Below are 144,179 nucleotides of genomic sequence, written 5' to 3'. Positions count from 1 at the left end.
CCTATCATACACATGTATTTTAATCATGGAATGTCCCAAACTCTTATTACTATGTTCAGTAACCTCGCCATCATCTCAAAGTCAAACCTATCATCCACATGATATCTTGTACCCAATTATACTAACCACATCCAAAGGACCAACCTCATTTTTAATCGCACTTTCTGACTAACATCCCCAACTTCCTTCGCAAAAGTATATTTGTTGAAACTTTCCTTACCCATAACTTATTATTTGAATCTCAATCTACTCCTATTGGCTTATCCTGGAGTAATCGGTCCCCAATATAATCATGTCAACCATGGTGTCGTACCTTGCCAAAAAGATAAGATAGGATCGATGCACTCGATCCACCACTTATAACTTTTCTTATAATCAATGCTTAACTCAAGCATTCATAGTAACAACCACTTGACTCCTCAACCAATAGTGCAATATCATATCACATAATCTAAGTAGGTGAAACAATTAACAACTTCTTGGATGTCTCCGTTTTCATATATCACTAGTACCACAGTGTGAACATCCGCTGGATCCACCACTCTATCGCATCATATCCATTAAGAAGTTTGTACTCAACTAGTTCACATATTTATACCTATTAAGTAGCTGTAAAAATAATACCAAGCATTTCCATCTTCAGCCAAAAGTTATATGCACCCTTCGTAATATACCACACACTCATTCTTTTTCGATGAACTTCCCAAACTATAGTCTCCACGATCACAGTGCTCATAACATATTCATTCCCTTAATCATATCATTCTTAATTATTGAACCACTTCAGATATCGTATAAGCCACACAAGCGTTATCCCCGCTATTGAATAATTGACTAGAAGGGTATGACATTCATGAGGTCTCTCAACCCTTACTCATCCTTAAAAACCATATCATCAAAACATATCACTGAACTATAATCTTACTTTCCCCTTTCAAATCGCAAAGCATTCCAAGTATGACCACATATACTTTCCGTAAATATATCACTTCCACTTCAATATCAGATCCAACACTAAAACCAAGCGACATCTCAACTGTACGTACGCAGGACCAAGAACGAGCCATTATTATAGGTGAGAGGATAGAGTGAAGCGATAAAATTAGATCGGACCAAGAACGCACAATAGAGAATCAAGAAGTGAAGGTCTTTCCTAACAGTCTTCATAGCCTCCCGAAGATAAGTACAAACATCTCCGTACCGATCCTCGAGACTCTATTTAGACTTGAATTGTACACTTGAGACCTGTGAACCTGGGCCTCTGATACCAATTTGTCACAATCCAAATTTGGGTGTAATGGCACATGTCCTCCTTTTCCGTCGGACAAGTCAGTCTAAAACCCAATATTTATGAAAAATAAAGTGAAAACAGTCTAAATAAGTAAGTAATAAGCAAAAGCAGAAGTCTTTCAACTTAAATATCCCCCAAAGATTGGTTGTCACATGTAAAAGCCACTAAACAGGACTGAAATGAAAGTACACGTCTCAAGTATGTCTTCGACTCTCAAATAGAGTTAAGCATAAAAATATAGGGAATCTGAGAGTCCGCTGAATGTCAGTAGCTACCTCTCTCAAACTCCTAGAGGCCTTGGATGATCAAAAAGGGATGATAATCAAAGTCTAGGCTCAGAACCTACACAAATGTAGAAGAAAGGGTGAGTACCAAACAATATGGTACCCAGTAAGCTAACTAGAAAAATTAAGTAAATCTAATAGAATACACGAACTCCTTTCCAACCCAATCGAGCCTCTGTAACCACAACCTGCACAAAAATTAGCCCAACCTAACAGTTCATGCTAAACAGCTTAATAAGGTTTAGATCTCAGCTCAATATCACAAGATATATCGTACAAATAATCACAAGTCATAAATAGGCATCAAAACTATCACACGCAGATATGCAGAACATGTATATGCACACTCAATGATCATGCATATGTACAATTATCGGCAAACACCTCTGCATAATAAACTCTGACTGAAAATGACCTCGGTCCCACAAACTCACCGCAAATAACCTCGATAATATAATCCCACCGGAAATGACCTCGATAATATAATTTTGCTGAAAATGATCAATTCAAAAAACCACAATCACAATAGACTATCAAGTATTTCATCAAATACACATATCTAGATTACGACATGTAACATTTAATTTTCAATAATAACACACATCGTATTTTATTAGCCCCGTGGATTCATTTAGATAGTTCATATCACAATTAAACCTGTAACCTCATCCCCATTACGCCCAACACATATACAACGGGATATTCAAGATTCTAAGAGATTCACGGAGTTTTAAGAGTTCACTTGCCTTAACGAAGACGCAATCCATCAATCCACGCGAGCCTTGCTCTTCCAATTATACTCTGAATCACCACAATCTATTCAACTATTGTTTCACAATCAGAAACCAAATCCAACGATACTAAAAATGCGAAATTCAAAAAAAAGGGGGTCAAAGGCTCAAAATCCTACTTCGAAAATAGGGGTTTAAATTTGAAAATTTTTGGATGAAATCGTTCCTCTTAGTCTTAGGAACTCAGTAGTGAAACCCATTTCAGAAACCCAGCCCAAATCAAGTCACAATCAACATTTTAAGAAATTCTCAAAGTTCTTGAAAAAGGGTCATTTTCACCCATTGAAATCCCCAAATTCATGTGAAAATCAGCAATTAATCATTGGAAAATGACGAAGTAGAGTCAAAATAACTTACCCAATGAAATTCCACGAGAAATCCCTCTCCAAATAGCCCCTATCGAGCTCCAAAGTTCAAAAATAGAGAAAATAGCATAAACCTCGGCAAGAACCCCTCTCAGGTGTCACTTAAGTGGCTAGGGGTTCGCTTAAGCGTACCTCGCTTTCATGACCAGTTGGTCGCTTTTGCGACCCCCGTGCCTTCGCTAAAGCAGCTGCTTGGTCGCTTTCGCAACTCCTTCACCCCACTATGACCTTCTCTTTCGCAAAGGGGGATCGCTTAAGCGAACGTCGCAATCCCGACTGCCCCCTCGCGATCGCGAGGTCTGCACCAGAACACAACTGAAGTCTAAAATTCACCAAGTCTCAAAGCCTCTAACATGACCCTCAGGATTCGTTCGGAACCCTGTATAGACAAACCATATATGCAATCCTACTAAACTCGACGTTTCGGACTCAAAGGGACCATTGAAATTCGATTTTGATGTCTCCTTGACCTGAAAATTAAAAAGTCGCATCTAAATTAACTTTATGCCTCAAAAGACCAAAACGCCCTCGGAGCTTTCAGAAAATACACAGGAACTCTCCCTAGGCCTAAAATCACCCTCCGAATCTATCGGAATCGTCAAAATTCAATTCTGAGCATCCGATCCCCAAATATTGACCAAAGTCAAACCTATGGCCGAAAATTCAAATATTTCCATCTCAACACCTCAAATCCATGTTATGACCCCAAATATGATTCTGTCAACTCTCCTAAATCAATTTCAACGTTCTGGAACTGATGGAATCGATGGAATTTCGTTCCGAGACTCGAAACTCCGAATGACCTCAAATACCACTTTTGAGTTATTCTAGAGTTCTAAAACTCAAAGTATACCAAAATCTTAACTTTTCAAGAAAACCACGGAACCAACCTCGGATATCAATCAAATGTGACTTGGAAAAACTATCGGAAGGAGTAAAATAGTCTTTTTACAAAAAAATTCCAAAAATGACTTTCAGGGTCATTACATTAAGCTTTGCACAAGAGATTTATTTTAGTCCCACTAAAAATAATAATTATATGATTATTTTTATAGAAGATTTTTTTAATTCAAATTTTAAGTAAATATTGAAATTATGTCGTAACTTTGCTCTTTGACGTAGGGAATTAAGCTACCACTAATTGGAGAAAACATGATTCTAAATCAAAGTTTTCAAGTTCTGAGTCTTTTTTATTGTAACGTAGTCGTAACTAGTAAGTGAGAGATTAGCACATGATAATTACAAAAATAAAATAAAAATTGCATTTTATTCATTTTAATTTATTTGTCTTGTTTTAATTTGACACAAAATTTAAAAAGTAATGTTTTTCAAAAAAAAATTATGATCTTAAACAAAAGATATGTAGAATATATTAAAATATCTTTTAATTTTATAATTTTAAATATATCAGGTAAAAAATTAAAAATGAAAGGTATATATATTTAGTTAGTTATTGGACATTCATATTCGGTGATCTAATGTGTTTAGAGAGAGATAAATTATTTAATGATAGGACTGAAATTGATTGTCAATGATTTGATGGACATCCACATGGGGCTATGTGCACCAAATGTACCTTCAATACACCAAAGGGGTTTTAAGGTTTGTTAATTTTATATATTCCAAAAAAGAAAGAATTGAATGATTGATGAAAAACCAAAATCACAGTGGCTCCACATGCTTCACAATTAGACTTTTGCTTACTAACATGATTCCCTACAAAACCAGGATTAGGAAAGCCGGTTTCCAAATTTAATACTACCACCTCATCTTATTTCTAAGAAAAGATTAAGAAAGGGATTAACAAATCGTCATAATTAAAGAACAATGCTTGACTTCTTTTAAAGATGTAGCAAGTTTGCCAACCCATTCTTTTAGTAATGAAAACAAATTAATGTTTGTCCAAGTTTAGAGGAAAAAATTATTTATCCTCAGTTCCTATTTACTCCTCAAATATTTCTTAATTTGATTTTTCTTTTTGCTTGTTAATTTTAACAAATCAAGAAAGAACAATTTTTTTTCTTCATATTATACCCTCAATTTATCAACATTGAGTTAATGCTTTTGAAAAATATAGTGAGTAAATATGTTTAAAACTCTATCAATTAATAGGAGTAAAATGATAAACTCACTATACCAATCATTGTTTTCTTAATAGATGTGCCAAGACAAAATTTGACCAAAAAAAGGAACGGAGGAAGTAATAAAAGATAACGTCATCTATGGGGCATGAGGTGCATTCAAATTAGCCAAAGTAAAAAAGTAGTTTGTTTGCGTAGAAAATTCGATGAATTTAGTAATGGAATTAATTGTGATAAGGATAATAACATAACTCATTAAGGAGTTTTTTCAATGCTTTGTTTCCTTGGTGACTTTTCTTTCTTTTTTAAATCTATTTGCAATCTTTCGGTTTGCCGTCTTTGTAAAGTTATGGCTTTATTGCCGAGTAAGTAGACAGCATATGTTTATGTGTAGACGACAATCAATTGAGACTGTATTCAAAAAAACCTCGACTCAAGTGCAGTAAATCCAAATACATAAGAAGTAGTGAAAAAAATATAACAGGAAACAAGAAAACAATGCAAAATCTACTAAAAGAAAGCAAAAACAACATTGTAAATAACATGCCTATGTATTTTCAGTACAGTAACAGAATTGGGATACAAATTTGTAGTTAAAAAATTATTGTTTAAGACTTTAATTTGGCTTTATATAAATGTGATTCAGATTCAGAATTTCAATGATCCCAGAAATTCAAACTAGCTAAGAAAACACTTTGGGAAACAACGCATCCATGAGATAAACATTTAACAAATGAGAAAGTAATACATTCCCATCATTAGTTCATTACTCCAGGAAAAAAAAATTATAGCAAAAAAACAACAGTTCAAACCAATTTGTTCAGTTTACAAGTAAATAGAGTTGATAAAACAATTGACATTTCCATGTTGCCTGACTAAAATATATGTGAAGCAGCAGTATCCTGAAAATGAGATTCCTAATAAAATCATCTCACATTCAGGATTTACATAAACAAATTCACTGTAAGCACTCCCTCAATGAGTCTCATTCTTCTCTCTCTCTTAAAAGCTTGAGAAAAGTAATCAGCCTGCTAGAAACAAGAGGCCGATGCACTGGACTAGAGGTGAGTAGCACAAAGAAAACAAACTGTAATTGCCTTGGGCCCTAAAAGTCACCCACAACAGTACAACTTGACACAGGCTACAAGTCCTCAACGAAAAAATGACCAAGAACTGATACATGCGAATCTACTTCAATTAGCCACATGTTAGATGATATAACCTATCTAAATGCTTGTTATTCTCAGATCAATTTACCAACCCACAGATCCCTGTGACACATGCTTTCAGCAGGAGCCAAAAGGCTGGGGGGTCTAGGAAGTCTATAATCCCAAAACGAATGCATGTATCTCAGCCCAACTGGAGACGGTGTAAAGAATACCCGTCATTCCCCTCCAACCAGAACAGCCACCTTCAGTTAGTTCTCTCTGTTTTGTTACCAAACCAGAGAACAATGGAACAAACGAAATACCAAACTGCTCGCCTAGTCTCTTCAGGCCAGCACTCAGACCAATCACAATGCCCACATCTGCATTGAGCAGACAAAGAAAGTCACCAACTGAACCTCCAATGTAAACTGTAGTATGTTTGCCATTATTCCCACGGGACTCCAGGATGTCGTTAAAGGCTTGAAGCTTGTCCATAGGAGATTCCATCTTCTTAATCATGTCACCAGTGGTAAAAGATCCTTCATAAGATAACTCATTCGAGTGCACATGTAACACTGGTAAGGTCCCTGTTAATGGAAGAGAATATCAACCAACAGTTTAAAGTTAAAGAAATCAACACATATCTAACAGAAAAAGGATTCCAGATATCATGATTTTTGCTTTGACCATAGGAGTATGATGGAATCTCAACTCCGAAGCACTCTCCCAAAGCTAAATATTTACCCAACCTTTTTCGCTGGATCAAGTTAAACTGACCAATTTTTGGATTTTGTTTGCTCCCTAGTCACAGATACATTGTAAAGGGGTTATCAAACTCTTTCTTGTGCACTTTAGTACTTTTGCATCATAATTTGCAATTATGCCTCTTCTTGATGCTTTTCAATGAAATACCATTACTTCATCAGAAAAAAGAAGAAGAGAATATCCACATCTATCGGTACACAACCTAGTTCCATTCGCAAGTTCTTTTATATCTCAATAGTCCTCACATCTACACTATTTGATTAAACTATAGAATACCGGGCATGAATTATCAACTATCCCTGTATGCATTTTTGTACAATTTTTGGGTTGGTACAAAAAATGAATTTAAATTTCCTGCTTTGATCACATTGAGCCAGTTAGTTTATTACATATTGGAGACGTTTTCTTGCTTTGTGTTCTGCAGTAATTTATTTAATGGAGTGCAAAGGTACTCGCTAGTTATTCTTGGTGATCAACCTTAGAAAATTCCTAATAGTCTCTACTTGTAACTTTCTCCTCCAATGAGATGCATAATCATCTTCTCCTGTGAACTCTCTATACCTCATTGGGATCTCTTGCGTGGACATCTTAAATTATTATCTTTATAACTTGAGATATCCACTATTCAGCACTCAAAAACTTTCATATTGGTGACTTTTATGATATATGCCTAATCTGAAAATATAGAACTCAATGAAGTGCATGACCAGGCAATTAGCTGAAACAAGCATACCTGATGAAAAAGCTGATCTGATGAGATCTCCAGACCAGCAATATGACAGTATATGAACATCTGCATGCAGGTTTTCACTTCCCAAAATTTCTTGCAAAACGTTTTTGCAACCTTTTTGGAAGATGAGGTGTTCCCCAACCCGTTTTATGTCTTCCTGACTCAACCCTCTTAATGCACCAGAATGAACCACCATATCATTAGCTCTACTTTCAAAATCAGATAGCTGCACTAGTGCTTTACACAGACCCTCATAATCAAATCTCCCAACTGCAATAAATTGGAGATGTCTTAGGCCTTCTCATTGTGGTAATATTATGGCAAAAAGAGGCATCTATCAAAAGAACAGCCGAAGACTACATACCTGTTTCACTAGGCATGATGCTTTCTATGCATTGTTCATATTCCTCAATATACTTGCTGGAAAGATTGCTCCAAGTGGTTCGAAGATCAGCTGCAGAAATATGAGCATATGTGGATTCACAATCATCCAGGTCACTCTTTGCTGCTGCAATAATAGCAACATCTGCCAAAAGGGCAGAGGAATCAACAGCACTGCATGTCATGTCAAAATCACAAAACAGAGTAAGATTGCATCCTGCTGGCTCTTGGACTTGAGAAATGGGGGTTATAGTGGACTGAGTAATTGGCTGAGAAGAGATGAAATCCAATTCAAGTTTCATGGCTTGGTGAAACAGCTTTTCCACTACATCAAGTTCTTCGCCAGTCAAGGTAATACTTAGTTTATCCAGCAAGTCCTCAATCCTTGAAGCATTTGCCTAAGTACAGAATCATTACAAGAGAGCACTTAGACAAATTTCAACTAGAGTTACACTTGCCATTTGGTTAAGAGATCCTACACAAATGAAAAATAATACATCTCTTAAGAATAAAACGCACCTCAAAACTTTCTGAACATAGACAATCGATCCATCTCTCATAGATGTTATTGCTCTCTTCAGGGACTAGAACAGCCTTAATCTCCTTGCTGAGAAAGCTGTAAAGCCTCATACAGGGTGCAATTGCACTAAGTGCATAGGCAGCAAGCCTTGTCTTCTCAAAAGGAGTCACAATTTTACCACGACCTTTTTCCCCTTCAACTTTTCCGGCTGCTGTGGCCAGCAAAAAGTCGGTGTATCTAACTGTGGCACTGTCACAAGTGCTAACTTCTGGAAGTTCAAAGCCCCATTCCTGCATTATGATATATCCTTTAAATCTGAAGATGGACATTACCAATAAATACTGATAGTATGGACTACGCTACGGATGGCTCTACAAGCTGATAATGCAAGAAAAGTCGCTCTTTAGACTGTATTCATTCTTCGAAAGAAAAAATCTAAATATTTTGAAGAGGTTCCAATAAGTGTGCAACAGCCCATCAAACCACTGGACTCTCATTTTTCTTCTTTCTGTCATATTTCATTTCAAAACTTATGGTCACATTAACGAGTGAGCTTCTAATCCTAAAACAAATTCTAGTAGTAACCCAAATTAGCACCAAGAGATACACTACTAGATCGACAGTTTATCCATCAAAATCCATGTTCAATTAAACTACCATTTGCAATTAGCACAAGAAGAGATAAGATTGGGGGATGGAGGAATTTCAAACTTGCCCTTTTCCCCAATGGGAAAATGGGAAAGAAGGAAACTGAATTTGAACCTAATCACTAAGGCTTGACTCGGAAACAAAAAATGTGCATGCCTCTCTTGAATTCAATAAAGGGATCTAACATTTATTTATGATTCCAGATTACCAATCAATATCACATACCCACGTAGAAAAATACAAGAAAAGACCTTGTCATTGTTGCTTTGAAATGGTTAGCCTGAACTACAATATGAAAAATCAATCAATTATGGGTGTGTTTGGAAAATGTTTTCCGATTTCCCCATGTTTGGCTATTCAAAAATTTTGGAAAACATTTTATTGTCTCCTTTCCACATGCCTCCATCCCCATAGCTCCCATCCCACCACCACCACCACACCTTCACCCCCCTCCCCCAACACCTCCATAGTGTTTGAATAAATTATATACAAATGTTTTTTTTTGGGACAATATGTTATGCTTACTTAGCAAACAGTGGAAAATAAGTAAGAAAACCGCTTATTTTCCAAGATAACATTTACCTTAATACAAAAGACACCCTATGCCTCAACTCCAGATTCATACTTATTAATCTACAATACAAATCTCTAACAAGACCATATATAACAATAACCACTTGAGCCTTAGCCCTAATAAGATCATCGTTTGCTAAGTGTTGATCCCAACTAGTTGCTACCATTATTTTGTTTCATCCTATTTTGTTCTATCAATTTCAATATGAGCAAGAGAAATTAACCAGGTATCTTTTTTGGGGTGGGAGCTGGGCAAATTCTTATGCATAGATGTAGCTTACCCGTACAAGATCATCTTGATCTTTAAGCTTCCTTAACACACGTTTTCTCATTCCACGAATAGCTTCCTTATCTTCATCATCATCAGCATAATCCTCCGCTAATTCATATCTGTAAGAAAAGAAAAAAACAGATAATTAATCAACAGAATTCTTCATGTCAACCATTATAACCATAAGCAACAGCAACTGCAATTTCCCTTCAATCCCAAGTTAATAATTAGCGATGTAAAGTGAGGGGGAAAGGGGTGTTACGCTTGAGCAAAAGCTTGAAGAAAATAGACATCTTGAGAGATACAGTGAAGAAATGATTTGGAATCCAAAGTCCCAGATGCCAAACAGACGACAAAAGGAGTATAAAGAGCACATAAAGATTCGTTCTTGAACTTGACCCAAAGCCTCTTAGCTATCCCACCATCATCAGGGGTTGCTTGGAATCCTTCCATTATCGTCTCCAACTAATCTGAGTTTGTAACAACAAGTAGCAGCAATTCAAGCTGTTTACTTCAAGATTGGAAAAAAGGAGGAAAAGGGTATGTAAGAGACGTGAGGAAAAGTCGAAGTTTTTATTTTTTATTTTATAGATTTGGTGTAAAACGAGAAATGGGGAATGCGCGTTTGTTTGTGAGAAAGAAAGAGTAAAGGAGACTAAGTCTGAGTTGGTCACAGATTGAATGGTCGTCTTTGACCAAAGAAAGAAAGAAGGAAGTATAGAGATGATGAAAGAAGGAAGAAGAAGAGGATCTGTGACGTGTTGGGTGAAAGGAAGGAATCAAAAGTGGAGAGATTGGAGGTTGGTGTAATGGAAAAGGGGGGGTGGTGGCAACGAAGCAAGCAAGTTGCAGGTACACCATACGGAATGGTCTTACCGACTAGATGGCTACTACTTACTTTCATTCAAACTACCCACCGCTCCACCCACTTCCTTGTCAATCCAATTTATCATTTTATTTCTAATTTGTGATTTAAAATTAATTATAAATATTTGTTTGATTATAAATTATTTTATTAAGAATAAAATAATTATTTTATAGTTAAATTGTTATTTAATATAAAAATGTGTCATTCTTTTTTAGTCCGAATAAAAAAAATGAGTCATATAAATCAGAATAGAGAGAGTACTACTTTATTTGATCTACTTTTCTTTTTAATCTATTTCAGTAACTTTTAATTTCAATTTTATACATGTATATTTAAGATCATAAAATTATAAGCATTTCGATACATTTAATATATTTTTAATTTAATTTAAATTTCGTGTCAAGTTAAAATACGTCAAACAAATTTAAAAACGAAGGGAGTATTATTATTCTTTTTTCGCACAATTAATTATTACCTTTTCTGGTATATATTAAGTGAATTATTGAAGTTTGACATATTTTTTAAGAACAATATTTAAGGACATAAATTAAAAATTAATTTTCACTGTTACCTTTTTAATTATTTCGTAAACTATTCTACTAGAAAATATAAAGTAGTTTTGAACCTCATTAAATGAATGGATAATGTATAAGTATCCTGAATTATGATCGAAATTCCAGCGAACTCATGTTTTCCGCATTTTCGTGCACCTTTTGTGCTGACTTGACACCTTCAACCAAGTAAGTTGGTTGTGTTTGTACACACGCGTTTCCACGTCAGTAAATAAACTTTTTAAAAATTTTAAATTTTTTTTTTGATTTTTTTTTGATTTTTTATATCTTTTTATTTTTTTATCTTGTATTTAAATTAAGTTTATACAAGTAATATTTTTTTTAAAAATCTTCTATTTAATTTTTTTTATTTATTTTACCTTCATTCATTGTCTTTTACCTTCTTTTTTTTTTATTTATTTTTTAAAAAAAATTCTTTGTCTTTCCTTTTGATTTGATTTCAAATTTAATTTTAAATGTCTTGTATTTAAAATAAGTTAATTCCAAATGAATATCAAAATAAGTGAAAAAAAAATATAAAAAAATAAAACGTTAAAATTAAAGGACACTTTTTAATTATTTTTTTAAAAAAATCCACATGAGTTTTTATAAATAATTAAAATTAAAAAGATAAGAAATTAATGAAAGAAAAAAATAAAAAGTTTAAAGTGAGGAAGAAATTAAAATAAATATTTTTACATTTTAAAGAAATGAAAATAATTAAATATATATATATATATATATATATATATATATAAGTTTTAATATTAATAATTATGTGTATGTGTACTGACTAATTATGAAGTTACCAATTAAAAAAAGATATGTGTCCAATTTTTTCACTTATCACTTGCATTTAAGAGAGTGTATTTATTCTATTTTAAAATAATTTAGGAGTGGAGAAGGGGTAATAGGACCCTAGTGTATTTTTTTCGTTTTAAAATAGTTTAGAAGAAGGGGATAATACACTTATCACGAATAAAATATTTTTAAAAACAATATGTTTGACACGCCTCAAGCTTTAATGAATTTCTTATTGTGTTCGTGTTAAAATATTTTTAGTAAGTTTTCAAACAAATTCAACCCCTAAAAATTCACTACGGAATGGTCTACCTACTATATTGTACTTTCATTCAAACTACCCACGGCTCCATCCTCGTCCTTGTGAATCCAATTTATTACTGATTTATTTGATCTAAATTTTTTTTTAGTCTGTTTCAGTATTTTTTTAATTTTAATTTTATATATATGTATATTTAAGATCATAAAATTATACATATTTCGATACATTTAATCTATTTTTAATTTAAAATTATATCATTTAATTTTTTTTCTTAAATTTTGTATTAAGTCAAAATAGGTCAAACAAATTAAAACGAAAAAAGTATTATTATTCTTTTTTCGCACAATTAATAATTACTCTCTCTAGTACATATTAAAGTGAATTATTGAGGTATGATATATATTAAAGAAAAATATTTAAGGACATAAATTAAAGCTATTTTTCACTATTACCTTTTTTATTATTCTCAAGCTATTCTACTAGAAAATATCAAGTAGTTATGAACCTCATTAAATAAATAATAACTTGAAGAAAAAATTTCAACAATTCTATTAAACTTTAAACAATTCACTTAATTTGAATTATAAAAAAAATATCAATAATTCACTTAATATGAACTAAAGGGAGTATAGATTTTGTTAATCTCAAAAGTCAAAACAATAAATAATATGCTCAAGTTGATCAACTTACTATGATTCTTTTCTCACACAATTAAACTACTTATAAAGTGTTTATGTTTATTAACAACTCTATCCATCGTATTATTTACTTGATCTCTATATAAATCAAAAAAAAATTATTATATTTTTTTCATATTATTTTTAATATAAAAAATAACTATATAAAGTATAATACTCAAAGTTAGAATACTAAAAGTTTATTAATAAGATTAGTTTAGTAAAATATACCTCAAATAATAATCTTTTTAAGGATTTGATCAAATCAAGATAAGTAAAGTAAAAGGAAATAGAAAAAGTATATTGTCAATCTCATAAAATTAAGACAAGAAATAATACTATTAGAGTTGACCGAATAACTGTGATTCTTTTTGTAAACAATAAAATTACTTATTAGTCGTACATTATGTCATTACTAACCAAATGCTATTAGATATAGGACAAAAATACCCTCTTGTGTTTATTATTTCTATAGTTGATGATTCGTTGATGAAACGATGTAAAAAGGAAAAAAAAAATCTTCTGAGATTTCTTAAAAAATAAGTATATATGTATGACCTTATTACAAATAATCACTTTCTACTAGTGTTGAGGAAAACCTTAGAGGTGAAGGACACATTAAATATTCACAAATTAGTATGTATGTTTGAGCCAATTTATAAGAAACCCATATATTTCATAAGTGTAGGATATCTAGTTAAGTTTATATTACATGATTCTATCAAAAGAAATATTGGGTCTAATTTTTTATTTTTTATTTTGTAGTGTATTTGTTGAATGTGCAACAATAACGATGTATATTGATTTATTTAAATTAATAGTGTTATGGTTGAGCACAACATTATAAATGAAAAGAAAAATTGTTGAGTTTTGGGGAATATTTTTTCTTTAAGAAGTGAAAATATTTCATGTAATCTTGTTGTCCAAAGTTATATTGAGAATAAAGTCTAGAGAAGGAAAAAAGGAGAGAAAATTGATGATGGGTTCTTACATTTTAGTGTTAATAATATTGATATGGACTTTTCGTTGTACATGAAGAATACAGTAATGCTAATTGGATCTGAGATTCAGATGATAAAAAGTTCATGAATCATTATTGTTTATCATGTATGATGTCATATCATGAAATCTGACTTTGCAAATTGGGAGTTGATTGATAATGTCAAGAGACCATTCAATTGGAATATAACTGACATATTAATTTTGTGCTTATACATTGTGATTGTTATGAATGTAGCAAAAAAATAAAATTTTAAGGGCAAAAATAGACGCATTTATTTGGAATATAATATGATAAAACAGTTTTTATAATATGAAATTATTTACGTAATTTATGTAGTTAGAAGTGAATCTGATTAATTCACATACTAAAAGAAACATTAAGGAGAGTAAGACTTTTGTCAATTGAGGAGATCAACAATAATGGTAACTCAACTTATGTGATTAGAGATCCCATGAATTAGGGTTATATGGACAATAACAAGTCATTAGTTGATCAAATATGCACTATGAAATCAAATAGTGCAATTCTGCAGGTAAAGTAAGGTTGAGTTAAGCTTTTAATCCAATTCATATCTTTTATAGGTGATGTATTGCTATGAAGAATACACTTGATGATTGAACATATATGAGTATGGAGTGGTGTCGTTCTTATCAAATTGTGATGAATTTCTAAACAACTCATGAATACTAGGACACACGCATAGCCTCCTAACGCAAAATCGCGATAACGATAAAAATTATGCGAGTATAAGCGATAGAATACACAACAGGTTTACAAAGAATTATTGATTCATAGAAGTTCTAAACTTGATCAATTGTTCTGTAAGTTTAATCATATTTTTTTTAGATATGGTTCATAGTCTACGCAATATTAAATTTACAACATTGTACTCATACGTGAAAGTCTAGGAAAATTTCTTATTTTGTTATATTTAGATATGCAGGAGATTGTTAAAAATATTATTTGGTAGCTCAAAAAATAATTATCAATTTTTAATAGCTACAATTATTATTATAACAAACATTGGTTCTTAATTCTTTGAATTGTCATTATGACAATTATTACGGTGAAAACTTCATTTGTCACACATTACTTTTGGCTAATGAGCATAACAAATTATTTCTCTTCATTGTCATTTATCCCTGTTAATGATTGTTAACTCTTAGCAGTTAATAATTCTTAAATCATTGCAACAAGTCCATTACTCGTGAAATTTTTTGGTGATCATTTGAGTAATTGAGACCTATATATTTGTTAGTCCATTCTTTTTTGGGTAGAGAAAAAATGATGAAAGATTCCTCCCTCCTATATTTTATTGTGGTGGATTTTCTTCTCTATTTAATCTTTGTTAGATTGTGATTCCTATAATCACAATAATCAGTATCTAGACCTCATATAACCTACTAAAACCTTGAAAAATCATAAAATCATTCTCATGATAGAATTAATTTTCAGTCTTTCACATTATATCTGCTAAATTGCAATTTCAAACAAGAATGGGTGAGTTTCCTTTTAACTTTGCCAAGAGCTTAGATTTTATATATAAATTTGTTCAATTGAAAGAAACTTAGATCCTGTGATTTTAATATTTTTGTTTGAAAAATCCACTGTTGTTACCCTTTTAGTTGTGCAGGGTATTACACCGCTCTGGTGCATTCTTGGTATCAACTTAACATTCATTTTAATGGTCTCCATATTTTTTATTTTTATTTTTTATTATAATAACTCTTAAATAATTAATATACTTTTTATGGCGTTATTTTGATAGTTCATGTTATAGTCCGAGATTTTGTAATACTTTGTTGACAAAAAAAACACGTTAGTTAAGAATAGTGAGCATCAAAATATTATAAATTCATATATTTTATTTTGTGAGATACTATTCATCTTTAGTTTGATTGTTATATGAATTTCTGCAACGTAATCAAATGTATATCTAAGTGTTTATGTAGGAAAAATTAGAAACGGCTATGTGTATGTATTTTCTTTCTCTTTTTTTTTCTTTCTATTGTATAATAAGGAGAAATATTTAAAGAACCCTATATATATATATAAAAGAAATCAAGTAGACTATTGATTGATAAATACATATCAACTTCATTAATATAGTCAATTTATAGAAGTCTAGCCATCAGGATACTTTCATTGGTAACTTTTAATATGTAATATTCAAATTGTTTGAAGTATGAAAACAGTCATCAAATTATTGACAGTGTTTTATATTTCTGATGTAGTCAATTTTTTCTATATATGTACATAAATAATAGTTTGTAAAATATTTTTTCTATTTATATTATTTTTAACCAATTATTGATATTTTTAATAATCGCGCAAAGCGCGGATAAATTAACTAGTTCTACTCTAAAAGAGCTTGTTGAATCATCAGAATACACTTATCACAGATGAAATATTTTTAAAGATAATGCCTTTGACATGTTTCAAGCTTTCCTGAATGCTATTTAGGAGGAGGTTCCATGGTGTATGCTATTTGCGGATAACATAGTTTTGATTGATGAGACTCGAAAGAGAGTTAATGATAGGTTGGAGGTTTGGAGACATACTCTGGAGTCCAAAGGATTCAGATTGAGCAAGACCAAAACTGAATACTTGGAGTGCAAATTCAGTGGTGCGATGGATGAAGAGGTCATCGAAGTGAGGCTTGTCCCTCAGCCTATCCCCAAGATTGAAAGCTTTAAATACCTTGGATCTATCAACCAAAGCAGTGGGGACATCGATGAGGATGTCACGCATTGCATTGGGGCAATGTGGTTGAAATGAGGCTTGCCTCTGGAGTCCTGTGTGACAAGAAAGTACCACATAAACTTAAAGGTAAATTCTACAGAATTGTGGTTAGACCGGCGTTGTTATACGGAGTGGAGTACTGGCCGGTAAAGAAATCTCATGTCCAGAAGATGCATGTTGCGGAGATGAGGATGCTGAGATGGATGTGTAGATACACTAGGAGTGATAAGATTAGGAATGAGGTCATTCGGGAGAAGGTGGGAGTGGCCTTTGTGGCAGACAAGATGAGAGAAGCGAGACTGAGATGGTTTGGACGTGTGCAGAGGAGGGGTATCGATGCCCCAGTTAGGAGGTGCGAGTGATTGGATTTGGGGGCTATGCGGAGGTAAGGGTAGACCAAAAAAGTATTAGGGAGAGGTGATTAGACAAAATATGGCACTATTCCATATCACCGATGACATGACCTTAGATAGAAAAGAGTGGAGGTCGCGAATTAGGGTAGAAGGCTAGTAGAGGTAGAATGGTATCTTGCCATTTGTCGATTTAGGGTGGTCGTAGGTCTAGGCGTGCCATTAGAGTTGCGGTGTTTCGTTTTGTTTTGATTACCATATTACATTTTTATCGTTATTGTCCTTGTCTTGTAAAACTTGCATCATTTTTTTTATCAATATGCTCTCTCTATCTCTCCCTATATATATATATATATGTATTTATTTATTTTACTTATGTATTTATTTACTTATTTATTTTTACTTATACCTAAGAATGTGTCTTTTGAGCCGAGTGTCTTTCGGTAGTGGTAAGGTCTGCATACACCCTACCCTCCCCAGACCCCGCTTGTGGGATCCCACTGGTATGTTGTTGTTGTTTGTGTTAAAATATTTTAAGGAACCTATAAATGAACATAAATGCAATATTTCGCGAGAAAAAGTAGGCCATCAAATTTCTATTCTTCCTAAGTATGGTTGGCAGTGGGGCGGGGTTAAGTGAGTTCAAATTTTAACTCGCACTACTTTGCTCTTACCCTCCCTCCGCCCCTTCCTCTATATTGACAAAGTAACTTTTTTCACTTTTTAATCCCATGCAATCTTTTTAAAATGTGTTATGAAAAATTGTAGCAACTTAATATGTAATAGAAATACATATTAATAAGGCAGTGCTTAAATCGTCTTAGTTAGTTCGACTTTCAAATATGTCTTATCGTGATATTCGACAAACCTGCCCCCTCCGATGCCAACTCTATTTTTCTAAAAAAATAGTTTAATACCCTTCTCGCCCCCATTGTCATCCCTCTTTCTAAGGAATATTTCAATGTACATATATCATGTATGGTGAAATATGATTTTCATATTAACCTTTTAAATACGATTATAAGATTTTTCCACTTTTAAATAACAGGTGTAAAATTTGCCAATCCAATAAGACTTATTAATAATTTGATAAGATAAAAAAGTGAATATTATACCAAAGTTATCCCACTAATATAATTTCTAAAACTGTAATTTTTCATTCTTCCACCCGATATAATTTGTGAAAAGGATTATGACCAGCAAATTAAGTTTTGCATAAATTCTTTAAACGGGTGATGTGCCATGGATTTACGACATCATTGATGTCCAAAAAAAGGGATTATCGTAAGTTCTTGAGTGTGTTTAAGTTGATATGATGTATTTTTGTGTAAATGTGTAGAAAAAGTAAGATGAAGGCACCGCAAGAATAAAAGCTGAAAACTGAAGTGGGTGACTGTCCACGAGATCTCATACGAATCATGAAAGTCTATACTGTCCGTGGACTTGCCCATGAAAAATATTTCTAAAAGATAAAAAATTCAAAGCGTGCTCTACGACGCCATATACGGACGTGGTCTTGTCTATGGAAAGAAAGTGGAGAAAACACTAAATGCATTTGTACGAGACCCTTCACGGACTGTGTAGATTTGTATGAAACGTGAAGATGCCCGTGGAAAGAGAGTACCAAAGACAGCTATAAAACATTAAAGTTCATGGACCGCTCCACGGACTGTGAATAGTTTTATGTCTATAAATAGTCCATGTTAGGGTCTATTTTATGGTAACGCATTGTTAACACAAACTTGGAGCATTGCGAAGTATATTTTGGGGATTTTGACGTGATTAATACTATTATTCACTTCTTGATTCATCGTTTCCATTACTTCAAGATTGGTTGTTTCTTTATTGTAAGTATTTGTTGCATGAATTCTACACAAATTTTTGCTATTGTTCTTGCGATTATGAGAGGCTAAACACCACAACTAGAATTTTGGGAACCTTGACTGAGTAACAACGTAGGTTAAGTATGAGTGATTCTTGATCAATGTACATGCATGCATTGTTATTATGTTTGTTTTGATTACTTTCCAACGAGTGCACGTGTAAGGACTCGACCGTATTTAATACTTGCTCGAGAAAGGGGTAGTGCTTAAGAAAAGATAACAGCAACAGAGATTTGAAGCTATAAACCTTCGTCTAAAGGCTTGAGCTTGGGAGGGGATAGTCTTCTGAGGTAAAAAATAAGGGTTAGTTAGTATACGCTTTGAGACTGGAAAGTGATGAGTGCAATTCATCTAATAGGGTTGGAAGGAGTTTAGATGTCATTAACTTGTTAGATTTTGCATGTTACGCATTGAGAAAAGATTACTAGTACAATACGCCTATTGAGTTACAAAGTCATGGAGAACACAATTCTAGCTTCTTCCTTATATTACTCAAAACTTTAAGTCTGTTTTAATTTGCTATTGCAAACATTGTTACTAATTATTGAATTGAACGAAAACCCCAATTTACTTTACGCATTTGTTTTTGGGAAATATTGACTACAACTGAATGTAAGTGCTAGTAGACATAGACGTATTTCCTTCATATTTCCTGCGGGATCGACCTCGACTCTGGTTGATTCTATATTTGACAGTGACCGCTTTATACTTCTTAATTGAGGTGTATGTTTGGGCGTATCAAATTTTGACGCCGTTGTCGGAAAATATGGCTTTGAAATATTCTATTAGTAGTTATTTCAGTTTGTAGTTCTATTTTCTAATTTTACTTTGCTTTCTTGTTTTTTTTCTGAATGGTACATGTTAGTGCATGTCAAACACCCAAAGTAAAGGTGAACCGCTGATCTTTATGACCCAGATCTTGAAAAGTCATTTCTTAAAATAAATGCACTAGAGCGTAAAGCGCAGAGGTTGAGACAAATTTCTCAACCAGGGAAAATGTCAATAATGGTATCAACAACAACCTGGGGGATGAACAAGATAGTGAAGAAGATAGGTTAGTTCCTCAACATCGTCATCCAGCGTCCGAGAGATAGAGGGAAACTACTCGTTGATTTTTCTCTAAATGATGATGATCCAGACAAAGATGGAGTTGGAGCCACTGGAGCTATAGTTCTCCCATTGTTACCACCCGGCGTGAAGTTCACAATTACTAGTTGAACTAGAACGGGTTGCTTAGAGGAGTAGCTGGAGATGATCCAAAAGCAACATCTAATGAATTTCGGTTCCATGTGCAAATCTTCTAAGATCCTGGGGTCAGCTAGATAACGATTCGACTAAGATTTTTTCCATTGTCTCTATTTGGGTAGGAAATAAAATGGTTGAGTGAGCTACCACATGATTCCATCAACACTTGGAGGGAATTGAGAGAAGTATTTTTGGAAAGATTCTTCCCACCTTCAAAGAAGTTGCAGTTAAAGGATAAGACTAATGGCCACAAATAACTACCTACTGAAGCACTGCATGATTCCTGATTGAGATTTAGCAAAAAGCTAAACAGTGACTGAACCATAAGCTGACAGAGGATCATCTGATGGAGATTTTTTATAGATCGTGTAATTTTGTGATCAAGCTTGTTGTTGATTCAGTCTATGGAGGAACATTTATGTCTAAAACTTTTCCATAAGCTACTGCTATATTAGACAAGGTCTCAAATAACAACAGGGTTTGACACACAAGAGAATATGAAGTTAGAGGTCTTGGTTACACATTTGAAATACCAGTAGAGCGACGGTAGAGAGAAGAAGAGCATGACCAGGACATGACCCATATTAAAATACAAATGGATCTACTGATCAAACGCTTATTAGCTGAAGGCGCTAAGAAAGTAAATCCAGTAGGTACTGCAAGTCGATATGATGATCCAAATTTTAACTATGTTAAGAAGATGAAGTATTTGAACAACCTGGGGAATTTTTGAACTTATAATTATGGAAATCAATGTCAAAATTATCAAAAGGATGGATATTATGACAGGACAAGAAATCGCGATCAAGGTAATTGGCAAAATAAGGAAAACTTCAAGAATGATCGCAGTAGTGTGTATGTAACTCCTGATAATAGAGATAGAGAAGGTAATGTATTATGTAGCTCCATGATGAAAAATATGCTAGCTAAGGTATTGCAAAGGGTGGAATGTAAAGACTCCGGAGTGAAGGAGTTGAAAAGTATCTTTCTAGCATGAGTCAATTGGTGGATTCACATTCTATGTCCATTAAGCAGTTAGAGCATCAGATGGGGAACCTCTCAACCTCACTAAATCAGAGAAAGAATGGCACACTACCTAGTGATACTGTTCAAAACCCGAGAAAGGCTGGTGCATGTATGACAATGATCACTGGGAGTGGTAAGTCACTTTTGGAACCGGTACCTACAAGTATTAAGCAGGAAATAGATGTTGAATCTAAAACTGATGAACATGCTGGGAATAAAGTTAACGATGAGGTTTTTGTTGATGCTAGCAAGACAAAGGAGGCAGTAGTTAGTCGTAAGAATATTGAAATGGCTTAAGAGCATAGAGTAGCCGGAAGCAGAGGCTGTACAACCTTTGCCACCAGTGCTTAAACCACCTCCTCCATTTCCACAATGGTTGAAAAAGCAAGCTAAATATGGTAAGTTCTTGAAGTTCATATCTATGCTTAAGGAACTTTCAGTGAATATTCCTTTGATGGATGCATTAGAGTAGATTCCAGGATATGCCAAATTTATGAAGGACCTAGTCACAAAGATGAGAACGATCAGTTTTGAGCCAACAAATAATATATATCATTATAGTGCTATTTCTACAAGGTACTTGGTGCAGAAGAAGGAAGATCCAGGTACATTCACCATTCCATGCACAATTGGTGCATTTAACTTTGTCAGGACATTGTATGATCTGGGAGCTAGTATAAATCTTATACCACTAGCTATCTACAAGCAGTTGGGCTTAGGATCCCCCAAACCAAGTACAATGATATTGTTGATGGCAGATCGATTAGTCAAGAGGCCCATGGAAATTCTTTGTGATGTGTTGGTAAGAGTTGATAGTTTCATCTTCCCGGACGACTTCGTCATTCTTGATTGTGAGGTTGATTTTGAGGTTTTCATAATTTTAGAAAGGCCATTTTTGTCCACAGGCAAAGCACTGGTATATATGGAAAGTGGTGAACTCACTTTCAGATTGAATAATGAAGAGTTAAATTTTCATATGTGTAAATCAATGAAGCATCCCTGAGACATGAGTGTGGTTTCCGTGATCGATATAGTTTATGAAGGGATGATTGAGTTGTCTATTGAAGATAGGCTTGATGTTGAGACCTTGGGAGTCGTGATCATGAATTTTGATGGTGATTGCATAGAAGAATATGAGAAAACTGTAAATGTTTTGCAAGGCATGGGATCACACCTTTACGCCCCTAAAAAGATAGCCTTAACTTGAAAATAGGCCATCCTCCAGCCAAACCATCCATTGAAGAACCGTCTGTGTTACAATTGAAAGAGTTGCCTTTCTATCTAAGGTATGTGTTTTTGGGTGAAGGTAAAACTTTACTAGTTATTATTGCTCCAAATTTGAGCGTGGAGTAGGTTAAAGAACTTGTGGAAGTATTACATAGATTCAAGAAAGTAATCGACTGAACCATTGCTGACATCAGAGGCATACCCCTCTGGAATTTATATGCACAAAACTCAGCTGGAGAAAAATTGTATTCCCAGTATAGAACATTAAAAGAGGCTGAACCCACCTATATAAGAGGAGGTGAAAAAGAAAATCATCAAGTGGATGGACGCAGGTATAGTATATCAAATATCAGATAATAGTTAGGTCAGTCCAGTGTAGTGTTTCCCTAAGAATGGAGGAATGACAGTGATGGCAGATGCTAAGAATGAATTGATACCTCTCTGGCTAGTCACATGTTGGCGAGTGTGCATGGACTATTGGAAGCAGAACAAGTGGACCTTGAAAGATCATTTCCCAATACCTTTCATGAACTAGATGCTATACATGTTATTATGTAGAGGTTGGTATTGTTTCTTGGATTGGTACTCTAGCTACAATCAGTTTCTTATTTCTCCAAAGGATTAGGAGAAAATGATTTTTACACGTCCTTATGGTGTTCAAGCACATGACATTTGGATTGTGTAACGCTCCTGCCAAACTCTAGAGGTGTATGATATCCATTTTTTCAAACATGGTTGAGGATACACTAAAGGTATTTAGTAATGACTTCTCTGTAGTAGGTGATACTTTTGATGCCTGTTTATTTAATCTTAGCAGGGCATATAGAGATGTGAAGAGGCTAACCTGGTTTTTAATTTGGAAACGTCTCACTTCATGGTCAAAGAGGGCAAGTACTAGGCCACAAGATTTCTAAGAAGGGTTTGAAGGTGGACAAGGCAAAGATTGAAATTATTGAGAAGCTTGCCCCTCCTATTTTCGTGAAAGGTATTCGTATCTTTTTGGGGCATGCAGGATTTTACCAATGATTTATTAAGGATGTTTCAAGATTGCACACTCTTTGTGCAAATTATTGGAGAAGGAGATAAAATTCAACTTTGATGAGATGTGTATGAAAGTGTTCTGGTGTCTGAAGGAGAAGATAATTTCAGCTCCAGTTATTATTGCCTTAGACTGCTCTGAACCATTTGAGGTGATGTGCGATGCCAATTGTTTTGCTTTGGGGGTTGTGCTAGGGTAAAAGAGCAATAATTTTTTTACCCTATATACTTTGCAAGTAAAGCGTTGAACGGGGCTCAAAAGAACTATACTGTCACAAAAAAGAACTACTAGCTATTGTGTATGCCTTTGAGAAGTGTAGAGTATACCTTCTGGGTACAAAAGTGTAACACCCCATACTATTCTAACTTAAATTAACCCCGGAGAGACTAGAAAAATGTCGATAAAACACTACCAGTGGACCACAAGGGTCACCTACAATCTGTAGAAGTTTTTTCGAGTCGTAGGGATGACTCATAGGGTCCCTCAACACTTAGAAAATTTTTCAGTGTCAAGACCATTCATACGAGCCATTTCTATGAACCGTCAAACTCCCTACGACTCGTAAGTCGATCTCGTAGACCCGATGACATATTTCAGTAGCTACTGGAATGTGCATCAAGTTTCACAACTGAGTCCTATGACCCATAACAATTCTAATGTACTATACGATCCCAAGCCCAAGTCTACCCAGTTGAGTTCCACGAGCCGTCATAGGGTCTATGATCCATAGAAAGCGTTCATAGTCCCAATGCTTCAGTGACTAGTGAAATCCAAATTTTGGACCTTGATCCTACGATTGGTATACTACAGTCCGTAGAAGACTCTACGATACATAAAAAGACCTGTAGTGGCCCAGGGTCAGTTTTAAGTGAGGGGTAAAATTGTCTTTTCTCATATTTTTCAAACTAATCCTTGGCGTTTTGGGACTAAAATAAATTCCTTATCAGTACCCAATGATGTTTTCCCTCATTAACACTTGAAATATTTGGAGAGCAAGGATAGTGTAACACCCTTCAAAATTTTTCCCTAAGATTCAGACCTTTCTTGTACACGTGTAGGGTCAACCGTATTTATTTCGAAGTATGTACTTGAGTTAAGACGAGTCCCTAAGAAATTAAAGAGTGTTGGAGGTGATGTGGGGGTCATAGAGGACCCCTAGGACCAAGCTAAGTCCAAAAGGTTCATCGTGGTTAAGTTTTAGGATGAGTTCATGTATAGGGTCGACTTTTAATGACCCTATCTTTTGAAAGATGATAATCTGGGTGGCCCATGACCCATTAAATTAAAGTTCGTCGAGTCTTCTTTCCAACGCCACCAAGAACGTAATTTTTGGAGTTCAGAGTCAAAAGATATGTCAATCCTAAGGTGAACTAGCACAGCAGAGATTTTCAGGCCTGGGTTGCATTTGCTGGAAAATTGAGCTTGGCGCCTCAGTGGCGCGACGCGCCACTATCGCGCCAGAAACATGCCTCAATAGTTTGGGCTCTAGCGCGGTGCGCCACTAAAAGGTGTACAGGATTTTTCAAGCCAATTCCAAGAACCCCAAAACTTTGGCCTTGGCGCTATAAGGGCGCGACGCGCCACTATCGCGCCAAGAATATGCCTCAGTAGTTTGGTCCTTGGCGTGACGCGCCACTAACCGATGTGCATGTTTTTAGGCGTAGTTGGCCTGGCGCTGCAATGGCGCGACGCGCCACTATCGCGCTAGGTGCATTTTTGCCTATTTTCAGAACTTTTGAGGAGGGGTAATTTGGGAACTTACCCAAGTTATATATGTATTACCCTTGGTCTTTTGGGAACACATTTTTCAGCCCCCACTCTCTTTCTAGAAAAGCCCTAGGAGTTCCTCTCTCTCTTTTCTTCTTCTTCTCCATTTCCAACAAGAAGAGTTCCAAGAACTTCAAGATTTGAGTCCTCCATTGAAGACCCAACAACAAGGTTTCTTCAAGAGTCTATTCTAAGGTATGTAAGGCTATCCAAAACATGAATTGAGTCCACCCATGTGCCCTACTCTTGCTTTGAGGTTAGACGCTCATGAAAAATGGAGTTTTCTTGGTATGGTTATGTTTGTATGAGCTTTGTCCCTTATTTATTTGACTCTATATGTGTTGATGTTGTTGAGCTAAAAAGTCCTTAAAATGGGCTGTTATGTGAGCATGAGTTGATGAAGATGAGTTAGTAAATATATTTTATTGATTTTCTTAATTATGTAGATTATGATAAAAGATGCTACCTTCTTAAAAATGTCACCTATTATAAAGTGCCGATTTAAAATCTTGAAGTTGTGATGATTCTCAAAGATTTCTCAATGGATGGAGGAAATGATTGGTTATGTCCATGTGATGCTATAAATGTGCATTTAAATTTCTTTTGAAAGATATGATTGAGATTGATTGGATAGTATGATTTAGAGAGATTTGATCATGATAGAGTTGATGAGTTGACAAGGTTGTAATGAGACTTGTCGATATGATTTGATTGAGTTGATTGGACGGAGTTTTATAAGCATTAAGTCTTAGGAGGAGTATCGAGCACCGAATTAGGCAAGAGTATAGTCCATACTCGAACCCAATAACTACGTCGCCAAACGTAGGGGGGATTGAAACGTTAAAGTTGGATGTTTCCCCGAGATGTTTGTCCTGACATTATAGGACTTGGTTGGATTGGATCCATGATTGGTTGATTCGTTCATACCCTGGCAAGGTATGAACGGACACAGAAACAACGTCGGTTTATTATACTTTCACTGGCTCATAAATGATGGTTGTCGGGTAAGAGAAACTCTCAAATAGGTCTTGATAGTACTCTGAGTCAGATTGAGTTGAATTTTATGTAATTGGTCCCGTCTAAATCATATTCTTGTTTAGACATTAGGATATTTGATTGAGTTGTTATTCCTCTCGAGTTGAGATTTCGAGTTGATTGATTCTTCCTTGATGTTCATTGTATTTGGCCATTTTACATACTCGTACATTCCATGTACTGACGCCATTTGGCCTGCATCGTTTCATGGTGCAGAGACAGGTATTAGGGATCATCAACCAGCGCTCCGTTGAAGATCCACATACATTCTAAGCTAGTTGGTGAGTCCTCCTAGTTTCCGGAGGATGTTGAGCTTTCTTGTATAGTTCTTGTTGTCATTTCGTTTATTTTTATTATGGGTAGCCATGGACTTGTCATTGACACCTCTTAGACCTTAATAGAGGCTTTATAAACTAGAGTGTGAGAAGTTTGGACTGTTACTTTTGTGGAGTCTTATTATATTGTTTTGATGGCTTGAAATGTTTGGCCTTCGGCCTCCATATTGTGAATAGTATTTCATTAATTGAGTTTACGCTAAGAGAATGTGATTAAATGAATATGTGACTGGACCAGGTAGTTCGCTCGGAGGTCAAAAATGGCCTTCGGGTGCCGGCCACGCCTAGGGTACCCTCCCAGGGCGTGACAAACATGGTATCAAAGCACAGAGTTCTAGTGTACTAGAGAGTCTATGAAGCCGTGTCTAGTGGAGTCTTGCTTATAGGTGTGTTGTGCACCACACTTATAATTAGGAGGCTATTAGACATTAGGAATTATTTCACTTTTTTCATACTCTGGAATTCGTGCGATAGAGTTAAACTCTATAAAACTCCTTTCTAATTCGTGCGTTCATACGTTACAGATAATGCCTCCTAAACATACCGCTAGCCAGAGAAATGTTGATAATGCCGAGATGCCCCAATCAGAGGTACGTCCAGCAAGGGCTAGAGGCCGACCTGTGAGGTATGCGGAGGCACCTCAAATGCCTGCTACTCCACTTGCACCCACATCAGAGGCAAAATTCTGAGGGGCAATTGCAATGCTCACGCAGTTAATGGCTGCCCAAAATGGTAATCAGAGCTTGTCCACTCTTAGCTCTAGTTCCCAAGAGCCATCTGCTGCCACTAGAATTAGAGACTTTCTGAGGATGAATCCGCCGGCATTCACGGGTTCTAAGGTCGATGAAGATCCCCAAAATTTTATTGATGAGATGTGGAAAATTCTGAAAGCTATGCATACTATGGAAATTGAGGGGGTTGAATTGGTGTCTTATCAACTCAAAGATATGTCAAACGTTTGGTATAACCAATGGGAATAAATTAGAGGTGAGGATGCTGAACCTATTAGGTGGGATGAATTTGAGAGAGCCTTTCTTGACCACTTCTTTCCCCGAGAATTGAGGCAAGCGAAGGTGGAAGAGTTTGTAAATTTGAAACAGGAAGGCATGACAGTTCAGGAGTATGGCCTGAAGTTCATCCAGTTGTCTAGGTATGCTCCAGAAATGATCCCAGATGTGAGGTCAAAGATGAGGAAGTTCGTCTCTAGATTAGGGAGGTATGTGAAGAAGGAGTGCAAAGCAGCATTGTTGATCTCAGATATGGATATTTCCAGAATAATGGTGTATGCTCAACAGGTGGAGGAGGAGAAAAGAAAGGACAGAGAAGAGCACTTGAGCAAGAAGGTAAAATCAGCGGGCCATGAGAATGAACAGAGGCAAAACAAGGGCAACAGGTCCTTCTTCCAAAAGAGGCTTTCCAACTATGCCTCATCTACCGCCAGTGCACCTATGCCGCAGAACAGGTATGATCGGCAGGGGAAGAGTTGCTAGAATTTCAGACCCTAGGATTCTCAATCCCAAACTAGCGTGGGTCAAGGTTCGCAAGGGAAGCCACCATGCGTCAAGTGTGGTAAGCTTCACTTGGGAGAGTGTAGAGCGGGAAGGATTGGTTGTTATAAATGCGGCCAAATAGACCATTTTCAGAAGGAGTGTCCAGCATGGGGGAACAGAGCCCAGTTCTCCACCACCGCACCACCATCTAGGGGTAATCAGAGAGGAACTACTTCAGGTACGAGTGGGGGTACAAACCGCCTATATGCCATGGGTAGTCGCCAAGATCAGGAGAACTCTCTAAATGTTGTGACGGATATGATTTGAGTCTCTTTTCTTGATTGCTATGTTTTGATGGATCTGGGTGCCACCCTATCTTTTGTGACTCCTTATGTGGCTAGTAAATTCAATAAAATTCCCGAATGTCTTCTTGAGCCTTTTAGTGTAGCTACTCCTATTGGTGATTCTGTCTTAGCTGAGAGAGTCTATAGAGATTGCACTATGTCAATTCATCACAGAGATACCTTGGCCGACTTAGTTGAGTTGGACATGGTTGATTTTGATGTGATCCTTGGCATGGACTGGCTTTATGTCTGCTATGCCTCTATTGATTGTAGAACTCAGGTTGTCAAGTTCAAATTCCCGAATGATGTTGTCATAGAGTGGAGGGGTAGTCCCGTTATGCCTAAGGGTAAGTTTATTTCTTACCTTAGGTCCAGGAAACTAATCTCAAAAGGGTGCATTTATCACCTTGTCTGAGTGAAAGATGACGATATTGATTCTCCATCCCTAGAGTTGGTTCCGATCGTCAATGAGTTTCTGAATGTCTTTCCTGAAGATCTGCCTGGAGTCCCTCCCGATAGGGAGATCGACTTCGAGATTGATATCCTTCCTGATATTCAACCTATCTCAATCCCTCTCTATAAAATGGCTCCGATTGAGTTGAAGGAGTTGAAGGAACAGTTGAAAGACTTGTTAGATAAGGGATTCATTAGGCCGAGTGTCTCGCCATGGGGAGCTCCAGTCCTATTTGTGCGAAAGAAAGATGGGTCCCTTAGAATGTGTATTGACTACAGGCAGCTGAACAAGGTCACCATAAAGAACAAATACCCTCTCCCAGAATAGATGACTTATTCGATCAACTTCAGGGTGCCACTTGTTTCTCAAAGATAGACTTGAGATCCGGCTACCATCAGTTGAAGGTGAGGGAGTGTGATATTCCGAAGACCACTTTTCAGACTCGTTATGGCCACTTTGAATTTTTGGTCATGTCCTTCGGGTTGACTAATGCCCCCGCAGCTTTTATGGATCTCATGAACAGAGTGTTTAAACCATATCTTGATATATTTGTGATTGTATTCATAGATGATATTCTGGTCTACTCCAAGAATGAAGAGGAGCACACCCATCATCTTAGAATCGTCTTACAAACTTTGAGAGAGCAGGTATTATATGCAAAGTTCTCTAAATGTGAATTTTGGCTTGCATCGGTGGCCTTTCTAGGTCATATTGTATCTGAAGATGGTATTCAAGTTGATGCTCAGAAGATTGAAGTTGTGAAGAATTGGCCCAGACCCATATCCCTGACAGAGATAAGGAGCTTCCTGGGTTTGGCTGGCTATTATCGAAGGTTTGTAGAGGGATTCTCATCCATATCATCACCATTGACTAAGCTAACCCAAAAGAAGGCTAAGTTACAATGGTCCGATGCCTATGAGGAGAGCTTCCAGAAATTGAAGACCAAGCTAACCACTGCTCCTGTCCTGACCTTGCCTGATGGAACAGAGAGCTTCGTGGTCTATTGTGATGTATCCAGAATTGGTTTGGGCTGTGTGTTGATGCAAAGGGGGAAGGTGATAGCCTATGCTTCAAGACAGCTTAAGGTTCATGAGAGGAATTACCCAACTCATGATCTTGAGCTGGCAGCGGTGGTGTTTGCGCTTAAAATTTGGCGCCACTACTTGTATGGAGTGCATATTAATGTATTCACCGATCACAAGAGCTTATAATACGTATTTAGCCAGAAGGAACTCAACCTGAGGCAAAGGAGATGGCTTGAGCTACTCAAGGACTATGATATGAGCATCCTCTATCATCCAGGTAACGCTAATGTTGTTGCTGATGCTCTTAGCAGACTGTCTATAGGTAGCACTACCCACGTGGAGGAAGGAAAGAGAGAATTGGTGAAGGAGGTACACAGATTAGCCCGATTGGGAGTTCATCTAGAAGAGAACAATGAAGGCGGAGTTACTGTTCAGGATGGGTCTACATCATCACTTATGGCAGAGGTAAAGGAGAAGCAAGACCAAGATCCCGTCCTCCTCCAATTGAAGCGAGTTGTTCACAAACAAGAGGTAATGGTTTTTACCAAAGGGGGAGATGGTATGTTGAGGTACCAAAATAGATTGTTTGTGCCGGATGTCGATGATGTTCGAGAGAGGATTATGGCCGTAGCGCATAGTTCTAGATACTCTATTCACCCGGGCTCCATAAAAATATACCATGACTTGAGGGAAATCTATTGGTGGAGTGGAATGAAGAGAGATATTGCGGAATTCGTATCCAAGTGCCCGAATTGTCAACAGGTGAAGGTTGAGCATCAAAGGCCATGTGGTTTAGCTCAAAATATAGAAATTCCGGAATGGAAGTGGGAAATGATCAACATGGACTTTATTACAGGTCTGCCGAGGTCTCAAAAGCAACACGATTCGATTTGGGTAATTATGGATAGGATGAAGAAATTAGCTCACTTCCTGGCGGTTAAGACTACTGACACCGCAGAGGATTATGCAAAGTTGTACATTCGGGAGATCGTCAGACTGCATGGGGTCCCCTTGTCTATCATCTCAAACAGAGGAGCTTAATTTACTTCCCAATTTTGGAAATCCTTTCAGAGGGGATTAGGTTCGAAGGTGAATTTGAGTACAGCCTTCCATCCCCAGACAGATGGCCAAGCAGAGCGCACCATTCAGACATTGGAAGATATGTTGAGGGCATGTGTGCTTGACTTCCAAGGAAATTGGGATGATCACTTACCTCTCATAGAATTTGCATATAACAATAGCTATCATACAAGCATTCAAATGGCTCCTTATGAAGCCTTGTATGGGAGGAGGTGTAGATCGCCCATTGGGTGATTCGAAGTTGGTGAAGCCGAGTTGATTGGACCCGATTTTGTTCATCAAGCCATGGAGAAGGTGCAGATCATTGGAGAGAGGCTAAAGACAGCCCAGAGCCGCTAAAAATCTTACAACGATGTGATGAGGAGAGACTTAGAGTTTGAGGTGGGTGATTGGGTATACTTGAAAGTGTCACCCATGAAGGGCGTCATGAGGTTTGGAAAGAAGGGGAAACTTAGTCCTCGATATATTGGTCCTTACTAAATTTTGAGGCGGATTTGGAGTGTTGCTTATGAGTTGGAGTTATCCTCGGAGTTAGCTTCTATTCATTCGGTATTCCACATTTCGATGTTGAAGAAGTGCTTAGGCGATCCTTTGTTGGTAGTCCCCATTGATAGTATTGGAGTTAAGGATAGCTTATCCTATGAAGAGGTTCTGGTCCAAATTCTTGATCGCCAAATTCGCAAATTGAGGAACAAAGAAGTCGCCTCAGTCAAGGTCCTGTGGAAGAATCAATTCGTCGAGGAAGCCACATGGGAAGCGGAGAAAGCCATGAAATCTAAATATCCACATCTATTCATGCCTACCGAGGAGAATGTTGAAGGTAATGTCCATTTCCTTGACATTGAATTCATTTGTGCATTTTGAGTCTTGATTGATAATTGATTGAGGATTTGATTGATTGAATGACTGAGTTTTGATGGTGATTTGCACCCCGAGTCTATTCTTGACTTCTCGTCATTCGAGGACGAATGATCCCAAAGGGGAGATAACGTAACACCCCTCAAAATTTTTCCCTAAGATTCGGACCTTTCTTGTATACGTGTAGGGTCAACCGTATTTATTTTGAAGTATGTGCTTGAGTTAAGACGAGTCCCTGAGAAATTGAAGAGTGTTGGAGGTGATGTGGGGGTCACAGAGGACCCCTAGGACCAAGCTAAGTCCAAAAAGTTCATCGTGGTTAAGTTTTAGGATGAGTTCGTGTATAAGGTCGACTTCTAATGACCCTATCTTTTGAAAGACGACAATCTAGGTGGCTCACGACCCATCAAATTAAAGGTCGTCGAGTCTTCTTTCCAACTCCACCAAGAACGTAATTTTTAGAGTTCAGAGTCAAAAGATATGTCGATCCTAAGGTGAACTAGCACAGCAGGGATTTTCAGGCTTGGGTTGCATTTGCTGGAAAATTGAGCTTGGCGCCTCAGTGGCGCCACGCGCCACTATCGCACCAGAAACATGCCTCAGTAGTTTGGGCTCTGGCGCGGCGCGCCACTAAAAGGTGGGCAGGATTTTTCAAGCCAATTCCCAGAACCCAGAAACTTTGGCCTTGGTGCTATAAGGCCGCGACGCGCCACTATCGTGTCAAGAATGTGCCTCAGTAGTTTGGTCCTTGGTGCGAAGCGCCACTAACCGATGTTGGCCTGGCGCTGCAATGGCGCGACGCGCCACTATCGCGTTAGGTGCATTTTTGCCTATTTTCAAAACTTTTGAGGAGGGGTAATTTGGGAACTTACCCAAGTTATATATGTATTACCCTTGGTCTTTTGGGAACACATTTTTCAGCCCCCACTCTCTCTCTAGAAAAGCCCTAGGAGTTCCTCTCTCTCTCTTCTTCTTCTTCTCCATTTTCAACAAGAAGAGTTCCAAGAACTTCAAAATTTGAGTCCTCCATTGAAGACCCAACAATAAGGTTTCTTCAAGAGTCTATTCTAAGGTATGTAAGGCTATCCAAAATATGGGTTAAGTCCACCCATGTGCCCTACTCTTGCTTTGAGGTTAGACGCTCATGAAAAATGGAGTTTTCTTGGTATGGTTATGTTTGTATGAGCTTTGTCCCCTATTTATTTGACTCTATATGTGTTGATGTTGTTGAGCTAAAAATTCCTTAAGATGGGCCGTTATGTGAGCATGAGTTGATGAAGATGAGTTATTAAATATATTTTGTTGATTTTCTTAATTATGTAGATTATGATAAAAGATGCTACCTTCTTAAAAATGTCGCCTATTGTAAAGTGCCGATTTAAAGTCTCGAAGTTGTGATGATTCTCAAAGATTTCTCAATGGATGGAGGAAATGATTGGTTATGTCCATGTGATGCTATAAATGTGCATCTAAATTTCTTTTGAAAGATATGATTGCGATTGATTGGATAGTATGATTTAGAGAGATTTGATCATGATAGAGTTGATGAGTTGACAAGGTTGTAATGAGACTTGCCGATATGATTTGATTGAGTTGATTGGACGGAGTTTTATGAGCATTGAGTCTTGGGAGGAGTATCGAGCACCGAATTGGGCAAGAGTATAGTCCATACTCGAACTCAATAACTACATCGCCAAACGTAGAGGGGGGGATTGAACCGTTAAAGTCGGATGTTTCCCCGAGATGTTTGTCCTGACATTATAGGACTTGGTTGGATTGGATCTATGATTGATTGATTCGTTCATACCCTGACAAGGTATGAACGGACGCGGAAATAATATCGGTTTGTTGTACTTTCACTGACTCATAAGTGATGGTTATCGGGTAAGAGAAACTCTCAAATAGGTCTTGATAGTACTCTGAGTCAGATTGAGTTGAATTGTATGTAATTGGTCCCGTCTAAATCATATTCTTGTTTAGACATTAGGACATTTGATTGAGTTGTTATTCCTCTTGAGTTGAGATTTCGAGTTGATTGATTCTTCTTTGATGTTCGTTGTATTCGGCCATTTTACATACTCGTACATTCCATGTACTGACACCATTTGTCCTGCATCGTTTCATGGTGCAGAGACAGGTATTAGAGATCATCAACCAACGCTCCGTTGAAGATCCACATACACTCCCAGCTAGTTGGTGAGTCCTCCTGGTTTCCGGAGGATGTTGAGCTTTCTTGTATAGTTCTTGTTGTCGTTTCCTTTATTTTTATTATGGGTAGCCATGGACTTGTCATTGGCACCTCTTAGACCTTGATAGAGGCTTCATAGACTAGAGTGTGGGGAGTTTGGACTGTTACTTTTGAGGAGTCTTATTATATTGTTTTGATGGCTTGAAATGTTTGGCCTTTGACCCCCATATTGTGAATAGTATTTCATTAGTTGAGTTTCCGCTAAGAGAATGTGATTAAATGAATGTGTGACTGGACCAGGTAGTTCGCTCGGAGGTCAGAAATGGCCTTCGGGTGCCGGCCACGCCTAGGGTACCCTCTCGGGGCGTGACAAATAGGAGAGGAGAAAAGCTAGGGTTCAAGCGTTTCAACTAGGTTCTTCGAGTTTTGTTTAGATAATCATCATTTCAGGTATGTAAGATTAATCACAATGTTGGATTGAGTCCGTCCTCGTGCCCTATATCTTCATTCATTCAGTATGAGTTTGAGTTTGAGTTTCAATCCAGTTATATTGTGTTTTAAAGTTAATTATGCAATCTTTCATTGAGTTCCCTATATAATTATTGTTATTGAGATTATTTTTATGAGTTCAAGTTATTGAATTTGTTTTTCATATTTGCATTCACATGAACCCTAGTTGAGTATTTACATTTCTTACTTTTATGCATTATTTTAAGTTAAAGAATGATATAATTCATGTCTTAAATGTGAAAGGAGTTTGAGTATACATATTGAGTTGTAGAAGTCTATTATTCACTAATTTTGAGCATGGCATTTGTTATGTCTGAAAAAGATGGTTTAAAATTAATTTCAACTTTATAGAGAAAAAATCAATTTTAGAAAAGAGGAGTCGCCACTTAATTCTTTAAAAAAATTAAAAAAACTTAATTTAAAAGACCCTAACAGATTTAAGTCTTAAAAATTCAGAGAAAAAGATACGAGATTCTTATTTCCACTTTGAGAAGGTGCTAAGCATTCAAAGTGGTCGCTAACGCGCGGTTATCCGACGATTTGAAAATTATTTGACTAACATTTTAAAAATATTAATTTAAAAAGAAACGAAGATTTTACAATTATTTTTTAAAAAAAAATGATCAAACTTAAACATTGAAAATAATATACATGTATAAAAAAAAGAAGTAAAGTTTACCAAATGCCTCAGTAAAGGTAGAAAATCATCTAATGACTAAATTAACATGAATTGGTTTATTTTAGGGGAATCTAATTAAGTTAAAATAAATTAAAATTAATATCTAAGCAAGCATAAATAACATAAGTAAATAAATTATTACAACCCGAATTAATATATGTAAATAATAAATAACACATGAAAATATTGTCCGACACTTAGTTTCTGTATGCCTCGACTAAGCTGTTGGGTCATCTACGTTTTGGGCCTTAAGCACAATTCCACTGTATATCGCAACTGTATACACACTGTATATCGGAATATATATACACTATATACAGTGTATACAACTTTATTTCTGTATATCTAACTATATACACATAGTATACTACATGTTTATTCCCTGTATCTACTGTATATCACTATATATCAGACTATATATATTGTATATTAGTGTATACAATATTATTTTCTTGCATATCAGACTACATAGATACTGTATATCAGTGTATACGACCCTATTTTCCACCTGTATTCCATGTATACAACCCAATATCAATATATAAATAATGAATATTACCTTCTTTTCTATTTATCAACTTTTCAGCAATTCAAACAAGATGATGAGAGACTCAAAACTCAACGATATGCAATAATAGGGTCCAAAGATGGACTCGAATTGATATCAGATGCACCAAAATAAAATTACATAAGCATTTACTTATTTTAAGCTAAACCAAGGAACATATCATGATATTTTAAGTTATCAAATTAATGAGCATCCTAGAAGTGACTAACAATATGCATATATGTGGAAAAAGGAAAGGAAAGAAGAAATATATTCAAGTAACTAAAGAACACAGATTTAATATATACGCTATACTAGCTCAAATTTAAAGAAAGAATTAAATCAATTAGGCAATGAAAGTTCTAATTAAATAATAACTTTAAGCATATTTTTGTTATCTAAATCATATTAAAAGAAGAAATTTAAAACATGAAAATCTATATTGTCAAAAGAAACTATTTGGGAAAATAATGAACAAAACTAAGATCTTTCATGAAATAATCTTAATACATGATAGCTAATTAATTCTAACACATTCTAACTATAATTTTTTTTTATCATTAATCTAATTATTCTTAATACATGCTAACTAAAAAAACAAGACTATGAATCAACTAAATATAAAATATGAAATAATTAAATAAAATAAAGCTGATAAAATATTTTACCTCTTTTCGGATAGCAAGACTGAAGACGATGAGCAGAAGACAACTTCACCACTACCCAAGAGCTTGGTGGAACTTTAATCTATTAAAAAAAGAAAAAATTAAAAATTTAGACTCGAACCTTCGTGGATTTGACGTTATAAGAACACCGTTCTTAGCCTAAATTTCGACTTCAATTTCCTATTTTCCTTGAAAAAAAATATAGGTTGAAAGCTAGAAATTTTCACAATTTTTAAGCTGGGGATAAGAGTCCAAAATCCTAGCCAAGTTAAAAAAATTTCTAACTTTGGAGTGGCTAAAAATCTACACTTCTTCTCTCTTCTTAATAAGAATATGAGCCTTTATATAGGCTCCAAAAACTTCAAATTTTCATACAATTTTCGATGTGGGAGATTGGTTTTTGTTTTAGATAAAAACTAAAATTTTTAAAAATGCAAAATATAATTAAACTAACCTAACTAACATTGTATTTAGTTAAAAAAATGAAATCTTTTTGAGATGATTTTCGAATAACTACATAAATAGTAATCAAAGATATAGTTTATAGAAATATGTATATTATACTAAAATTTATTAAAAAATAAAAAGAGTTAAGAATAACATGAAAATATTTTTATTTTTTATGAAAGCTAATTATTTAAAAAATGTTTGAAATTCAAAGAAACTTGATAGCTAATTTGCGTTGTGGAGGGTCAAAATTGAGTGTCAACAGCATTTATTGAGTCTAAATGAGTTTGAGTAAATGCATTTAAATATTTATTTTGAGACTTATTTGAGAAATTAAAGTTATAATTTATGCATTCAGTAAGTTGAGAATATAACCGTTTTAAAGAGTAGAGACGAGTTGAGTAAAACTAAGTAAAGTCTAATGAGACTAATGAAATATTATTTTGAGTATTTTCACTCACTTAAGTTCATGAGCATAATTATATATTTTGGAAGTGGTATTGAGCATTGATATAGGTAAGAGTGTCATGACCTAATTGAAGATCGTGATCGACGCAAAGGGAGAGAGTACCAAAGCAAGTCTTACCAAAATTCTATAGAAAATCGGGCAAAATTTCCTTTGTTTTTTTGTCTATCCAAATTTTTCCTATCTAAGAAATCAACAACACACTAACAACATCTCTAAATCAATATACCATATCCATCAATAACCAATCGCCAAGCAATAATACCAATTAATCTCAAAGTACGAAAAGAAGTTTAAACTAATCACATGTCTATGATAATGAAAGAATACTCATGACTCAAATAAATGAATGACTATGAAGCAACGCTAAGAGTTCAAAGAAAGGTCCACAACAAATGAATAACTTGATGCCCCACGAACAAGTGTGGGCTCACCATGAATTGCCAACTTGTTAGATCTAGTTAATGAAATCCTCGCCAATGTCACTTGTGTTCTCCGTAAAAATATTTAGCGGGGGGTGAGATGCTAACTCGGTGAGTAATAACACTTAACCACAACTGTTTTAATGAGGTACAAGTCAGAAACTTGCTAGTATGATAGTCAAAATCATGAAATAAATGCCTTTTCAGAAAACGAAAACAATATTCAATCTCACCTATCTCCTATAAGCTAAATCAATGTATACATATAGTAATACTCAGCAAAAATACTTTCATATAAAACCTTATATTAGAGGGTTTTCGAAATGAATCTGTAATCAGTGTGACCCCTCATAAAGGAGTCAAATGTTCATATCAGTAAATCCCTACTCGAGGGATATCAGTTAACGGTATGCTAGTTCTACCTTTCCACTAGCGAGGGCTATATCAGTAATCTATAACTACAAGGTGCATCAAGTCCAACGAACCTGCCATTTTCTACGAAATCCTTTAAGGTCCACTCTCACTTATACTTTTCTTTATAAACAGTATAAGCATTTTTCAGATATTACAAGACATTCAAGTTTTTATCAAATCACGTCATGTAAAATTTAAACAAAAAATAAAACATATATCAAGATACTTGCTTTCAAGTAAATAACAAATCTTTTCCATAATGGTAACTCATATTTCAATCAACAATAAACAAGTCTTATAAAAGTGAGAGCATCTCCATAACCGATTCAATATCATATTAAGTAAAAGACTTGTCCCATATGCAAGTTCAAAATATTCGGTAACACATTCACTTTATAATCCATGTATAAATCATGAGAGTTGTAAAAATATAAATTGTGGTAAGATTAATACTCACTGTACTCATCTCAAAATACCAAGCTATAATCATATTCATACCGAACTCAAGTTAATTACCTTATTTAGGTTGATTCAGGATATATTTAGGTTACCCAACCATCCAGGTAATCCTATTTGACCCTCAACTTGCTAAATTATATTTACCTCTACCATGAGTAACTTAACTGATGCATAATTTACTAACTTCAACTAATTTGCATAACTTATCGACCTAATTTTGTAGTCAAAATCGCACCTGATTGCCCAATTATTTACCTATTTAATTAAAATTCAACACCCAAAGTAAATTTTTTAGACTATGAATTACTCATGGCAAAGCTATTAAGGACTGTGGCAAAGTTGCTAAGGATCAAGGTAAAGTCATAAACTAAGGAAAGTATTTACCTCAAACTTGCTAAAATCTATGAAATTTTTTCTCTTTCTGCATATTTCCCCCTTTGCTTCTCACTTCCTCTCTTCTTTTTTATCACTACCTATCCAAATGCTTTGTTTTTATTTTCTTTGTTCCTGCGCAAATGCCCAACCCTTAATCCCTACTCTTTTCCTTTCTTTTCTTCTTTTCAGTTATTGCACAGGTTTGGAGTTGGAGTAGTCAAAGGGGTCTTTTACCTCCTTTTTTTCTTTGGCAAATAGGTATAAATTTGGGGCTTTAGCTTTTTTTTTTTTTACCAAGATGTCTTGTTTTTCTTTTATATGTCTTGGCAAGAAATATATAAATTACCTTTTCATAGTCTAATTTTTTTAATTATTTAAAAGTCCTATATTTAATATGGGTATTATAAAGAGTTTAGAACAACTCAAACCCCATAAAATACATAGCCAATGTAGGATAGGATATCGTTGGTTCTGACGACTCCTTACTTCAGTCCTTAATACAGACTTTTATTGGATCCATTAGATGAGTTGCGTCCTTTACCCTAGCAAGGTATTGGACGGATGTGGCAATGACATCAGTTCATTTTATCATCACGATGCTCATATTGATGATTGTTGGTAAGAGAACCTCCCCAAAGAGTAAATATTATTTTAAACTAAGTTGCATTCATTATTTTTATATGTTCAAGCATTATCTATTTCCATAAATGGATTCTTTATTGATTTAAGTTGTTCATTATTCATTCCATTAAGTTATTTGAGTATTCTCGAGTACGTTTCTTTTATCCATTTTACATACCGTATATTTCATGTGCTGACGGTGTTTGGCGCTACATTATTTTATAATGGAGATACAGGTGATAGAGATCCTCAATAGGCGCACCATTGAAGAACAGTTTCTTTCAACTTTTGGTTAGACCTCCTTGAATTCAGAGGAATTATTTTATGTTTCATTCAATCTTTACTAATTAATCTTTTGAGGTAGCCATGTGCCTATCTCGGTATCCATCTAGAGACAGTTTAGAAGCTTCATAGACTAGTCACAGACAGAGTTAGAGTTCATTTAGTTTTTATCTTTCAGAGTTATGTTTTAAAACATTCTTTTATCTACATATTTTGAGTAATTGAGACTGAGAAGAATTACTTATATTATTTATATGCCTATTTGAGATATATATATTTTCTGTGAGTTAAGTCTTTCGCTTAATAAGTTAGCCAGGCCAATGATTCACTCGGTAACCAATAATGGTTTCTGAGTGTCAGCCACGCCTAGAATTTAGAGTCAGGGAGTGATAAAAAGTGATCGTGTACACTGACCACGCCGTATTAAGGTAGTTAATGGCGAAGAAAAATGCAAAGACAAGACTGATCAGATGGGTTCTCTTGCTACAAGAATTTGACTTTGAAGTCAAGGACAAAAAGGGGTGTGAAAACCAAGTACCAGATCACTTGTCAAGGTTGAAGGCTGAGAAAAGGGAAGGAGCTGAGCTTAAAATTGATGACTCATTTCTGGATGAATAGGTATTAGCCGTTACTCTTAACCTTATTCCTTGGTATGCTGATTTTATCAATTATCTTTTTAGCGACATGATGCCCGAAGACCTGACATTCTAGCAAAGGAATTTGTTTTGCTTAATTTCAATAAATACTTTTGGGGTGAGCCATACTTGTTGAGATTGTGTACTGATAACTTGATCAGGTGTTGTGTTCCTGAAATGCTGAGTATTCTAAAAGCTTGTCACTCTTCTCTAGCTGGTGGACATCATGGTGGGGCTCGTACCGCTCATAAGGTGCTCTAATGTGGTTACTACTAGCCCACCATTCACCAATATATGTATGATCTAGCAAACAGTTATGATAAACTCCAAAGGCAAGGTGCAATATCAAGGCGCTAGAAGTTTCTTATGACTTTGATCTTAGATGTCAAGCTTTTTGACGTTTGAGGCATTGACTTCATCGGGCCGTTTGTGAGTTCCTATGCGTAGAAGTATATCTTGATGGTAGTCGACTATGTTTCCAAATGTATAGAAGCAGTGGCATTGGTTGATAATGATGGAAGAGTGTTGCTAGTTTCTTAAAGAAGAATATTTTCTCTAGGTTTGGTACATATAGAGCGATTATCAGTGATGGGGGCCATATTTTTGCAATAATATTTTCAAGACGTTGCTGGATAAATATGGTATGAAGTAGCATAAAGTGGCTACCCCATATCATCCACAGTTGAGTGGGCAAGTCAAAGTGTCCAATAAGAAAATCAGTGAATTTTTGGCAAAGTCGATAAATGCCAATGGAACTGACTGATCAAAGAAGCCCAATGATGCACTATAGGCATATCAGACAAATTTCAAGATACCCATTGGTATGTTACCATACCAATTAGTGTTTGGAAAGATATTTCATTTGCCTGTGGAGTTAGAGCACAAGGCACTATGAACACTCAAGAAGTTGAATCTAAGTTAGAGCGAAGCTACAAACATGAGGCTAGAATAGATAAATGAGATTGATGAATTTCGATTGAGGGCAGATGAGAGGACTGCTCTCTAAAAAGAAAGAATGAAGATGTATCATGATAAGCGAATTAAGAAAAGGGAATTCAATCCTGGGGACTTGGGTTGCTGTTCAATTCTAGACTCCGACTATTCCCTGGAAAGCTGAAGTCCAAATAGTCTGGACCCTTCACTAAAGCACGAGTATTTCCACATCGTACAGTTGAGCTCGAAGCACAAGATGTTCATAAGTTTAAAGTGAACAAGCAACGTGTGAAACTATACCTAGGAACTCAAAAAGAGGTGAAGACAGTTGAAGAGATCCAACTTGATGAAGTCTGAGTAATCAAAACCTGAGTCGTGCCGTGATGTTTAATCAGACACTACTTGGGAGACAAGTCAAGATTTGTTATTGTACTAGGTATTTTTGAATTTTGATTTAAATTTATAATGTCATAGTGTGTTCAATGATTACAGGAATCAAAGGCGAAAGTAATGAGAAATGGGAGAAGTCAAGCCACCATGGGCACTTGTACGGACCGTACAAAGGTTCACAACTCGTGGTGTTTGGCATAAAGCACAAAAGGATTTCGAGCATCAGGTTCACAGAAGGATTTACGGTCCGTATAGACATTCACCGACCGTTTAGTCTCCCGTGACCCCAGGTGTATACAGTTTGTGAAAACTAAGTCAGTCAACTTAAATTATCCCGACCTAATTCAACCCAAAAACCCTAAATTAAGAAATTAAAAAGGGTTTCTTCATCCGATTTGAATATTAATAGGGTTGCCCATCCTTTCTTCCTCACTTTTGAACAAAACTGAATCCCTCCACACCCGCCAAAATTGCAAAAATCATAGTCTCCAAAGAAACCACATCAAATTGGAACAAGGATTAAATGTGTGGCTTTCATTCCCAAATCCCTCTCAAGTCTCATTCTCTTCTTTAGTTCTGAATCAAATTGTTGAAGTAAGTTTTGATTGAGTCAATTACTTTAATAACTTGTGATTGTGGGATTAGGGTTTTATTTTCCAATAAATGAGTGATTTTAAGGTAGTTTGTATTTGGAATCATGATTGCGTGTATGTATTTTCAATAATTTGGGTTTGATTGAGTTTGATCGCTGAATTATCATGAACCATGTTTGAAATTTGATTTCGTCTAGGAACATAGACATTTTCACCAGGCATGAAATCTTTCATGGATCGTGGGGGTGCCTACAACCCACCAATTTATGAAATTTGCCTAAGTGCAAGTTTACAAGATGTATTACGGGACATGAAACTCTTCATGGATCGTGAAATAATTCATGAACCTACACTTAAAGCAAATTTCAAAGAGTCAAGATTCACGGAACTCTTCAGGGATCATATAACTTTCAACGGTCCATGAACCTCACCAATTTTTTAAAAATGAAAAATCATAAAAAGATTTTTAAATTTCTAATTTAAGTGTTGATTCTCAATGATAGATTAAGTGACGACAGTCTTAAGAGAAATCATCACTTTTGTAAATGTATTACACAAGAGAAGTCTGAGTACCTGTTATCAATTAAAAGATATTTTATATTCCTAAAATTTAACATCTCCTTCATAGGTACAATAGGCAAACCAAAGAGCAAATCGGCACCATCTTGTGTGGCTCCAAATTTCCGACTCCATGACTCTCCCTCTATAACATCGATTGAGCAACCTGATATTGAGTCGGGAAGCAAGTCATCCAGTGGGTCAGAAGTTTGGGGCACTGCAACTATTTCTCTATATTCGCTATGTACTACTAGGTCCAAAGCTACTAGTGCAGCTGCAACCACTCCCTCCTAGTCTGAAGAAGAGGCAGATGGTTCAGACAATGAGGAAGGCTACAACAATGACAAAGATAATATGGAGGAGTTTGGGTCTAATAACGAGGAGGAGTTCTAAAAGAATGAAAATGTTTCTTGAGATGATTAGAGTGTCGATGGAAGTAAGGAGAAACAGTTAGGCGAAGGTAGTGATAAGAAGGAGGAAAGTGAAAATAATATTAAACGGTTTGCCACCTAAAGAGAAAAGAACTGGCTGCTCTTCAGAATAGGTGGTCTGTACCCAAGGTTGGGGAGATTTTTGATTGAGGTATGTCCAAAAAGTCTAGTGGACAAGGAAAAAGAGCAATTGTACCAGAAACTCAGATCGTGACTGACAATCTTATGGCGATGCCTGAGATAAATCTTTATTTAACAGGCACCATTTTGAGTAGATGACCCAACCTCAAGAGAATTATGGTGAGCCTCTCAAATAAGAGTTCTATGAGATATATACTGAATTGAGGATGAGATATCCAAGAAGAAAAAGAAAGAGGAAGTAGTAAAAGTGCCACCACTAGAGCACACCTAGGTTCGGGGGTTAAATGTCGATATTTCAAAGGAACCATCAATATATTTTTACATGAACCAGAATACACAGCCTCGATATAGACTAGTATGTATGAGCATCAACATTTTTTGTTTATGAGCGAGGCTCAAATAAGAATGCGAAAGAGCGTACAGATATTTTGAGATGGATCGCATAAGTAATTTCTACTGAAGAAAATGAAGCACTGTGGGTGACAAACCCAAAACAGCCAATCACTAAGGCTTCATTATTATTTGAGACAAAATTCTAGTGGGCAGTTGTGCGTGCTCGATTGAGGCCGATAGTGAATGATAACACCCTCCATCCTTTACATACATCACTTGTTTCTTTTATCATGTACATATATGCATTAAATATAGGTCGTTTGATAGCGACCGAGATCAAGAATCGAGCCTTTAATGAAAAAGTCGACCTTCTTTTTCCATGCTTGATCTGGATACTGTGCGCTCACTCCCAGGTTTCTATCAGCAGCCACATTGATCGTCGAGCCATTATTACCAAGTTCATAAGTGTATCATCGATGAAAGATATGGATAACTTGTTGTACAAAGCTAAATCAGCTCAAGCTACATTTTTAGTGACTATTGCTCCTAGTCAACCGCTTGCAGCATTATCTTTGGAAGGGACATCGATAGTTACACATATAGACAAGCTGATTAGTCTGGATATTGAACAATCTGAGAGCGAGAACAGGCCACCTACTACTACATCAGCTGCCACAGGTACTTGTGTCACAGTGCCCTATGCATTCTTAGAAAATTTGGTTATAGATCAGCGTTAGACAAGGGCACTATTGGACCAAGTCATCGAGAGATTACCTAGAGTTGTTCAAGATCAGGTCTAGAAGGCAGAGGAAAGACTCCTTGGTGAGCTCCAAAAAGAGGTTGGTATTGTATAGAGTAAGGTTGATGGATTAGAGGTGCATCTCATTAAGTGAAATAATAATCTAGGCGGACTTGATGCTAAGTTGGTGTTTGCACAGTTGGCGGCCATGAAAGAGGACATAGTAAAATTGGTTGATAAACTAGCCATCGTGAAACCTCTACTTGCTACATATACATCAATGTAGTTAGTCACCATGCCATAAGAGACCGGCAAATTGGACCGATTTTGGGGTGCGACTCCGGCACTCGAGTCAAATAAAAAGGCTAAGAAACATTGTGCAAGATCTAGTATCCCTGATGAAATAATGGAGGCTGAGGCCAAGAGATCGCGCAAGGCTGCAAAAAGAGAGTAGAGAGAGAAAGAGAAGAAAGAGTGGCAATAGATAGTAGCCATGAGAATTGGGGCTTCATCTTGTGGAGGAGTCCAGCCTCAGTCCATTGAGCTTACTACCACTATGGTGCCTGTGGACACCCTCAGTACTGTTATGGGCAATGATCCTTCATAAAAGCCCACATCATTAAGGGCACTAGCCACCGCTAGTGCCACCTCGAACCCAGAGATTGGCGCATCGGGTGCCACAGGTATGATCACTCCCCACTACTCTTATTTTTTATTTTTGATGGGTGCATTGAGGACAATGCACTAGTTTTTCTTTAGGGGTGGGGCATCCTGGTCACTTGAGAGTTTTTCTTGTCATGTTTCTTCTCTCGAGTATTTTATCGTAATAGAAATAACATGTTTAGGTTGCTTTATGTGTATACGTTTAGTTGTGACTTGTTGTGTAAGTACAAGGTCTTGGATATCGTGCATGCAGCCTGGATTAGAAACACACATGTTTTGTTTGTTAAAATTTTGACCCCCATTGAAAATATAGATGTGTTGTGTAACCTTGATGTGAAAATTGACTTTGTAGGATCCTTGCATGATTTTACATACTGGCATATTGACCATTGCCTGTTAAGGCATGAATTTGTTGACTAGTGCTGGATAGCATAAATTAGGTGTCACGGGTGAGTGATTTGAATTCACTAGTTCTTGCGTTGCATGTATAAGTTAGAACTTGCCTTGTTAGTCGCACTAAAACTATTAAATAGCTTTGTTAGGAGAGGATCATGGTCATTTTTGTGATGTCCACTTTATCCTAAATGTCTACCAAATGGAAGAAATAAATCCCTTAAACCATGTTTGAGTCGTCGACTTTTATTTGAGTACCCCCTTCACGTTCCCACAGTTGCTTCGACTACCTTGTTGTATCCCTGGTTCCTCCGAGGGCATGACGCTACAACTCAAGCCAAAAGCCTAAGTTGAGGGGGGCTAAAAAAGATTGAAGTAAAAGTAATATGTATGAATAGAATGAAGTGCGAAGAGAAAAGGTATCCAAGGTGTAGTATGTGGTGATAATATAAAAAAAAGAGGAGAAAAGGAGATGTGAGCTGAAATTTGTGCATATAAAGTTGAAAAAAATTGGGGAAATAAAAAGTGACACCACATCCGAGTTGTAAAAGGTGAAAAAGAATGGAAAAAAATGAAAGAGCGAACAAAATAATGTAGTGTCAAGAAGGGTTAGTCACTTATATCCCTAATATTCCATACCCTAGCTCGATCCTTCATTACAAACCAAAAAAGTCCTATAGTGATCCTAACCTAGCTACTTGAGAGTTAAGCTGTAGAAAATAAGGACAAGCCTATGACATGTATACGCATATTGTTTGAACTTTTTTTAGAGAGTGAGCGCAGTTATATCAATCTCCTTTTTGTATAAATATGTTGTGAGATGAACTTCTTTGTGGTGATGGCACTATATGTATTGACTAGTTGCTAAATAGACTGAAGGATTGTTGTTTCCATTTATATTATTGACGGTGGTATTGGAATGTCATTCATGAATCCTTTTAAGTTAACTGAATGATTTGGGTATTGCATAGTCTGTTTTGATTTAAAAGAAGTGGGGAGTTATGAATATGTGTGCATGTTTAAGACCAGCCTGTTGTATGTCTTTAAAGGTCCTTTTTATTTGTGTGTCGTTTGTTGATTTTCATTTCTTGAGGACAAACAATGATTCTAAGTTGAGGGTGTTGATGTACTATGGATTTATGACACTGTTAACACCCTAAACAAAGGATTATCGTAAGTTCAAAAGCGTGTTTAAGTTGATATAATGTGCTTTTGTGTAAATGTGCAAGAAAAGTAAGTATGAAGGCACCGGAAGAATAAAAACTGAAAATTGAAGCTTGTGGTTGTCCACGAGACCCCACACAGACTATGAAAATTGATACGGTCCATGGACTTGCCCGTGAAAAGTGTTTTTAAAAGATAAAAAGTCAGGCATGCTCTACAACACTCCATACGGACTGTGAAATTTTATACGGTCTGTGGTCTTGTACGAGAAAAGAAAGTGAAGAAAACACTGAAGACATTTGTACGAGATCCTTCACGGAATGTGAAGATTTGTACAAAATGTGAAGATGACCGTGAAATGGGAATGCCAAAGCCAGTCATAAAACAAAGTTAAGTTTACGGATCGCTTCACGGACTGTAAAGATTTGTACAGGCCGTGAAGCTAATTGTGAACAAATGCCGACTTAAGTTTTTCTCTTTTTTTAGGAGTAGTTTTGTATCTATAAAAAGCCCATGTTAGGGTTTATTTTATGGTAATGCACTGTTAACACAAACTTAGAGTATTGAGAAGTATATTTTGAAGATTTTGACATGATTAATACTATTATTCACTTCTTGATTCATTGTTCTTCCATTACTTCAAGATTGGTTGTTTCTTTATCCTAAGTATTTGTTACATGAATTCTACACAAATTCTTACTATCGTACTTGCGATTATGAGATGCTATACAACACAATTAGAATTATGAGAACCATGACTGAGTAACAACGTAGGTTAAGTACAAGTGATTCTTGATTAATGCACACAGTTGATGCCTTTGCTTTCTTGTCGTGCAATGCAGTCTGATCAAGGTTTGACGGAAGAACTTTCTAAGTTTCCAAAAATGAAAGATGCATGCATTGTTGTTATCTTCATTTTGATTTCTTTCCAATGAGAGCACACGTTAGGACTCACCCATATTCAGTATTTTCTCGAGAGAGAGGTAGTGATTAAGAAAATATAATAATGATAGAGATTCGAATCTGTAAAACCTTCGTCTAAAGGCTTGAGCCCGGAAGGGGAGGGTTTAGTCGATAATACGCTCTAAGACCGGGAGGTGATGAGTGAAATTCATCTAATAGGGCCAGAAGGCATTTAGATCTCATTAACTTGTTACACATTGAGAAAGCGTTACTAGTATACCTATTGAATTATGAAGTCATGGAGAGCACAATCCTAGCTTCTTCCATATATTACTCAAAACTCTAAGTCTGTTTGACTTTGTTATTGCGAACACTGTTACTAATTGCTGAATTGAACCAAAATCCTAGTTTACTTTATGCAATTTTATTTTCGAGAAATATTGACTACAACTAAATGTAAATGCTAGTAGACGTATTTCCTCCGTATTCCCTGTGGGATCGACTTCAACTCTGATTGGGTTCTATATTTGACAGCAATCTTTTTATACTTCTTAAATGAGGTGTAAGTTTGGGTAATCAACGGGGAAAAAATTTATAAGGAAAAACTATATAACTAACATAGCTAGTATATATACATAACTTAGTGAAACTTTCAAAAACATTATCTAACATAACTATATTTAAGGTTTTATAGCAAATAAAACCTTATTGGTCTCTCGTTCGTCACTCTCCTCCCCCCCTCTATCGGTCTCTCTGTCTCTCACTTTCCTTTCTCATCTCACAATTTCCTCTTGCTCTCTCTACAATTCATTAATTAAATCTTTCTTCTTCTCCCTTTCTGTTTTTAATATTGATTTCAAACCCTATTAAAATTTTACTTGGATTTTTTAATCAATACCTTTGATTTTTTTGGGTGACTGCTAATTGTTGATTTAGATCAACGCCAATATGTCCAAAAAAATCACTATGAGTTCTTGATTTGTTGTTCAGTATTTCCATCATTCAATCAAAAATATGCATCAAATTATATTAGAATCTCTTTTATTTTGAAATCTTATTTCCTTTCTTAAATTAATACAACAATTGTATCTATGTATCAGAAAAATTGATATACAGATTATCAAACTATATTGTGTTTGATTAATACATCTAATTGTATTTATGCAACAAAAAATTGTATCAGTGTATCACAAAAAACTAATACAACTATTATTAAAATGTATATGTGTATCAAAAACAAATTAATACAACTATTTCACAAACAAAATTATATATGTTATATTTTTTAGGAGTGATACAATATTCAAACACTATATGAATATATTTTTTCATTTTTGTATCACAAAAAATTGTATATGTGTATTTATATTAAGGGTGATACAATATATGTATATCTATGTTTCAGTTTTAAAGCTAATATGTGTATTTTTGTATCTGTGTGCGAGATTGGGAGAGAGGGAAGAAAGAAGAGCGATATTTAAGAGATAGAGAGAGAGGAGATTGTGTATGAATGTATCAGTGGTCTGTGTATCTTAGTTTCAATTGAGATATATGTTGTATCTGATATACAACTTGTTTGCCTCTCTCTTCTACTTGTTTCAATGTCGCTCGCCTCTCTCCGCTAAAATTATTACTATAATTTTTAATTAGACAAACTATAATTACTATTCATAAATATAGTCCAAACTAACTATAACTATTTATGAAAAGAAAAAATTACTTTATTAGATATGTATCTATATTATATATATCTCTTTATACTTTCAAATAATTATGTTTTTTTTACTAATTAAGAGTTTTTAAAATCATATATTAGGCTAAATATATATATATTTTTACTATCAGATATACTAAAATTAAAATTAGAAAGACAAAGCGAACAAGATGGGAAGGGTGGTGAATAAGATAGTCATCATTGGCTCAAAAATAAACCGTATGGGTAAAGCCAATCTAAAGAAGTGAATGGCTGTCGTTGTTACAACGAGCACTCTCTGTTTACCCACAGACCATATCCATCATCTGTTTTTAGTCCATTCTCTCTCTCTCTTTCTCTGTCTGCACTTTGTAATGGCTACTCTTCAATCTCTTGCATTTTCCCCTGCTCTTTCTCGCACTTCACATCAACCTCGCTCTCTTCTCGGTATGTACCAAAATTTGCTTATTTACCTTTACTCTCTTCGTTAACTTGATTTCTTTATGAGTAATTTGTGAGATGAGTATTTGTGCATAAACTTCAAAGATATAATAATTCTCTTCTTTTTGGGTAATTCGACACTGGAACTCTAATAAAGAACTAGTAAATCAATAACAATAATATGTTCCGGCGGCATTAGAGTGTACGACAGACTTTACTCCTATCTGCTGGTGATAAAGAGGTTGTTTCCAAAAAAAGTAGGAAACATAGTAAATCAAAATCAATAATAGTTGGTTTGTGTCATGTATTGTAGGAATAGCATCAGGGGTGGTTCATCAAAATGCAGGTTCTTCATTCAATGGCCAACGCTTGTGCCTACCTCGTTCGCGTTTCACATCGAATATCCAAAACCAGAAAATGTCGAGACTATGTATAATGATGGTTCAACCAAAAATTCAGTTCATACAAGGAACTGATGAACAGACAATACCAGATGTGAAATTAACCAAGTCAAGGGATGGGACAAATGGTATGGCTATATTCAGGTTTGATCAACCCTCTGTATTTGATTCATCTGGTGAAGTTGGGGATATCACTGGATTCTACATGATTGACGAAGAAGGGGTTCTAACGTCGGTTGATGTCAATGCCAAGTTTGTTAATGGAAAGCCTGCAGGAATTGAAGCTAAGTATATTATGCGCACTCCACGGGAATGGGACAGGTTCATGAGATTTATGGAGCGGTATGCTAATTCAAATGGCTTGCAGTTTGTTAAAAGTTGAGATTATATTGTATGTTTGCTTTTGCCTGACCAATTTCTTGAAATTTTTTGTCTGTCCTACTGGTTTTATGAGTAATTTAGCTCAAAAGGTGTAAACTTGAGAAATCTTCTCACTCCATTTACAGTTAGATGTTACTTCTTTGTGATGGTTCACTTCCAAGTCCAAGCGCAAACTTGTGATTTGTCTAATCCATTTATTTATACATATTAATACTTCTGAATATTGAGGAGACATATCTACTTGGTAAAACACAAGAAATTTCTTCTTTATAGAAAGACTAAGTGTATTTGCTCTAACATCAATTTATAATGTGACGTGAAATTTCTCATTGGAAATTTTGAACTAAGACAATGAAATATTTGGTGCTACGGTTGTGAAAGTGGTGATAGCGTTCATTTCATTGATGCCCATGTGACTGAAATAGGACTCCTGACTTTCTTGGCTTTGTTTCTTACATCGAACCATGTCAATTGCCCCTCTGCAAAGCTCATCTTTTTAGACCCGATTTTCTTCCTTGATATAAACCAAACTCTATAGCTTAAGCTTTGGTTTGCTTGTTTAAATATCAGACGACGTGGCTTGACTCTCACTTTGACTTCCTCAGGTGCCACAACGTCAACTGAGTAAATAGAGTTAGGGTTCCCCACATTTGTTACTCTCCTCTTGATCATCTTTCTAGTCATTCCTTCCCTGAATATTAGTGAAATGGAGGGGTAATTTAGGCTGAAACCTCTGTTCTTCTGTAAAATGTCATGGCAGCTGACATTCCTATGAGTAATGCTGAAGACTTCAGAATTTCTGTATCCGATAGTGCAAAGATGAGTGATATATTCATCAACCTGGATGTCATATATCAATCCAGGATCGATGGCTCTTCCGGGGTTCACATGTCCAGCTCCAGATGCAAAAAGTTTAGCTGGTGCATCTCCATCCATGATTGGTTTTCCCAAATGGTCAGCTGTATCTGCAGTGGTCACTAATGCGGATCTGATTGCTGCTGGAGTCCATTTAGGATGAGCTGAATGGATCAATGCGGCAATTCCACTAACATGAGGGCAAGCCATTGAAGTCCCTGACATAACAGTGAAATTTACTCTTCGTGAATCTTCAGGAAGGCCACTGGGGCCTAAGTTTTGTGGCCAAGCGGCAATTATGTTTACCCCTGGAGCAATCAAATCAGGTTTGAGAATTGAAGGATCAGTATAGCTTGGCCCCCTTGACGAAAATTGAGCTACTGCAGGTGCTCTAGACTTTCCTATTACCGTTCTTCCAAATATGAATCGAGCTGTTGGTCTTTTTGTTGAGTTCAGGTAGTTTTGTAATTGAATTGATTCATCGAAGCCAATCAACGTTGCTGGGAGGACATGGACATCAACAGAATCTTCCTCCAAATTTATTGCTGTATTTGTTAAGATCATGGCAGCAGCACCTGCCTCCTTCACAACCTGACCTTTTTCTGCCCTTCCATTGACTCCCCTATCACACACAACCATTTTCCCTTGAACTTGTGCTCTTGATAGCGATCCTCTCAAGCAAAATTCACTTCCCTTGTCCTTATCCTTGACATAAACAATCTCAAGACTCTTCCGAGAGCTAGGAACTTTCTTCCCAGGGTACAAGGATTCTCCGTACAGTAATTTTCCATTGCCTAACTGAACTGATGCTGGAAATCTCCTGTCAAGTGTGCTAGCACCAATAGTGGCAATCCAAGGAGCACCGTTGGCTACTGAACTTTGGATTGGTCCGTTATTCCCTGCTGCACATATAACTGAAATTCCATGCTCCATGGCTCTGAAACTTCCAATGGCAATAGTATCATCATAAAGTGGAATAGGGAAGCCACCAAGTGAGAGTGACAATATGTCTACTTCATCTCTGATGGCTACATCCATTGCTGCAAGTATATCAGAGCTGTAACAACCACTGAACCAGCAGACTTTATATATCGCAATATGGGCACCTGGGGCCATCCCTCGAGCCTCCCCTACTCCATTTCCGAGCACACCAGCCATTGGAACTGCAGCTCCCCCAACAGTGGATGCTGTGTGTGTACCATGGCCATGGGAATCCCGTGGAGACACATATTCCTCCACTGCATCTGGTGATGATGTCATTGAGGCCACCCGATGTCCTTTGCTGAAAAACCTTGCACCAATAAGCTTGCGATTGCAACTAGAAGAATTGAAATCCTGTCCTCCTTGGCAGATACCTCTCCATTTCTGTGGAGCAGGTGGCATCCCATGATCATCAAAACTTGGACTTTCTGGCCAAACTCCAGTGTCCAACACTCCAATGATCGCCCCTCGACCAAATCCAGACTTTAACCAAGCTCCTTCTCTCGTCGAATTTAGTCCCAAGAACTTGTAGGAATAAGTAGTCTGAATTTCAAGCCTCCTCTCTGCACGTATCGATAACACGTCATTAGATCCCCTCAAAGACTCAAGCTCAGCTTCAGAGAGTCGAGCTGCAAAGCCTTCCATGGCGGAATGGTATGAGTACAAAAGGCGAGAAGATGAGTCTTGTTCTCCAGAGGAAACTGCTTTTGCAAGGAATGAAAGGTGCCATTGAAGTTTAGAGGTAAAAGGGGGTCTTGTTGCTCCATATGGGTGCAACTGAACTATGTAGGTTTGCAAATCTTGAGCTTGTATGAAAACAAGAGATAGTAAAAGACATAGAAAGGAGAATTGAGTTGTGGATTCCATTGCAAGTGTAGTGATTTTCCAAGAATGCATGTTTCTTGGAAGAATGGGGTATTTGAAGAGAATTCAAATTTGGGTGTTGGTGAAATTTATGAGCTCTTCCTCACGAGTATCATTTGTTTCTATAAGTGAGAGGGAAGAAGCAGAGAGGAGCTGATGTCTCTTTACTAAGATTTTCACGAGATATTATTGTGAAACATTTCAAGAAACATTCTTTAATTCAAGATTTTGAGGATGTCTCTTTTCTTTTTATTTAATAGATTCATGATTTGTTACACAAGAAGAGACCATTTATGGTCAGGCGCCAAACTTCACCATCTACCTCTCACTTCCTTTCCTGCAGCATTCAATTGAGTCACGCCACGCTTAGCTCCTTGCAATGGAATGACGGCTCTATATTTTGCCCTACTAATACTTGGATGTTCTTTTTGAGGAAAAGATAATCGAATCTTACACTCTAGTTTTGGTGTGTTTAAATACGATCAGATATATGTGTCTCGGAATATATGGGGTTAAAAATTATGTGTAACTTATTCTAAATACATTGTATTCAAGTGGATTTACATATGTCTGGGATACATAGACAAATCTCGCTCGCCTCTCCGCCTCCCTCCCATTTCGCTTGCCATTCTCCTATGTATATGGTACCCCAGATACATGCGAATCACACTAGATACATACAAATATATGTATCTAGTGTGATTCACATGTATTTGTAATATATGACTATCTCGCTCGCCTTTCTCCCTACTTTTAGTGTATCTGATAGCGAATATAGATGTATCGAGGTGTGTCTTCCTCAATTTATGATAAGAAATTCTTAATTAGTAGTAAAATACGTAATTATTTGAAAGTATAGATAGAATTAGTATATATAATATGAATATATGTCTAATAAGATATTTTTCAAAGATGGTACCCCCATTTCAATATATGCCACGCTTTTTTTTTTTCAATTGGTTCAAAAAAAGAATGACATAAATATCTCTCATCTTATTTTAGATGAGTGAGTCGTTGAAGTGAGATAGCTTTTATATATTAGTGCCTTTTCTTTTTTGGATGCGGGTTGACTTGATAGTAAGGAGCCGAGTCATTGAAATTAATTTACTCGTATCTGGAGCAGGACACTATCTTTATATTTATTATATCTATGTAATTTTGAAATATACTTTTAAGCGAGGATATTTGGAGAGAAGTAGAGTTATCAAAATAAACTGGTCCAATCCAATCCAATCCTAAAGGTCTAGCGAGTTAAATAGGTTAGGATGGATTGTTCTTTTTAACTAAAGAACCTATAAAATAGCAGTCCAACCCAGCCCTACGCGGACTGCGAGTTGAAACGTGTTGGCCCTTCAATTAAAAGATGAACAATATTGGTCTCTTAGAAAAGCTATCAAACATTGATCAACATAACACCAATAAGTCAAAAATTCACATGTACATGAGTTCCACACACTTTAGTGGAATACTTACAAAACAATAGAACATTCAAGGTACAACAACCATAGGATTCATCATAACAACATACATTACATGATCATTTTTTAATAAACTAGACAAGAAAGGAGAAATGAGAAATTATGCATAAACACAAAAGTAAAAGAGATTAAAAATACATAATTGTAATAACTTCAATTGCATAATTGCTGAAGATTTGACAAAATAAAATACTACTTAAAATATATATAATAAATATTTTTAAAATTCATGACCCACGGGCCGGCCTCTAAGCTCACGGGTTGAGCCCATGAGGCTGGAGAGCCAAATAAGGTTGGGCTAAAAAACCTTGTTCCTATATGGGCTAAAATTTTTTAGCTCAACCCTAGTTAATTCAAGGGTTGGGTTGAGCCGGCCTCACAGGTCAAACCTATTTTGACAGCTCTAGTGAGGATCAGATATAAAATATCAAAAATTGAATTACCAAATCGTTGAAATTTTTGGTAATTTAGTATTAGATAATTTGGTATTTGATATGGTATTCAGGAGTAAAATTTTAAAATTACGGTATTCGAATTTGGATTTGGTACGACACATGAGTACCACTTTGTATTTGGTATTACCCGAATACCGAATTATTTATTTAATAAAGTTCATATATCAACAAGTACATTACTCATTAGTACAAGTTTATAGAGAAAGTTAAAGACTAAACATAAACAACCCAAAACATATGTCTTTTAGTTGTGTTAATTTACTTTTCTTGATGTCTTTTTATTTGTTGATCTTCTATTATATCGTGCTTCCACATAAAAAAATAAAAAAATTTGGAGCAACAGTGTTATCTTTGTAATACAATCGGCTACAACTTCTATATGGTATTACCGAATACCATACCGAACCGAAGTTTGATTTACTGATTATCGAATTAGCGAACCAAAATTTAAAAAATTTCGTATTTGGTATCTTTTTTTGACTACCAATTACCGAACTGTCAAACCCAAAATATGAAAATTTTGAACTGAATACCGAATTTTCACCCCTAGTGAGAAGATTGTAACTTTATATTTGAGTGAAACATAAAATTGGAATCTAACTGTTTTGCCAGACTTTCAAAATCAATTTATTTTAGAGTTAAGTGTCAAAAATATATTTAAATTATCATTTTTTAGTTTCATAAATAAACTTAGGGGTGTTCATAGTTTGGATAAAAATCTACCCAAATCAAAAAACCAAACCAAATCAATTTTATTTGGATTTGGTTTGGTTTGATTTGGTTTTAACTTTTTAAAAATCGATAGTATTTGGTTTGATTTTGTTAAAAAAATTAAAGAAATAACCGAATTGATAAATTATATACATATATTTTATTATTATACATAGATAATATATTATTTTTATAAACAATTTTAAATATCTTATATATGTTTTCATCAAAATTGTTTATGAAAGCAAAAACTGTAATGACCCTCCAAGTCATTTTTTTCGTTTTCCGATATTTTCAGTTTTTAGAGCTTTCCTTTAGCGATCCCAAATCATTTATGACTTGCTGGGACTGACAGTTCGATCGTCTAGTCGTTCGTTTGGGTCTTATGCCAACCTTTGTGTTTTAGAGCTCTTGGAGTTTGAAGAGTTTGAGCAATTAGGTGTTTTAGCCTTTAAGTTTTTGCCAAAGTTTGAATTTGGTTAACATTCTTGGTAAACATGCTCAAATCAAAATTCGGTCAACAAGGTTAGCTCCAGAATGTCGAGTTTGATCTAGAACGATCTATCATCCGGATCCCAAGGCTTTCGATCTCATTCCGAGTCCTTTTGTGAATTTTTGCTTAAAATGACTTTTGGGTGTGGGACTAACTTTTCATTGAGATTGCCTTGAATGGAAATTTTGACTACACTGTTGAGTCTGGGATGTCGTTTACAAGTGGTTTGCACTTTTGATTTGCGTCGTTTGGGCTCTGAATGATTTTCGAGGGCTTGTTCAAAGTTTTGGGACACTTAGCCTTTTTTTTTTGATTTCTGGTGCCATGACTTTAGCGACCAAAAGTTCGCTTTTATAGCAGCTGCTTTAGTGACTAAAAGTTGGTTTTTGCGAAGGGCATCAGAGGGGCGGGTGTCGCAAAAGCGATAGGCTCATCGCTTTAGCGATGAACGCTTTAGCGATGACCGCTTTAACGATCCAACTGTCACTTTAGCGACAAGCGCCTCCAAGGCGGGGGTCATTTTTGCGACCAAGTGTGGCTAAAGTGATGGTCGCTTTAACGATAATTTTTTGGTTTTTGCGATCATCGCTAGAAATTAAATTTCATTCATTTCTTCAAATTTTGATATCTCAAGTTCTAGAGCTCCATTTTGGGTGATTTGAAGCTCAACATGTTCGAAAAGTTTATGTCTATGTATTGGAGTGCTCGAGGATTATCGGGGGACCTCCATTTGAGGTATTTGTTTTTGAGTTTTAGCTGTTTCCCTCTCTCTTTTCTTAAGTTTTAATGGTGAATAAATTTCATGGGCTGATTTCTTCCTTTCCGAACATCGAATTGTATCCCATTTTGAGACACAAGTTTAGTAAGCTCAAATAAATCTTTTCACGATTTCAATTTCAAGATTCTTAGTGCAGGTTTCACAATTTCATTTTAGACTCAATTTTGGGTCCGTCTCCGATTAATAAAATTTTGGTGTCAAAATTCGTACTGACATTGTGATTAATATTTTCTTTGCGTGAAAAAGATTAGAGGTGATTCAGAGGTGGAAAATCTTCAAATTAGTTAATTCAGAACGCGCGTAATCGACTTCGAGGTAGGCTACAGTTTTCCAATTTCACTGAGCTTTATTAGATATTGTTTAGTATATATTAAATGTGATTTAGTTTGTTACTTGTCGAGAATAGGGTTTTCTTTTTTTCGTTCCATTTTATTGGTTTCCTATTGAGCTTTAGACTAGAGTAGTCTCGTAAAATCTTTAGTCTATGCTATAAGCCTTATTTGTGATATTGCCTTAGCAGTACTAACCTTTTTAGGAATTATATTGATGGCCTTAGGCTAGGTTGAGTCTTTGGTGCGTTAGCATATTCTTTGTTTCCCTTATAGCTAGGCATAGCTTTCGGTAGGGCTTATTTCGAATAATATACCCTGTGCTAGTGCTTAAGACATCTAAGGCTCATCATAGCCATAGGTTTGGCTTAGCTACGCTCGTTGGGAGCTGAAATGTCATATTAGGAGTAAGGCATCGATCCTAGATATATTTCTCCCCTATCTGATTTTGAGCCATTTTTTGACTATTTTGCTTTATATTTAGCGGTAGGTTGTGATGCCTTATTGACTAGTATTATATTGTTGGGCCCGAGGCTGTACTCGAGTAGCGATTGGATTCCAGGTTAGTTTCCTTTGCCTTGATAATGTGATAAGACTTGATGTTACATTTCGGATTATATGTACCTTGTTTGGATGTTGGTGATGACATGCTTGCATTGATTGAGCATTTTCATATGTTTTACGATACAATCTCATTTTCTTGATGGATTTTTACTACTATTTTAAAAAAGGAATTCTCAATCTTTTACTATTTTTAAAATTGATTTTAACGGGAGTCGTGTCATCTGGATTATTTGGACATTGGTTTAGAGACTCATGAGGCGTCGAGGACGTACACTTTTTATACTTACAGTATTAGAGGCATCGAAGATATGCTCAACTTTTTATTGATATTCGGTAGGCGTTGCCGTTTTTCTATTGTGGTTGTATCTCCTTCAGACTGTATTTGACTATCTGGTGCGGCGTCGCCCTTTTCTACATCGTCTTAACTACTCACTATCTAGTACCACGATGAGGATGCTATGTATTATGTATAAGACCTTATTTGGGACCAAGCAGTGTATACGAACTTTTCGCATCCCTATGTGCCCCTTTGGCCTGTGCACCACTAAACGGGATGAGGAAGCTTCATGGGTCCCATCTGGTAGGCCGAGGGCTGGGGTAGGTCTATACACTTGGTTATTGATGATCTTTGAAAACTACCGATGATGTTACTAGTTTTTACTACAAAATTCCATTCATTCACACCGCCTATTACTAGTATACTTGTTTGTTGTTTGATCATCCAGGTTTTATAGAGGCCAGGGGTATGTTTGTATTGTTTGTACATTCTAGGGGTATGATCGTCCGTTTGGTTATTGTTTGACTATAATTGAACTTTGTTGATGTTGTATTTATTGTACCTTGTATCGAGGATGCGCTCAGCTTTTTATTGATATCGGTGCTGCATCGCCTTTTTTCTATAGTGGTTGCATCTTGGATGCCTTTAGCCTGTACTTGACTATTCGATGCGGCATTTTCCTTTTTGACATCAACTCGGCTACTCACTCTCCGATGCCACGATAGGAATGTTATGTGTTATGTGTAAGACCTCATTTGGTCCAAAGTAGTGTATACGAACTTCCCTCATCTCCTATCTGCCTATCTGACTGATGCACCACTGAACCATATGAGGGAGTTACATGGGTCCCACCTAACAGGTCGAGGGACGGGGTGGGTCTATACACTTTGTTATTGATGATATTTGAGAGTCACCGATGATGTTACTTGTTTTTACTATAAACTTGCATTCATTCGCACTGTACTTGTTTATTGTTTGGTCCTCCAATTTTATAGGACTGAGGGGTACATTTGTATGGTTTGTACCTTTCGGGGGCATGGGCCTTCGGTCGATTATTTTTTTTATTATAATTGTACTTAGCTGATGTTGTATTTTTTGTTAGCACTCCCCTCTAGATTGAGTTGGATTAGTCCTTAGGTGACTATGTGATTAGCAGTGATTGTTGAATTTCGTTCTTTACTGGTTGACTCCTATAGTGCTTCATTGTTGTTATTAGGTTATTGTCTTGCGTTTTCATGTGCGTTTCTTGACACTGGTTCTTTTTTTCTATGTATTCTGTCTCTTCACTTTTATTTCCTATTCTACCTTGTGTTAGCTCCTAATTAGTTACTTGTGATATATTTACCTTGTTACATGTTATTTATATTTTCTTTATCTGTGAAGCTCAGTCTGCTTATGCCTACTGAGTATCATTCGTTTGGTACTTATACTACAGTTCTGGACCCTGCAGATCATAGTATGAATTTTCATCAGTGATTTGGACTTTGTGTGGAGCAGCTTGAATTCAGAGATTTGGTGAGCTCTTGGCATTCAGAGTTGCCGATTTCCATCTACTTTGGCTAGAACTAGTTTGTACTTGCTTTCGAAGAATGTCTGCATCTGTATTTGTATTTTTAAAAGTCTTATATCCTTATTTTGATTAGATTCTCAAATATCGATTGATGCTAGGTCTTGGGAATGATTCGTGCATATATTCATGTGGTTTCTCTTTCTTCTCATTGATATTGAACTTTTGTTCCTCTTTTTGTTTTTTCTTTCTGATTGATAGCCCGTTGCCTCTAGTTTCAGGCTATGGGTTAGGCTTACCTACTGGTGAATTGTAGTAGGTGGCATTACGTTCTGAGAAATTGGGTCGTGATAAAAAATCTCAAGACTTGAACCTTTATTTTATTGATTTTATGTATGTAGTATCTATGACAATTCTTGGTGGGACTACAAATGTCACTGTCTCTTCCTACTCAACCAAAATGGTGAATTTTAAATCTTTATTTATAGTAAATTCAGTGATCGAAAGTTTTGTAATGCCAGTCATTCTAACTATTTTTTATTTTGAATACATTGTTGTCTTTTTTTCTCTCTTTTGAATGAATCATTTTTTTTTATCTATGGTTAATAATCAAATAACCGAATCAAATCAAATTAAAATTGAGAACAACCAAATCGATAAAATGCATTATATTTGACTTGGTTTGGTTATGATAATTTAAAAATCGATTAAATTGATTTGATTTTGATTTTAACCAATAACCGATCCAATATACCCGTGAACACCCCTAGCTAAACTATTGAAAGTATGAGAAACACACCTAAAATATCACTCATAAGTTTGAAAAATACACCTCAAGTAATACGTGATAGGGTGTGTATTACACTCTCATTTTCTAAAAATATAATTGTCACATGGATTGTCACATGGAAAACAATGTCAAGAGTGAAGTGTCAAAAAAATACATAAGTCATTTCATTTTTTTGAGTTTCACATCTAAACTATTGAAAGTGCGACAAACACATTCAAACTATCACTTATAAGTTTAAGAAACAATGTTCAAATAATATGTGATGATATGTGAAATACACTCACTTTTACATAAAAAATCGTCACATGAATTGTCATGTGAAAAAACAATTCATAGTGGGGTAAAGGTTGAGATATAAAAGGAATTTGAGAAGCTATCATGGTGTTAGTTAGGGGTGTTCATGATTGGGTAAAAACGGATGTAAATCGAAAAATTAAATCAAATCAAATCAATAAAATAAATCAATTTTTTATTTGATTTGGTTTGGTTTGGTTTTACATTTTTAAAAATCGATAATATTTGGTTTAGTTTTGATTTTGTTTAAAAAGCCAAAAAAATAACCGAACCGAATCGATAAATTATATACATATTTTTTAAATAATTATATATACATAATATATTTTTTTATTAACACTTTTTTATGCAAAAAATGCAGCACACTAATTTAAATTATTAAGGTATGATGCGTTTTTTATTTGTAAAATCATATCATTAGTTTATGCATTATTCAATAATTTTTATGTTGTTTAATATATTTGAATAGCTAACAATATAAGCAAAAAGTTTAACATAATTAAAATTCTGGCATAAGAATTATAAGATCCAAAATAACACGAAGACCATTTTATTGAATGAATTATTTTTTTCTTTTTTGAATAAATCGTTTTTTTATTTTTGTGTATGATTAATAACCGAATAACCGAACTGAACCTAACCGAAACCAATAACAACTAAACAGATGGATGTATATTTATTTGGTTTGATTTTAATAATTTTAAAATATATTAAATTAATATTATTTTAATTTTGACCAATAACCAATTCAAATCGACGTTTGAACACCTCTAGCGTTAGTTGGAGAGGAAATGAGGAAAACTTTCCCTTTTATCTCTTTTCAAGATGGGAAATTGAAGATTTGTAAAGTGATTTTCTTATTGAAGATTTTAGATGCAATTTTGATTAACCTTTATTACTGTATAGATTGTGATCCAAAAACTTCGTATGTTAGGTGGTCTTTTTCCTTTTATACTTAGAAATATTTCTGGAATATGAATTATTAAAATAAATTAGATAAGTACTCATCATGTGACCTTTTTTTCCACATGACAAATTATTTGGAATTTTTTTAAAAAAGAGAATGTAATATACATATCATTACATATTACTTGAGATGTTTTTTTTCAAACTTATGAGTCATAGTTTAAATATGTTTATCACACTTTCAATAATTTAGGTGTAAAACTAAAATAAAAGTGATAATTTAAATATGTTTTTGACACTTAACTCTTTCTTTTAAAAAGTATAACAATTTGAATTTGATTAATCAATTTAAAAATATTTTTGAGCAATAATTAATATTTGGTCAAGCTCTGTGAAGTGTTCCTGCATAAAACCATTTCCATCGGGCCATAATGTCATCACTCCGCTAGAAGCCATTTCTCATTTGGTTAGAGAACATGCTTCTTTAGACTTAAAAATGTTGAGAAAGAAAGTAAAAGTCCAAAGGACCTGGTTCCGAGGGTGATGAGAGTGACTATGGCAGAAAAGTTGGCAATTTGTTACACATGCCTACATACATAAATATGTATACATACTTAATGCATGAGATAATAAAATTCAATAATAAAATAGCATTAAATTTTGTAACAAATTCGTAAGAAGATTATTCTATTTATAATGCTAACGAATAAAATATAAAAAAATATTAAATCACAGGTCAAATACCAAGATTAAAAGATAAAATATTATATATAATATTAAAAAGTATTATGGTAAAATAGATATTACATATGAATAAAGGTGTGTATGTCTATCATTCAAAGTTCAAGGGAAGTTTGATTTTTAAAATATAATTGAGAGATTAGAAATAGTGTAAAAGGAATATTATTAAATATACTTGAGAAAAATAAAATCATATTAGCTCGAAATTACACAAAGAGTTTGAGTTACAAAATATAGTTGAGGTTAGAAATAGTGTAAAAGGAATATTATTAAATATATTTGAGGAAAATAAAATAATATTAGTAAAGTTATGTTAGCTTGTAATTACACAATGTGATTACCATCGATTGTCACATTTTCCCTGAGAATTAAAGAGTGTAGTTATACCCATCCAATTTCATGCTGATCAAATAATTACTTGGACAATCAAACTTGCAATAACAACAACAACAGCATATCCAGTGAAATTTCAGTAGGTGAGGTATGAGGAGGGTAGAGTGTACACAGACTTTACCACTAAAGCATAGCAAATAATAAAAAAAATCAGTGTAAGTCTATAAGAAAGAAAAAATAACTACATGTGGCAAGAACTACAAGGATACAACAAGTACTACGAAAGACAGTAACAAGTCTAAACCTTCACAAGGCAAGACAAACTCTACCCCTACTAACATTCTACCCTAATACACGACCTCCAATCCTTTCTATTTAGAGTCATGTCCTCGGTAATATGAAATTGCGTCATGTTCTATCTAATCACCTCTCCCTAATATTTTTTTGATTTACCTCTATCCTCTATGTACCCCTTACAACCAACCTCTCGTACTTCCTCACTTGGGAGTCTATGCTTCTCCTCATCACATTCCCAAACCAGCTCAGTCTCACTTTTCTCATCTTGTTTATAACAGAGCCACTCCTACCTTATTTCAGATAATCTCATTCCTAATCTTGTCGCTTCTAGTATGCCACACATCTCTCTCAACATTCTCATCTCCGTAACATGCATCTTCTGAATATGTGAGTTCTTGACTGGCCATTAGTCCATCCCATACAGAAGAACGGTCTAACCACCACTCTGTAGAACTTACCTTTAAACTTAGGTGGCACCTTCTTATCACGTAAGACTCTAGAGGCAAGCTTCAATTTCATCCATGCCGCCCCAATGCGATGTGTGACATCATTATTGATGTCTCCATAACCTTAGATTATGGACGCAAAATACTTAAAATTTTCTCTCTTGGTAATGGTCTGTGTGGCAAGTATCACTTCCACGTTTACTTCATCCAATGCAACGCTGAACTTGGACTCTAAATACTTTATTTTGGTCCTGCTCAACCTGAATCCTTTGAGCTCCAGAGTTTGTCTCCAAACCTCCCACCTAGCATTAACTCTATCATGTGTCTCATCAATTAGTACTATGTCGTCCGCAAATAACATACACCATAGAACCTCCTCCTACATAGACAACTCTAATTCATGCATCACCAAGGAAAATAGAAAAATGCTAAGAATTGATCTCTGATGCGGCCCCATCTCAATTGGAAAGTGCTCCGAGTCTTTTCCCATCATTCGAATCCGAGTCTTGAATCCATCGTACATATCATTTATCTCTCTAATATAAACTATCATGACATCTTTAGCTTCCAAGCACCTCTAGAGAACATCTCTTTAGACTTTGTTATAGGCCTTTTCAAGGTCAACGAATACCATATGTGGGTCCTTCTTCCATTTTCTATATTTCTCCATCATTCTTCACACAAGATGGATGACTTTAGTAGTCAACCGTTCTGGCATGAATCCAAATTGACTCTAAAAAATGGACACCCCTCTTCTCACCACCATTTCCACCGTACTGTCCCAAACCTTCATAGTGTGGTTTAGCAATTTGATACCCCGATGGTTATTACAGTTTTGGATATCACCCTTGTTATTATACAATGAAATTATTTTACTTCACCTCCATTCTTCGGTAATTTTTATCATTTTAAAATAGCATCAAATAAAATAGTTAACCAGTGCATATTTGCCTTGTTTGTGCTCTTCCAAAATTCCACCAAGATCTCATCGGGTCCGATCATTCTTCCTCTGCTCGTCCTAATAATAACATATTTAACCTACTCAATCCTAAAACACCTACATTATCCAAAGTCCCAATGTCTTTCGATGTATGCAAAATCACTCAACACAATGTCTTTGTCCCTTTCTTTGTTTAAGAGTTCATGAAAGTGTGGTTTCCAACTTAATGAAGGAATATTTCATATATACCTTTCCTTTATCATCCTTGATACACTTCACTTGATCCAAGTTGACAGCCTTTCTCTCTCTCGCTTGGCAAGCCAAAATATATTTTTTATCCCCACCTTTATGTAAGACCCCAGAAGTTGAAAAATTGAAACGAGGGAGATTTGAATTTTTTTTAGACTATACCAGTTCCCACGAGTCAACCTACGATTCGTAGAGAATTTTACAGATTGTAGGATAGAGTCCTACGATTGGCACTGAGGATTTAAAATTTGGCTAAGTGTAAGGAAGGTCTATGAGTTGAGTTACGACCCATAAAAGAGGTGATGACTCGTAGGAATAAGTCGTAGGGTCAATGTCTAATTTTTGAAAAATAACGAGATTTAGTACTTTTCAAACAACTCAACAGGACTAGTTGTAGGATTGTTCATGATTCGTAAAGAGGACTGGTAAGATGAGTCCTGAATTCGAATTTTGATAAGCGTAGGGGGAAGTTGACGAGTTGTTTGTACGACTCATAGAAGAGTTGAAGACTCGTAAGGAGGAGTCGTAAAAGATAAAGGTGTTTTTCAGTAGCTACTGTTTCATGCACTTAGGTTTGACGATAAGGGTCTAGGACCCGTAGAGGAAATGACAACTTGTAGAGGGCCATCCGTAAGGTCGTAGTGGGTGATTCTTAATTGTGAATAGATATTAAAGTCAATTCTTTAGTGTGGGAATAGATTTGTAGATGTTTCAAACTCATGAGAACCCTTTAGCACAAAGTTAAGTTGAAAGCCTCTTTACCGATTGAGTTTCCATGTAAGATTTTACTTGAGTCAACTTCAAATGATTCTATCTCCTAGAATATAAAGAATTGGGTGTTCCCTGACCAATCAAATCAAAGGTCATTGAGTCCTCTTCCTAATGCCATCAAGTTGCCTCATTTCGAGTTCAGAGTAAAACGTTATGACCATTTTACTAGAGGCTACCAGATCATAAAAAGTTATGACTCAACACGACCAATAGAGTTTTCTACGAGTCACAGAAGTCAAATCCTTAAAAAAATCATGCACATCTTATAGGGCTAATTTGGTCCTTTTTCAAGCCTTTTAACTCTATTCTAAGTCATTTTTAGATATTTTGAAGGAATATATCATTCCACTAACTAGTTTTTCCTTAATAATCATCAATCTAAACATTCAATTATCTAGAATATCCTTTCAAGACTCTTTTCTTCTCCTACAAGACCCCATTGAAGGATCAACTAGGGTTTCCAATTCTTTCATCAATTTTCAAGATTCAATCAAGAAATTCACCCAAGGTATGTGGGTATTCATCTATGGATTCCTTCCACCCATGGAGCCCAAAGAAATCTCTACTTTTCTATCCAATTCAAGTATATATATTTATGGGTCTTCTCAATTTTCATCCAATTGCATGATTTATGATTACAAATTTATTTCAACATGAGCTGATGATAATTGCATGAAATTGATGATTTTCTTATAAATTCTCTACAATGCTACCTAGGGTTCATGGTTTCATTATGGGTCTTGTTCAATTCTTTTTCAATTGCATGAATTAAGATTTAATTATTGTTTTTACTCAATTAAGTATGAATTATTATTAAATTGCATGAGTTTTGATGATTTACAAGTAATTTCTCTATAAAGTTATTTAGAGTTCATAGATTCCTTAATTGGTCCTCTCGATTATGATTCAATTGATATTTTCCTATATGAGTAAGCATAGCTTTCATTTAATTACATGATTTTAAGATGATTCCATATAGGCATATGCATTATACTATGATTTTCAATGATAAACTATATAGTATGAGTATGATTATGCATTGGGTTCTTTTATTCATGATATATTCCATGATTATTGATTAAATTATGCATTCAGTTGATATTATGTTCATGAATTGAGTATGAGTTGATATAAAAAATATGATCATACATGTTTTCAATGAAATTTCATGACTTCTAAGCAATTTTTTTATGTATTCAAGTTTCTATCCTAATTTCAAGTATAATCTATGATTACAAATATGATCAAGATAGGACTAGTCATGGGATTATTTATGATTCGTAAAAAGGACTCTTAGGATGAGTCCTGAGTTTGAATTTATGACTAAACGAAGATAGAAGTTGACGAGTCATTTGTACGACTCGTAGGAGAGTCGAACACTCATAAGTAAGAGTCGTAGAAGCCAAAGGTGTTTTCCATTAGCTAATGTTTCATGCACTTGGGTTTGACGATTTGGCGCTACGACCCATAGAGGAAATGAAGATCCGTAGAGGGTCATCCGGAAGGTCGTTACAGATGATTCTTAATAGTACATATATGTTAAGGTCAATTCTTTAGTATGAAAATAGATTTGGAGATGTTTCAAAGTCACGAAAACCCTTTAGCACAAAGGTAAGTTGAAAGCTTCCTTACCGATTGAGTTTTGATGTAAGATTTTACTGGGGTCAACTTTAAATGATCATATCTCTTAGAATATAAAAAATTACGTGGTCCCTGACCTTTCAAATTAAAGGCATTTGAGTCATCTTTCTAACGCCATCGATTTGCCTCATTTCGAGTTCAGAGTAAAGAATTATGACTGTTTTACTAAAGGCTACCATATCATAAAAAGTTACGACTCAACTCTACGACTAGTAGAGTTTTCTACGAGTCGGAAAAGTCAAATTCTCAGAAAAATCATGCACGTCTTCTAGAGCTATTTTGGTCCTCTCCTAAGCCTTTTAACCCTATTCTAAGTCATTTTTGGGTGTTTTGAAGGAATGTATCATTCCACTAACTAGTTTTCCCCTTATAATCATCAATCTAAATGATCAAGTATCTAGAATATCCTCTTAAGACTCTCTTCTTCTCCTACAAGACCCCATTGAAGGATCAACTAGGGTTTCCAATTCTTCCATCAATTTTCAAGCTTCAATCAAGAAATCCACTCAAAGTATGTGGGTATTCATCCATGGGTTCCTTCTACCCATGGAGCCCAAAGAAATCTCTACTTTTCTACCCAAATCAAGTATGTATATTTGTGGGTCTTGTCAATTTCCATTCAATTGCATGAATTATGATTTATTTGATGATTACAAATCTATTTCAACATGAGTTGATGATAATTGCATGAAATTGGTGATTTTCATATGAATTCTCTATAATGCTACCTAGGGTTAATGATCTCACTATGGGTCTTATTCAATTATTTTACAATTGCATGAATTAAGATTTAATTATTGTTTATTTACTCAATTAAGTTTGAATTAGTATTAAATTGCATGAGTTTGATGATTTACAAGTAATTTCTCTATAAAGCTATTTAGGGTTCATGAATTCCTTAGTGGGTCCTCTCGATTATGATTCAATTGATATTGTCTTATATGAGTAAGCATGACTTTCATTTAATTACATGATTTTAAGATGATTCCATATAGTCTTATGCATTATACTATGATTTCCAACGATAAACTATATAGTATGAGTATGAGTATGCATTAGGTTCTTTTATTCATGATACATTCCACGATTATTGATTAAATTATGCATTCAATTGATACAATTTTCATGAATTAAGTATGGATTGATATAAAGTATATGGTCATGCATGTTTTTAATTAAATTTTATGATTTCTAAGTAAATTGTTTATGTATTCAAGTTTCTATCATAATTTCAAGTATAAGCTATGATTACGGATTTCAATTATGATCAGCATATGAATTTCATGCAAGTTATGAAAAGAGGTGACTTAGGATCCTTAATTGGTGACCTAGGGACCTAATGACATGTATTATTCAAGTATGATATTGTGATGTTGAAAGGCTTTTACTCACGTTGCAAGTATGATATGAAAATGAGCTATTCTATGAATTATGGAACTTATGAACAAGTTTATGATTATATGTTAAGTATGATTACTATGTTATGTATTCCGTGGGATTTGACTTAGCACCTAATGAGGTTGAGGTGGGGGCTCGACCAATAGGGTCCTTATATAAAGTCTCTAGTCTCATAACTACGTGCCACCGTATGATTTACCTTTATGGTCTAGATAGTGGATCCACATGTAGTGTGTGTTCATGACCCGCCCAGCGGGGAAGAGTCTACCTTGGCAAGTAGATTTCCTTTTCTTCCATTTTATGGAGAGATATTGGGATTCCATGTTATAGCTTGTATGATCTTATTGTCGGTTATGGTTCTATCCCACATATGTATACTCTCTTTATATTCTGTTATGATCTCCATTATGTCTCTTAATGCTTTGATAAAATCATATTTCCTTATAGCTTTACTTATCTTTTCCTCTTTTGCCATTTACATTATTTGGTCATTGCATCCCATGATTCATATTGCATGGCATGCTCACATACTTAGTACATTCAAAGTACTAACACATACTTCTCTTGTTTGCCTGCACTGTCTTATAATGTAGGTCTTGGCGATCACTCTACACACTCTCGTGGCTACATAGTAACCAAGTGGTTCTCCCTCTTTGGGAATCACGAGTTAGCAATTACCAACTCAAAAACTTTTACAAAATTCAGGAGTGAAGCTCCACCTCCATTCATCTCCCCAAAACAAAAGTCTCTATGAACATGATCAAATCCACTAGAATTGTCATGATATGATCATTAAAATTTCCACTAATAAAAATCTTCTCGATATTCGGTATATCACTTACTACCTCGTTCAAATCCTCACAAAAGAGCTCTTTGACCTCCTCGTCCAGGCCAACTTGAGTCGCGTAAACACTAAGTACAATGTCTCCCCGCCAACGACTAGATTAATCATCATCATCCTATCATTGATCTTTCTAACTTCCACCGCTTGCTCCCTAAGGTCCCCGTCTACTAAAATACCTACTTCATTTCTATCTTTCGAAACTCCTTATAGCACAACTTAAATCCGTCCATATTCCGAGTCTTGGTACCTATCCATCTAATCTCCTAGACACAAGCTATATTTATCTTCCTCTTCTTGAGAATCCTCACTAGCTCTATGAACTTCCGTGTCAACGACTCTATGTTCCAAGACCCTACTATCAACTTAGGAGAACCCGTAACCCACTTATCACTACTTCTCCTTGGCCTTGGCCTCGGCCTCGACCTCAACCGAAGACATGACTCTAGTCCACTGTCATTCATCAAAGCCGCTAGAAAGATGTAAATGAAATAGGAATCTACTAAAACTACTAATCAAGAGAAAAGTCTAGGACTAATTCACTATATCAAAAACAGAAGAAAAACACGAAATAATATACTTAATGAACATAAACAACTAGCTCTAGAAATATGTGTACACCCAGTATACTAAAACACAAGAAAACCCAAGAAAGATGCAAAACTAGAAATGCACAATCAACTAAAATACTATAAGATTAAAAACAACGAAAGCAATTAACCAAGAAAACTGGACAATTGAATAGTAAAGTAAAAAGCTATACTAACAAAAAATAGAGAGTGAATGGTCAACTATAAGATTGAACAAGAAACGAAAAATATAGGCAGAAATGAACAATTCACTGAAAATACGATCAACAGTGAACAAGAAACTAATAGCAGGGGGTTCATTGGAAGATAATGAGAATCTTGTATTCAAGAAAGCCAAAGAAGGCAATGAGCTAACCGAAAATTGTCTTAGATAACACATGTTTATTGTGCTCCAAAAGCATTCTGGACGGAGAAAAATAGAGGCAACCAGAAAAGGAATGGCTTCCCAATCAGATTTGGTCCGACTCGGCGAACCTGATTTCGCTCGTTGTTAAACTGTGTAATTATACCTAAGTGGCATTGTAAACAAGCTAAGCACTAATAGCACTCATGGCCCAAAACTGAACCAACCAGGATTTTGGATGGTTAATTTGAGTCTTATTCTAGTCCAACCCGCCGAAGCTTGAATGAGAGAGATGGACAGTTTCTGTTTCTTGACCACAATTTACAACTTACACAAACTAGGTAAAATTTTACTCATATGTATTCATTTATAAAATCTGTCCGTTAAAAATTTATGCAACACAATAAGAATAATTGCATTTCATTATTGTACAACATATAGGTACACAACATTATTATACATATTAGGGATAATACAACAAAGAACTAGCCAGCACAATTTACTTTAGCACTTTAACTTTATAGGCGTTTATTTACCCCCTAATCTAGTTTGAAGTGAGTAAATATCACCCTAAGAATACAACATCAGTCTCACAATGGCAAATGTATTACACACGTGCCACATCATTGCAACGTCAGAACCACATAAGCACCATGTCAGAACCACATTGGAAATTATCTAAATTTTGATTTTTTTATTTTTTAATTCATTTCTTCCTTCCTTTTTTCATGATTTTTTCTTTTCTTGATATTTTTAAACACTAATTAATTCCTAATTCCTAATTAGTTTAAGAAAAATTAAAGTCATTAGCTGTGAATTTTTCTTCCGATACTGGCCGGCTACTTACTGTCGTTGTTAGCCGGCGGTGTTCCTCATTCTTATATATTTATATATTAATCAAGTTCTAATTCATAACTAATTCAAGAAAAACACAAATTTATTTACATGAATTTCACAAAACAAAAATTCGTTTTTCTACTCATTGCTTGCACGGCCATTACCAATCATCAACTCCTTAACATTGAAGATCGTCCGGCAAAACCTCATGAGGAGTCTTTATTTTCAAAAAAATCCAAAACATTTATAAAAAATCAAATCTTCAAAGTAAAGAGTAAAGAACATTATGTGGGTCTTGAAATTTATGTGAATTTCTATTTGTGTTGTTAATGAAAAAGTGTACATTGTGTGTGGTGTGTGGTTTGAAGAAGGAGAAAGGGAATGAGATGGCGTGGGGGTAGGGTGCGGATGGGGAGTTTGAGGAAGGAGAGATAGACAGGTAGAAGGGTGGTGGGATTTTGAAGAAAGAGAAAGGGGGAGGAGGGGTTTGAAGAAGGAGTTGGGGGGGGGGGGGGGGTTGATAGTGGGTGAGGGTATGCTTGTTTTTTATTTTTATTATAATATATATATATATATTATATTAGTGGGATATTTTTTTTATTAAAAAAATAATTTTACGTGCCTTCAACTTTTTCTTAATTGCTTTTACCACAGCAGACTTTGGGGTGATATTAAATACATATGACACGAGATTAGTGGGGTAAATAATCGTCCGTAAAGTTAAAGTGTTAAAGTAAGTTGTGCTGCCAAGTTCAGGAGTGATTTTATGTATTATCCCTACATATTATTAAGAGTCAATTTAGTTATTTTGTACTTTTTCCGTTTTAATTTATTTGTCTTGCTTTTTTTAATATGTTATATATTTAAAAATTACATAAAAAGTATTATAAATTACAATAATTAACAATTTAAAGTATTTAAAAGATATATAAAAAAACTCGATAGTCTTTCAAAATTCTATCAGTGCCACATAAATTGGGATAAAGGAAGTACCATATATTATTTGAAATGACTAAAAAGTACTATGAATTACGATAATTAACAACTTAAAAATTTAAATGACATAGAAAATCCTGTTGAATCTCAAAATTTATCAGTGTCATACAAAATTGAGATAGAGAGAGTAATATATTTTTTTTGAAAATGACGTAAAAATATTATAAATCACAACAATTGATAACTTAAAATGTTTAAAAGACATAAAATTTGGTTGACTCTCGAAATTCTATCAGTAGCACATATATTGAGACAAAAGGAGTAACATATATTATCTAAATATTATGTAAAAAGTATTACAAATCATTAATAATTTAAATTATTTACAAATCGTTAAAAAAAATAATAAACTTTCCAAATTTCATTTATGTCACATAAATTGAGACAAAGCGAATAATATATATTAGATCGTGCTGGCATGGTTTCCAATATCTAGTGTAAATACATATCTTTTGAGAACTATTAGGGGTCGATTGGTGTGAAGGATAACACCAAATAATCTCGAGATTAAATTATAGTGGTACTTAAGTTGGTGTTTGGTTGGCAAATTTGAAATAACTTATCTTGAAATTAATAAATAGAGGAGGGATAAGTTATCCCTCCTCTTGGGTGGTATACAACAAATACTCAATAAAAAATAATCTTAACGTAACTTATCCCATCATAATTAATTTCAACATAATTTATTATATTATAACTTTTATTCAAACTGAATGACCTACGAGGGTATAATGCTCTTCTATGAGGGTACAATTCTCTTTTAGTACTTAAATGTTGCAAATGGCCTAAAGTACACTTCTATGAGGGTACAATTCTCTTTTAGTACTTAAATGTTGCACATGGCCTAAAGTACACTTGTCCCTATTTTTCCGCCACTCTTTCAACTATTTTTTCCCATTAAGTTTTCTAGGGTTGTACAGGACAAACTAATAAACCGCATTAAACCGATAAATCGAACCAAATCGGAAAAAAAGCCTGATTAGTGGTTTGGTTTGACTTGATTTGGTGTTTGAAAAAAAAAACCAACCATTATAGAGTTGGTTTGGTTTTAACTAAAAAAGTCAAACCGAACCCAAACCGACCCGATTATAGATATACTACTTTTAAATTATGTTATACATAAAAATATTTATTAAAACATAATTTATAAATATTTTTAAAAAAAATTTCATAATTTTTGTTTTCTTTCTTACATTTAGATTTGGACTTGAGTAGCCCATTTAAATAATATACAAAAAAAATTTATCTTATAAAGTTAAAACTTCAAACAGTGTTGTGCCTCCATCTTATATGTTGATATTTTGTACTAGAACTCTTTTTAAGAAGCACTGCTCTGTGCTTTTTATTAGATACTATGAGAAACTCAAAAAAAATCCGAAAAAAAACCAAAAAACCGGAAAAACCCGAAAAAAATTGATATTGAAAAACCCAACTTTTATTGGTTTGGTTTGGTTTATAGATTTAATAACCCGACACAAATGGTTTGGTTTGATTTATAAAAAATCCGAACCAACCCGGTCCATGTACACCCCTAAAGTTTCCTATAAACTACAAACCAGCAATAGGCAAGTCGTCTTTCTTACATTGGGCATTTTGGTGGCACAAACTGAATAGTATTTGCTTATGCTACCCTGTGCGTCGTCATAATGGCCTGTTCACAGCTGCGCAAGTTGCAACTACTAGTTTTCTTTCTTCATCTACTTACCTATTGTGCATCGAGGAGTCAACTGATTTTGGACTCACACGCCTAAGTCTCAAGTTCCGCAACCTTTGTCACTTGAAAGCTAAGTCCTGAGGCCTGAATATTTCTACCATTCATCCTCACATTTGGAAAGGATAAATCAATTGCACCAACATTGAAAAAAACTAGTATATAAGAGAACAAATCTCAATCTTATGCTATACGCACAGACCAAATACATGCTATCTCCCACTAATAATGGTACCGAGTAACTTCAATGTTATGCAATTTAGCTGTTGCTTCCGCAACAGTATTCACATATTTGCCTGAAGAAAATATAATTCAGGTCTATTCTTGAAAGAAAGGCCACATTTAGAAGCAATCGACTCAGCTTGTCCTCAACACCGACAACTGATCAGGCAAGGAAAGAGTTTCCCTTTTATGTCTTGTCAAAGATAACAAAACCAACCCCCGAAGAACAGAAAATGGACACACCTTGACAGCAGAATAACCACATACAGACAGTAGAATTACATTACATGGAAATGCAACACAGTATGGCACAAGAAGGAGGATAGATTATCCAACTAACTACAAGACGCAAGTTCTTGTCCAACATTTCTGTAATATGTTTTTGTAATTCCCACTGCTTGCGACATATCTTATCTCTCCGACGAGATTGGACAGAAGCCAAAATGAAGCTTTATTTAACCTGGCACTCTGTCCCAACAATTAACAATACAAGGCATGACTGAAATAACACCTTAATCAAATGACTGAAATTCATACCTGAGTAGACATCATTTGGTGATCAAAAGTATTGACATGGAATTTATTGTTAATTATGACTAATAAATAACATAGAATTGGAAAAAACAACAACCGCATTTATATTAGAAGCAGGATTATGTATTTTACTATATGTCCTTCATCTGCACAAAGTTCTTATAATTTCACCAAAACAGGCTTTTACACTCTGATGCTAACTTTCACGTGTAACCAGTACTTCTCTCATTCTAAGCTGTGACGATGGTGGTGGATGTTGAAGAAAAAACCCACATCATTATTGTTGTCCCTGTTCATTTTTCCAAGAGTTTTTAGCTGCTTCTGCTGATGAATTATCAGATTCTGCACTTCCATCTTTTGGTTTTTCGAAAAAAGGATCCCATTCATGAGCTGCAAGCTTAGTTTGCCCTTCATCCAACAATGAATATTTCCAGCTGAGCTCCTCAATGAAGTTATCATCTTTACGATCTTCAATGATGTCTTTTCTAAGCCTTGTAACTCTATTTATAACTGCCTGAACTGCTACATCAAATGCATCTTTGAGGGTATCCAATTTAGAGCGAGGATCGGCATAAATCAGCCTCGGAATCAAACTTATAACAGCCTCCCGCATTTCCTTCACCTTTTCAGGAGGAATTTGATTTAACCTTTCTTCTATGCTTATATTCTTCTTACGAACATCATTCTCAGAAATGAAAACAGAGTAGGCTGCGTAGTTTTTTGGAAGATGCCATGTATACTGCGTGTAGGCAGAAGCAGGGTGGAAAAAGACAGGTATACAACCAGCCAACATAGCATCAAAAGCCGACCTTCTCGTATATGAATCACCTTGAGGTTGCAGGCAGAAAAGGGAGCTCTGAAACATCTTCATGATACTGCTGGGAGAATGACATTTGCTCTCCCCTGATTGACCACACTTCAATAACTTGCACGCTTTAGAATCCTTGCATTGGTCAATGATCTGCCCCCTGATTGATTTGGGGTTCCCGGGTCGTGGTCCACCAGCAAAACAATATAGCCACTTTCTCTCCAGCTTCCTCATCCGGTCCTGCCAAGTGAACACTTCAGCATCCTTTGCTGGATGGAAATAAGTCGGGTATGGGATGCCAAAATCATTTGCATTCCATGGACTTGATTCCACCACAAGCATGGACATATTTCTCCCAGAAGGTAAGAAAAGAAGCTTGTTGCCCCAATCCAAATCTGACTCGGACAATCTTCTGAAATCCCACGTTATCCTACCAGCCACAAGAAAGTGATCCTTTCCCCCCATGATATTCCACTCTGGCCTTTTTTGGAGCCAATCAACCAAATCAAGAGAAGCAGCATCCCTCGTAGATACATTGTAACCCCAAAGATACCTAGCAATGTCGAACCCTGCATAAAACGGCACAAAAATGGCAGCAGCTAGAGAGGAATCATTCGTGAGGCACTCGTACTGTTTCATTCGATTGCCAAAAATGACATCCACCGCAAACTGATTGGTTGCATACCATCCAGTATTGGAGAACACTCCTTCAGCATTCTCCATCTGTGGTCCAAGCCCAGCATTAGCCGTGAACTTACACATATTAGTCCAGGGACTAAGAGTTTTACACTCCTTAAGCATATCTTCATTGAATCTTGGAGGAAGATCATGCACATAAATGTACCTTCCACCACAGGGATCACTTTTATTATCTACAGTTCTCAATGCTCTCATAAACGAGTAACTCTCAGGATCTCTCCTAGAACTATTACTGCTAATCACAGGCTTAACAACAGGTGGTTGTGCATTTTTTTCCAGTGATTTGGACTTTACTACTAACTCATGATCAATCTCAACTTTCGCGCTACGTATAGTAGCTCGATTAAGGGGATTTGGATTTGATTGAGGGGTGATAATTGATTGTTTATTAAGGGAAAGTGGATCCAAATTAGGTGAATCATGAGCAGGATTACCCCCAAGAATCACAAAATGGAAATACAATAGTAGAAACCAAAACAAACCTGACAATGAAGCTAACAAGCAAACCCTAGGGTGATGATTTTTGCCTTGCCCTTTCTCCATTGAATCATCAGAAGATTGGGACGTAGGAGAACGGCGCCTCATAGATTATAAACAACTCACATAGAACAATTCTAAAGAAAGAATCTTTATTACAACCATAAAAACCCCAGAAAAGCTCAAGAATCAAAGAAAATATTGTTAATTTGAACAGAAACCTAAAACCCAAGTCCAGAAAAAGCTCAAGAATAAACTAAAACTATTTATTTTGATTTTCTAAGAAAAGCAAAAGGGGTAGTCATAAACTATGAGAGAAGAAAAATGCGGAGGATTTAGCACGTCATGAGATGGAGAAAATGAAGACCTTAATACTGAATTATGAAGGGAATATTGAGGAAAGAGAGATAATTCAGGAAATTTTACCAAAAGAAGCTTCCAGCAAAGTTTAACAACACAAAATTGATGAAGAGCAAGTTATAGGTAAAGATGGAAAGAAGAAAAAAAAAAATGCATTTTGTGGGTATTAACTGTTATGAGTCTGGAGGAAAGAGGTGGTGGTGGCAAGTATAGTAGGTGTTTCGTGTCTCATCTTTGCTATTTCCTCTGTCGGTGGATACCTAAAAATAATTACTGCTACTAATTAAAACCTCTCTAACGTTTTTTTTTTCCTTTTTCAGTCTCATATTAATTAGTTAATCGAATTTTCTAAAAATACTTCTGCTATATTAGTTGTCAATTTATATAGCTCCAATTCATCTTCTCTACTTTCTTTGTTTCAATTTATTTATTTATTTTTTATTTAAGCATTTTTTTTATTTCAACTACATATCATATTAAAGACTATATATTAAATAATATTTTAATAGATCTCTAATTTAAGATTATAAAATTAAAAAAAAAAATTAAAATTTATTTTAAATTAAAAAAGAATAAATAAATTAAAATGGAGAAAGTACATGCTTGACTAAACAAATGATGTCGTGTTAAAATATCTAAATAAAAATATAATTACATCCTCTGACTCCTTTTTAATTGTTACTTGTTAAAAAAGTAGTAGTACTAAACACTAATAAATGCAAAGTGGAGTATTAAAAGTAGATTCCTTGATTTCTTTTAAAATTTTTTAATATTAAAAGTATAATTAAAAATAGTTATAACTTTATAAGTGACAATTATTTTGAAGTAATAATTATTTAGGGATAATCTTTTTTAGCTAGACAAACTATCAATTTGAGATAGAAGGGGTACCTATAAACAAAATCTTTTTAGATGTTTTCAGTTTTAAAAAATAATTTAGATCTGAAAGGAGGTGTCACAATTCTAAAAAAAAATACTTTTTTGATTCATTTTAGTTATCGTGCTTATTAAAAATATTTAATTTTAAATAATTGTTATTTTAAATAATTAAAATATTAATGCAGTAAAAAAGTAATATTAAATTGAGATCAAAAAGTAAATAAGAATAATTTAATTAAATTACATTGTTAGTTAGTGTTTACTTATGAGGTGTGTAATAAAATATGACAAATAAAATAAATCGAGAGTAATTAAATAAAGTTGTTGTTTTAATAAATTAAGCTTAAGGCGATTTAGATTGGTAATACTATTTATTTTACTTGTTTTACACGTGACTTGGTATGAATGGTAGAAGGCTACCTTTAGTAGAGTTTACTTTAATCCAACTTTGGCATATGTTTAATATCTGTCGGCCGATTAATTAAAGTCGACCACAGATGCGAATAATCATTCCTTAAAAGGGGAATTAGGCTTAAACTGGATTCAGTTAATCCAACTTTGGCATATGTTTAATTATATTATATACCCCGACATACATCTCTGACAATGATTTATCTGACAATGATTTATTAATTATTATTATTAAATAGTATTTCTTCTATTTAATTTCTTCTTGCTTTTTTCCACTAACAGATGTCCCGCCAAGGAATTGCTTAATCAATTGTTTGTTCGGTGGCCTGTTTATTGCTACCTTCGTCCATTCATGCTTATTTATTTGTGTTTTACTAATAATTAATAAATAAAATAATTATTTTGTTATATCAATCTTATGTCCTAACTATTGCATATAAATTATTTAACTATTGAAAAATGAATAATATTTAATAAATAAAAATAAAATAGATACAAAATAATAAATTATCCTTTTTAAAAATAAATATATTGAACAAATAGAAAATTGTTAGTATAATGGACAAAGAAAATAAAATAAAAAAATAAGGGAGTCTGAAATACTTGGTCAATGTCAAAAGTTGACTGGTTTTGATGAAAACAAAGAATAAAAATATGGTTATCAATTAAGGCGCCCATTGAGTCTGACTCTAAATAATAAGGTTGAAATGTTTTGATTTGACTTCATAATGAGAGGATATTTTTAAATTGGAAAATTACTTACATCCAGATGATGTTACACTAAACCACATAAGTTTACTACGATTGACAGATTAGAAAGGGCTAAATATCAATTAATTATTATTTGGTAATAAAAAATCATATAGAAGACATGTTATATATTTATTAATTTGACCAAAACATTGAGCGCAAATGATTTTATCATCATTTATTAAGCAGATATAAAATTTAAATTTGATAAATTCAACCTTTTGAAATTTTAGCACTAAACATACACATAAAATTATGAATTAAGATATAATATTTATCAAAAAAATTAGTAGCTTTTATATATATCGATACTCCGTGTCGTTTAAAAACTGCATCCACCATTGTATATAAACTTGAGTGATTGATACTGTTTATTGAAAAAATTGTCATTACAATTAACAATAAATTTTGTAATAAGTGGATTAAAGTCAAACAAGTTCATTTCCTTTAGGTTGAAAAACCAAGGTAGCGGACTCATACAAGAATACAACTAGTTCAAATGGGAAAGAGAATGCAAGTGAGTGATGATTTAGAATTCTAAGTAAAAGAATGGAACACTAAGTAAAAGAATAGAACACTAATTTCTTGCTTTGTGAGATTTTTTTAGCCTTCTATTCTTCTAAAGGGCTTATTTAATTTATAGGCTACAAAAAGTCGAATTGTCTCTTCACTATGAAACGATTGCACGCTTAGCACTGAAAAGAGGACTATCTATTAGCACGTTCCTACGTTCTGATGTTTCGCTTGAGACTGATTAGGGTAAGTTGGGGTCAGGCTCGAAATTGATTATTGATCTTTCCGAGAATCGATATGATGGCGTCCAACTAGAAAATTTCCTTCTCCGTAGAAAGGCACGCCTAACTACCTGTTCACCGAGCCACGTTATAAGGGTTTGTGCCGATTTGCTTTAGGTTGTACCAGGGATGATCCCGCCCAATTTTTTCTAATTATGGTGAAGATTCCCTTAGTCTTGATTTTGTTATGTGTCATGGACTAATTCGTCCTTTTACTAGGCCCAATTTTTCCATCATACAAATAGTACCTAACTTTCTAGATACCTGATGAAATGTATACGAGAAGTGAAAAAAGTTATCGATTTATGACTGATTGCTACTACATTTTGGAGGGACGTTTATTTTATAGCACCTAAATTGCCCAGTTACCTATTGCTTTCAATTGGGACCATTGTGGACTTCGAACATTATGGTTATTCTGAATGTCTCTGACAGAACATTATGTGCGTGTTGCCACGTTAATAATCTTATCAGGACAAATTTATTCAGGAAAAAACCTTGCTCAAGCAGAATAGTACAATGTGTGCCTTTCGTTTCCCCTTGAATTTCTCTATCTCAGAACCAAGAGACATTAGTTTATTGCCTTGGGATATCTTCCTCAAGTCCATCAATTTGACGTGCTTCGATAATGTTGTTTCTTAGTGTTCTCATATAATCCTTTGTTAATAATATTAATCAAGATTCAAAAGGATTTTGCCTAAACATGTGAGAGTGTGGGATCCTACCTAGCTATTGAGTTGCGAGAAACTTATGCACCGTTCATAAAATGGTGTATATTTTCCAATAAATGGGGAAGATATCCTTGTAGACACTTGGTTTATCCTTTTTTGTCTCGATTGTTCATTTTATGGCCCCCACCCCCACCCTTCCCGGGCCCCTCTTGATTTGTTTTGAGAGGGGTCGAGAATTAGCATTTGACCTCATAAGAAGAACATTTTACCGTAAGGGTCAACTGTCTCAACCATGTTCAAAACATATTCTTTTTAGAGTGATCAGGGATTATCACCTATATCACGTAAGAGAATAGGTAGTAGTAAAGATCATCTACCTCGGTCCTTTTACAGAACTATGTTTTGTTCTGAGTGGTTGGGAAAAATACTCATAGATTAGAAGTGTGCCTTTTTTGGTAGGCCGTAAAAGACTCATTTTGTTTTCATGGTGTCGGGTTCTTTTTCCAAGTATGGATACGTAGCATCAACCAAAACTTATGTCTGAGAAATAATCATTCTACCCCGAAGGAGAAAGACACAGAGGGTACCCCATTTCTTCGTTAAAAAGGCCCTTTATTTTGTTCAGGTGATTTTGGAAAGGACATCTCCACCTCATTTTTAGGCACAAAGTTTTTTTTGAATATTTTTACAATATGAGCCCATAGATTGCATCGTTTGGTTGAATATTTTATGATTTGGTTTGAAGATCGTATCATTTGGCGATTTGAGTTTAGGGACTACATTATATGGAGAAATATTTTTCAATTTGAGGCCGGAGACTTTATTTGTTTAATGATTTGAGTTTGGAAACCACATCATGTAAGTTAGATAATACTAATACATTTTAGTTTGAGAACTTAGCATCTAAGACAAATCATGAAATCTAGAATAAAAGTGGGAGGGGGAGAGGGGTTGAAAACAACCCTGAATGATACAAAGAGGAGAAACGACCCTTGTGATATATGAAAGGAGTGAGCGGACCTAGTGATACTTGAAGTGGGACAAACAGACCTAGTGATAGATGAAGTGGAAAAAATGACCCTTAATTGTTGAACACCATTTGATTGATTCCAAATTATGGGGTTAGTCCCAAAATATAGGCACGTGAGAGTGTATTCAAATACTTGAATCCTTCTATGATCCTTCTTCCCACTAGTCTGTAAGACCCCGTAAGTCAAAAAATCAAAACAAAGGAACAAACTTTGGAGAATAGATTGTATGAGCTTCTACACTCAATCTACGAGTCGTAGGACTGACTTTAGAATTGATGTTGAGGTTGGAAATTTAGCTAAAGGAGGAAGTGAGTCTACGAGTCAAGTTATAACTCATAGAAAGTATTACGAATCGTAGGAGTGACTCGTAGAGGAGCTTTAGAGACTCAGTCCTCAGGGTTTCTCAGACCCTACTGGACGAGTCCCTTCTACGAATCGTAGAAGAGATTATGACTCGTAGAGATGAGTCGTAGGAAAATTCCTAAGGGTCAGCTCTTAGGGTTTTCTCAGACCCTGCAGGATGAGTCATTTCTACGACTCGTAAGGATCAATCATAGGGTTTGTCTGGCTCAGTTTTAAAAAAGGCATTTTAGTCTTTTTCCATGTTTTATCAACAAAGTATGGTCATTTTAGGACTGAATCTACCCTATCTAATGACCCTAGGTTATCCCAAACCCCTTATTTTCACACTAAGTCTCAAATTCACAAAATCCTTCCTTCCCAAAGCTTCTCTCTAGGTATTATTCATCTCAAGCCAAGTCTAGGATTCATTAAGAACAAGCCTCTATTTTCAAGCTTGCATTAGGGCTTTATTCCCTAAGGTATGTGGGTCTTTATTCATGGGTTCTTCCACCCATGGAGCCCAAGTAATTTCTAACTTAACAACTAAATTTCAGTTGCAAATTCTATGGGTTTTCATATCATGATTCCAAATGTATAGATTATTGAATATTTGAAGTCTATTTACCTATCTTAGCTTATATTGACTTTTAATTTCATAGAATTGTTGATTTATCAATGGTCCTTATATGAAGACATCATAAAAGGGTTTTAAAGTGAATTGGTGGATTGTTTCAAGTATGTTTTAAATTGGTGCATTCCATTACTCTCATGTACGCTTGCATTGATTTAATGATTTAAAAGTTGGATTGAAAAGAACCCACCTAATTTCACTATGTTTTCAATGAAGTTTGACTTGAAAGTTTTTGACTCCAAATGAATGTTTACGAAAGTTATATCTATGACCCAAAAAGGGAGTCTTATAAAATGAAAGAATGATGAAATGATGTGAATGATGGATTCCTTGTGCGATAAGGACAATTCTCGCATAATTGAATCACGAAAGGTTTTAAGGAGATATTCTACCAAATGATGATTTGATGTCTCAAACTATATGTATATTTATGTTATTATGATATACTATTTCATGGGATTTGACTTAGCACCGAATGAGGCTTGAGGTGGGGTTTGATAAGAAAATCCTAGTAGCAACCTCTTGTTTCATTAATTATGTGCCAACATAGGAACCCTTGTAAGCTAGGCTAGTGGATCCATGTATGGCCATCTAAAGTTCAAGTTAAAGAAGTGAATGAAGATTGATAGAGCTCTACCCAGCAAGTAGTCTCCTGTGCCAATATAGAGGGTTATGTTGGATTCCATGTTATAGTTCATATGGTCTTAATGTCGGTTGTAGTCATTTTCCCACAATTGAAAGTTTTGAATGTTATTTACTTGATGTTTCATGCATGTATCTACTCATGTATTTTACCTTATAATGCTTTAATATTTTTCATTGTATATTGAATGCCTACATACTTAGTACATTTAAAGTACTAACGCATACTATTTTGCCTACATGATATCACCATGTAGGCAGTGACGGATCTAGGATTTTCATTAAGGACGTTTAAAAATTAAAATATAATGCTTGAGATTTGAACTTGAAACCTCGAGGTATATTTTGAACCCTCCCAAACATTGAGTCACCTCTAATTTTATGTTCAAGGGATTGAAAATTTGTATATATACATTAAAAAAATTTAAAATACTATATATATACGGTATAATTTTTTGCCGAGGGGGTTCGGGTGAACCCCCTCACTACCTCCTAGATCTGCCCCTGCATGTTGGGATCGGCATTCCTCCTCACTCTCCTCCACGTGGGTAGTTGGGATCGTTGAAGGTTCTGTTCCCGCCACGAGAAAGACGCACGGAAGAGGTATTCCCAGCGCTGTTTCGGGAACAATACTCCTTTATATCTCTAGCTTATGATACGTTGAGACATTATACATTATTCTATTTCGATTGAGGGTGAGCTAGGGACATCTCTTAGCCCCCACCAAGTCTATGATTTAGAGGTATCGTTGGACATATGTAAGTTGAAGCTTGATAACTATGGTTCTTTATATGGTGTTCCCCTTACCTACGAAAGGCTACACGAATGATAAGAGTCTTGGGTGAGGTACCTCCGGGTCCCTCATTTGCCGTGTCACGTCTAAGCCCTAGGCTTGGGTGGTGACATAGTCCGAGTAGGTGCATGTGACTACACTTTCTTTCTTCATTGACTCTGCTATCGGGCATGTAATCTAAACACACAAGTTTCGATCTTGTGTGTTTTTTAGTTTTGCTGAAATTTAGCTTAGCTTGAAAGTTTCCAAGGGCAAAGTTTTACCTGAACTCTGATTATGTGAAGTTTTACCTTACCCCTGATCATCGCGTTCTTATAATCAAAAGTTTGTTTTATCATATGTTGGTAGTGGCTCAAGTGGGGTTATTGAGGCTACAACTAGTTAGTGACGAACAACTGATCCGCTATATCGTAGCATAGAGAAGGAGCCCTGTGTGCGTCCATCTATTTCTCTAAAAAATAATGGCTAATTTAAACTCTATAATATGATGCTCAACATTTCCTCAGTATAAACAGTCATTGTCTCATTATTTGGATAGCTCAGCATTTACTCTATCAAAGAATCGGTCCTTCACTTGATATCCTAGTGAACTGGAAAAGACCTTCGTGACTTGACATCAGTCCTTAAGAACAACATTTCACATTTGAGTACCCAAGCGCCAATGATTTGTTCGCGTGTCGTAGAGTTAATAATGGTTAATTTTGCTTCATTGTCTTCAAATAGAGCATTGTTAGATCAGGTACTTGGCAAAATTGTACACTGTCCAAGTGATATCCTGCTTCGGCCGAGGAGGCCCATAAGATTTTTGATATTTGTAGTGTGGAAACTAGTTTGCTTCCACTTGATCATCTTGATCCAGTGGCTTGTCTTTTCAAGGGGTCTTCAATATTTACAATAGTCCACTGATTAGTTCAGGTAAGGGACGAAGGGGATGAATCATTCTTTCAATATACGACTCTTTTTTCTTTGGAGTCACTAAGGCTAATTTCTTCATTCTATTAGTGTTTAGGGCGAGATTCAGGTTGATCTACCATTTTCAGCCTCAACCTTATCCTTGTCCTTAAGGGTGTTATGTCCTTTACATGTTCATAAATTATATTGATTGCGAAAAATTCATGGCCGAAAAGATATTGACTAGGAATCGACTGAAGTCCACCGCGTTAAGTCCTGTCTATACATTGTAGCATATTTTCCGTGATGATTCAACATGGAGTTAGAAAATAAAATAACACCACAATTGCATATCCCCACAGAGAAAAACCGCCAGTTTGATTAATAGTAAAATTTGAAAAAAGTGGTTAAAGATAAGTGAATTAAGGTAGATCAAGTTTATTTTTTTGAGGATAAAAGGCCAAGGTGGCGGACCTATACAAGAATATAATTGGTTCAAAGAGGAAAGACAATATAAGTGAAGGAAGATCTAGAGTCCTTCCCCAAGGAAATTCTAAGTAAAAGAATGAAAGACTTAACTTTTTAGTTTGTGAAATTTTTCTAATTCATTCTATTCTTCTGAGAAGCTTGTTTATTAGGTCACACAAGTTGAACCGTCACTTAAATGTGAAACGATTGCACGCTTAATACTGAAAATGTTATCTAGTAGCACATGCCTACGTTCTAACGCTTCACTTCAGACTGATTGAAGGCATGTTGGTGCAAAGCTCGAGACTAATTATTGACCTCTCCGAGAATAGATATGATGACGTCCAACAGAAAGATTACCTTCCCGAGGAAAGGCCACCCTATCGCGGAGCCGCATTATGCTTGTGCAATGATTTGCTTTAAATCGTACCGGGATGATCCCTCCCAATTTCCCCAGATTGTGGCCAGCATTTCCTCATTCTTAACTTTGCCAAGTGTCATGATCCGATTAATTCTTTTGTTAGGCGAATTTCCCCCTACAAATACAATATGATTTTGATGATCAGAGATAAAGATAGAGCTAGTCTAGGAAGTACAGATTTAGAGGAACTCATTAATTCTAATTCAAATTTTATATATTTGCCAAAAAAGAAAATATTGAATATACGCATAATATAAACTTCAAATCCTAGATGTGATTGTTAAATTGATGGGGTTATGGAGTAATGGAGGAGGGTGGATGTTGTTGTAGACATTGAATTAGCAAGGAGAGCTTTGTACACATGGGTGTCTGTAATTTGTAGTCATGTGGGCCAATTTACCTTAAAGGACGTTAAAAATTACGCACCTACTTGTTATTGAGAAAGACTAGTGTAGCGGTCATCCTTGTTTTCTTTTTATTAGTTTATTTATTTATTGTGGTCTAGTCTTTACTGAATTACAAATACATTTGTTCTGTGGACTTGCACTATCATAATCAGTTTTAATCTCTCAGTTTTGTGGCTGTGAAACAGTATTGTGTCTATTAATGCATCTTTACAATATTGCTTTGATTGAGCAATCAGTATGAATATGTAATTTTCGAAAGACACTAACACTGTTCCCAGTCAAAATTTTAATTTTATGAGTTTTAAACTTTAAAAAGACGATTTCCAATACTAATAATTAAGTTCTAAAATTTAATATTTACACATTTAATAAATTAAATACCAATACATTGTTTGAAAAAAAAATTGAATTTGATCGAACCTATATTCACTTCACCCGTCCACAGATTAACCCTTGTCTTCTCTTCCACCGAAAATTTTGGGCTCATCCTGATCATATGAGCCACGTATTTTTTTTCGGTTACAAACACACACACACACTCCCTACATGTTTCAAGTTTCAACACAAGGAAAAAGACAGAAACCAAATCCTATTCCCCAGAAACACAAAAGAAGGCATGAACACATGGTAACTTAAAAGGCTACTGATTTTCAGTACCACCTAAGAGACCGACAAGTGCGCTGTGAGTCACATCCAAGATTTTGAGTTAGGTGAATTAGCGTAATCTAATATGTATATATAGTTCGAGTGGAAAGTAATAAGTTGATTTAAGTCCACAAAATCCACCTTAGATCTAGGCCAACAAAGGGATGGATCACATGGCTAAACATATGAAATTAGGAGCAACACTGCGACAACTGCGAATAGCAACATCGACAAGAATTGTAGATGTGTACCCTTTATCTTCTTGGTCCCCATCTTCCCTCTATGAAACTTCACATCTTTCATGGAAAAGGATACACCTGGATCTCCCATCTTCACCTTGCTTCCAAACAGGAAGGAGTTGTTAACACCCTGAATGTTGTTGTTAATGTAGATGTTTATACAGCAACAGTCACTAGAACAGACACCACGACGTGCCATCATTGATGCACCGAGATTCCTTCCTTCCAATTTGACATGTTCGAATGGTCCACATCTGCTTTCCGGTGACATGAAGAGATTTTTTCGATGAATGGGAGAGGTAGCTAATGTCTTTAATTGCAGAAGCAAGTACTCACTCACTTTAGACTATTTTATATCAGAGGATGAATTAAAAAGTGCTTGCCTACATCTACAAGAAAAGTATATGCGCCTTTGGGATAACTTCATTAACACACTAAAAATATTTTCTTCCCCGACTCACCATCCAATGAAAATTTTGAGAATACAGGCTAAAAGTATGAAGTATGAAACATCTTACGTCCACATATAAAACTTTTAGTTGCTAAACAAATAATATGCAATAAGAAATGCCCTTCAAAAAAAATGGCTGTATACCAAAAAGCCATCATCGGCATTGTAAAGCACCTAAGTAGGCATTTAGATGGGTGAAACAAAAGCAAATCCTATAAGCAAATATAGACTAGTGTGTAATTTGTTCCCTTATTTAGTAGATATATATGAACCAAATAGAACGGGGTGATGATTAAAGTAGTTCCCCTGACACTACAATCACGTTCCACTTTTTCTTGGTTAACTTGGGTGAAATACAAAAGGGAGAACACAGGAGTGAGCTCTGGTAAAAGAAAATACAATTGGTCTCATTGAGACGACAGCGCAAAAAGCACCAAAATTATAGTCAACTCCTCCGGGAAAAGGAGTAATAGGTCTCAGCATCACAACATTCATTTGCTGAAAAACTCCCTTTGCATTTATTTTTCCTGTTTGTCTGGCTGAACACGGCTCTACTCCAGAAATCTTGTAAAAGAAGCTGAAATTAACTGGTGACGGAGTGTATTGATCAAAAAAATGTCTACAATGTAGGCAGGAAAACATTGAGAACAGAATAAAACTTTTCGGTTGAGGAAGGAACTTGTAACATAGGAAACTATGGGAGCAACTACCTGCACTAATCTTTCAAATATCATCCAAATTGTGCTCATGCTTAGACCAACGAACCTCATGGATAAGATTCAGGAGACATTTTTTCACTAACTGTTGATCCATAATTTGGTCCACCTTTACGATACTGGATAAGAAATTCAACTGGATATCCCTTCACCTTGTGTGGCGCAAGCCCTAGATCTTCAAAAGTCAAAGCTGAAAAATAACCACAAATTGAAAGGTGAGGATGTGTATGTATGAGGCGGCCAACAGAATATCAAACATTAAATAAGATGAGGCAAACCATCTTTTGATACAACGTTGTCCGTGGCAAAGGCTTCAATCGCATCCAGATTAAATATTGTAGGGACAGGCATTGGAGTTGGTACTTTGTTGAGCAAAAATTCTCGAGGAGATGCAATAGCCTGAAACCAAAAATGCCAACTCCAAAAGGTAAATATGTAACACAAGTTTCATCCGCAAGGGGATCCCTATACTATCCTGAACTCACCCTCATAATCCGAAAATACAGAAACAAAAGAAATTCTACGATTGAACTACCAAAAGAAAACAGAATGGACTAGAAATAGGAGCTCTAAATGATTCATTTTGGACTCCAAAGCAAAGACTTGGCAGTTCTTATAGATCTAGTTCATTAAAATTCCATCAAGAACAGAACAAGGACCTCCACTGGGTGCATGTTGTTGAATGCCAATGGTGACAAAAATTAGCACAACTAAGTTAAAACATGAGAACGGGAACACACCCGCAACTTCAACAATTAAAATCAGATACAAAAAAATACTTTATCGTCTTTTAGTTGAAGATCTTACTACATTCTCCTCCCCCTGCAAGCCAAAATGAACCAATCTAATGAGAAAATGATTTTTCCCCTTTTCTACAAATTATTAGTTAAGTTGAAATTCAATGAAAAATTCTGAGGACAAGATGTCCTCAATTTACATAATTGGAAAGATACAACAAAAGGAAGAGAGTAAAATAAAATAGAATTGCATTAGTTCCTTTGGCTCTGGAAGTCTGTTAACACTATCCTGAAACAATTGTTTGTGCCTAAACAACCATTACAATGAAGGAAAACTAATATTTTCCAAACTAAAGCATGATGTATACTTTCAACCAAAAATGATTTAGCATTGGGACTCATAAACCTTAATTTGCAGGAAACAACATGTGACACATTTTTTTGGAACAGATAAAATGATGCACTAGGCACCAGTGCACCACAACAACATACCACGTACCACTGCACCATGCGCCATGTACCCCAATACACGTGTCCTCAGATTGACAACATACATACACCCATGCCATGCAAGTATCATAAACGGGTATGATACGAAAGATGAGGCCGTGTTTTTTGTATTATATCACAACATTAAAAGCCTGGCTCTAAGCTAGTGCAAGGATAATTACAGAGCTTGAAACCCTTCTATACCAACACAAAAAGAAGGTTTCCACCAGAATAAGCTCCTATTCTTGTAAGTGTATGAACTCTGTAAAGATATTGAACCTAGGCCTAACTCAACCCCAAAAGCTAGCTCATGAGGGGAGGTTTGTCCAAGTCCATACAAGGAGACCAATTTCCCATCCCTCTACCGATGAGGGACTTATTAACAAACTCTAACATATTATTTTCATCTTTAACATCTTGTAATTATCAAAAAGCCAAATTATCAACAAAAAAAAATTACTAAAAAGCCATAAGCACTTAATATTTGGAACAGTCTCTGTGTTCCCTTCAAAGCAACTAGCATTCCTTTCCTTCCATATAACCCAACACACAGTTTGAAACAGTCCTACATGTGAAACATTTTATTGAAGGAAATTGAACCTTTTTGACACAATCCATAATATCATTTAAGAGTATTCAATTTGAAGTGGGGTACTATTTTGCATTTTGTGAAAAGAGAAAAGACGGAAGAAAAGATTTTAACTGAAATTGGTCATTTGCAACATACAAGAAGCCTCCCTATACAAAAGTTCAAGTTAAATGAACTAAAGAGAGTTTCCAATTATTGAGATTTTTTGTGAAGTTTCGGGCTTCCTGAATATTCTAAACGATACTTTGACTTCAATCAAAAGATACACACTATTAAAAGTTTGCAGTACTCTAGTTCTCTTTACCTTCAACATGCCTCCCTGCCCATCTTTCTGAGAGAAAGGTAATTGTAATACTTAATATAAAACCCTTCAAACTCAATGTAGTGAAGCACACTGAGTTTGTAAATCACAGCTGGAAACCACAATAAATTAAATTCGGCTCTGCCGTGAGACTGACTCGCTCGTCGCTCTACCATGAATCCATGAGATAAACTTTATCAGAGGACATACATAACCAGTTGACAAAGATGGGCATACTGAAAGCTTGATCAGATCGTTCAATCCACGATATTGACACGATAACATCAATATCACTGATAGAAAATAGAGCACTGATGACTTGATAGTGAGCAAAGCACATGGGACAGAAACAACATTAGAGCTAAGAGCCTGAGACTTCAAGCTGCATGAACCAATAACTTGGAGGACAATTTCACTGTTGTGTCTGGTTGCTAAGACAAATGAGAATTAGATTGAATGAGGACGAACAACAAAGACATAACAAAAAAAGGAGATATGCTGCTGGAACGCTCAGAAAAATAGCAGCAGCGGATTAAACTACAAAAAGAAAGAAAACCTTAGGTGGGGGGCAGAGGACGGTCACCTTTCCGTAGGTGGAACTACGCAAGTCTTACCAAGATCATACAAACTCTGACACACACACACACACACACTCTCTACATAAGTCTTACCAAGTATATATTGTTTATGAACCATATTGGACAGAGCTCCTTATGAAGAAAATTTGAACTCTTAGAGTTGCACGAAATACGAAAAGTTCGAGTCTTTGAGATGCCCAATTGTCAAACATAACCACTGAGTATTATTTTTTTTTTTGGTTTTCTGTGGCACTTGAGGATATGACCTAACAGACGAGGAGCTGGAATAAGAACAATGGGAGACCAAGGTTCAGCAGAGACAAAAAGGTTAGGAGTTTCTTTTTCCTTTCTACCTAAGCCTAGGCAGGGAAAACTACGGAGTATCTCTACTAGTGGAGCATGTCTGTGTACGTCGAATTAGTTGAGCATATCCCTACATTAAATGACAATTCTCTAACTAGAATGAAGACTCCTATCAAACCCCAAGTGTTGTACTTCTTTTTTTACAAGGTAAATGCATGTCCAAATACAACTTCAACTTCCAAAAACTCTTTATGCCCAAACACCTACTAAATAACTTCTTTAAAGGCAAACTAGGAATTCTCTAAAGTTAGAGATTGGATAACACAGTTATCCCTACATCAAATGACAATTCTCTCACTAGAATGAAGACTCCTGTCAAACACCAAATGTTGCAAGTGTAACAACTGATCCTTCAATTCCAACTAGTTGATATTGCCTATATTGATATATTCGATCATTTCCCATACCCTCCACATTTTTATCAAGACTATTACTAATCACCTCAAACTCAATTGTTAAAGTTTAAAATCTATTTACATCTCTGCTTCCCATCAATCTAGGCCAAACTAAAGAGTTTATGCCTTACTCTTTTCTTTTTTTTGAGAATAAGTTTATGCCTTTCTTATATGTACACTAATTAAGATAATCAGCGATTTTTCCTTAAAAGATTGAAAATTTTGAAGATTTTGCCTAGTTATTAAATAGCATGCTCCATCTTTCGCATTTGCATGCTTTTTTCCTGGGATAAACACCTTAATATTATTGTTGGATTATTGTAGTCAACTTTGTGAATGATGGTGGTGTTCAAGCCAAGCTTGCACGCACCTATATTATTGCATCGGGAACATGTTACTTAGTTTTGTAGTCAAATTGATTGTGATTTATCTCATGTTTTTGAAAAACTATCGGGTCCATTACATCTGATCAGTAATGGAGAAATAACATATATGCTTTATCTCATATATTTCTTTACAAACAGAAAATCTATGAGGACCAACTTGCACAAAGTTTGATCCTTGGATAATAATGAGTCTATTTCTCAACCCCTCGCCAATTACATATCAGGTTCTGTTTTTGATTGTTGCATTGTTCAAACTTGTGACATGCACCTAATCCACTGTCCACGCCATCATATGTAGCGCTCTTACCACTGGAACAAAGCCCCAGGAGTCTCTCTTCTAATATTGTATAAATATTTTACCACTTAGAGTGGATGGAGAAACCTTAAGTGCCACATAAGAGGTAACATAGTGCACTTAATTACGAAGTGTACAACATTCTCATACCCAGAGATAATAGCAGTTTTCCAAATCCTAAACTTCCATAAACCAAAAATAAGACACCTAATGTAACAGAAAAATCCACTCACGAGAAGAAACATATAATAAATATAGAAGAAAATGTGTTCCAAAACGTGGTTAGCACAAATAATAACGATGAATAGAATGTTATTGAGACATAGGGAAACCATCAATATAAACACTTGCCTTAGCAATAGGGAAAGGAACATTCACATAGCGTGGCCATTCACGGATCATATCAAACATGAGTTCTGCCTGTTGCAAAATATGATCAGCAGAACTCCATTAAACAATTTAATTTACAAGGACGAGACACTAAAGAACGGGAGAAGCAGTAAGAAAAGAGGACAATAGAGCAGACCAAATCATGCATAGTGTAAATATCTGGGCCACCAAGTTCATAAACTTTTCCCATGCTGGTGCCATTGTCTTTCAAAGAAGAAACAATTGCCGCAGCAACATCAGCAACAAATACAGGTTGAATTCTGCAAAAGCACTTGTAAGAACATGAGCGGTACAAGCTCCATCAAGTTTCGGCCAAAATGACACAAATTGTCCAGAGACGTACTTTGTTGAACCACCTCCAAATAGAGGGAGAAAACCATATTTCTTTGTGAAGAATGCCCATGGATTCAGAATTCTATCTTCTGTACCGATCATCACAGCTGGTCGCATTATGGTCGCCTGAAGATTAGTGAGGAGATCAGCAACTTTATCCCATAGAAATTAAGTTAAAACACTTGAGATTGTAGTAAGCATATTGTAGCTTGAAGAAATCAAACTTAATGAAGCAACACAACATATCCATACAGATTAAGCCTCTAGCTTCTAGGTGGTTTGCTGAACCAAATCTATCCAGAAAAAGTTTATAAAAAAGTAAACAAACATAAAGAAAGATCACCTACTATCACATTGCCCAGCTGCGTATCAGTTATGGTACAAGGTGTGGAATATACTCAAAATATGTTAGGTTTCAGGCACTGCTAAGGACTTGTTAGCAAGGCCGAACTGTAGAAAGAATAGGCATAGAAGTAGAACATGGGAAGTAATTTCTTTAGCACTCCAGTGACAATATGGAAGGAGATAAATAAGAGTATGGGTAAGACAGTCAAGCCATTTTTCACTTTTTGTACCTTTTTATATGAAACAAATAATTTCATTGATGTAAGAAGAATCCCGTACTGAAGAAGTGTACACCAAAAAGTAGAGAACTCACCAAACACCGAATCTTCTATACAAACTGAAATCTAGTGGGTGTAATAAAAAGAAACTAGAAACTTCTTCAAAATAATTTTCTCCTTACTTCTTCCTTCCTGCTTTCTCATGGTCTGCTTCAAGCCCCTACACCCCAGCATCTCACTATGATAACATCTCCGCCCAAAGGCCACAAGGTTGGTGGCTGTGTTGTCGACTAAAAGTACTTCACCCTCATCCCCATGCCCGGTTGTTACACTAACCCACTGGTCTTCAGAACTAACCTCACTGTTGCTCTCAACCACTTCACAACCCACCCCAATCGAATTCCTTTCCCCACCTAGCATTATGTCATTCTCCATTTCCCTTCTTGCTCTTAGATCTACAAATTCTTTATCCTTTTCATAATTTAATTCAACTTTTTTCTGAAATCTTTTTCTCTTGTAATTGTTGTGATCTTAGTTATGCTACTCATAGAATTCTATTTTGACTGGGTATGTTGTGGTATTGTATTGCAGTTTTGACTTTAGATTTCATTCAATTATTTCGTATTTCTTGTCATTTAATGCAATCCTGAGTCCTTCATTCCCTTTTGGCCTCATGTTGTAGAAATGGAAAGTAGGAAGTAATACCAATGATAAGTTTGACACCTTGAAGCAGAGGGCAAAAAAGGCTAACAGAAACATTTTATATACATACAGACACAGAACAAAGAAAGATAACCACAAACAGAAACAATAACTATTGGGGGGTGAAAAGTGGAATAATTATAATTGAGCTAAATATATGAAAGTAAACAGTCTTTGTATCCCCACAAAGGTAGGGGTAAGGTTTGCGTACATCCCACCCTCTTTAGACCCCACTTATAGGATCACACCGGGTATGTTTTTGTTATGAAAAGATATAGTTTTGTGGTTTTCAGAACTAGTTTTCTAATTTTCAATTTTTTATTCCTCTGCACTAAAAATGCTATGTTCTTTTAATAATTAATGTGTCAGTTTACTAACTATTTTGTTGTCTAGACTGCCTTCCTAAAGACGGATTCCCATGGCTGATGAGGTGCACAACTTTGCACCTATACTTAAGTGAGGCAAAGCACACAACCAGGCTTTAACCGAATTAAATGTGCCTCAAAAACGAGCCTTTTATAACAGCACCGTCTAGAAGATAAATGTTTTTTTTCTTCTTTTTTTTTTTTTTGGGGGGGGGGGGTAGGTGGGGTGACAGGCTAAGAACATAATTTCATGTTTCACCTCAGGAAGTTCTCGTGTAACAGCTTCTTCCCCTGCAGCTTTGGCTCTGAGCAGTCTAGATGAGGATGCAGGAGATGCCCCCAAGCAAGAAACTTGAATAAATCTCATGATACCACCGTGCTCTTTGGCAATCTGCCGACATAGGAATTACATCTTAGTACATATAAAATATATCTATTAACGACTTCAATGAGTAGCACAAATCATTATATGCAACAAGAAACATCGCAGACATAGGAACTACATATAACTGCAGACAAAATAATCGTCATAAACTACTTCAAAGAAATAGCAGATGAAGGTGAATGTTGCAGATCATTTAAAAGCAACCAGAAACATACTCAAGTAATTTTCTTGTTTTTGTTACTGCCAGTACTTTAAACCAGACCATATGTTATGTCTTAACCATTCTTCGTTGGTCCAAACTTCAAAGCATCGTACTATAGAAACAAAGCTGACAAAAGAAAAGAATCACTACACCATTTGACGTGAAAATTATGCTAAGATATTTCTCCAGTACCATTGGTTGGTCACAACGGTGGCAAGACATTGATGCAGACATTTAATTCTAAGAGAAGCCCATATCACCAACCCATTTTAGGGTGTCATGTAAACAAGCACGCATTTTAATTTGAACACTAAGGTGTGTGAAATTACAACATATGTTGGGATTTGTAAACGATGATGATATTCAATATTATTAAAATTATTCTATAGTTGATAAATAAGGGAGTGAGGCAAGGGAATGGTTAGTCCACTTTCCCAGGTAAAGCATTTAATCCTTCATACTTGTGTTGCTTGGTACAACCAGAAGCAAAGTAAATGTGATTTAATTTAAGGGGGTTAAAAGTTGAAGGGGCTGGAGGGCATATGCAACCCTTAAAATTTCTTCTTTTCCAATATTTACTTTCTCATTGCAGATAAGTTGTTAATCACGCCCTCCTCAACTCTAACCAAAAATATTGCAAGTAAAAGGGTGGCAATTATAAAGGAACTGAGGTGTATGTACTTTTTGGCACAAACTTTGTGCTCTGTCTATAAAATTATAAACGGTATGGCAAATCATTTTAAAAAAACCAACCAAATCAAATTGAACAGGATTTTTTTAAAATTAGTTGGTCTGGTCTTGAAATAAAATAATCAACAAATTTTCTGCATACATTTCTTACAAATTGTTCTTAGTTTCTTTCTTACTAAACCTATAATAAATAATTATGAAATGATAATACCAAACAATTGTCTTCGTGGAATGATAGTATATTTGGAGCTATGTTTTTTTAATAACCGTGGAGTCTGAGGCAACTTGCGAGCACCTCAACCAATTTCATGGGGTACCTGCTACCTCCTATAGGTACTAGGTAACTCTGTCCACCTAGACTTGGACATATAGGAAGAAATCACCAAGTGTTTTTGCATTTTTGCCTTTGCCAAGATTTGAACTTGAGACCTCATGGTTCTCAACCCACTTCATTGACCACTAGGCACACCCATGGATGTTAAAGCATTTATGTTTCAATTCCTTGTACTGGTTGAGAAAATATTGTTCTTTGAGCCTTGAGGTTTTAAAATTTTGACATACTTTAGGTTCTGAATGCTTTCATAGTTAGGAAGAATTTGTTTCTTACGCATTTTTTAACTGTCATATTTTGGCTGTACTTACAAAGCCCTTTCATTAAAAAGTAAATCATCTTTATATTAAAAATTATGTTCTGAGACCTGCGTAATTTGGTTAATCAATTTCTTTTAGTTTTCTTGGTCCCTAAATTTTAAGCTCAAAAGCACTTCCAAATAAAATAAAACATTATAAGAGAAACAGATTTTCTAACAACTTACAAACTGAATCAATCCTACGAAGACAGCATGTTTTAATACTCTTGGTCTGGTTTTGGTATGACGAATCCAAAACTATTATGATTGGTTTGGTTTTGGTCTTAGGCACAGTGGACATTGGTTTGCTCTTGGTCATAGACACAAAGTGGACACTGGTTTGATCTTGGTCTTAGACTCGAAGTGGACCGCCTGAAATATGCACACCCATAAAGTAGGAAAGCAAAATCAGTTATTTCATCCTCATGGCAAAGCTTATATGACAATCAATCTTATCATCCCCAGAGTACTCCTATGATGTAATTCCCACCAATTTAATGTAACTCAAGAAAATTCATGTTCTTGGCTAGGTTGAAAAAAGCCTCATATTCCACAAACTGCACAAACTAGAATCAGAGAGGCAGATAGGTAAACGCACTGTCAGTCTGCACACACATTCACACTGAAGTTTATCTAATTGAATCTGTTATATGCACAATGACATACAAAAAGTCGGTAGGGCTCTACAAGTAAAACCAAAACTCAAGGTAAGATAAACAGCACTGAGAATAAAAGGGTAAGATAAACAACACTGAAAATAAAAGGGTAAGATAAACAGCACTAAGAACCACATGTTCAATAAAGAGAAACACATGATACCATTCTCAGAAAACCACGGAATGAGTTGTAATAAGTTTATGTATTAATTTTAGATTGTCTTCAGTATCGTAAATCACAAGTTGACACATTGGACAACATTTTAATCATCAAAAGAAAAGAAATAGAATAACCCAAACAATGCACTGGATGACATTTTCAAGATTGAGATAAAGCTTATTTCAGTTTTTATTTGACTAATCTAAGTAAAGCAAAAGGCAATATAGCAGCAGAACCTACCATTGCAAACTGTTCAGCCATATGGTGGTTGACTTCATCAAAGCTGTAATTTCTTGTCTCATAATCCCTTCCTGGAAACCAAAAAGTTTTATGGACAATTGTAAAGATATCTTTGTGGATCACTGATGAAAAATTGTAGAAGGCATACCAATGAGATTGATCACAACATTAGCTTTTGCCATCACTGCCTTAACTGAATTTTCATCCCGGGGATTGTATTTCATAGGAACAATCTAGGCAAGATAAACGAAGAGAGGCAGTAACTCCATAAAAATGAGAATGCTTTCATAACTCATTGCTTTTGCTTAAGATAAGCTCAAAGACATCAAAAAAAAAACAGATCACAATAAAATAAAGTTTGTTTGACTACGGGAGCACAGCTTTTAACACACCTGTCCTAAGTCACCCATCAACTTAAGATGACGAGGAGAATCCTCAGATCCACGGAAAGGAACCAAGACTTGACTGCCCATTTTAGCTGAGAGCCCAAACAAACGGAAAACAAGCACCATTTACTTCAAGAACTCTTTAACTTCGTCTGTATAGTAAGTACAGGAAAAAGGTGAAGGTGATTAGAAAGTTACCAAGCTGTTGCACAAGATAACGCCCAAGAAATCCAGTAGCTCCAAAGACTGTAGCAACGATTCCACTGACAAACAACAGATTCAAAAACCATATAAAATCAACAATATATAATTCAAATAGCACACATAAAAAAGAAACAAAAAATGAACACAAGCTACGACTTATCATGAAGATATTCAAAAAAAGAGCACGAGAAGCTCCAGAACAACCAATATGCAAAAAGAACACAAAATCTTGAATTACACAGTCAGTAAAAAAGATGACAAAAGTTCAATGGAATCTCACAGTATTAAGAAAGGAAAACAATATATCAAATTTTCAGTGGAATAGTATAAGATTAAAACAACTACTACCCTACCCTCATTCTCAACCTAGTTAGGCAGTTATATAAATTCTCTATACTCATTTTGCTCTATTTTTCCTTTTTTTGATGACTGGGGTGTCCGAGCCAGCTTTCGCACATCTCGATTAATTCCACGGGATACCTACCACCTCCGACCAGTAACACACACTAGGCAGCTCTGTCCACCAAGGCTAGCTCATTTTGAGCTATTCGGGCCCATTTTATTCCAAATACTCAATGATTTGACTTCTAAGACAAGGAGTTCTCTAAATCTAGAGATCAAATCCCTACACTGGCAAACTCCTGACCTAATAGGGAAATGTACCAATTTAACCAAACCATTATCTGAAGGAGTTGAGTATCATCTTACACGACTATGAAACAAGATTTTCAAGGAAAAAAGAACAAATTTTGAAATAACCCATTTACCTAACGGATGATCTTCCACCAGTTCCCTTGCGAATTAGAGGTCCCGTACCCCCGGTGGCAAGGTTAGATGCGAAGCGCGGAGTAAGATAACCATAGTCTGAAATAACAGAAACATAAATAGAATAAGAACACAATCCGATACGAGATCACGACATTGTGGGTGAAAATGAAAAATGAAAAGCTTGAGTTGCCCTAGAAATGCGTAAGATACATACAGTGATCATCAGTAAGGGGATAGAGAGACTTGAATGATGAAATGGCAGGCGAATGATGTTTCAAAGATTGGTGCCCTAGTTTTCTCGTGATGGCCTGCATCTTCGTTCTCAGCCGAGCTCGAGCTCTCACACAGAATAGGAGAAGATTGATTGATATCGGCGCTCTTTGGGAATTGGGGAAAAGAGTATATAACCTGTCACTCGATTTGCAGAAATTGGGTAATACTACCTCCTTTCAATTTGTCTTGCTCCTTATTTTTAATCTCTTCACAATTTCTTTTAATAAAAAATTATTCGTCTTTCATTTTTTTATCCTTAATATATAAATGACCTTCAAATTATGTTTATAATTAACAACCCAAAATTCAAAAGTAAAAAAAGTTCCCTTTGTCCTTGAATTTGTAACTTGGAATAACAATTGAATTTATATTTGAAAATCAACGCACAAATTATAATAAACAAATACAGATTTTTTTTGTGATTCTTAAAGACTTGCTGATGAAGCTAATAAGTCTAAACAAGCAATAGAAAACAAGAGCAAAGAAATTTGTATTTAATTGTGCATTGTACAATTGTCGAGTAGTTCAATCGAAAAATAAGTGTTTGCTTGCTTGTTACAAAGTGTGAACTTATACAGTGATAATGATGATACATCAGATGTCTTACAAGCGAATTTATAGTCAAATCCTAAGTAACGTCTTATGTATTCAGTTCCTCATAATGATCGAAATTTGCACATTAAAGTCTTTATATACATGAGTGTATAACTATTGAAGTGAATCTCATATTTCTTGAAATCGATTTGGTGAAACTTATCGTGATCGATCACAAACTTTCTACTATTCTCTTTATCTCGGAGTGAGGCAGTGCACCAAATTCGAAATTACATTCAAAGAACGTTACCCAAATGTGACCTCTAATCATATTCGGGGTCATTTCTATCGAGCTAGATTTGACTAGACTCAGACTGATATGTGTCATATTTTGATACGTTGAACAGTTAAATTTGTGTGTTGGTCAATATAAATAGTTTTTCCTTTTTCTAGGAAGTCAATGATATTTGTCCGAAAAGTGGAAAAATATATTGTTTTGACGAAAAATATATGAAAAAACAGCTAACATAAAATAAAGTGACATGTGCCTTCTTGCATTAAATGTTTGGGAGACATAGGCCAAATTTTAGTATGATTATCAATGTAATCATGGATTTTTACTTTTTCAAACTAATATAAACTCTTCGTTCTCTTCATCTCTTTCGCTTGACATTATCAAAAGTATTCTTGAACATTCTTTGAAATTTTTACCTTTTTCTCACTATCTTCCTGATTCAAGCTCGTCGAAGTTTTATGTGCACTCTAATAATTGATTTCTATTTCATTTTCTACTTCAACTAAGTGAATATCATGGAAACCTCAAACCTGCCTCTCTAATTGATGATTTTTCTATCATCTATGGTGATTCCACCGTTGCTATATTTTCTCTTGGCAACTTATATCATTATCGAAGATACCTTTGTTGAGGAGGCACACTCTTTGACGAAGAGGAAATGATCCAACAAGATTGGATGAGAATTTGTGGTTTCAGAGATTATATTTTCTATGAAGCTAAATCTTAACTCTAACTGCAACCTTTGTTCATAGATTGAAAATTAAGTTGGTGGACACAGTATTCCAATAGACGACTTTAATATCTTCGGATTTTTTTTAAATACATTTAATGAATCTTAATTTGACATTTCTTTTCATTCCTTGCCGTACAAATGACCTTAAATTAAGTCACATTTTAAATTAAGAATGCAAAAATCAAAAAGTGAAAAGAAACCTCTAGGTTATCTTTTGCCCCAAAATTCATACCTTATGATAACAATTGAATTTATATTTAAAGATCAAGGACATATAGATTATAATCGTCAAATACATACTTCTTGATTCATAAAAGACTTGCTTATAAAGATAATAAGTAAGAACAAATGATAAAGTTGGTAAAAAGAAGAGTAAAGAAATTTTTATTCAATTGTGCATTGCAAAGTTATCGAACAGTTTGATAGAAAAAGTTGGTGTTAGCTAGCTTGTTACAAAGTGTGAATTGATATAATAGTGATGATAATAAATCAGAAGTCTTACAAACGGGGAAGGGGTGAATTTATTGTTCAAATCCTATGTAAGGTCTTGTATGTACTTGATTCCTCATAATGATCAAAATACACATTGAAATCGTTATGTATGTGGGTGTATACCTATAGAAATGAATCCCATATTTCTCAAAATCGATTAGTTAGCAAAAGTTATCATAATTGATCACAAACATTCTATTATTTACTTTATTTCGAAGTGAGGCAGTGCACCAGATTCGAAATTGCATTCAAAGAACATTACTCGGGTGTGACTTCTAACCATGCTCAAAGTCATCAGTGTTGAGATCGATTTGACTAGGCTCGAACTGCTATGTTTTATTTTTTGATACGCTGAATTGATAAATTTGTGTTATGATCAATACAAATAGTTTTTCCACTTTATAGGTAGTTATCGATATTTGTTTGAAAGTGAAAAACTATGTTGTTTTGTTAAAAAAAAATGAAAAAATAACTCACATAAAATAAAGTAGCTTGCGGCTTCGTGCACTAAATGTGTAGGAGACGTGTCAGACAATAATTAGGCCAAATTTTATTGTCGATTATCAAGGTAATCATAAATTTTTATTTTTCGAAATTAATATAAATCATTTGTTCTTTATATCTCTTTCACCTCTTTGCAATTTTCACCTTCTTCTTCATTATCTTTCTGATTCAAGCTAGTCGGAGCTTTGTGCCCCCTAATAGTTGATTTTTCATATTATTTTTTGCTTCAATTAAGTAAATATCATGAAAATCTCGAATCTCACTTCTTTCATTAAAGATTTTTCTATTGTCTCTAGTGACTCCACCATCATTATATTTTTTTGGCAACTTATATCGTAATCGCAGATACATTTGTTAAGTAGACACCTTCTTTGGTGAATAGGAAATGATCCAAAAAACTTAACAAGAACAGATAGTCATAAAGATTGTTCCCAAGAAGTGAAATTTTAACTTTGATTGCAACCTCCGTTCTCATATTGAAAATTAAGTCAGTGGACACAGTATCTCGACAAACGACTATCAATCCGTTATTTCGTCTGAACACCTTTTGGGTGTGCAAAAGTATTACCATTGAGACAACAATGTCCGATTGTACTCATACTGTTTTACTAGCTTGACATGTATTATAAAAGTCCCTTTTACTTAACTTTACATAAATGGTTGAATTGATTATACATTTTGTGATGGTAAAATATACATTATTTTGTGAGTTAATTGAGTTCATCAATATTGACCTTGGTTATTTTTCTTATTAGGTCATAAAACTACACGTGTTAACATAGACTAGAAACAATCTTACAATTTGAAACTACGATATGGTGCTTTATGAGAGGGTGCTATTATGCTACTTTGTTAACATGACTGAGTCGCCAGGTACACTACGATGAGCTGATCTAATCAAGTAGGTATATAATATTTATTGCCAAGTATATAACTTAGTTGACATTTGAATTGTGTCGATGATAGTGTAATACTCCAGATGAATGAGTAACTTTTCTTGATTTCGTAAAGTTAGAAACATGTTTTACATTATTGTATTCATTTCTTTGACTCAATTGTCAATTGATGCAGATGTTCTTTATAACAATTGTTATGCATGTATCATGTTTTCTTAGCTCTTCACTCACTTCTTGGGCAAACAATTTAGTAAATTTTACACATTTTATAGTGTTAAGAGCTAATTACATTATATCCCTACTCTTTTTCAAATTACAAAAATCTCTTAAATTTTGTAGATTTCGGATACATCACCTCCCTTCTGCATACATAGCTCCCCGACACATTATCGTAATTACTATTACGCTAAAAAGGGAAAAAATAGAGAATAAAATTAGAATCCCATAAAACACGCAAGAACATTTTTGTCAGACTAATCAATCTCTCCCAAAGCGTAACAACTTCAAAAAATTCAAAATTTATCATTGTTCAAGCAGATCATCCAACTTAATTTCAATTTTAATTCAATTTTTTTATTTTTTTTTGGAGAAGATACATCATGGAAATATCGATTTTGCTGAGACATTTAGGAGTCTGGCATCTGAAGTAAATTACATGATATAAAAGAGATGAAATCATTATTGGAGACAATTTTTTATTTATGAATTCGAAAACAACAATTGCAGCTGAATTAAAAATTAATGAATTGAGAAAAAAATAGACATCAAATACACCGTAGAAGGTAATTCTAATACATAACTAAATACATATAATCACACCCAATACAAAGTTCATACATGACTACATAACCATATGTATAATGACAACTTTGTATTAGGTGTATTTTATGTATCTAATACATAACAGTGGGTACTGTATGTATCAGGTACTAAAATATAATGAAAGTTGTCAGATAGTTATGTATCTGATACATAACTATAAATTAGATTCATACTGATTTAGGTTTGAAATAATTGGGATTATGTATCAACAATAACATTTGTACGAGATGCATTGCACACAAGCAAAATTGTTATGTATATGATAGTTGAAGCATAACCATGATATATAAGTAAACACACAAATATCAATCAGATACATTAGAAATCTGAACCTTGGGTAGAGAAGGTCGTATAGTAACACCCTTGACTTTCCCCCACCCACTCCCTTTTTTTCTCATAGTTGAACTAGCATACTTCCGCAGTTTTGGATCTATTTTCAGCAAAACCATCAATATTCGAATCAAACTTACAAGAAATAAAAATTTTCATTTGAGTATCTAATTGAATAAGACCAATACTAAACGATGCTAGTGAATCCATATGTATCGTTAAATTGAGTTGAAGATTAGTAAATTGAAACTATTTGGATTCAAAATTCTGATATATATATATATATATACACACATACACACATACAACAACAACAACATATCTAGTAAAATTCTACTAAGTGGTCTAAGGAGGATAGAGTGTATGCAGACCTTATCACTACCTCGAGGAGGTAGATAATCTATTTTTGAAAGATCCTTAGCTCAAGTATCTCAAACCCAATTAAAAGAAGAATAAGAAACAATGAAGACAACATAACAATTAACAAGAAAGGCAAATGTAAAGTCTATAATAAAGAAACAATACTAACAGCAAAATAGTATGATAATAGAGACACGATACACAACAAAAGACGTTGATCATTCACTAATACCTCAACTTTACTAACCTTCTACCCTAATATGTGTTCTCTACTCTTTTCTATCAAGGGTCATGTCCTCGATAATAGAGAGTTGCGCCAAATCCTGTTTAATCACCTCTCTTCAATACTTTTTTGGCCTGCCTCTACCCTTCCGATTTCCCCTACAACCAACCTCTCGCACTCTTCACTGGGGCTCAATGAACCTCCTTTGCACATGTCCAAACTATCTTAGTCTCGCCTCCCTCATTTTATTCGTCGGTCCACTCCTACCTTCTTTCAAATAATCTTATTTCTAATCTTGTCGCTTCTAATATGATCACACATCCATCTCAACATCCTCATCTCCGCAACATGCATCTTCTGAATATAAAAGTTCTTGACTGGCCATCACTCCACCTCATACAACAGGGATGATCTAACCACTACTTTATAAAACTTCCCTTTAAGTTTGGGTGGTACCTTTTTATTGCACAGGACTCTAAATGCAAGCCTACATTTCATCCATGCCACCCCAATGTGATGTGTGATATCACTATTGATGTTCCCACTCAGGGGCAGATCTATTAAGCCTCGGGGGGGGGGGGGTGTCACACCACCCACAACTTTCGACAGAAACTCTATGTGTATATATGTGTATATATATATATATATATATATATATAGAGAGAGAGAGAGAGAGAGAGCATACATATAAATAACAGACGTGCCACTTATGGAACAAAAGTACTTTGGGGTACCAGTGGTAAAAGGGCAAATTTCTGTGCCATAAGTCACGGGATCAAATCCCTCTGGCAGCTTTTTTTTAAGGAAAAAACTTAGCATTTGGCACTTTTTTTTTAAAACTAAAAAACGTTTTATTTTGTTTTTTTCAATTTGTTTTCAATTTTTGTTGACTTATTATTAAGTATTAATTAATAATTACTTTTAACTAATTAATTTAACTCTTTGTAGCACACCCTAAAATGTTGTATGTGGTTTCAATTCTCGAGGAAAATAATACTGCTTTTGTATTTTTGGTATAACTTTCCATAAGTAGTCCAAATTAGGTGATTCAAATTTCTAAATAACTCCAACATCATTACCTACAACATTTGTGAAGACCATATCTTAAGATTAAGAGAATAAGTAGGTCAAATAAATTAATTTTTGCAAGATATGGTGTTATAATAAAATTGAGTATTTATAGAAGAAAAATCATATCTCATGGTAGGATACTCCAAATTGGTTGATTCTTGAACGAACTGAAATTAGACTTCTAGAGCTACAATTTATATGTAGACACCAAATCCTGATGAGAAAGTTGTCTTGTTCAAACGAAGCTCAGAAAAAAGGGTATTCTGTTAAAAGAAAGTTCATCTCACCAATTATAGAAAGATCTAGATCCATTTGACATCACCATGACATCAATAGTCCTCCATTTGACATCATCCATGAGATCAAAATCCTTCATTGAATTTTCAATATCACCCTTTATAATTATTTTTATTTATTGTTAGGTCCCTCCTCCATACCTATAAATACCACCTTATTTTCTCATTTTATTCATCAAACTTTCTTAAGCAACTGTTCTCTCTATACACTTCTCTACTCATTCTCAAATATAGTTTTAATTTTTAGTAGTATTAAAATACTATTCCGATAATTCTTATACTCCGGATAGTACATAAAACACTCCGACGAGGAGAAAAGGCTAGGGGTTCAAGAGTGTTCATTAAGTTCTTTAATTCGGAGTAAAACTTCGAATTCTAGGTATGTAAAGCTATTCATAGCATTAGATTGAGTTCATCCATGCGCCCAATAGTTAAATTCATCGTAATTGAGTTATAGTTGAATTTTACCCTAATTCTTGAATTCTAAATGTGTTAATTCTTCTTTTATTGAGTTAGATATATTTATGCATTGCTATTATTATTATTTTTATTTCTCATATTATTAGAATTATTGTTCGTGACTACTTTTCCATGAACCCAAATTGATTTGATGTTCATGAATATTTTTTATCCGTATTTTGAGTAAACATGTTGGCTTTTAATATTAATTGACAAAAAGAGTGATTTGAATTAATACGATATATGTATTTTATTGAGTTTTGAAAGAGTAAAAGAATTGAGTTTAAATGAATTTGATTCTTTGGATTAAATAATGTTTTGAGCAAGATGTTTTGATGGGATGTAAATGATGTTTTGAAGTGTAATGATTGATGAAGAGGTAATGAGATGAGTTTGATGTTTTAAATAAAAGTCCAATAAGACTAGATGATGGGGTTAATATGAGCACATATTTTGAGAGTAGTATTGAGTAACGAGTTGGGTATGAGTTTAATTGACTTAAACCCTAGAACTACGTATCCAACGTAGGATGGAGGCTATGTCTCTTAAGTCTCAAAAAGAGGACTTTGATGATTAGATTCAAGATGGTGATGTCCTTTACCCTGGCAAGATATTGGATGTATGTGGCAACGACATCGCTTCATTGTATCATCATTAGCTCATAAGTGATGGTTGTCGGTTAGAGAAACTCCCAACTGAGTAAGTATTGCTTATTATTATTTTTTTAAAACTTGCATTACATATTGATGTCGAGATGATGTTGAGTTCTGATCTGAGTCTTCCTGAGAGGAGTTTCTTGATATCTGTCCTTACTTTCCTGCCATTTTACGTACTTATACATTCCATATACTGACGTTATTTGACTTGCATCATTTTATGATCTAGATACAGGTGTTAGAGATCCTCAACAGGCGCATCGTTGAAGATCATTACTTTCTAGCTATTTGGTGAGTCCTTCTTGTATTCGGAGGAACTCTTTATCCTTTTATTATTGTTTATTATGTTTCTTTTGAGGTAGCCATGGACATAGTGTTAGAGGCTTTATAAACAAAGTTTGGTGATGTAATTGGAATAGTTCTCCTTTGAAACTACTTCTTCTAAGGATTATTTCTTTCCTTTGATGTTGATGATGGCGAGCCCACATAAGTATTCTTATTTTCTCTCATGACCAGAGATGGTTTCTGAGTGCCGGCCACATCTAGGGTATCCTCTCGAAGTGTGACACTCTTTGACTTTTCTTTTATTTAACTAAACATAAAAAAGAGTTTGTCATCTTCCTTTTTCTCTTTCTCTATTTCTCCAAATACTTTCTCATCCAAACTTTTCTCCAAAAAAAATTGCTACTGCCTACTGTTATGCCCTTTTTTATCGAGGTTAGATAAAGCACAACATATAAACTCTAAAAAAATTAATTATTGCATAGAGTCGCCACCTAATTTATTAAGAAAAATAAGGAAAATCTATTTGATGCATGACCTGTATGACACACGTTTTAATTTACGAAAAACCAGTTTAGATTCTACATAAGAGTTTATATTATTCCAAAAGAAAGGTATTCGGCATTTTTCGAAATTCACAAAATGTGGTACCCGACTAGACTTAATTTATCAAAAAAAAGGAGATAAAATTATTATTTGCAAGTATTACACACATATATATAAAGAAATGTGTACTAAAATTGTATAAAAATATATGTATAAAAGAGTATGTACTAAGTAAGTAATGTATATTATCGTTAACTATGTGTATGAAAATATAAGAAATACGATATAAATGTATTAAAAAAAGGTACTTTTTATGCAATATTAAAAGAGTTGCCCTTTATTAATATAAAAATGATCTCTTTTACCATATAAAAAAAACCTTTTATAATGTTTGAAAAGAAAAATATTTCTTTTATATAAGAAAAAAAAATATTCTCAAATAACATTTTTAACTTACAATATCAATGAGAGGATAAATTATGAAAAAAAATTTAAAGGAAAAAGATTATATGATATTGTCTAAAAATGTGAATTAACTAATTAAATCAATTAAATTTCTTTATGTAAGTATTTACGGCCTAAGGTTTGCCTAACGTCAATAATATATATACACAATAATAAATTAAAAATAATATTTGAACTTCATTAAATTCGAATAGATTCCTCGGAAAGCAATTTTGGACTGGTTACCTGTAAAGACACTTAGTAGAAATATTAGTAAGGTATAAATAATGGAAAAATTATCAAATTACACACTTTATATTTCTATATTTTCAATTATTCCCTACCATTTGTAAGAATTTTAAAAATCTCTCTTCTGATACATATGAATAAAAAAAAAAGGGCAGCCCGGTGCACTAAAGCTCCCGCTATGTGCAGGGTTCGGGGAAGGGCCCGACCACAAGGGTCTATTGTACGCAGTATTACCTTGCATTTCTGCCAGAGGCTGTTTCCAAGGCTTGAACCCGTGACCTCCTGGTCACATGGCAGCAACTTTACCAGTTACTCCAAGGCTCCCCTTCAAAAGGAGGGATGCAACACGAGGACTTCCCAGGGGGTCACCCATCCTAGTACTACTCTCGCCCAAGCACGCTTAACTTCGGAGTTCTGATGGGATCCGATGCGTTAGTTCTGATACATACGAATGATGCTGATAAATCGTGATTTGATACATAAGTCTTTTTCATGATACATCGCTAGTTGATACAAACCAAACACAAAATATATCAGTAAAACATAAGTTTTACTGCTATTTTTGTTGTGTTAATGATATATTATGTGTTATAAACTGATTCTTAAGTTTTATTGATATTACAATATTTTATTTGTATCAACTAGCGATGTATAATGAAAAGGACTTATATATCAAATCGTGATGTATCAGCGTCATTCATATGTATCAGAAATTTAGAAAAAAGAAAGAATTCGAGTAATTATCTAAAAAGTCGAGATAAATTGTAACTGAACTTTTTCACTATGGAATATATGTAAAATACTCATAAAAATAATAATAATAATAATAATAATAACAACAACTAAAATAAAATCTGTCTTATAAACATGTGAGGTCTTGGAAATCAACGATAAGTTCTTCATCGGCCAATTTCAACTTGTAATACATAATATATAATATAAACTTAAATTAAAATTTCCATTTTTTAAAATGGAGAGGCCTCAAAAATCGGCGGAGGGACTTTTTCATTGGCCAATGTTCTGTAAACAGTTTAAAAAGGAAACAAATAAAATTGAGGTAAAAGAATAATATTACAGACGTCCAAATTAACTAAAAATGTCGAACAAAATGATCCAAACAAAAATAGTAAATAAAACTTAACTGAGAATCATTAATAATGACCAAAGAATATGAAAAACACAAAAAACAATGGTTGGAGTTTGAACCCCTCCGTCTAGATCTGAAATGTAACAAAATATACGTGGAAATACAATAATATATAGCAACAAGAACAAAAAAATTATAAAACAAGTGAAGCAACACTCATGTCTAGTTAGATTTGGAAGTGAAAGCTCAAACCTCACCAAAAATGAAGAGTGTTTGGTTGGAAAAGAAGAGGATTTTAGGAGTGCGGGACAAGAATCCGGATGTGGAAAAAGTTATATTAGAAAATGCCCCCCCAAAAATGATACTTTGACTTGTCTTATGATCCAAAAGGATATTGCCAATGCTTGTGCTAAAGAAACGTTGAAAGCTATAATTGGGGACTTGAATGGAGATTACTTTGGTATATTAGTTGATGAGTCCTGATAGCTTTGCACAAGTCTACCACTGTGTCAAAGGACCTGATCCTTTGATAGAATTATCAACAGTAAGACAAACTAGAAAATATACGAATTGCACACTATTTTACGTTGAAAACCTCCTTGCTGGAGGAAAAACTACGATCTGACCCTCAGGATTTAGCTGTCAATCTTCACTATGATCCAAGAGCAAAGTAAACTATTACAAACTATTGTACCTAGTTACTAACCCTCTTCACGCCTTTGCTTGCAACACCTCTATCACAAGACTTGAGCCTAAGCAATATCACTATTTGCCACTACACAACTACTTCCAGTAATGTAGACTTTTTAGACACACTTCAAAACTAACTCTAGCAATGAAGTTACACTAAAATAGTACAACTGAAATAATCAAGATTCCTTTATGCAATAGGAATTAATTTGACAATATTACACATAAGACTCAAAACTACAACAAGGCTACCAAAAAGAATGTCTTGAGCAACTCTATTAGGTCCCGTGCAGCTTTCTGTTGAAGTTTTTTCTTTTCTTGAGAGAGCAAAAAAATATTTTTATTGTCAATTCTTAAGAAGAAAAGCCAAAGAACTTTGTTGTCCAATGTTAGAGTATTAATGTTGGAGACACACGTCCTAGGATTCATCTAATTGGCTTATAGACTGCTGCCTCTGCTGGTTCTACCAACCACAACAGTGGATGACAGCTTTACAATTGGCTAGTCTGCAACTGGACTTACTCTTGGGACCAGATTCCATAGTTTGTTGATCATCAAAATTAATTAATATTTCCCCCTTTTTTATGATGACAAACTATGCAAGTTAACAAATATTCCCCCTGTCAACAATATCCCTGTGCCTCTATTCGAACCAGGTCTGCCTAGCAACAAAAATAACTAACTTCCCATCCTAAGATGAATCACACACCTTTACCCTTTTGGCATCGTAAAAAAGGAACACAGTAAACCAAACTAGTACAGTACATAATCAGGCAAATTCCTGGCCACTAGGGCAACACAGAACATGAGAAGAATCATCAAAAAGGTAAGAAACAGGCAGTAGAACAAACCATCAACATATTTATATTAAAACAGAGCAACATTACATTACACTGAAAAAGAACTACATAATATTAACGCATAACTGCCAACAGATGAGAGAGTAACAAGGAGATAAACTGAGGAATTAGGAGGAGGAGGATTTAGGCGCAAGGGACTGTAGAAGTAGGGTCATGCGAGTATTGATGTCAGCATGGGCCTAAAGTAACTGCTGAGGTTAAGAATTCCATTTTGAGCTTTTAACTCAACAATTCACATGAACCAGGTCCCTCTGTCTGAGCAAGTACTAACTTGGCATTTAGACTTGAAATCTCGGCATCTCGACTTACCAGGGTCACTATCATTTCTTCCAATTCCACTTTTAATTTTTCTTGCTACTCCAGGAGATCAGACACTTGAGACGTTGCCTTGTTGCCGGTTCGGCCTTCGACACATTCATATTCTAAAAGGGTGGATTGGGAGAATGCTTGCTTAATAGTACCCTTAACACCTTTGCCCACATCAACTCCAAAATACTTGAAGACCAAGTTGAGCAAATACCCATTACCTAACCCATGTTTCCTATCTTTTACCGTCATTGTTTTATGAATATGCTCTAGCATAATGGCGGGAAGGTTAATAGGTTCAAGTTTGCTAAGTGTTTCCATCAGAAACAAGTCAACTGAAAATGCAACCATTCTCCTTTCTGATCTAGGCAGAAGAACCTTGTTCACAAACTCAAAGTAGAGTTGATATTGGCTTTTCAAAAACTTTTTAAGGACACTTGCGCCACTCAGACCTGGTAACTTACTAGCCTCAAGGATAAAGTTGGGTGAGGTAACTGCTTTATTCATAGAGGCAACTCTCTCCCTTGGAACTCCAAGAATGTTTCTCAAAATTTCTTCAGAAAGGTGGAACACGATACAGTAAAACTCACGTACCTCCTTTTCATGAAGAGTGGGAACAAGCCACTTGTAGAGACGTCCACCCTTGAATCTCAACTGCATCAACCAGGTCCTTTATCCCTAGGTGATCATAGATTTCTGGATCAAAAACTCTACCACCCAACACCTTCTAAGTGAGCAGAATTTTGATTCTCTTAGCCATGCTCAAAATATTTTTGCATTTTTCGCCTTTTGGGTGGACTTGGTCCCTTTTCAAGAGCAGATGGCTCCACACTGACAGGTTTCTTTCCCTTAGCAGTTTTTTTGCATTTCTTTTCCCCCCATTTTGACACAACAACTGGCACCTCACGCCTTCTTTTTTTGTAGCAACAATCACGTCATCAGAAATGATATTACTATCCTCAGCAACTGCAGACATATCAATTATATGATCATCTGGAATAGTGTCCTTGTTAGTTACTGCTTGATGTCGTAGTTCCCTTTGCTGCAAGGTCTTTGATTTACTTGTCTCAATGACATCACTAAGTAGCTTCTTCCGAGTAGCTTTTATAGGAAGCTCAGAAATGACTTCCTTTCCTTTCTTAGACGTTTCCACTAATTTTTTGGAGACTATAATTTTTTCTGGAACCCTAATTTTTCCACCTAATGAATCACTCACAATAGTTTCTTGATGAATTGGACTCCCTTTGTCTTTTATTCTTTCTTTGTGCTGAGTTTTCCTTACAAACCTGGTTCGAAGAGGCATCTCATCTTCATCCTTCTTTTATTCATTAATTGGTGCCCTTGGCAACACTTGCATAGGGGTATGGTAGAAGATAGGCTCCAAGTAAAAGACAATAGCATCTGGTGATTTTTGTTTCTCATCAGAAAAAAGCGGTTTGATTCTATCTCCTCTCATCTCAGCCAGACTTTGGACAACCCATTCCTCTCCTACGGCTAGTATGTTTGACCCAAAAGTGCATTCAACAGGAAAATTTCCATCAAAATGGCATTCAGAAATATTTGAGGACACTGGACTAGGTTGAGATGAAGAAGTATTATCAACTAAAGGTTCATTCTCAGGAGAGTGAAAATTAGGCCTATCCACAAAATGAACGGTATCATGGGGAGACGATTCTTAAGATTTAGAGATCATGAGAGTTGGAGAACATGTGGAAGTGATTTAATATGGAGGAGAGGATGGGAGAGATGTATATATGCAAGATATGACAGGAATTTAACTCGAGGAATGAGTAATTTCAGTTTCCGGCAAAGGCTCATTTATCAGAGTTTGAGGGTGAGTCTTAGGTTCAAACATTGAGATTTTTTTTGAGGGTGATGGATCGCTAGACATATTTTGCGAGGAGAAACAAAAAGATGAAAGAGGAATTATTTATTTTGAGAGGATTTGGCGGGTTTGATCTGAGGAAGAGAAAAAGAAAGATTTGAAAGAGAATAGGCGAGAATTTAAAATAGACAGGGGTTATAATAATAGTGAAGAGAGGTGTGTGGTCCGTATGGTAGAGTCGCTTGAGTATTTAGTTTTGAAAAGAAAGAAAATCAGAAGAGGGTGTCTGACACGTGGCAATTTTGGCATTTTCTAAAACGCAGTTCAAAATCAGTATATAGAATGCTAACTTGTGAGTAAGGACATAGTCCTTCTCAAGTTTGAATGTCGATTATTTAGATCTATCCTGCCATTTTCTTCCCTTCATTTGATCAACCATGGGTGTATACCTACATAGGTATAAAACTAAATTTAGACTTCATGTATATAGTAGGAGTAAGGATACATGTGTCCTAGATCTAGTCAATAAGAGGGAGTGAGTGATTCACTCGGTTGGTCAGTTTAGTTTGATCATTCCAAGCTTTAGGTCCCTGCTCAATGCCTTTGTAAAGATATCAGTAATTTGATCCTCAGTCTTGCAAAATTTCACACATATATTTTCTTTCTCAACATTATCTCTTAGAAAATAATGTCTCACATCAATGTGTTTCACTCTCTTGTATTGTACCGGATTCTTGGACATGTAAAGAGTACTTGTATTGTCGCACATAAATGGAATAGTATCACTTAGTACTCCAAAATCCTTCAACTGTTGTTTGATCCACAACAATTGAGCACAACAAGGGGAAGCTGCAATATACTCAACTTCTACAGTGGATAGAGCAACTGATTCTATTTCTTGGTACCCCAAGAGATCAGGGAGGATCTTAGAAAGTGAGCCATTCCTGAGGTACTTTTCCTATCAATCAGGTACCCTGCATAATCATCTTCAGCATATCTCACAAGATTTAAAAAGTCTCCAGCCGGATAGTATAGGACCAGATCCTCAGTTCCCTTTAAGTACCTTAGAATCCTTTTTGCAGCCTTCAAATGGGATTCTTTTGGACACGCCTGAAATCGTGCTCACATTCCCACACTAAATACAATATCAGGTATACTCACCATCAGATATAATAGAGACCCAATAATTCCTCTGTACATGGTTTCATTGACTGCAGGACCAGGTTCATCAACATCAAGTTTTGAATTTATTCCCATGGGGGTATCAATTGGTCTTGAGTCTGCCATGTGAAACTTCTTCGGGAGATATTTGATGTACTTCTCTTGGCAAATGGAAGTACCATGTGATGATTGCTTTATTTGTAATCTCAAAAGAATATTAATTCCCTAATCATGCTCATCTCAAATTCACTTGACATAAGGGTAGCAAAGTCCTTGCACAAGGAGCTTGAAGTGGCTCTGAAAATTATGTCATCTAAATAAATTTGAACAATCAGCAGGCCTCTTCCTCTTGCCTTTAGGAAGAGTGTGTTATCAATCTTTCCTCGCTTAAATCTATTGTCAAGTAAAATTTTTGACAACCTCTCATACCAGGTCCTGGGGCCTGATTCAGACCATAGAGTGCTTTGTCAAGCTTGAGCACGTGATCTGGACGATCGACATCTTCAAAACCAGGAGGTTGTTTGACATATACTTCTTCTTTCAAATATCTGTTCAAAAAGGCACTCTTGACATCTATTTGAAATAATTTGAATTCCATAAATGTAGCAAATACAATCAGAATTCTAATTGCTTCCATCCTACCGACTGGAGAAAATGTTTCATCATAATCAATTCCTTCTTCTTGATTGTATCCCTGAACTACCAACCTTGATTTGTTCCTGGTTATTACTCTATTTTCATCCATTTTATTGCGGTACACCCACCTGGTTCCTATAATGGTTCTATCAGAGGGATGAGGGACCAGGTGTCATACTTTACTTCTCTCAAATTGATGAAGTTCTTCTTGTATGGATTTTACCCAATTAGCATCCTTCAGAGCTTCTTTCACATTTTTAGGCTCAATGGTAGACAAGAATGCTGAAAACGCCACTAGATTTCTAGTCTTGGACCTGGTATGCATTCCAAAATCCAAAGGTGAGACAAGAGTATCCAAGGAATGAGAAGATTGATGCTTCCACCTTGTATGATTTTGAGGGTGTTGATTAGTGGAAGTATTCGTCCCTTCGTCATCAGATAGAGACTTTTCAGATTGAGCTTGACTACTAACCACAAAAGAGGATGACAGCTTTACAGTTGGCTAGTCTGCAACTAGACTTATTCGTGGGATCAGATCCGTATATCAGGTCCCATAATTTGTTGATTATCAAAACTAAATAAGAAGTCCAAAGATATTTCACACAAAGAACAAATGGCTATTGTTTTGCATTTTGTTAATAAGAATGGTGATGTAGCTGAATGATTTATCGGTCTTGTCCATGTTAGTGATACATCAACATGCTCATTGAAGAAAGAAATTTATTCTTTGCTTTTCGATCACTCACTAAGTCCATCCAAAATATGTGGACAAGATTATGATGGGGCTAGTAATATGCAAGGAGAGATAAACGACCTCAAAACTTTGATTATGAAAGATAGTCCAACAACATATTATATTCATTACTTTGTTCATCAATTGAAACTAACACTTATGGCTATTGCTAAAAAATATTCGGATGTTGAAGACTTTTTTTATTATATTAGTAATATGTTGAATGTTGTTGGAGTATCTTTCAAGAGTAGAGATTTACTTCGTCATCATCAAGCCAAAAAGTTAGAGTAATTGTTTGAATCTGGTAAAGTTCATAAAGGTCAAGGATTACAACAAGAATGTGGACTTTAAAAACCAGGTGATACTCGTTGGGATCACATTTTAAAACATTAGACAACTTTATTGTTATTTTTTCATCTATTGTTCATGTGCTTGAAGTGATTGAACTTGAAGGTTCCACATCAAGTGGAATATCTTTTGACAAAGATTAAAACATTCAAGTTTACTTTTATGCTTCACTTGATGTTGAAAGTGTTGGCAATGTCAAATGAGCTGAGCAAGATTTTACAAAAAAATAGATCAAGATATTGTTAATGCCGTGAAATTTCTTAATATTGCAAAGAAAAAATTGCAAGATATGAGGAAAATAGATGGAAATCTTTGTTGGATGATATTTTTTTCATTTTGTGATTTGCATGATATCTTAATTCCCAAGTTGGATGAGTCTTATTTTCTCAAAAAGTCAAAGCATAAATCCTCGGGTGTCATTTATGCACACCATTTGCATGTTGAAGTCTTTTTTGCGGTCATTGATGTGCAACTTCAAGAGCTTAATGATCGTTTTGATGTAGTGAGTAGTGATTTGCTTCTTTAGCAAAGTGTTATCCAAGTGAGTTTGACAATGGAAAAATTCGAGATTTGAGTTACCAACTCGATACTTTCATTATTTATGCGAAGTGGTAATCCCAAGTTCTCCAACTTGCAAGGAATTCGAGATTTAACAAAGGCATTAGTTGAGGCAAATCTTGTGGAGACTTATTCACTTGTTTATTTACTTGTGAAGTTGACTTTGATTTTGCCCTGTTGCTACGACGACTGTAGAGAGAGCATTCTCATCCATGAAGCACATAAAAAATAAAGTGCGGAATAGCATTAATGATCAATATATTTAAATGATTATTTAGTGTGCTACATAGAGCGTGATGTATTTCCAAATGTAAGTAATTATGTCATTATTGGCCGTTTTCAGAATATGAAAATTCGTCTAGGACAATTGTAAATAAATGGTGGATATTTATGATACTAGTAATATTATTGAAAGTTTTAACTTTGTTCACTTCGTGATCTTAGTCGAATGTGCAGTGTGAATTTGTAGTATATACAATACATAAATTTTCATCTTATTACTATTCATATGTTATTGCTTGATTTTTCACATAGATCGAAAAAATGAATAATTTGTTTTAGTTACTAGGCTCGCAACTACATATTTTTACATATTTTATGGACTTCCTAATACAATCACATGACCTAAATGAAATATAAAACCCTATTGATGATATTTTAATGTGGTTGATTGGACCTTCTTGGTGAAGAAAGAAGCATGTTTAAATGTATCAGACAAGAAATGGATTCTTAGTCAGGAGAATATGAGTTTTTTGTAATAGAAAATGAGTTTGTCATAAAGTTGATTATAAAATAGTTGGAGTAATAGATAAGGATTTTTCTGGTTAGAACTTGTCATTGCCTTGTCACCCTATCGAACCTAAAGCTAATTTAATCGATAAGTCTATTTGGTACCCAGAGGCTCGAAATCCTGAATCTGCCTCTATATTCTGGAGTATGGACTCAAGATACTTAAAACTTTCTCTCTTGGGAATAGGTTGTGTGGCAAGCCTCACTTCCGCATCTGCTTCATCTACCACACCACCAAATTTGCACTCCAAATTACTCTGGTTTGGTCCTGCTTAACCTGAGCCCTTTGGAATCTAAAATTTTGATATATTGAAAACAAAAAAGATGATGAAGAAATTCTTCTGCCTTTTTTGGAATTTGAAATTGATGAAGTTAAGCGATGTGTGTGGAGAGTTTGAGGGAGAGAGATAGAGAACAAAGGGATTTCTGTAAGAAAATTAAATAGTGGGGAATTTTAGAGATTATGGTAATTTAAATTATGTATTTATGTCATTTTTTCAATAATTTATGATACATATTAGGCATGTAGAACTTAAGCCCACTGGCCAAAATTTTGATTTCCATTTTTAAGGACATTACATTTGTAGCCCGTGCCCGGTGGTTAGGACATGTCGACATTTTCCTTGACACTAAAATTATGGAGAACTACACTATTTTTTGTGTCACCTTGATTAACTATTTTCTTATGTGCATTAGAGATTTTATAGATAAAATATTCGTGGTTGCTCATATGATATGCATGAATGAAATTTCTTACCTTGTGTATTTTCTTCTAAAAGAAAGGTTGTGGATTTGAAGAGTGTGTTCATGATTCAATTTTAATTTCTCAAATGATGTTATTTTAAATTGAAAAGACTTGCGCATGAATTTTTTCGACTAGCACCAACTCGATCTCATCCTTTGTCATGTCATTGTTTTGGATCCCATTAATGTAAGTTGTAATTTAATCCTGTGGACTGGTAGTTGTTATGGATCGACAACGGTTCCCGCTGAACTGAATTTACTTGCAAAGCAATGTTAGTAATTAATAGATCAAAATAATATTTGTCCTCTAAACTCTTTACCCCTAAATTATAATGATGAAATGCATATTTTTGATGCTTAAAGACCCAATTAATTAATTAAGATAATAAGAAAGAAGAAACTGTAAGCAATATGACAAAAAAGTAAAGAAATTGTTATCTAGTAAAGCTGTCGAGCAATCAGACTAAAAACATAGGTGCTTGCTTGTTACCAAGTGTGAGTTATACAATAGTGATGATAATAAATCAAATGCTTTACAAGTGAGGGAGATTGGTAGATTAGTACAAATCCTAAGTAATGTTTTGTGCGTATTATGAGGTCTTGAGCATCACCAACTTCAAAAATATGTTGCACATTCTTTACGAAAACTTGTTATAGAGTGTGATCACCTTCTCAAGTTGTTCTTGCCCAAGGCATGCTTCATGAAATGCAACAACAATCTCAAGTTGTTCTTGCCCAAGGCATGCTTCATGAAATGCAACAACAATCTCAAGTTGTTCTTGCCCAAGGCATGCTTCATGAAATGCAACAACGATACTTGGGGATTGGTCACTCAAAATTAATAAGGGTCGCTTGATAAATTGAAGCTCGTCTATTTAAATAATTTACATGGACTGAATTATATTTACGTTTGGCAGAAAACGGAAAGAGAGGAAAACAAACTAATTTGCCCCTGCTCTACTGCAAAGCAAGTAAATCTGGAAAGGTGACATATTTCAAAGTAGTCTGTTCTTGAGGAAAGTAGGCACTAAAGCTGAGTTAGTCCTCTACAGTATCAGAAATACAATCAAAATTTGCTTCGCCTGAAAATTAATTCATGTCAGATACAAATTGCCGTCAGATTTCTTCTCTTCCTACTTATTACCAACCTCTGCTGCCTAGCTTATTTTATGTTACAGATTATGCCGGCAATGCATGAATTCCCATCATACCTACAGAAGAATTGAGCATGGCCTCTACCGCAGAAACTAATTTCAACATAGAGCTCCCGTGTGCTGCTTGTACTGCAGATACCCCTTCAACATTTATCGTTCTTCTAGCCCAATGAAGCAGGCAACAGCAGGGGTGCTAGCCAGTTCATATTTCCTCTGGCATTCTGCTGTTCTTTGCTTTCCCATCAAAATCTTCAGGCTTGCTACCCAAATTAAAAATCGGGCATGCCACTTGATCTTGATGAGTACTCTGACACCAACTTGAGAAACATAGAAGATTTATCCTCTAAGAGTCGTGCTGGAGTATCGAATTCAGCCACCCGACCTGCATATGCATTTGAATTTTATCAACCTCAAGCTATTTAAATGTGACAGGCATTCAGATCATCTTACTTATCAACAAGAAAAGAAACATAATCACAATCTCGCGCACACACTACTCATCATCTTTAAAATCTCTTTTCTCGTATATAGTCTTTGACACCCATTTCTACCAAGAAAACAAGTGAAATACAGAAAACGCACCATCACTGAGGACCAGGACAAGATCACTATCAATAACTGTGGGGATACGATGTGCAATGGTACAAACAGTGCAGTCCTTAAACTCTGTCCTAATAATCTTCTGGATGAGGTTATCTGTTGCTGAGTCAACCGAGGCAGTTGCTTCATCAAGCACCAAAATTTTGGCTTGTTTAAGTAAAGCCCGCCCAAGAGATACAAGCTGTCGCTGGCCCACACTCCAATTCTCTCCATTCTCCAAGACTGCCAGGCATCACGAAATATTTTTATGAGAATCAAAAGAAAACCAAATAAGACCATGGAAGAGGCTCCCATCACTCTCAGTATTTCATGTTTCAGTCCAATCTAACAGAAAACATACCTGGTGTATCAAGCTTTTGATCTTTATGCCTGACAATCTCTCCAAGCTGAGACTTCTCAAGTGCCTGAAGGGACAAGGAATACCAAAACTGCGGTCAGTGTCATTAAGTAGACATGATCCACTAATGGCTTCAGCTTCTACTTATAAAGAATCTTTTATAAAAAAGAGACTCAATTTTTCGGAAAGTCAAGTTTAGGAGCAACATCAAGATTAGGAAGAAATAAGTAAAATTACTCTAAAACAATCTGTGAATCTACAACTATAAGCTTAAGAAGTAAAATATATGAGAGCTAAAATAATGTAGGAGTACAGTTCTGATAGCTGATCTGGTGTCTATGACAAGAGAATCTCCTTAATAAATTGGAAATTCAAAACTTCTTTATTTCTTTGTTTCAAAACGTCACATCAGTCTAATTAAAAACAGTCTCAGCCTCTAAAATAATGTGCAGGTAACAGGGAAAAAAGCAAATCAATTATTACCTGCCATATTTCTAGATCTGAATGTTCGTCAAGTGGGTCAAGGTTGTCTCGAATTGTCCCTTCAAATAATGTTGGATCTTGGGGAATTATACTCAGACGACTACGAAGGTCATGAAGGCCAATGGTTGAAATATCAATGTTGTCTATAATTATTTTTCCACCTTCTGGTTCAAGCAATCTGAACAAGGCCTGAATCAGAGTAGATTTGCCACTACCTGTGCGCCCCACAATTCCAATTTTCTTTCCTCCAGGAAATTTGCAGGATACACCATGAAGCACAACTGGAAGACTCTCCTTATAACGAACCTAAGAGGAATAAAATAGTCATTAGCTTTCTCCTTCCCTGATATTAGGGTAGAAGGTAGGCGTATTACAAGTTGTTTCCATGAGCTCCACCGATGTTAAATTCCCAGAATCCAACAGTGTTTGACAACTTTTTGCATCATTACTTCATTAGTGGTATTAGCTTTTTAAGATTTTCATAAACTAGGCATGACATTTGACTGCATCCAGACGTAATTACCCTAAATGCATGCTTAAGACAGTGAATGGATATGAAAATAAAGACTTGAAACAGTTGACATTCAATGAACCTTAAGATGGATAAATGAATATGAAGACGCAAGGACATGAAACATTTGCAGTTAATTGTAAGCTTGACAACATCACTGTCAACAGTATTCCTCTCCCTTGTCATCTGATTTAACTCTTACAAAAATATAATTTTCGCTTTCCACGCTAAAAAAAGAAGAAGTTTACGTGTCATTACCAAAACTTCATTTGTTCATACAACTACATAATATTAAAGGCTAAATGATAAACATTTCAACCAAAAAAAAAGGAGGAAAAACTCAGACCACAGTAATATCATAAATTAGTTTTATATTATTGAATTTCAACGCTAGCGTGATGTCCTAAAAACAAAAAAATCGTATGCCACACAACAGAAATACAAATCGTGCATACCTTTAAATCAATCAGTTCAATGGTTCCTTCTTCTGGCCAGGACAACGGGGGACGAGGTTCAATAATTGGTGGGGCCTCACTACGAATATGACAATATTGATGAATCCTTTCTATTGAAATAATCTTGTTTTCAAGCTTGCAGAAACTGAGTATCCATCGTGACAGGCGTGCATTCAAGTTTAGGCCATATGTCACGGCAAGACCTGCCATACCTATGGGAGTAGATACATGATAATTAAATTATGATATCAATTCTATGAATCTGTAAGTCAAAAATAGTTGCCCCTCGTGAAATATTTTTTCGCAAATAGTTCCCAACATCTTCACCCCCCCCCCTTTATTAGTGTCTGAATAAGGCGACACCACTCAAAATTCTTCTTTTCCCATTTAGAATTGATTAGCCTGAGTTACGTTCTTCTCAATGTTTTATGAATTACTTGTTAATAATTACGGGGTTAAATGCACAAGAAATCAAAAATATTATCAACTCGAAGGTTTCATCAAATGATCAAGACTTGAAGCAAGATTTTCATCACATTGGCAAAGATAAAGTAATTACTAGGACATTACATGGAATAAATATAATGTACTTACTAGGATCTATGCTTCCATGAGGAAAGCTCACAAGTAAAATCATGCAGAAAGCAAAGACAAATGTAGAGAGCAACTCCATGCGTAGGCAAAGCCATTCAATTGCTGCAAGACTGCAGAAGAATGGTCGAGCAAAGCAATCCAAGAGATAAAGGTTCCTCTTCATAAATCTCTTTTCTTGTCCAAAACCTCTGATCGTTGCAGCTCCAGCAATTGACTCAGCAAAAAGATGAATGATTGGAGATTTTTGGATGCTAACAATGCGAACTAGTTCCCTTGATGAAGCCATATAGTATTTCTGCACAGATTTTACCACAAATACTTTTACCCTTCCACTTTTTATGTTCAAATGATACTAAGTACATGAAATCTCATTAAAACTAATCAGTTGGAAACTCGAGGACGCAGAATTGTGAGTCCATAACTTGAATGTATGAACTATTTCAACTTCTGCAGGGGATTGGAGAACAAATATATATTTTGCCAGTAATATTCTAACAGAAGGTTCAAGTTGTGGTAAAACTCGAAAAGCAGTCTTTAAAAGTCCAATTACGCACCAAATGTCCTCAATTACTTTGGCTACCCAACTAGATAGTAACACTAGGAAAATAATCTTATATGACTACAAATAGTTGCAAGTAATTGCAAAACCAATTTCATAAGCAGAAAAGTTATCTTTAGAGAACGAAATATAATCTAAAAGGGCAACCTAGAAAGTAGTATTCTCATGTTGGTGGAAGCAAGTATACAGAGATGGAGTTGGTGGAATTCTAGCAAACTAGCATCCTAAAGGACATATATGCTTCCCCAAATCGGGGTCAAATATAGTTTGTTGATGAAACATTTTCAGCACTAAAAGATTAACAAACCCCCAAAACAAGAATTCTTCAAGAGAACACTCCACATTAAGGATTATGTCCTTTCTTTGATAACCAAGGATTAGATGTTATTGGTTTAAGTTTACACAAATTACTAATTCTTATAAGAGGGAATAACAATATTTCGCGATTTTTGAACTTTAGGTCTGTTGTACTGGATCTTGTGATGTGTGTATCTTTTTCCTTTTGGGCAGAAAGCCACAAATTTTTTGTTTAATTCCTTTCGTGTCCAAGGAGAGATGTAGTGCTTTATCTTTTCTTGAAGCGGGCCCAGTAACTTCTCATTCTCACATAGTTCCATACAATCTATCTTTTTTTCAATTATTTCAATTATCATATGAAAATTGAAGTTTTCTCTTATATTATATTAAAGTTGTCAAATATATTTGAAGATATATTTATAAACAACTTGATAAGATTAAATTTTCAATCTTTAAACTAGAACCTCAAATTATAATATGTTTGAAACTCTTGCACAAAACACTTAACAAACACATCCTTTTGTGTTAAATATTAAGGAGATGTCGCGCACATGTCTAGTGAATATTAGAAGTATAAAAGTATCTCACCAATACCTTCCTTGTCAAAGAACCTCCAAAATTGAGCCAAGGATGTTCTACTTTTACATTGTATTAGTCGATGGAAGAGAACTTTTAGGATGAACTAGCACATTGAAGGAAAGTAAATATGAGACAGAGAGAGAGAGAAACAGATTATATCATTTGATAATCTCGTGAGTTTTCGATGTATAAACTAAGCAAAGGATTTGCAGAACTCATGTTCAAATCTAAAAATGGTCTGTCACGTTAGTTACCTGCATCCATAGACAAGCAATCGCCATCGGGATGACAAGTAGTAAAACTTGCCAGGTAACTTTTGTCATGACACCAACAATACCAATAAGCTGAATTGTCGTTGAAGCAAAGCCTCCAAGTCTGAAAGGAATATCAAGATCAACCACACTTTGATCAATCGACACCTGGTAAATCATAAGAATCCCTTAGAACAAATTGCTCTACCCAAAAAAATAGGGCAATAAAGAAGGCAAGGAAGGAAAATCATGGAAAAGCCAAGTAAGCAGAGGATTGTGTTAAAACGAATGTTAAGCAATAACAATACTTGGACATACGCGATTCAATATCCTCCCTGCTGGTGTGGAGTCGAAGAAAGACATCGGAGCCCTAAAGATTGTTCTCAGCATTTTCAAAAATAACTTTTGTGCAGCCTCTAGACCAAATGTAGCAACCAGGACTGCCCTAATAAAGATAAACCATGAGCTTCCAAAAGCAAGGGCCATATAAACACCAATAAGCACCACACTAGTCGTCCTAGGGCTGTCCCCTGGAGTTTGTGGATTTGCCCAAGCCATCCACCAATTACTAGCTATTTGGAGCACCTGAAATAATGTCTGTGCAAGAATGATAAGCGGAATCAACAAGCCCTTATAAGCAGCCGCCATATATGACAGATAAATTTTCATGCTAACTTTTCCCCTCTCCCGTTCCTCTTCCTGAACAAGCTGCTTTTTTCTCAATCTTTTAGCTTTCTTTTTCTCTTTGATTGCCTTCTGATCAGGAGCTGAGACACCTTCTTGTACTTCCTTTGCAAGACTGTCAATACTCTTTTCGACTGAATCACATTTTTTAGTTGCTAAAGAAGAACCATCAGGCGAAGGATCTTTATCCAATTCTTCAAGAGATTGGTTCGAAAAATCCATAGCTTCAATTGCTTCATGATGAGCTGAAACCAAAGCATTGAAGTCAGTCCCTGCTTGCAGAAGTTCATCATACTTTCCACATTGACAGATACGACCTTCCTTCAGGACCTGTGAAAGGAAGCTAAAAAGTCATTTGGGAATTAATGGTGCCCCAATACTGATTAAAAAAGATGTTGACTGTCAAGTTTGATGGCTTCTTCTCTTCATTATTTTAGAATGTAAAAGGAAAGGTCCAACTGTAAGCCTTTTTAGATTGTAGTATACTTAGATGTGTGTACTTGAGAAAAATTGGTTAGAGATGCCAAGTACACTTTGACCATATGAGTTCCAGAACAGAAAATGGTTTAAAATGTAAAACGTAACATATTATTGTTGATATTTCCAGCACATTACCACTTATCAGAAGCAGTTGTAAGAAATTACACACGAGACTTAGTTTAGGTGTTATTTTCCTTTTTACAGAACTTTTAATCTCTTTTTGAAAGAACTTCCTGCTCTGTTGGTAGTGGTACTACGAAGTCATCTGAAACAGTGTTGTCAAAGGCTCATAAGGCGCGCTGGATACTCGACACTCAAAAAAGCTCAGGGAGGACGCAGCACCCAGCTTAAGTTGAGCTTCAGTGTAGGCATGGGACTAAGGCGTGCGTATTATTGCGGAAGTGTAAGCCTCTTTAGAACTGTGAAAGGAAGCTAAAAGGACAGGTAAATCTCCAACCATACTGCTCCATTATATGACTAGTTCCTCAAGCCTGTCAAACACTCTTCCTGATCTTGACAATTCATATTTTAGAACAGCCAAAACATACAAGCAAAGCCATTTTTCCTTGCAGTTGAATTTATGCTTCAACATTCTTCAAATTTCAAGGAAGAAAAAAATACACACAATTTAACTTAAGAGGCTGAAAATACTATATACCATGCTTTAGTACAAGCATAGATTATAAAAGAGCACCTTGTCTACCTCAATTTTCATCTCGCTTTTGAACTGAGAACAACAACATATTCAGTGTAATCCCATAAGTGAGTCTTGGGATGGTGGTGTGAACACAGCCTTATCCCCTACCTTGTGAAGGTAGAGAGACTGTTTCTGATAGACCATCGACTCAAGTAACTTGTGAACTGGCCATATTAGTATAAAAATCCATGATGAAAGGACAAAATGAGGATACACTTGACAAAACAATGATAGTAGTTTCAATAGAGGCCTTCAAGCTATAGAGGAACATTTTGCACACAACCGGACAGGTCAAGCAGCAGTATTAGATAGTGAAAGAATACACCACCTACCAATATCACATCAGCAGCTGGCAAAAATTCAACCTGGTGAGTAACAAAAACCACTGTTTTTGTTGCTAGTGCTGTTAGTATGTACTCCTGCAGTAAAATAATTGCACATTCAGCAAATTTCCTTCTAATTGAGCAGTTGAAATGATTAAGCAACAGCTATGCATAACCTTAAATAATTCTGACCCAGTGTGTGCATCAACAGCACTAAAAGGATCATCCAGTAAATATATATCAGCGTCCTGATAGAGCGCCCTTGCAAGTTGCACACGTTGCTTTTGACCACCACTAAGATTTATGCCTCTATCACCAATAATAGTCTGATCTCCATGCGAGAAAAGCTCCAAGTCCTTTTTCAGAGAACAAGCATGAATCACGGCCTTATATTTTGCCTTATCCATTGGGCTACCGAAAAGGACATTATCTTCTATGGTCCCAGATTGTATCCAAGCTGACTGTGAGACATAAGCAGCAGTTCCACATATTCTAACCTAACACAAATATAAAGGTAAAAGCACAATAAAAGAATGCTGATTAGAGCTTCTCCCATAAACCCAAAATTGGATATTTTGAAAATCCAAGAAAAAAGTGAGAAAAATCTTTAATTTGACTTACTTCACCAGAGATTTTGGGAATCTCACCAAGGATGCAAGAAAGGAAGCTTGATTTCCCTGAGCCAACCACACCACAGACAGCAACACGCATGCCCTTTTCAACCTTTAATTGTATGCCTGCCAACGTTGGACTTGAAGAAGATGGATCCCAGCAAAATTCACTGTCTTTAATTTCTATTGCCACATTTGTGGTGTCCCGAGGCAGCACAATGGTTGCATCTTGCTGCAATTCTTCCTCTTGCAGAAATCCAGCAATCCGATCAAGGGATACTTTTGTCTGAGCCATCATTGACACCAAGTCAGGAAAATTCCTAAGTGGTTCTTGGAGGATCCTGAAAGTCGCCAAAGCAGAAAGAACACTTCCTGCCGTAAGCTGGCCGCCCAATAGTATGCAAGTGCCAAAAGTAACAGCTGAAACAAATATTGGGGAGCTCCAGAAAATGAAGGTGATGAAAGCTTGGGAGTACAGAGCTTTTCGAAGATACTTGAATTCCACGTTCCGCATTTCCTCTAGCATTACTCTATACCTATCTTCCCATGCTTGCAACTTGAGAATTCTCATGTTCCTGAGGCACTCGGAAGTCTTTCTCATCCTATCGTCCTTGGCACCCATTAGTTTATCTTGATAGTCTTCTTGAACCCTAGCTAATGGGACGGTTGCAACAATGGAAATAATGGTGGCAACTAAAGTTGCCACAGATGCAATACCAACATTTTTATACAAAATAGCAAGTGCCAGAATGATTTGAAGAGGTAGCATCCATATATCATGAAGATACCATGAGTAGTCTCCTACTCTCTGAACATCCACTGCCATGTAATTAACAATCTCTCCACTAGAGTGGCTTTGCCTCGATGAACTTGAGAGCCTCAGTCCCTTGCGATATACCATTGCAGTGAGAGCTGATCTCACATGCATGCCCAAAATGTCAACCCCAAGATACCACTGCCGGGTCGTTAAGGTCTCAACCAACTTCGCCGTGAAGAATATTCCAGCCAAAATGTATCCCTCATGAGGAAACGTCTCCACTCCTGCTAGGTAGTCTACGAAGTAACTGATCAAGTATGGACCCACATAAGAAACACAAGTGTTCACCCCTGCAAAAACTGCATTGCAGGCAGCCTCCTTCCAGAAAGATTTGAGAATGGCCCAAGCTAAAGAAGGCTGCTCTGAAGGATCTTCAGCCTTCAATTTTTCCCAATTTGCATTTAGTACCTTGTAATTAGTCTTAGAACGATCTCTTTGGGCAAGAAGTGGAATGTCTTTCAGCTCAAGAGGTCTCTTTGCGCCTACTGAAAGAAGTGGGTCCAACCAAGAAAGAGTAGCTAAACTAATAAGACCCGCATCACTGTAAGGAGTAACTTTAAGACACGCGGGTTCTTCTTCAGGGAGCAGTGGCTCCTGAAGATCAGAGTTTCTAGTTACTTCTATACCAGTGACACCCCTAATAGCAACAAAACAGAGGAAGGCAAGAGAAGGGGTAGCAGCAAGATTTGCAAAGACATGAGAATTTAAATGGCTTGAGCCTTCTATTGCCAATTCTCTACTATCAGAGTACAAAGTACACAAACAAATGACAAAAGACACCACCCACCACACCCTTGACAACAATGAGAATTTTGAACTCCCTTTATACTTACAGTAAAGAGCACTGAAGCTCAAGACAACCCAAGCCAAAGTCTGAGTTACAGGAAAGAGTAACAAAGTCCAATTCACTCTGTTCGCCTTTCTTATCAACCCAACCCCATCAAAAACTAACACAACAACATGCACAAACAAAACATAGAAGCTACACAAAACTGAAGCTTTAAACGCTCTACCTATGTCAATGTTGTGTATTTCCACATCACCTCTACTACCCCTACCAGGAACTGAATTAGCATCGGAATCATCCTTCCGAAATCGAACCCGACCAACACAGAGATATACCTGTTTTGCAGATACAATAAAGAGAAACAGAAGAAACAACGTCAAGTTGACACAGATGGATGATAACTCCAAGAAATTAAGTCCTTGAAAAGCGGTGGAAAGTGAGAATGGAGCCGTGTAATGAGGAGAAATTGTAGGTGTATCGAAAAACAGATTGATACCCATCATGGGAAGTATCAATCTTTAGTATGCAAATGATGCAGTAGATCAATTTCTTGAAGGTGGATGTCCTTTTTTCCAGTAGTATTTTGTATAGTAATAAGCAATATAGATTGAATCTGGCAAGGGGGCATTTCAACATCTGGACAACATCAATATGGTGTCCATACCGCCTAAATGATGACAAGTAGCCCCAGGAAAGAGAGAGAGAGAGAAGGAAAGGAATCTGCAGAACACATAATACATGAAAACAGATTGATATTGCATCACAAAACCCAACAACACAAAAAGAGAGAGAGAGAGAGACAATTGAAAATCAGAAAAACAAAGGGGTTACATAAAATCCAAAAAACTGACCTGGGTTTTTGTTATTTTGCTTAGAAGATGAATCTTTATCTAGCCGGTACAGATTGTGCAAAGGATAACTGTGTAGCTACTACACATACAAATTCACTTGGCTAGTGAGGAGGAGTTTTTTTTTTTATATAGTTTTTATAAAGAGAGAGAAACACAGATCCATCATACTCTGTCATGATTAATAATTAATATATAATAATATTTTTAACACTCACACAATATTCAATGGAAGCAAAATATGTTTGGAATTATTAGACATGTGAATTGTAATGATCAGTATTTTTACCTTTGAAGAGGTTGAGTCCTCATAGGACTCTTTCTGATTTTGAATAAAAACAAAACAAAACAATCACCTCTCTCTCTTCTCATTAAAAATAAAGTAAAGTTTATGAATTCCTTAGAGATTAAATAAAAAAAAAGAAATTGGTTGCTAATGAAGAGGTAGGGTCAATTATTTATCCCAATGAAACACAGGAGAATAATGGTACCTCTGATTTGGAAGAATATTAGTACTTTAAAACTCTAGATCATCCTAATGATTTATTATAAACAAAGATTAAATTATGTCTTCGGAAAATACACATGGATTTATAGACATTTCTTAAGAGGGGTTTAAGAAGAAGAAAAACAAACTCAGTTCTTGAATGTACCTTGTCATTTTCCTTTTGTTTATTTATTGCTTGCATCGTCCTATTCCACCCACGAAAATTAACACCATTTTTACTTATTAGATGTACATCGTTCCGTTCAGTTCGAGTTTATGACTTTTTCAATAATTTAATATGATAGAACAATAATGTTATTATATAGAATGCTCATAAAATATCAACAATAATAACTAACATGAAAAAAATTATATAAGTGCAACACAAATAAAGAGTTTATTTTTTGTGAACTCAAAGTCACTATAAAGCGTGAATTGAAGATTAACGGACAAAAATAATAATTACTAAGATAGTGATATTAATATTTTAATATTTATATAGAAGCAAAATAATAAATTACTAATCTCAATGAATTATCAATTTATCTAATAACTCAATATTAAAAAAAAACAAAAACACCAAATTGATAACTTAATAATTCTTTTTAGTTTTTGCATATCCCTACTTATTATCCACTTGTCTCCTTTTTTTTCTTAGAAAGGAAATTTTAGCATTGAAGAGTTATGAAAGTGGGATAATGACAAAAAATTAATATTCATTTTTTTATTAATGTTCTTAATTAATTTACATTTTCTAGCAGAATAATAATAAAAAATAATTTTTTATTCATGTCATAAATATTTTTCTGAAAATATGTCATATACCCAAGTTCAATTCACTTCATATAAAATAGTAGGAGTATTAGATAGTATAAGCTTCTCATAGACTAAAACTTGTATCAGTCATATGTTAATTTCTTTTGGAGAAATTTTGAACTATTTGAAATAAGTTAAATTTATTTTTATTTATTTTTGGCTTAGAAATATCTTTGTCATTATATTTCTTTTCTTTCAAAAATGACTTGTAACTAATAAAATAACTTAAGAATACTTTACCTACTTTCGGTTGCTCTAAAACCAGGAGAATGGGCTAATATGCACTCCATTTTCAATAGTTTACCAGTAAAATTGGTCTATTTTTTCTTATTTTGAAGCACGCAAAAACTTTATAGGTGGTAGTAATACTTATTTTGGAAATAGTTTTTGACCATACGGTTGTTGTAATCAGGGGCGGATCCACCTTATGCCGAGGGGTTTCATCCGAACCCCCTTCGGCAGAAAATTATACTAATTATATATGGTTAAAATAATTTTTTATGTATATAAAATACATGTCGAACCCCTTCGACTAGTTCATATGTCTAGTTATTTAAATTTTGAACCCCTTATTTAAAATCCTGAATCCGCGTCATTGGTTGTAATATAATAAAGTTTATAATGACAGGGTGCTTTCTAGGTCAGGGTTGTGGAGGTTTGTGGATTGGTGACGTGAATGTGAGTGTGATAGCATATGGAAAGCAAAAAAGGTACCTTAGTAAAACATACGAAAAATAAATTGTTATGCTCTCCATTCTTCAATTTAGAATTTTGATTTTGATAGGAAGAGTTGAGTGACGTCCAAATTTATACTGCACTCCTTTTTTTTTTTAAGTCCGATTCAAAAAAATATTATTTTAATTTTTAATAAAAATAATTTATAATCATACAAATATATTAAAATAATTTTGAATCACAAATTTTAATTTCTTTTTTTAAAAATATATCAAATCAAATGATACCACATCAAATAAAATGATGAGTATGGTAATTTATTTAAAGAGGACCACCGCCTTTGCCTTTCGTAATGGTTTGGTACGATATTAACTCACGCACCGACCAGGCGACCACTAGTACTATGCTTCTTCCTTCTTCTTTTTTTTGGATATTTTTTCACATTTCACTATCTTCTTCTTTCTTTTTCAATTCAACTGCAATGGTCAATGAAACTATTGATACGGAGGAAAATGTTTTTAAATTTTTTTATGTTTGATTCATAAAAATATTTTTTTGTAGAAATGAAAAATTGATTTTAATAATAAAAATAGAAAAATAAGTTTTATTAATGATTTTTAATTTTATTGTCTCCTCTACACTCATTCAACGTCTCCAACCTCCGTCTCTTGACTATTCCAGCCCTCACCTCCACCTCAATTTTTCACTCCATCCCGCTTTTTGCATATAAATGCTTTTGAATTATATATTTCTTACTTAATTAATTATCAAATACTAAAAAATAGGTAAGAAACTCATTTATTTATTTTTAGAAAAAATAGTAGCTTTCAGGAAAACATTTCCTTTATACTTCCTCCGTTTAATTTTACTTGTCACGATTGGATTTGACATAATTATTAAAAAAATAATGATTTATATGACTATTTTATCAAACTATCTGTATTAATTGATGTTAGTATTGAATCTTGAAAAATAATTTGAAAAATAAATAAATAATGCCAAAAATAAAATATGAATTATTTTTTTTAATCTTTTTTTGATATATTATAAATGACAATCGAAAATAAAAATTATATTTTTAAAATAATAAACAAATAAAAGTGATCAGAGGAGTACTAATACACACTCTACATACATAAAATTACAAAGTAAGGTGCAAACTTCAACCAAACATAAAATGAAATAATTTCGTATTTTTTTATTATTATTATTATAATAGTATATCTCACCAACCAAACCACCTCGTACTATCTCCAATCGACAGCACAACGTTTGTGTTAAATTGTTGTTAGCCCACCAGGTTAACGATTGATTGATGATTAATATGTCATCATTTAGAATATACTTTTACGAACATTATTGTCTTCTTCATGTCCCAACGAGCTTATATGTATTTTATTCGTTTATTTTTATTGATCTATTATTATATAATAATTATTATTATTTAAAAATAATTAATTTTTTAATTTTTTATTATTAATTATAATAATTTTTAATATATTTTACTTATTATTTCTTAAATAATGTGTCAAATCAATTCTAAATAGGTAAAAATAAATGAAGTATTGAATTAACAAAATGTTTCTACTGTATACATGTGTCATGAGCATTTGCAAAAATATAGCCTCTACGTGTCAAGATTTGGAGGACCTTTAAATTAAGGGTGGACATAAATCTGAAAAATTAAAAAATTGAATCAAATGGAACTAATTCGATTTTTTGATTTAGTATTAGTGTTTATTTAAAAGTGCGATTTTTAGTTTTGGTATTCGGTATTAGGGTCTCGAAACTTTGGTGCATCGAAGAATCAATTTTTTATTAATTTTAATAATATATATAGGTATTTCCTTAATTAAAAAAAAAGTAAACTAGAAATTAAATCATTTATGAATAAATCAAATTAACAACAAATTTACAATTCAATAGTTAACTTCAAATATTAATTCCAAAAGAACCTAAACGTATTTTTGTCGATGTACATCATGTAAAAGAATTTGTTTTTGTCTTTATCTTCTTCAAGCAGTAAATTGGAGGTACAATGTTTTGACAAAGACAAATATAATTTAAAATCTCAAGTGTTTTATACTTCAATTTTGTCCTCGTATCAAACCGAATCAGTTCGATTTATTATTCAGTGCACATTTTCAAAATCATAAATCAAATAATTAAATCAAAATTTGATAAAAACCGAAGCAAAGAATCAAACTTCCATCCCTGTTTTATAAAGAGAAAACGAACGAAGTTTTGACAGCAAAAAGGAGCTTTTTGAAAGTTGAAGCACTCAAAAGGGACTTTTGAAGCTTCTATTCACATTACATTAGAATAACTCTTCTTTTTTTTTAAGGTTAGGAGACGTGGAAATTAAGAAAACATGTAAATAATTTGGAGTTTGTTATGATTCCAATTTCCATAGTTGATATATATATATATATATATTTTTAGAAAATTTCACAAATAACTACTATAAATATTTTAATTATGATTTTTAGTTACAATTTGCATATTTATGAATTGTAGCTATAGTTTAAGCTGACTCGTTTATATAATTTGTAGATTTATATAATTCATGAGTTTGTATAATTTGTGGTGAGTTTATATAATTAAATTATTTTTGTATAAACTCGAAATAACGAATTTATACAAAAACAAACATCTAAATTTTAAACAATTATATAAATTATATTACATTAACTAATATATGTTTGCTTATTTTTTCTTCCTCCGAAAATGGGGGAAAGTAAGAGTTTTAGTGAAAAATAAATGTTGCCCGGCTCTACTAGTTAATTATATGTCTAACTAACATATAGGGGTGATAATGGAGCAAGGCGTATTTGGAGTGGGCGGGTTTTGGCTTTATATGACGGTTTCAATTTTATGGTAGATTAAAATAATTATTTTTGAAAATTTAATGTAAGGCGAGGAGGGGCATAGATTTCCTCCAAAACTAATTTTATGAAAATCGTTCGGGATTAGTTCTTTGCATCTTCTTGCACTTACTATTCAATTGCCAATTTCTGTTTCATTTTTTTTTATTTTTTTTTACAATCTCTCATACTTGAATCCTACTAAATCATTTAAGCTCTAACGTTTTTATCAGTGTGTAGATAATAAAATTCGCATTGAGAAAATAATAATCAAAAAAAGAAAATATCACAATAATCATAGTATTTGATTTTTGAATATGAGTGTTACAATCTCTATGTATCCTCTAATTCGTCTTTTCGAATATAAATTCAATGACTCTTGAGCTTGATATTGAATTTGGTTGAACTTGATGAATTTGATCTTGACTTGTTACTTCAATTCAAGGACTTTTGGGCTTGATCTCGAATCTTGTGGTCTTGATCTTGATTTGTTGATTTGATGATCTTGAACTTTACTTGTTTTTGAACTAGACGATCTTGATCTTGACTTATAGAGAAATCTGCGGCGTTTGATCCACGACCTTTCTCTAGCTTCTTGTTAGAATTCTAATGTCTTTTTTGAATTATGAGGACTTCTATTTATATTTGTAGAATAGATAAGAACAGGTTTTCCTCCGGACAATCAGATTTAAGTGACATGATATAAGTGGGCTTTAGCAAATGGGCTTGTCATTTTAACACATGACATGATCCTATTGACTTATTTGTTTGATTTGGCCTATTTATAGTTCTAATAGTAAATTAGAACTATTATTATTATTATTCAACTTTTTTAAGAACTAGTTTATTTTGATTCCGTCAATAGGATAAGGTAAAGTAATTTCACGTTCAATGAATTCCCATGCGATGAAATTAACAAAAGCATAATGCCCCATAGGAGTAGTGAATGCCATGCTGCAATTTTCAATAACATGTGTCTTTTAATATTAAAAAAAAATTGAATTAAGATAATAGTGTATTATAAGTCTAAATATCTTTAGATATCTAATCTCAATTTAATTGCATCTCGACTAATTTAATATGTTCAGTATGCCTGCTTGTACATAATAATAAGTAACTTAAGCCACTAAAATCTAGGCAAATAAAATTATTCCAGGAAATGTTAATTTTAATTTTTTTTCATATTTGAAAAAATTTATATTCATTGAAAATAAGTTTCTTAGAAATATAAAAAATAATTTCTTCAGTAAAAAATAGAAAAAATAAATTTTCATAAGTAACTTTCTAAATTATTTGCCTAATCGCCACCCTTCAAAACCACCCTACTCCACCCCTATCCCAAATCCTCATACCAACTCCAATACTGTTTACCTATATATATAATAATAATAATAATAATAATAATAATAATAATAATAATTTATTAAATATCATAAAATAAAATAAGTAAGAAAATCACTTATTTTCAAAAATATATATTTTCACTTAGAATATTTTCCCTTAAACCAAACACGCGTTTAGGAGTCGTTTGGTAATATAAAAAATGCAATAACTTGCTATATCATTAGTGTCGTTTGAGCTGTGAGTTGAAATTCATTTCCAAAATAGAAAAAAACTAAAATAATAATAATATATTCCTAACATATTGAAATTGGTCCAAGTGTGCCCTCCTTCAATCTATCGACCACAATTATCTTTAATATTGATTTTCAAATTTAAAATGTTCCGTCTTCCATCAATTGGACCCAGACGTGGATCCATTAAGGTCTGTGGGGGTGTCATGCCACATACAAATTTTGATGAAATCTTTATGTATATTTATAAAATATATTAATAATAAATGTGTCACCAAGAGAAAACAATAGAGCCTCTAGTGTGACTAGCAAAGAGTCCATATATTCTATGTGAGGTCACGGAATCGAATCCTAATAGTTGATTTTTAAAAAGATTTGACAGCAACACACAATACATTGAACAAATGGAACTGCTTAAGTTAAATAACACTAAATTTTTTATATAAAATTAAGAACTATAGTTTTACAACTTGAATCACGATCAACTATAGACATTTTCTTTTTTTGAAAAAATCTATCTATTTTTGAAAAAATTGTCTAACACAAAATTACTTTATTCTTCTTTGATATCTTATGGCAAAGTAATTTTCAATACTTTTTATTTAATATCTAAATGCAATAAATTCTATTTTATAATTTACAATTTTTTTTTGTAAAATAACTTATTTAAATGTTGATTTTGAATAGAAATTTAGTCTAAACATTTTTTTTGTGAATGGAAAAACTATAAATAACGAAAATGATTTAAAGAATGGTGCTAAAAAATTGTGATATGACTTATGTTATGGCTAAAACTAGATAGATTTAAATGATAATATATATTCTTTAATCATGATTAAGACGCTTGATTACTTAAAAATTTGCATCATTGATATATGAATAAGATATGGAGAGGAGTCGGATCCTCCAAATATCAACCTCCCTTACCCAATCGCCTCAGATTCGCACCGCTTTGCTGCTTTCTCTGTCGAATAACGGACGATCGATCCACTGCTGTATTCAGAGACTTCAAATCTTGAATTCGCCTCTAATTTGGACCCTAAAAATAATAAATAATTCAATTCATTGGAATTTATTTGTTTGTAATTGTTGGGTTGCATTTCTAAGAATCCATCACTTGTTAAAGGATAAAAAAAACTTATTTGAACCTGGATATGGAATCAATTGGAATTGTTTGCACTGACTTTTTTTAAAAAAAAATTGCCACTTCAAACAAAAAAGACATTATTGCTTTTGCGTCGAAGAAACTAAATACAAACAAATCAAGTTATTTAATGTCAAGGATAATTAGGTTCCAGATAGATAAACGGAGATTAAAAAAAAGAAGTCATTCTCAATAAGTTTGAAATGTTTTTGACCCTTCTTCATTCTCATAATTCAACGTGTCTTTTGGTACTCTCTCTATCAATATTCATCAATCGTTGACACTTTTTTATAGCTCAAAAGAATGGATTTTTGAGAGTTTTAAAATGTACTCCATCCGTTCTAAATTAGTTGTCATGTATACAAAAATTAGTTGTCTCAAAATAATTGTTAATTTAAACAATCAAGAGAGAGATAATTATATTTTTTTCCAACATCTATCTTAAATAATGAATAATTCAATTATTTTAAATACTTAAAAATACAATAACAATTCAATTATTTTAAAATGGAGGAAGCATATTTAAATATCTAATATTAATAATAATTCTCAAAAGTGAGTGCTGAAAAAGTAAAACAGCAATTTTTTATTTTTTTTTGCAATCTCTTCCAAGTTCCAACAGCACATGAGGTTTGTTAAGGTTCATTTTTCAGCATACATTTGCTTATGCTTTAGAATCAGTGATGAACATATAAAAGTGTGGTAAATGCATTTTTCTTGGAGAACAAATTCTATTGGTCGGTCGTCTTTGATATGCTCCATTTTCCTTGAAGAACAAATTCTAGGATAAATATATGCATGTAAGATGTACATGATTTGAAAAGTTATCCTTAATAATTACACTGTCTAATATATTTGGTTAGTCATATAATTACTTGATCAACATAAAATAAGAAATATAATTAGCGGGGTAACTACATTCTCCAATTCACAAAAAAAGCTGTGAATTGCTAGTAATTATATGGTGTAGTTATAAGTTGGTTACTTTTTTTTTGTTTTTTTACTTAAATTCTTTTTTATTTTTATTATTCTAATATTTTTTAAAAATATGTGTTTTTTTAATTTTATATTATTTATCTATTTCATTTTTTTATTTAATTTTTTTTTCATTAGTATAATTTTGTTAGTATTCTAACTTTTAAAGTAAAGTAAAATCATTGTTGAATAAAGTTATAGACTTACATTTTCTTTTTCTTTTAAATCATACTTATGAACATTATGTTGAAATTTGACGTAAGAGTATGTTAAATTTTTTATTTTGAATTTAGAACTTATGTTATATTTTCAGTGTCATTTGTTTTAGCAGTATTAACTCGATATTTCACATTGCAAGCTAGTTTTTTAGTTAGACTGGATAGATTCTCTTTTTGTCAAATATTTGAATAATTTTATGACATTATATTTATAATATTAATCTTTTTCTCAAACATGCATTTCATTATGTTCATAGGAATTTTATACTATTAGTTTTTATGATTACTTTAATTAAAATATACTAATTTGAAAAATATAAATCAATTATTTTTTATAAAATTAGTTAAGAACCTATGTTTATTAATTAATATACTTTCAAAAGACAATATATACCTTACATATTTGATTTAATATCATTTTTAAATGCCACTATTTGTATAATATAAATTTTTAATTTTAGATAATTAATTTTTATTTTTAAAATTTAATATAGTCTTATGATTACACTTGTGCAACCAAACAGTAATCAAGTAATTACACTGTAACTACATTATGGTAAACAAATAGATCATCATAATTATAGGATTGTGTAATTACTAGACTGATAATTACTGTCCTAATAATTACACCAATTTTAATTACCATGTGACTTTCAAAATAGACCCTAAAAGTATCATATGTTCTCCCAAATCCATTAACAATCCCCCCTGCATAAAGTAATGATTTTTTTTCAAAAAAGAAAAAAAGTGTTATAAAATATTATAATTAATGAGGATGTCAAAATTAGCTCTTACACCTTTACAATCTCCCCCATAATTTTTCTCCATATATAATTTTCATGATATATCATGGTTAATATCATGTTTATGATAATTTTTTGTTTGTCTTTATGTAATACTATAGTATAAATAAAGGTATGAAAGTTCATATTGTATATACTTGAACACTTGTGAAATAAAAAAGCTCTCACCTCTTATCTCTTTGTATTGTTCTTGCTTTCATCTTTGATATATATAATACTAACTCTTTTAGATTGATTTTTGAACATATTATCAATACGAATATCAAATCTTTCCTTTTTGAGTTTGATTTTCTACTACAAAATTATTGAAGAAGCCACAAAGGTAGTTGTAACACCCCCTAAAAAACGTTGTATATGGTGTTTCAATTATCGATGAAAATGATACTGCTTCTGTATTTTGGGCATAATTTTTCATAGGATGGTCTATTAGGTGATTCAAATTTCTGAATAATTCCAATCATTACCTACAACTTTTATGAAGACTATAACTTAAGATTCAGAGGTTAAGTAGGTCAAATAAATCAATCTTTGCAAGACCTGGTGTTGTGATGAAATATAGTATTTATAGAAGAAAAATTATATCTCACTGTAGGATGCTCCAAATCAGTTGATTCTTGAACGAAATGAAAGACAACTTCTAGAGCTATAATTTATATGAGATAGCAAATCCTAATTAGGAAGTTATCTTGTTCAAACATAGCTCCGAAAAAGGGTGTTTCATAAAAAGAAGATTCATCTCACCAATCATAGAAGATCTAGATCCCTTTGACATCACCCATGACATCAATAGTCCACCATTTGACATCACCCATGACATCACAATCCTCCATTAAATTTTCAGATTTTTTTTATAATTATTTTAATTATTGTTAGGTTCTTCTTTCACACCTATAAATACTTACCTTATTTCATCATTTTGTTCATCGGGCTTTCTCAAGCAACTCTTCTCTCTATACACTTCTTTACTCATTCTCAAAATATAGTTTTAGTTCTTAGTAGTGTAGAAATACTATTCTAGTGATTCATATACTCCTGATAGTACATAAAATGCTTCGGCGAGGAGAAAATGCTAGGACTCAAGAGTGTTCATTAAGTCCTTCGATTCTGAGTAAAACTTCGGATTTCAGGTATGTAAGGCTTCAATGAGAGTATTCCTTCCATTGTCATGCCTAAAGTATTTTGATTATATGATAAATTATGTTTATTTTCTTTAAGCTTTACTCTAAGTTATGTGGGTGTTTATCCATGGGTTCTTCCACTCATGTAGTTCAAAACTCTTTCAACTAAATCTCTTGATTTCAAGTAAGATTTTCTTATGAGTAATTCTTATTTCTATTTAATAGCATAAATCATGGTTAAAGTAATAATTATTAGTTTATTTTAATGCAAAATGATTTCATATGTATGGATTGATGGTTTGCAAGTATTTTCTCTATTTAGCTCTTTAAAGGTTTTTGAAATTCATGGTGGGTTGTTTAAAGCATGATTTTCATTGATGAATTTCAAAGTATTTAAACATAATTTTATTTACATACATGTTTGAAATTTGAAGTGATTTGAACCCACCTAGTTTTACTATATTTTCAATGAAGTTTGACTTGAAAGCTTTGACTCCAAATAAATATTTATGAAAGCAATGTTTATGATCAAAAGGGAGTCTAATGAAATAAAAAAAATGATGAAATGCTATAAACTATGTGCCAACATAAGAGCCCTTGTAGGCTTAGGCTAATGGATCAATGAAAGCCTTTAAAGTTAAAGTTAAAGAATAAATATAAAGTTGACGGAGTTCTACCCTAGGCAAGTAGACTCCCCGGCCAACGTAGGGGGTTATGTTGGATTCCATGTAATAGCTCACATGGTCTTAATGTCGGTTATAGTCAACTTCCACAAATGGACGTTTCAAATGCTATTTACATGATTACTCATGCATGTATATATCCACATATGTATGATTTAAATGATATCTACTTGATTGCTCATGCATGCACTCATTTATGTACTTTACCTTATAAATGTCCTAAATGTTTTACTTTGTAATGCATGCCTACATACTTAGTACATTCAAAGTATTAACGCATACTCTTTTGCCTACATGATATCACCATGTAGGGACGTGCTCCTCCTCGTTCTCCTCTACGTGGCTTGTTGAGATTTTGTTTGAAGGATACTCTTGGTGAGTTCCCATGTTCCGAGAATAATACTCCTTTATCTTTCTTGCTTATGATATGTTGAGATCTTTAGACACTTACTATGACATTTCTTTCTATTATGATTGAGGGTGAGCTAGGAACTTGTCTTATCCCCGTTAAATCTACAAGTTAGAGGTATTGTTGGATATATGTAAGTTGAATATTTACTATTATGATTTCCGCTTGTTTATTTATTGTCATTACCTATGAAAGGCTAAAAGAATGCTAAGAGGCTTGTTTGAGGTACTTTCAGATTCATCATTCGCCATGTCACGTCTAGGCCCTAGGCTTGGATCGTGACAGTAGTTGCCTCATTTTATTACACTAGTTTCTCGGAACGTGCTTTGCAAGTTTTCCCCTTTTCAATTTTGTAAATTAGTGCTACACTTTAAAGACAGATTCACTACATTCCGACCTTCCCGCTGCTCTGTATAGTTCTATTGGAGGGTTTTAAAAAAATGTCATAACTAAAGAATTAAAATGGAATAGTTTTTTTAAAAAAATAATTTTGCAATTATGTGAATAAAATATTCCTTTAATTAATTTACTATTTATTTAAATAGTTAATTAGATTTTTAATTTAGTGTAGATGCAAAATGGTAATCTAACTTTGGAGGTTGGAGCTTCGCACTTTTAATAATACTAGTTTAGTGTTACATGCTTTGCACGTGTGTATCATGCCAATCAATAAAACTATATATGAGAAGAAAAAAATCATTTAAAAATAGCAATTGACATAAAATAAATATTATATCTATTTAAGTGATGAGAATTTCATATATAAAGGTTAAAAATTTATTTAAAAAATATGAATATCTTTCAAAGAAATAAAAAAGAAATTAAAGAGATAGACCCTTGATTTTTCGGCTACATTTGGTGTAACATACTTGTTTCGTTCAATTTTTTCGATCAAAATTTTTAATCGAAAGAAAAACATGACAAATTATCAAAAGTGGAGAATCATTGTCAATTTTTAATCATGTGTACTATTTATATATAATCTTTAAAGCTATTTAACTTAAAAATAATAAAAAAAAAAGACAAAAAAATGATGATGGTGAATGCAAAAAGAGATTTGAATTAAATTCAAAATAAGAACAAAATGTAGAAATAAAAGAAGCCTATGTTTCTTGTAAAGTTTGTAGGGTCATAATCGGATAGCCCCTTTAATCTTTAAATAAACACATATTCCTTCCAAACATGCATACATGCAAACAACAAGTGAAGTCAATAAAGATACTGAGAAGTTTATCAACCAATATGCATGTAATTTATTGGACAATATAATCTTATAAAAGAGGCAAAAAAAATTATTACCTCTAAAATCATGGTGTATAAGTGTGTTGCTTTGGCGCAAGTTTACTATTTATATAGATAATATGTGTTTTATTGTTATTGTCTAATTGAAATTAATATTGAATTGTAGAACTTTATGTTTCATTAAATAATAGAAAAGCATTTTTTTAGTGCGGTCGAAAGAACACAAAAATTTTCTTGGCGGGGTCTGTTTGAACAGACCCGGCAACTAAAGGGACTTCTTTTTCGGTCTGATAAGGAGGTTTTTTATTCTCCCCAATCCCCATCTACTTCCACCACAATTAGTTTGCTTCAATGCTAAATATTAGGTAAATTGTTAGTAGAAAGCTTTTATCTTTTTTAGAAGGTTTTTTAGTTGGACTTTTTTTTTTGCTTATTTTTTTGCCCATTTTTTTTGGATGGTTTTTAAAACTTTTTTTGTTTTTTTTCTTTTGACGTTTTTGGTAGATTGTTTTTGCTGATTTTTTGAAAGTCTTTTGCCTTTTTTTACCCGGAAGGTTTGTAAACCTTTTTTACCAGATGTTTGCCACATTCTTGAGCTGATAAGACACCAACTCAACCCCCTCGATCTTCGTGGCATGCATCGCTTTCACGATCTTCCACATCTCATCAATGAAATTCTGGCGGTATTCATCAACCTTGAAAACCGTGAATACTGACGGATTCATTCTCAGAAAATCTCTAATTCTCGTGGCATCAGACGACTCTTGATAATTAGAGATAGGAGTTGGTGAACTCATGCTACCATTGCAGGCAACCACTAATTGAGTGAGCATAGCAATCTCTCCTCAGAAATCTGCCTTCGAAGTTGGTGCAGGCTGAGTAGAAGGCACTTGAGGTGCCTCAGTATATAGTGCAGGTCGTCCCTTAGTCCTCGGTGAGGGCATCTCTGACTGTGGAACCTCTGTGCGGATAGAGTTCCTTTGATTTTCGATACATTTTGGAGGCATTATCTACAAACGCATAACACACGAATTAGGAATAACTCTTAGTGTTAAACTCTTTCGCACGATCTTAGAGTAGGAAGAAGTGAAACAATTCCTAATGTCCTATAGCCTCCTAATTATAAGTGTGGTGCACAACACACCCATAATCAAGACTATACTAGATACGGCTTCATGGACTCCCTAGGACTCTTGAACTCTGTGTTCTGATACCAAGTTTGTCATGCCCCGAGAGGGTATTCTAGGCGTGGTCGACACTCAGAAGTTATCGCTGGCTCCCGAGTGAACCGCTTGTACTAATCAATATTTATTCATTCAGCGGAAGACTTAGTTTAAGAGAAAAATAATTCTTAGCGGGCTAACGCAATCAACAATTTCAATCATTCAAATCAGAAACATAGTTTGAAAGAAAACCAGTCATGAGTTAAAGACATCAAAACAAATCCATCACTGTCTAGTCTATGAAGCCTCTATCTCTACTCTCTAGATGGTGCAAATGATAAGTACATGGCTACCTAAAAAGGAATATTCGAAAGAAAGATGATAAATCTAGAGTGCCACTGGATGCAAGGAAGGCTCACCAAATCTGAGAGTAGAAGTGATCTTCAATGATGCGCCTG

General features: G+C 34.5%; 8 protein-coding genes and 1 pseudogene across 9 annotated transcripts; 2 read left to right on the top strand and 7 right to left on the bottom strand.

The window, feature by feature from the left end:
- Positions 1 to 5,506: 5,506 nt before the first annotated feature.
- LOC129882708 (bifunctional TH2 protein, mitochondrial-like) lies at positions 5,507 to 10,756 on the bottom strand. Its single transcript, XM_055957125.1, has 6 exons — positions 10,111 to 10,756; positions 9,859 to 9,967; positions 8,356 to 8,646; positions 7,820 to 8,234; positions 7,459 to 7,725; positions 5,507 to 6,547 (listed from the first exon to the last, which is right to left on the bottom strand). Exons 1-6 carry the CDS (start codon positions 10,299 to 10,301, stop codon positions 6,135 to 6,137), a joined length of 1,686 nt encoding a protein of 561 aa, XP_055813100.1. The 5' UTR covers positions 10,302 to 10,756; the 3' UTR covers positions 5,507 to 6,134.
- An 11,014-nt stretch (positions 10,757 to 21,770) lies between these two features.
- LOC129883610 (uncharacterized) lies at positions 21,771 to 22,259 on the top strand. Its single transcript, XM_055958236.1, has one exon. It carries the CDS (start codon positions 21,771 to 21,773, stop codon positions 22,257 to 22,259), a length of 489 nt encoding a protein of 162 aa, XP_055814211.1.
- A 27,563-nt stretch (positions 22,260 to 49,822) lies between these two features.
- Positions 49,823 to 50,930, top strand: LOC129882707 (photosystem II reaction center PSB28 protein, chloroplastic). Its single transcript, XM_055957124.1, has 2 exons — positions 49,823 to 50,001; positions 50,309 to 50,930. The coding sequence occupies exons 1-2, from the start codon at positions 49,824 to 49,826 to the stop codon at positions 50,776 to 50,778; spliced, it is 648 nt and encodes a 215-aa protein (XP_055813099.1). The 5' UTR covers position 49,823; the 3' UTR covers positions 50,779 to 50,930.
- A 3-nt stretch (positions 50,931 to 50,933) lies between these two features.
- Positions 50,934 to 53,805, bottom strand: LOC129882706 (subtilisin-like protease SBT1.2). Its single transcript, XM_055957122.1, has one exon. It carries the CDS (start codon positions 53,508 to 53,510, stop codon positions 51,171 to 51,173), a length of 2,340 nt encoding a protein of 779 aa, XP_055813097.1. The 5' UTR covers positions 53,511 to 53,805; the 3' UTR covers positions 50,934 to 51,170.
- Positions 53,806 to 74,847: 21,042 nt separating this feature from the next.
- LOC129882705 (xyloglucan galactosyltransferase MUR3) lies at positions 74,848 to 77,530 on the bottom strand. Its single transcript, XM_055957121.1, has one exon. The coding sequence runs from the start codon at positions 77,039 to 77,041 to the stop codon at positions 75,227 to 75,229; it is 1,815 nt and encodes a 604-aa protein (XP_055813096.1). The 5' UTR covers positions 77,042 to 77,530; the 3' UTR covers positions 74,848 to 75,226.
- An 8,188-nt stretch (positions 77,531 to 85,718) lies between these two features.
- LOC129882704 (uncharacterized) lies at positions 85,719 to 87,813 on the bottom strand. The gene is made up of 2 exons (XM_055957120.1): positions 87,321 to 87,813; positions 85,719 to 86,132 (listed from the first exon to the last, which is right to left on the bottom strand). The coding sequence occupies exons 1-2, from the start codon at positions 87,577 to 87,579 to the stop codon at positions 85,993 to 85,995; spliced, it is 399 nt and encodes a 132-aa protein (XP_055813095.1). The 5' UTR covers positions 87,580 to 87,813; the 3' UTR covers positions 85,719 to 85,992.
- Positions 87,814 to 87,989: 176 nt separating this feature from the next.
- On the bottom strand, positions 87,990 to 99,760 carry LOC129882702 (NADH dehydrogenase [ubiquinone] 1 alpha subcomplex subunit 9, mitochondrial). 2 transcript variants are annotated; one of them, XM_055957118.1, is made up of 13 exons: positions 99,496 to 99,760; positions 99,281 to 99,377; positions 98,508 to 98,572; positions 98,316 to 98,401; positions 98,072 to 98,156; positions 97,924 to 97,994; positions 95,221 to 95,352; positions 93,342 to 93,457; positions 93,135 to 93,258; positions 92,960 to 93,028; positions 88,754 to 88,874; positions 88,470 to 88,665; positions 87,990 to 88,346 (listed from the first exon to the last, which is right to left on the bottom strand). In XM_055957118.1, exons 1-12 carry the CDS (start codon positions 99,593 to 99,595, stop codon positions 88,526 to 88,528), a joined length of 1,206 nt encoding a protein of 401 aa, XP_055813093.1. In that variant the 5' UTR covers positions 99,596 to 99,760; the 3' UTR covers positions 87,990 to 88,346; positions 88,470 to 88,525. The 2 variants fall into 2 exon arrangements, with proteins under 2 accessions (XP_055813093.1, XP_055813094.1); XM_055957119.1 differs by having other exon boundaries at positions 87,990 to 88,323.
- A 9,322-nt stretch (positions 99,761 to 109,082) lies between these two features.
- On the bottom strand, positions 109,083 to 109,195 carry LOC129883896 (5S ribosomal RNA; annotated as a pseudogene).
- A 10,279-nt stretch (positions 109,196 to 119,474) lies between these two features.
- LOC129882701 (ABC transporter C family member 5) lies at positions 119,475 to 129,745 on the bottom strand. The gene is made up of 12 exons (XM_055957117.1): positions 129,554 to 129,745; positions 127,109 to 129,422; positions 126,664 to 126,984; positions 126,497 to 126,583; positions 124,622 to 125,317; positions 124,307 to 124,471; positions 122,618 to 122,912; positions 122,024 to 122,235; positions 121,058 to 121,363; positions 120,578 to 120,641; positions 120,220 to 120,459; positions 119,475 to 120,019 (listed from the first exon to the last, which is right to left on the bottom strand). Exons 2-12 carry the CDS (start codon positions 129,203 to 129,205, stop codon positions 119,907 to 119,909), a joined length of 4,596 nt encoding a protein of 1,531 aa, XP_055813092.1. The 5' UTR covers positions 129,206 to 129,422; positions 129,554 to 129,745; the 3' UTR covers positions 119,475 to 119,906.
- Between the last annotated feature and the right edge of the window lie 14,434 nt (positions 129,746 to 144,179).

Source organism: Solanum dulcamara, chromosome 3 (genome assembly GCF_947179165.1).
Source record: "Solanum dulcamara chromosome 3, daSolDulc1.2, whole genome shotgun sequence".
NCBI lineage: Eukaryota > Viridiplantae > Streptophyta > Magnoliopsida > Solanales > Solanaceae > Solanum > Solanum dulcamara.
This window is presented reverse-complemented; position numbering and strand designations above follow the sequence as displayed.

What these genes read in the sequence shown, in the direction of transcription:
- LOC129882708 (XM_055957125.1), bottom strand. Translation starts at nt 10,301, where the DNA reads ATGGAAGGATTCCAAGCAACCCCTGATGATGGTGGGATAGCTAAGAGG. An exon ending in CTTCAAGCTTTTGCTCAAGC is followed by an intron (nt 9,968 to 10,110) that starts GTAACACCCCTT and finishes CTTTTCTTACAG; the next exon opens with ATATGAATTAGCGGAGGATT. An exon ending in CATCATGCCTAGTGAAACAG is followed by an intron (nt 7,726 to 7,819) that starts GTATGTAGTCTT and finishes AATTTATTGCAG; the next exon opens with TTGGGAGATTTGATTATGAG.
- LOC129882705 (XM_055957121.1), bottom strand. Translation starts at nt 77,041, where the DNA reads ATGAGGCGCCGTTCTCCTACGTCCCAATCTTCTGATGATTCAATGGAG.
- LOC129882707 (XM_055957124.1), top strand. Translation starts at nt 49,824, where the DNA reads ATGGCTGTCGTTGTTACAACGAGCACTCTCTGTTTACCCACAGACCAT. An exon ending in TCAACCTCGCTCTCTTCTCG is followed by an intron (nt 50,002 to 50,308) that starts GTATGTACCAAA and finishes CATGTATTGTAG; the next exon opens with GAATAGCATCAGGGGTGGTT.
- LOC129882701 (XM_055957117.1), bottom strand. Translation starts at nt 129,205, where the DNA reads ATGATGGGTATCAATCTGTTTTTCGATACACCTACAATTTCTCCTCAT. An exon ending in CTGGGTCAGAATTATTTAAG is followed by an intron (nt 126,584 to 126,663) that starts GTTATGCATAGC and finishes ATTTTACTGCAG; the next exon opens with GAGTACATACTAACAGCACT. An exon ending in TTGAACTGATTGATTTAAAG is followed by an intron (nt 121,364 to 122,023) that starts GTATGCACGATT and finishes TATTCCTCTTAG; the next exon opens with GTTCGTTATAAGGAGAGTCT.
- LOC129882704 (XM_055957120.1), bottom strand. Translation starts at nt 87,579, where the DNA reads ATGTCACCGGAAAGCAGATGTGGACCATTCGAACATGTCAAATTGGAA. An exon ending in GGGGACCAAGAAGATAAAGG is followed by an intron (nt 86,133 to 87,320) that starts GTACACATCTAC and finishes TTGTATTTGTAG; the next exon opens with GGGGAAATTCGCCTAACAAA.
- LOC129882702 (XM_055957118.1), bottom strand. Translation starts at nt 99,595, where the DNA reads ATGCAGGCCATCACGAGAAAACTAGGGCACCAATCTTTGAAACATCAT. An exon ending in TGTTGTGATCAATCTCATTG is followed by an intron (nt 97,995 to 98,071) that starts GTATGCCTTCTA and finishes TTTGGTTTCCAG; the next exon opens with GAAGGGATTATGAGACAAGA. An exon ending in CAACGTTGTATCAAAAGATG is followed by an intron (nt 88,666 to 88,753) that starts GTTTGCCTCATC and finishes GTTATTTTTCAG; the next exon opens with CTTTGACTTTTGAAGATCTA.
- LOC129882706 (XM_055957122.1), bottom strand. Translation starts at nt 53,510, where the DNA reads ATGCATTCTTGGAAAATCACTACACTTGCAATGGAATCCACAACTCAA.
- LOC129883610 (XM_055958236.1), top strand. Translation starts at nt 21,771, where the DNA reads ATGAGAACGATCAGTTTTGAGCCAACAAATAATATATATCATTATAGT.